This window comes from Nelumbo nucifera, chromosome 3 (genome assembly GCF_055504915.1).
Source record: "Nelumbo nucifera cultivar China Antique chromosome 3, China Antique-T2T, whole genome shotgun sequence".
Classification (NCBI taxonomy): Eukaryota; Viridiplantae; Streptophyta; class Magnoliopsida; order Proteales; family Nelumbonaceae; genus Nelumbo; species Nelumbo nucifera.
The window spans coordinates 7,863,640-7,995,693 of NC_142651.1; the positions used below are offsets into that span (position 1 = coordinate 7,863,640).

The window sequence follows — 132,054 nt, forward strand, 5'->3', positions numbered from 1 at the left end:
CGACGGCCCGATATTGCCATGAAGCATCGTATTATGGTCCCAAATATAAGCAAGGCCATGGATTAGGAATTTGGGACCATTGGCTATTCAATCTCCACCCTCCAATCAATCTGTGGGCTTGTCGCACCTGAGATTCTTGAGCCAATATAATATAAGATTATTGCTGTGTTGACCATTTCAATTATCTAGACCTCTATCTAATAATTTTCTTTCTCTTTTTATTTTCGCTATCTAATAATTTTCAAATTATAAATCGTAACCTGTTTTTTAGTGATTTTGCACACGAGACACAGGTCATTAGTCACCAGATTCCGACACGTGGTGTTCTTCAGTTGCATTATTAGGACAAGACACCAGAGCCACCAGCACCACAGAATGATATTGTCCATGTTCAGCACTCTCTCTCTCTCTCTCTAGTCTCTACAGAATGAACATATATCCCAAGCCTTATGAAATAAAAGATTCCAATCCAGCGGTTTGTGTGCAGATGATATTCCTCCTATTATACGAACTCTTCTTTTTCTTTTCTTTTTTTTTTTATTTAATTTTTGAGAAAGATATGAAAGCTTTGTGAGAGTGAGAAGAATAATTCACATTTTAATCGTTATCCGTGTGAAATGAAGGGTAAACTCAACTCAATGGGAGAGCATACCTTGTATTAGTCCCAAGTCTTAAGTCGTCGTAATCACAGACAAAATTGTTTTCATTTTTAGACACAGAAGATCTTCTGTAGATTGCCAACTGTGCTTTTTTTTCTCTTTGTATCTTGTTTTCTTTCTAAATCGACATGATGAAATGGAAGATGCTTCTTAGCTTCCCGTCTATGTTGACTCTCCCTCTCTTCTCCTGCACCAACAGCTTATTCATACACCTGACCTCACGCTGCTCGTTATAACATGAACATTATATTTATACGTATCGGCCGATAAGTATCGGGTTCTGATGCAAAACAATTGTACATCGATCACACTAGTTTTAGAATTATATGTTGTAAGATCGAGGAATTAGTAGAGATATATTCGATTCAGTTTCATCAAAAAACTCTTATTAAAATTGGAAAAAGAAAGCCCTCATCATAGAAGAAACTCAAGTCCCAATCTTAACTGCTTTATTTGAAATAACTTCATTGTAGACATTAATTAATCAATTAATAGGACCGACGAATACAGTACTCCTAAGCAGTAATGTAATAGTAATACACACCACCTAAACCTATTAAATCTTTTGATATACCCAATCAACTGCAACTAGAACACAAATGACAAATGCTAAGAGGAAATTTGTTGGTAGGCAGCGAGTGAGTTCAAGTTCATTCAACCCTTGGAAACTTCGCCCTACAGACAAGGCATGGTGGGACCCATGAGAACACAATCTTGCTTCGCCCTTAGGGTCAAGAAATCCAAGAGTTTGCACAAATCAGACAACAGAGATCCAATCATCACTCGTTGAATACACATTGCCTTGGGTTGACCTTATTCTTAATTTGGTATAGTATAAAGGCCCACCATAATTCAAGCAATCAGATGAGTGGTGATGATTCAAGGATCAGGTACTCTCCATGTGTTTTTGTTTAGTACTACTTACTACTTACGCATCTGAAACTGAAAAGGTAAACAAATTCTTTTCTTCATTTGTCTGTGCAAGCTAGCCTACGAACGGTCCACACATTAGAGCACTCGTAACTTAGTCCAATCAATATAGATGGAATGGTCCAAGGGAGAATGGACGGTGGTGCCATCATAACATCACAGTCCTGTGTGGGTCCGGGCCTATAGATCCATGATGGGACCATAGCCTTATAGGTCCGTTAAAGGTCATCAAATGAGACAGATTATATTTATTTTTCTTTTGAAAACAGTGCAAATACAAAATTTAAGTATTTGCACTCTATATATTTGCATTTATACTCCTTAGTCCTTCCAAATTGAGCCTATGCAACAGATGAAACATACGAAAAAAAAGGGTTCAGTGGCCTTGGAAATTAGAAGCACTCTCTCTCTCTAGTCTCTACTGACCGTATATCAAACACGGGACCCACTGAATTAGCCACATGTTAAATTCCACGATCCAAATCATTCCACATATCAGACCTTGTAGCCGTGACTTCATGTTCGGCGTATCCATCGCCGACGAATACGAATTCATAATTCCATATATGTCCTTTTAATGTAATTTGCTTCCTTTCTCGATCGGCTGGCTGTGCCTGTATAACATAAATTTGCTGCTGATCCACACGTTAAGTACGTGTAGAATCAAAGCCTTTATTGACTGAGGGTCGTGGTAAGAAGAGAAAGGAGAGGGAGGGCAACTTTTAGCTGAGGCGGGGACACATTTTTCTATTCCTTTTCTTCTTCTTCTTTCCTCATTCACTACTATTCATTTTATTTCTCGGGGCCCACCAAGATCTTGGATCACACGGGAGACATAACTTGTCGGCTCATGAAAGCGAAAATCACTTTATTAATAATATTAATAAAGAATAAGAATTAAAAAAAAAAAGAGAGAGACAGAGAGAAAGAGATTAATTAACAGGTTGGGAATTGGGATGTAAATGTATGTATGACATTTACATACGACGGGGAGGGATAATAATAAGTAGTAGAAGTGGTTCTGGATATCTCGTAAATCATACTAAGAAAACACCAGTTTTGCTTTTATTCCACCTTGTCAATGTCACACACAGTAAATATAAGTAGACATGAATAAAATCGAAAGGAACTCCGGCAACGCCAAGGTGGACTAGTGATGTCAGCACCGCTTGAGGACACGCCAGAAGTGGAATTGAATTACCCTTTCGTGGGTCCCACCCGTTGTCAATTTCGTTAATTTGCTCTAGCGATAAAACGCCATGTCAACCTGATCTTTTGTTTTTGTTTTTGTTTTTTTTTTTTCTCTTTTTAATTTGAGTTTGTCCAACTCTGTGGGCCGGGGCTGCTTTGCTTCTTAGGGTTCCTTAAAAATAGCTCCATATATTGGGTGGTGACTACTGCTGATTCCATCACCTCACTATACTACTTTCTTGAACAAGCCCAAGCCTTTTTCAACGCTTCATAGCAACAAGCCCACATCGCCCATATCTCACCGAATCTTCTACTTTATGTGATGACTAATTGATGACATAAAAGGATTTGCCTTTTTTTCTTTCTTTGATGATTGATGATTTAGGCTGCGTTTTTATTTAATTTCCGAATTAAATTAGGTTTAATTTATATTTAGAAACACAATTTGTATATAGACTCGAATTAATGTAATTTTTAAAAGTTTTCTGCTGTTTTTTTTTTATTTGAGTCCGAAAATTAAATTATATTTGATTTGTATTAAGTAAAGGGTGTACAAGGATCAACTCTGGCAAAAGTGGGGGTAAGCCTCCGAAATGGTGGTAAAGGTGTGCAAAAGAGAGAGAGAGAATGTATTTGGTTCTGCTCATGTTTGGTCCCTCATTTGATCATGGATCCCTATTTATTCTTTTTTGTTCAATTCTTTGATTGTCTATAACCCCACGTGGTCATTTCATTTTTCTGAAAATCTAGACATGTGGCATTTTCTGAGAAGTTGTTAAAATACACAATCCACTGCCACTATTAAGACAAGTGGCCTTCTCATTTTCTTGAAAGTTAAATACGTGATAATTTCTGAGAAATCGTACTACAACCCACAACTCACTACTAGGCTACAACCCCCCACAATTCAGACATGTGGCCTTCTCATTTTTTTGGAAAGCTAGACACATGACATTTTTTGATAAGTTGCTTCTAAAGCCTACAGCCCACTATCACCATTCAGACACGTGGCATCCTATTAATTCAAGAAATATGATTCAAAAAGTGGATAGGGTCACTCCTAAACAATGTAAAAAGACAGTTATTTATTAGCTTAACACATGTTTATCCATAGTCTATTAAATACAAATGGTAGGACCCATTAAAAGATTACCATAAACCTATGTTTATTTTTAAGTGATTTTTTTTTTCAAAAAAAAATACTTTCTTAATTAAAAACTTGACTTAACTTTTAGGAAGCAATCTAATTTAACTTTTAAAAATAAATTTATTAGACAAATAGTAAATACCAAATAAAGTGGGTTATTGTTTATCAATAAGATCTGATTTATTATCTTAAATCAAATTAAAAAATATAAATTAATAATAAGTTTCAAATAAAATAGGTCAGAATAGATTATCAATTACAAAGATGCAAGACCCATATTAATTTTTTTTTAATTTAATTTTTAATAACTAAATAGTAAACTTCAAACTAAATTATACACACATTTAATTACCCCGTTCTTAATATGGGGTCATTCTCTAATATTCTTTAAAAATAACATTAAATTAGCACAAGTTGCCAATTGTCAACTACTAGTTAAAGCTTGGCCTAATATGATATTTTGTAAACTGGCTTAAACCGGATTGATTAATTTCGGATTCATATTGGACCGACTAGGCTTATAGACTGTTATAAATCCATTGTCTTATAAAGGGTAGGGTATGAGCAACTTTCTAATCCGATATGGGAAACAATACTATTTTAGAGCTGACTCATGCCATTTCACATTTTTTGAATTAGGTTTATTTACTCCCAAACAATAAAATTGTTACAACACACTCATGTTTCTCACTTTTAGGTTACAATTTTGGTGAGGGTGGAGTTCAGTACAATTGGAGTTGTCAGTACCACAATTCTCCGGATCCTGTCCTTTGGAGGAACCTTTTAAGGGGTGGAATTTGGCAAAACACAGACTTCTTGCGATTTTAGCAGAATTGGAAAGGAGGGAGGTGTGGTCATTTCATTTCCACAGAACTAAGGCGAGGCAATAGTATACGTAGTGGAATCCAAATCAATTCTATGCAAAGTTCAAACACAACCTTATCATCTCAAGTGCATATATAGCACAAAAAAAGAAAGAAATACTTTTTCATTCCCATGTCTACTTAGTAACTGTTCTCTCCAATAATAATAATAATAATAATAATAATAATAATAATAAAAAGAAGAAGAAGAAAATCATTAAACCACAAATAAATTCTCTTTGCCTACTAATCAGGAGAGGGAATGCCATCCTCAAATATAAGCAGGGTGGGCCAAAATTACCAGCAAGAGATAAAAGTTTTTCCTTAATCCAAACCTATTAATGTCTCAAGCCACTGACCACTGCATTGCCCATTTCAGCCACATGAAAAGAGGAGAATGGTCCATCCAGAGAATGTTAGGTAAGAGAGCAGAACTAACACTAAAAAGAAGCAGCATGTGAGCCCTTACTGCGTTCACCTCTCTCATTGGCACAGGCTGCACACTAAACAAACACATTTATTATCTCTATTTCATCAGAAACCAATAAATGATGAACAAGTTAAGTTAGGGTTGAAGAAATTAATTTAGAAAAGAAGTTGAGCAGAGCAAAGTCTATTTACCATCACCATCTCATTACTCATTGGATGGTAAGTTAGAAAACAAACTCATTTATTTATCTCCAATACATCTCATCAAAACCAATAATAAACCCATGAACAAGATAAAATTGACAAGGCATTTTAGCTTGCAGAAATTAATTTAAAAAGGAAGTTGAACAAAGTCTATTTGCTGTCACCATCTCAGAACCAATGAATGAAGAACAAGTTAGAATTGATAGGACATTTCCAACGTGAGAGTTCCTGCGGCCTAATCATCAAGCTCCCCATCTAGAATGATAGGAGATTCGCTGGAGCAGTTATTTGTTCATTTGATCATTTTCATGACCCACCTAACTCTATAATATCTACTATCCACCAAGTACTCGACCTTTTTCCCCGGGTCAATACTGAGCTTTTACAAATGTATAGTAGTTTAATCGGCTTGGAGAAATAGCTAGATCGAATGGCCTGGTTTCTTCTTTCACATGGTAGGTCTGGCCGGCCGTCCCACATACACGTAGAACGTGGAGCAAGGAACCCATGGAACTCTTTTAAGCTACTACCAACTAAGCTTATCCAATGGAAAATTCTTCAGGTTCTCCAGATGGGGTGCCCCTAAACAGAAATTCGATTGAATTATTGAGATGGTGATGGATGACTGAATCACCCACATCATCTAAACTTTATCATAATTCACATAGTCTGTCAAAAAAGGGAAAATCTATGATGCGGAAAAGATATAGTATTGAAAGAGTTTTAATCAATCAAAACTCATCCATGAATTTTATAAATAACATCTGATTGGCTATTACGTTAATGATTTCAGTTGATTGATAAAAAATTTTTCAGATATCATATTTTTTCCATATTATAGTCGAACCCGTAAAAAAAATGGCACTTGTCGCTCATGCCCGGCCATATGAACATATACATCTATATAACATGCTCACTAGTCTCTTCCTAGGCAAGGACAAAGAGCCACATTCCAAGTGCAGAGACAACTAGAGTTGGCCCAAGTACTTTGAAAGTCTGGAGAGCACAAGAAGCTGGCCCTACTCTTCTGCAGCCTCCTCTATAATTCTATATTCCAGGGAGGAATTCTCAAAAGGAAAATACGACGCGCTGGGCTTACCACAGAGGTGCCACACGCACTACTTCTGTGACTATCTGCCCGTGTACCGAGCTCATGACTTAAAGAAATTGTCTATGTCATTCTGTCAAACACTAATAGGGTGTTGAGATGGTCAGAAGTTTTACATTTGCACGTTTGGAAATAAATGGTTTCCTTGAAAAACAAATGGTACTTGAAAGGAAAATGAATTGTATTTCTCACTGTTTTCAAAACTGGACTGGACTGAAAAAACTGGGAATCGGTCACTTGATCGGTTCTGTTTTCCTCCAAAACCGCTTTTTTTTCTAAAATCGTTGATTTTGGTCAGCAAACCGATGAACCGGCTAGTTAATTGCTCGAACCATTTGAACCGTTCGAATGGTTTTGACCATTTTCAAATTTTTTAATTTTTTTTGTTAGAATGAGCCAGCTGTTCGAATCGAACCATCGGACCATTCAAATCGGTGACCGGACCCCTGACCGGTTTGATCACCGATTCGTTTTTAAAAACCACGGTATTTCTAATTCTTTTATTGCATGCTTCATTCACTCAACTTGAAGGTTGAAACTTGAATGAAAGGACCAACCACTATTTGGAAAAATGATTTACTGGAATGCCATAAAAGAACTGTTTTGAGGGGAAAATCATTTGAATTGTTTTCTCTTATTTCTTGTGCAACCCAATGGAAAAGAGAATGAAATAATCATGATTATGTGAAACTGTGATGATTAACCAAGAAAAAGAAAAAGAAAAAAAAAAAAAAACCCATCTTATCACGCTACCTCTGATATTATTGCACAGGTACAGCAAAAATTAAAGAGTGTTTTGAATCTTGAAACCTCTCTTAATCTCTTACCAACCCTGTATGCATGGATGTTACCAGTAATAAAGATCATGAGCAATTTTTCAAAAGAAAGAACAGAAATATATAACGAAAAAAAGAAGGGAAAGCTTTCAACGCACATAATAAATTTCTTCTTTCTGTCACATCCAATTAACCAAACCCTCGGAGATGAGTCAAAAAAATGGGTGTGCACGCAGATTCAAGTTCAGACACGAGGCATGCAAGGCACCAGAATCCTCGAGAGAAATGTGAAAGAAAGCCAGAGCTTTAAGAACAATGAAGCCAACTTGACTCTTCCAATTAGTTGTGTTTTAAATGCACTTAACATTCGTATCATATTCGGCTTAATACCCATCGTACGTCTTCATGAATCATGACCTCACCGCCCTTTAAATCACAAAAACACCAAGCAAGCATGAATAAGATTTAGTTTGTTTGCAGCGCAAATTTTATTTGCATTGGTGCATGTGTAAATAAATAAGTGAGAGTGCAAATTTATATATTCCTCAAATTTAACATTAATATGATAAATAAGAAGTATCTTATTAATGATATAAATGGAATATAAAATTTAAAACTGCCCCGAAAATGAAATCATTTTCATACCAGCGTGGTAGGTTAATGGTTCAGCCATTTGGGTCAAATGAATCAATCTATGATGTCATAGTTAAACAATATTTAAAAAAAATAGAAAATAAAAAAAGAATTCTAGAAAATAAAAAAAAAATAGATGTCTGCAAAATTGTATATTAGTCATATTAAGAAAAAAGAATGTGATAAACAAAAATTATTTTTATTAATGATATAAATGAAATACAATATTTAAAACCAATTTGAAAATAAAATATTTTTTGGTGTAGGTGGCAGGCCAATGGTCCAACCTTATGGATTAGGTGGATTAACCCATGATGTAATAATTAAACAATATGTATTTAAAAATGAAAAAATGAAAACAAATACAAAATGTACAAAAAAAAAACATTTTAGAAAGCATGTGAATACATCCTTGATATTGATCATATAAAATAAAAATTAGGTGTAAAAAAATAAGATCTATTTTTACTAATGATAGAAATTGGGTACAAAATTTAAAATTGACCCAAAAGCAAAACAAGTCTTCCATCCAAGTGGACAAAATACAATAAATTGTAAAAATATAGAAAAAAAATTGTACATAAATAATGGATCTAAAATTATATATTCATCATATTAAAACTATAGATGTAACAAATAAAATAGATTTTATTGATAATGGAAATAGAATTAAAATTTAATGAAAAATGAGAATTAATGTTTAACCTATGATGGTAAAATAACCAAGCACTATGATTTGACCATAGGAAAAAATATTAATGAAAAATCAATGTGTTCAAAAAATTTGATTGAAACCTCATTTTCTTGTCAGTTGAACAAGTCAATTTGTGATATCATAAATTAAATAATAACAATAAAAATTTAAAAACATTTTAAACTTTATAGAAAATTTGAGTATGCCTTTAATGCTATACATTTGTCATATTAAATGCATTAAAATTGAGAAGTATTTACTAACTATAGGAATAGCTAAAATAATATAGAAATGAAAAATGAAAACTAATGTCTTATCTATATCCCATTGACTTAGTCCAATAGATCAGAAGTTCATTAAGTAAAGTCGTCTAGTGGTTGAGCGAATTAATAGTTTTTAACAAGATTTTTAAAAACGAACCGGTGACCGAATTGGTCAGGGGTTCAGTTATCGGTTTGAACGGTCTGATCGTTCAATTCGAATGGTCGGCCTGTTCTGACAAAAAAAAATTAAAATTGCAAAACGGTCAAAACCGTTCGAACGATTAATCGGCTGGTTCAGCGGTTTGCTAATCAAAATCAATGGTTTTGAAGAAAAAACAGTTTTGGAGGAAAATGGAACCAATCAAGTCAAGTGACCGGTTCCCAGTTTTTTCGGTCAGTCTAGTTTTGAAAACAGTGGTTTTTAGCAATAAAAAAGTTGGATTTGAAACATATTAAAAATTTGTCTGATGATAGGTCAAACTATCAAGTTGTCCAATTCAACTATAAATTAAAAAAATTGTATCAACTACAAATTAAAAACATTGATATAAAGTACAAGTAAGAAGACTTGAGGGTAAATAAAAATCAATAAATTTTACCAATAAACCATGCTACAATTACTTATCTCTGTTTCATGATTTTTTTATAAGAACACTAAAATTGTTGTTGATGTTGTTATTATTTAAAATTGTCACATGCAATGTATACATTTACTAGTTTTTCGGATGTAAATGGATCGGATCGGATTTGAATCATGTTATATTCGAATCCGATCTGACACTATTCATGTCGGATCTGATCCAAAGATCTGACTGAAACTGATAGGACTCAATTTGAATTTGAATCTTATCAGTAAGTCATATCTTCAGATTTGATCCGATCCAACTTGTTTTCTTTAAAAATTAATAAATTATTAAAAGAAAAACAAAATATATTAATTTAAATAAAGTAAAAGCAAAAAATACAAGTCTTTTTTAAATTATTCTCATCATATATATACAGTTTTTTTTATAAAAAATAAGTAATATAACAATTTTATAAAAATATATTTATAAATAAATAACACATATATATATGTATTATATATATTTATATTTATAAATATATAATATATATCAGATCGGATAGGGGTAATTCAAATCCGATCCAATTTCTGATTGGAACCTATTATCCGATCCGAAGATCCAAACAGAGGATGATCTGAATTTGACCAAATAGGATCACTAGTTTTAAACAAATAGATGCAAAACAGAATTGGGATTCTAGGAGGGCTTGAGATCTCCAACAGTCCTATGTAGTTTGTGATAAGTGTCTTACCATATGTCTATTCTTATATGTATGGGATTATAATAACTAGTTGGTGGCCCAGTTGGTACATTCCTTGCTTTGTTACAGTAGAAACCCCAGATCCATTCCCATTCCCACCAGGGTTTGGGGTTTTAAGGGGATGGATAGGGGTGTTCATTTGGTTGATTTGGTTTGGAAATAGAACCTAATTGATACTTCGGTTAGGCCATTTTTATGAATTGAACTAAACTTGAAAATTGAAACGAATTCAAATCGGCTAAGTTTGGTTTTAAATCAGTTAATTTGGTTAATTAAAATATAAATATATCTTATATTTATATTAATAATAATTATAAAAATACATCAACATTTATAATTAAAATACATATTATATATTATTATTAATATAAATAGTAATATTAATATATACTAATGTTAATATTAATTTTAATATTTATAATTAAAGTATCAATATATATATATTTATTTATTTATTTCAATTAATTCAATTTTTGGTTTGATTTGGTTGAAATTTTTTTCTCAATCCGAATTCAAAATTGAAAGCCAATGTTTCTAAAATCATCAAATCAAATCAAACTGAAACCGAATTGACTTATTTGGTTTTTGGTTTAACAACCGAATTTGAACACCCCTAAGGATATTCGATGGGGTACCCCCATTGTATAGCCCACTGTTAAATTGCATGGAACCCAAAAAAAATGGGGTTTTAAACCAAAAACGCCATTTCTAGTGGTGAACTGAATTCTGACGGTGGATTGATGTCAAATTCATAGGCAGGATGCAGTTTATAGGGGGCTATTAATAGACTAGGAGAGAATTGCATTCAGATTTCTGAGGGGGATTACGGTCCAAAAATCCAAAAAAAAATATAAAATATATATATATATAGGGGATTACGGTCCAAAAATCCAAAAAAAAAATATAAAAAAAAAAAATATATATATATATATATATATATAATGACATGTATAGGGGACATCTTTTAAGCTAGTCATAAATTTATGATTGAGTTATACTATGGTGTGGTAATTAAGTTGACTGTAGAGGGAAAGCCTCAGCCTCTCAATTCATAGAGGGCTGAGGTCACAAGTGGCAAACTTTAATTCAGGTTATTGCCTAGCGTTTGACCCAAACATGCAACAAGCCAGTGATGATGAACTTGTCCTACGCTGCCAATCCCCAAATGGAGATAAACGAGAAGAGTTGAACTTTGGCCAAATTATAACCAACGTTTGCTATCTGATTGTGATCTTTTTGTTGTTAAGAGTTATTTTCCAAGCAGACTGCAGACCTTTAGCCACAGTGATTAGAATTAACTTCCCTATTTCCTTTTTATTCATCTTTTTGGCTGTAAGAGCAACCGTTGTTGATCTCGTTCCCTTTCTTTTTCACTTTAGCCAGACATTCCAAGTTAAATTTCAATTTTAGATAGTAAAGGGTTCCATTTTACCCAAACTATTTTTAAGGGTCAATGACCCACTCTATTGTATCCCTCTCCCCCACAATCACCAAACAGTACTCAACAAAAAACATAGTTGTGTTTCCAATTACCGTATGTAGTGAGTCATGGTTATTTTCAAAAACACTCTTGTTTCTATCGAGACCCAATGACCACAGAACAAAATCATTTCTTTCCCAAATGTGTGTGTGACCATTTGCTTTAGTCTCGCCCCTCTCTCCACATACTTCACTCTCATACCCCCTATTTTTAGTTGGCTTTCTTGCTTTCCTCCCAACCCATAGAAAGGTTCACTTAGCTTTATTAATCTCTTGTTTAGGTCCCTTTGGTAAAAGAAAAACAACTTTTAATACAAAACAGGAAATTGTTTTGCCAAGGGTCACTTTACCAACTTCAGATAAATTTCACAGACCTCCCTATATTTTGATCAAAAACTTCATCTCCTCTATTTAAAACACAAAAATCTGGGGCTTCCTTTATCATACATGTTCTAACTTTTAATATCATTCACCTCTCTTCCATAGTGAACCTGTCTAAGAGGCTAATGCAACCTCATCATATAACCTATAAAATGTTTTCCCAAATTACATGAAAATGAAAATTACCTTTAATATATGCATACTAATCAAATTTTGCATGACCAAAGTATCCTAACCCATTTTAGGGGCCTTTTCGGTTCTACTCATTCAATTTTCAAAGACAACATGATGCGGCCTAGCCACTTAAATGAGGCAAAAAAAAAAAAGTCTATAGCCTCAGTTATAAGGTTCAAAGTCGTGGAAATGCAAATAGTATTGAAAAGACAATTTTAAAAAACATATAGTGATATACTTTGAATATGCATATATAAATGCAATAAAAAAGCTAAAATATGTGTGGGTACATTACAAAATTTTAATAAATCATAAAAATATATTAATAGCAATAAATATAAGTTTTATATGACTATAAATAAATTGTTTATATATAAAAATATATTTTAATGGTTTATATGAAGTGTAAAATATTGGGACACAATTGGTAATTATTGAAAAATGATGGAAGAAATAAAATATGTATTTATATACCTTAAATCTTATTGCTTGTAGTTTTTTAACAAAAATTTATAGGTTACATGGGAAAAATTTAAATAGAGTTAATCAAAGAATATTTATAAGGGTTATTAATGAGAGAGAATGTAAAAGGACTATCTTAACAAAATGGTTGACATTATAAAAAATAGTTTCAATAGTAAAAATATATTAATAATAATGAGAGAGAATGTATAAAAACAAAATGGTTGACATTATAAAAAATCACAGGGAGTGGAAATTCCTGCAAGGATGGAAATGGGAATAACCTTGTCCCTATTAGTGGGGACGAAGACGGGGACAAGAATGGAGATTTTCGCAGAGTTCGGCTTCAGGGCAAAACCCATTTGAGAAGCCTTTACTTCCTTACATTGAGAATATCTCCATACTTGTATACTTTATTTCATGGAGAGATATTTCTAATACAAGACTGCAAAAAACTGTTAGAATGGTATAGGCACAAATTTACCCTGACTAAAGCTGATCTCATTTTTGCGGAGATGGGGATGGGAGAGGCTCCCCGTGCCCACCCCACACCATTGCCATTCCTGAATAAGTATAAGGATTTTTTTAACGAGAGATAATATAATGAGGTTTAAGCGTACGGAAGTGATGAAACTTTGGTTTAGATGACTCCTTTGGAGAAGCTGCCAAGGGCCCATTTGGGATGGCTTTCATGCAGCAGCTTATTGCTTTGCCAGGCGAGTTCTACACATAGCCTATAATCTATGCTTGGGGAAAATCCAAAAATACAAATATGTCATTCAGCCCAAAAAAAAAAGAAAGCTGGTTTTCTAGTGAAGCTTTATTTCACAGAGAGGCCCTAAAAGAAGCTTCAACAGAAATCCACTTTTTTGGCTGAAGGATATCTAATTTGGGTTTTCCGGATTTTCACCGACATTGCTTATGAAGTGTACAGATGAAATCCACCACACAAATCCAAAAATGGCCACAGAAAAGCCCTCTGAGATGGACACCAGTTTGGGTGGGTTGAAGCACAGCAGCTTTCAGCTTTCCAAGGCGTCCGAAGAGTTTGTTCAGCTCAGCCCTCCCAAAAGGCACGCTTTAGCCCAACAAGCAACCGCCTCTTGACAGCCCGTAAAGCAAAGTTCCTAGGCACGCTGTATGCTGTATTGACAAGAGCTTTACTCAGGAGTCCAGAAAAGCAAATATGTGTGAAAGGTTCCGACTTCCGATCCAACTGTTTTAGCCTTTGAATCCAGTGGGAACAGTGTGATAATAAGAATTGAGAGATAATCTGATTAGAGAGTTCTCATGATGCCGTATGATGATTGGTCCAGTATCCTGCGGTTACCTCAGAGGAATGGAAGGGTATCGTTGCATGTTGCGCATGATGACATTCCGACATATTACGTCTCTATGGAGCCTTGGACCAGATCCTTTTTGGTTGTCGGGATCTTTTGTAGATTCCATAATGTAATGTAGCCTTGGACCTAGATTGACATATACACAAACTCAACACGTGGCAAAGGTCATACCGTAGCATCTACAGTAATCACCATTGCTTCTGTTATTGGACGTTGGACCCCCTCCCTCAAGCTGTCTCAATTATGTATATAAAGTGTTAATCCATCCTGTCCGGTCCAGTGATTACACCGGTCCACCCATATGATCGGTTCAGTTGTGGGGTTTGTGTTGTGGACTTGGGCATGGGGCAGTTTGGGACCATGGGCTTGCCTAACCTATACCCATCTGAAGTCTGAACCAATTTCTTGAACCACTATTCCATGATTCGGGTATGGACCAATTTTTTTTCCAGTTTCAACAACGATTGTTTGACAATCAATCGTTCTTAGCAAAAAGTGTTGTGTATCAATTTCAAACTATCAATGTTCTGAATCCATATTTGAAGTGGGTGGTTGAACTGGAGACTCAGACAATGACCATGTAGTCCTGCTGGGTTATTGTTATTGATGGGTTTGAAGTTTGAACCACCCACCCATTTGGACAGTTAAACCCACTATCCACTCAACTTTCCTGGTTGACATCCGGGTCGGATTTGTAGGAGTCACAATCACTCAGGTTGATGGTTACATTCAAACAATGTAAAAGTGTAAACAATGAAATCCTCATAAAATCTCTGAGAAGTATTTTTTTTTTTCTTCTAAATAGAAAGGCATGGTCCTTTACATGATGAAAATCAACCAACAAAAAAGCTTCCTTTTCAAGAGATGATGATAATAAAATGATGATGATGATAATGAAAGTGTTGAGACATTTCTTTTCCTTCATCCTTCACCCAAATAATATTAATAATATTAGGTCCTTTACCTGACCCATAAGTACTTGGTTGTCTCCATGGAAAAGAAATTATGTTGCTGTTTGTCCATTTGGTTTAGTGGGATATCTAATCACTTGTTACATCACATTATGACACAGAAGATTATTAATTAGGTGTATCAATTTTCATTAATCCTCTCTTTATAATTAGCTTTTAACTTGTGGATTTCAAGCTTCCAGATCCCATTGATACTCCAAGCAATGCCTTGAGAAGAAAATAATATCTGCATCAAATCACTTAGATAGATGCATATATTTATATATGTGCAAATGAACCATTCCCCACTGCTGGAGATAGAAAGAGAGAGTCATGAATCTTCTGATAATCTCAAATTTCAAGGATGTGACACCAAATTAGCCTTTAATGAACGTTCTTAACACTTTTGAGTCACACCAAGTGGCCCACTCGCCCTAATCTCGCCATTGACAACTAGTACTTCAATTAGTTAATGATAATACATGCCGACACAGATATACAGAGTATCGACCATCCATAATTCATGTCCTCCAACAACCCAGAAAGCATGTTTACATTACAGCCTATATTATTCAACTTTCTAGCCTCCGTGTTGACCTGGTTCAACCCATCACCCAGTCGTTTAGAGGTTAATCTACCCATACCCATTAATCCCCCCACCTAGTGAGTTCAAGATCAGAATTTTTAGGCCCAAAATACAATTGGAGTGGGTGTTAATTCGGAATTGATGTTAATTCAGGGACTAGTATTGGGTCTGTCCATACTTCTTCGTAGAAGTTATTAACCGACCCACCATCAGTTGGTTAATAAATAATTTATGAAGGCTGATTATGGTGTTCAAACTCGTGCACACTAATGTGCAGAAGATCTTATGTCTTTCCCCTTTAAACCTCTTGCCTCTTGGGCAAATTAACAATTATACTGATTTCAATTTTTGGTAAAATCAAATTAGAAATAATAATGATAATATGGGCTTTATTTTTTTTAGATATTCATATTGCATACAAGATTTAACTTCAAACTGACTTCGTCTTTTATTATTTAATCATTTACAGAATATATAATATTTGATGATAATGATGATGATGATGTTAATAGAGAAGCCGACATACTACCAGTGAAAGAAAGTGACGATCTGGTTCTTCCTCGAGGAAAAGAGAAAAATGAACTAATAATATAGACAAATGAGATCTAAGACAGACCTAAATCGTAATTAATAAACAAACAAGCTTCAACATTTTGTAGTAGAATGCAATAACAGAATTATGAAAGCACAAAAAAACCGAGTCATGTAATACAACTAATAACGGCTAAAATTTTCAATCCACTAATTGATTGTGATTGTGATATGCTAACTCACATGCCTTTGATTTGGAACTTGATATAGAAACCAAATTAATCTAAATCAGTGCTTACACGTGCAATGCAGATGATAGTGTCTCTGATGTATATGTCTTGGTGTGTTTTAATATACAACTCTGTGCCCCATTGAGCTCAGACCCACAAGCACATGGTCTGTATATCTAGAATGCACACTCATCTCTCAGAACAAGGTTCTATGCTATCTATCCATATTATATTGGAAAAATGTTTGGAGGGTCCATTACTTTTAGGGGGGTGTGTATGTCTGTGTTTCTTTTTCTTCCTGTCATTCAAATGTAGGGTCATTATCTGGTGTCTTGTGAGGGATGGACTGGATAAAGACCTAGGGCATTTGGCAAGTCTTTTAGTGCCATTCTTCAGGTTTTTCAAAGTTTAGAAGATCAAAATTTAATCTTTTGTTTTCGCGACAGAAGGCGGAAAGTTAGAAAGGCTCATTTCCCAAAAAGTTTAAAACGGCAAAAACCAAGAAGCTTCCCATCTTTCCATGCCTAAAATGAGAAAATCTTTCAGTTAACAGCTCAATTGACCATGTTAATTCAGGATACTTACCAAATGATCTTCATCTTTAAAGATAACATCCCAAAAGCTCAGTGTTGGTGATATGAGTTATCGGAACCCTAATCTTTGATTTTTAACGACTGTTCTGATACTTGAATTCACATTCTCATACTTGTCTACTGCCCTCAGCCAGGCAAATGAACACAAAACCAACCAGAATGCTTTCAGCAGTTCTATTCTCCACAGTTCACACCATCCTTAAACAGCTTTAATTTGCGCAGTCAGGCCTATTGGGATTTCGTGAAAATAAAATTGAGATCACCAAGGTGCGTTGAATCATTTGGATGATAGACAGGATCCATCACATGATGTGTCCAAAATTAATTAGTGAGATTCAAGTTTTCACACTCTGGTAATTGCCCAGTAGGATCTCAGTATGGGATTCTCTTTTTCTGATAATACCTGAGATGAAAAGGGCCTTAGTTATATCAATGATCATCGTCCAAGCACACAGAAACAAATGTATCTAAATACATACATGAAGGAGAAAGAAAGGGTAGGTGCATAATGCAGAAAAGATACCCACATACTTCAATTCATCAGCAAATTAAAGGATGACAAACCCAGGTGGTGACTTATATGAATCTGTCATCTATCTCACGTTCTGGTTCAAAAATGTGACCCCAGCATCTAATTATACATCCGATAACGATTGTTGACGAACCAAGATGTTAACCTGTTGAAATTATTTAATCTCATAAACAGTTTAATTGTGAGGACAAAATAAATTGAAGATCACAATGAAGGAAAAGGATAGAAAATATCAAAAGATAGGGAGAGCTCAGGTGCAGAAAAGTTCTTTGAATGGGTGTAAATCATAGCCGCAAGGGTCCCTTGATAAAGATATTTAAACTCAAAACTCAACTTGATGTGATAAAGGTTGCTGCCATTTTACTATTATAAATCAAAATTAATATTTATTAAATTAAAATCATAGAGTATTGTGAGACCCAAAGTCTTCATTTCACGTGTGGTCCAACTCTCCTATTCTTTGGCTTATTCTCATCATCTCATCTAATAAACCCATTGCTTTCTAGTCTTCTAGTTATGCTTCTTTATTATTTAGATTCTTTGCAACTAGACCCTTGATGTGAAAACAAAAGACGCATGTTGTCGTTATTTTACAATTAGAAATGGCAGAAAGGAAAAATAAATAAATAAAATAATGATCTTTGGGTCACAATGTGGGGTAATACTCGACTCCTACCCCGTCAGAGGACATGTGTCCGACCAATTTTAGGGATTAGGGTTAGAGCGAGGTCAAGGGTTTAGGGTTTAGGTATAAAAATCAAGAGGTGGCCTGGTCAGACGAAAGGGTAGGAGAGCCCCATAAGCCATAATGTGATGGGATAAATACCGAGCCACAGAAGACTTTCCCATCAATCAAGATCCACAACTTGAATGGTGTTTGGAAAATATCATTTCATGTTCTTTTTTTTTTTTTTTTGAAAAAAAAGGATTCTTGTATTTGGGAAAACACAGTAATTTTCCCAAACAAATTTCCCCAATTTTGAGCTTTTCTCTTATTTTCTATCAAACCATCACATAAGCAAAAGGAGGCCTTACCCTTAGCACAAAAAAGAGCTAAACAAATAACAAGCAAGTAATTGTTTTGTCAAACTTGGATAAGCTGAGAATTGCGATATCATGCAATGGCCATAAAAAAAAATTCTAAGTTGTCAACTTCTGATACACCTTTCTCTTAATTTGACATAAATCTTATAAAGTTCAATGAACTGGCAGATTAAATTAAACTCTGGGAAGACTCTCCCCATGAGTAATCTTCTTAGTTTAGAAAGTTTTGGCATCAAACTCTTCAAATTTGTCGGTGGATTAAAGTATTAAACTTAAACGACGAGCTTCCTCTTTCTTTAATGGGCTAGAACGGGTTGGTAGGTGAAATTGGACCTGGTCCATCTTTGTTGCTAATGATGGGATTGACGCTGTATTCTAGTATATATTCTCTGTCATTCTGGAGTCGTGGTTGTGTTTCATTAAATTACTTTCTGCAGTGAACCTATATTTCTTATGGGCCAAAGGCATGTTGCTTAGACTTCAGACATGACAGATTTTCTATTCTATCATTGCTGGGCTACTCTGCCGACATGGTCCATCAAAAATTCCAAATATGTGGCAGGGATATGGAGACCCAAAACAAATGGCACCAACATTCATAGAGTATCAACTCAGCAAATTGGAGTCTTCAGTAGTACTTCAACGTTGATTCCAGTATCTGTATCTGAAATGGGCGGTGGAGCCTTATCTGGGTGTTTTTGGTGGACACCCACCATCCCTGTTTCCTTGCTCGTTTAGGGTTGTATGGTCCTAGCACGGCTTATGTTAAGGTTGTGTATTTTCATCATTCGGGTTTTGCGTGTTAGGCTTGGAAATTCATTTCTTTTAGCCCAAATCAGATCCAGCCAATCCGAACCCGCTTTTACCCTTACCTACTTTCTCCTTAATGGGTGGGCAGGATGAAGTTGCATGGAAGTGGGAATAACGTTATTTTTAATCCTTGTAGCCATCATGGTGATGACGATGTATGAGGATTTTGAACATTTTTTCTTAGGCTGTGTTTGTTTTGGTATAAAATAAGAAATAACTAAAAAGTTGGGGGAAAGTTCTTAAGGAATTTTGTAAAGATTGGGTCAAACCATTTTAGGTTCGTATGATACTATTGAAAAACACTAGGGGCTATGTTTGCTTTGGTAGAAAATAAGAAAGAAACAAAAAGTTGAGGGAAAGTTCTAGGGAATTTTGTAAAACAACTTTTCCTCAACCTTCTGCTTGATTGTTTCTCTCTTATTTTCTATCAAATCAAATATAACTCTAGTGTTTTAGCATGTGAAGGTCCATTTCATCTAAAAAATAAATGTTTTTTAATAGTAGGAAAAATCTATGCTGCCTAAATAATAGCCTAATTAATTATCACTTTTGGTTGATTGGTTATAAGTTTTTTCGGTATCACAATCAAGTCCCCAATAGTATATACTTGTAGAAGAACTTAAGATGGTTTGACCCAATGTTGTTAGACTCGGACCAGACAGAACCATTTTGATGATGGATCATGGGTCTTAACGGTTTGATAGTTTTTTACCTAATGATAGACCAAACTATCTGGGATCTTGGGAGGAGTGGATTGGATACGGTCCTAAGCTTTGGCATTTTTTTTTCATACAAAGTGGCTGCTCTCATACTCAAACTCGTATTCTCACATCAATCAGACAGCCCGGGATTTTACCATTGCACCAAATAATGACCCCTAATGGTTTGATCAAATAAAAGATATATATTCAATATCATCTTTAGGCTGTTTTTTTCTTGATAGAAAACAAGAGAGAGGACAAGAAAAAGTCGGGGAAGTCCTTGGGAATTACAGAATCCGAGCTTGTACTTGGGGGTGGTGACACTTTGCCCTGGATTTTAGAACAAAGCTCTCTCTTGGACAATTATGGGGAGCAATTGGGTAAGTGTGGGTTAACTCACCCATTTAATCCATTTGCCATCAACCTATTTTACTATTCATCAGCGTGGGTCCAAAACGGGTGTGACCCACCCACAGCCAGTCTGGCCTAATCCCACCTGCACCCAATAAATAGGTGGATTCAGGTAATTCCAATTAGTTGAATATGATGTTTGCATAGCCAGCTGTGAAACCAATGATAATACCTCACACTAGTGATAAAATATGTGATGAGAAATTGAATGATTGTGGCCTTATGTTTTTCATGACTGATGTGGAGTATTGTAGGCCTCATATATTTTATCACTGGTGTAGAGCGTTATCATTGATTTCACAGCCTGCTGAATAACTATTGAGTTCAGGTGCAATATAAATGCATAAATTGGGTAGATTACATGGATTTGATCAGAAATGACCACCACTAGCCACTATCTCTCCTCAGATTGTCATAATTTATTACCTAGCAACTAGAGTTAAAGACTTTGGGGTTACACCGCTCCATGCAGCCTCATAAAACAGAGAAATAAAATAAAGGTAAATGGTAAAGACCCCCAATACTATGGGGTCAGTGACAATTACCCCCCCCCCCCCCTCCCGATATTTCACTTTGCAACAAATACCTCTCCCTTAGAGTTACATCAATTAACTTGGAAAAAAGATTCTCATTCAGCTGTTTAAATTTTTAAATCTCCACATTATCCTTTCCTTATTTATTTGAACAGTTTATGATTCGATTAGTTTTCTAAATATAATGTTGAAATCTTCTCAATTGCTCTAATAAATCCTTGCAGATTTCTGGTTGAATTCAATATTCATATGAAATGGTAAAAATTTCTGTTTGATTGATATAAATTCATTTGATTATCTTGATTTATTGGAGAAAGGAGTGCATGATTTTTAAATTTTACAATGAGAAGAGACATTCATGTCAATGAAATGAAACAAAAATTTAAAGAAATTTATTTTCTATGTCAGTGAAGTGATTTGTTATTTTAGCTGGTTTCATTTGTAGAAACTGGAGGTATTTTTGGGTCAATTAGGCTCAGTTTGGAAGGAATACAAATACAAATCTGTACAATGCAAATCTATACAAAATAATACAAAATATAAGGTTTTGCGCTCTACATATTTGTATTTGTACTCCTTCCAAATAGAGCCTTAGGTTTTAAGATAAAAGGGTGAAAAAAAATAAAATAAGGAAGGTTAAGGTGAATATTTTGGCAATTTAACACATTCTGCCATCTAGGTTAACAATCAGAGAAGTATTTGTCACAAAGTAAAAGGTCAGGGGGTCTTTGTCACAAAGAAAAGTTCAAGAGGTAATTGTCACTGGCACCATGATACAAAGAGGTCTTTGTAAATTACCAAAAAAAAAATATGAAATTGTCTCCAATCAAGCATATCATCTTTCTTCTTGCCCCTGTTGATGCGACTTTACTATGATGCTATGTGAAATAGGGGCTTGGGTGTGACTGTGTGAATGGGCTAGACCTGGGCGTTATCTGTTGATACTTTGGATGGATGGGTATGGGCTTGAAGCCCATTTCGGCATGGATCATTCACCGCTACCTGGTCCTTAACCCATGTAAGAATCGTACTATACAAAACGGAAAATGCCACCAAAAGTCGAGTGGTATCTGCCACTTTATTGACCAAAGTGTCCCTGGTGTATATTAATACTAGTGGGGTGCACGTGTGTTTCACGTATATGTTTCTGTTGTCAAAATTAGGGGTGTTAATAGTTCGGTTCAGTGCGATTTAGAGAAGATCTCAAACTAAACTGGTAAATTATGGTTTGAGAAATTTTTAAATTGAATCAAACTGTTTTGGTATGGAAACCAAACTGTTTTATTACGATTTCGTGTGGTTTCTAATACGGTTTGAAGACTTTGGACCATTTTATGATTCTTTTGGGCTTAACCCAATTAGAAAGTTCAAATAGCTCCCCTAAAAATTAAAACTTAAAAACTTTTATTTATTATTTTATTATAAAATAAAGAGTTCATTATATATTTATAATTTTACTTATTCCATTTAGATATATTATATATAATATTTATATATATCATATATTCATATTATATAATTTCAGTTTACGGTTTGATTCAGTTTATAAAATTCAATAAACCAAACTGTAATTTAGAAAATTCTCAAAACGAACCAAATTGTTTATAGGTATAAACCAAACCACAAATTCAGTTTGGTTCGGTTCAGTTTTGCGGTTTGAACCGTATAATGAACATACTTAGACAAAATTACATATTTGAATTGAAGTGATTTAAAAAAAAAAGAATTAATTTTCAAGTACCAAAAAAATAACACACAAAAACAACATGGCAACAATAATAATGACTAAACTCACTATGAATTTATAATTCAACTTTAGCGTTATAATCATTATTTGAACAGTAATCAGTCAAAGCTACTAAGCTAGCAAGTGAATATAATGAAAATGACTCATTAGCTCCACCTAACAATTGAGCATGAAAAAATATTACAAATGGAAAATGTAAGTTCAAATATCTTCAATCATTCTCTAATTTAAACTCCTCGTCATTACTCCAAAAGAAATTAAACTCCTCTTCTTGTTTTCTTGTTTCCTTCCATCCAAAAGCATTCCTTATATATTGGTCCAAAACGACCATGTCAAAACAGAAATAGTAGTCTTCCCAAAGCTATTTAAAAGTAAAGAGTCGAATCATTACCTCAGTAGCAAGTTATAGGGTTGTATAATCACCTTTCTCTTCATATAAAATGCTATACGCCTAAAACAAATTAACCAAAAAAAGCATAACAAAAAACCAAAAGAGAATGCAAGTTAAATCAATTTAGAATTTTAGACAAATTAAAAAATAATAATGAACTAACTACTTTGTTGAGTGAATTCTTATTTTGGGATTCTAAATTGTATCCAAAGAAAATGAAATAGCATTGGAATGCTATAACATACTACACCCCTATTTAGGTTTAAATTTGGAGGATTTTTATAAATATAATCACATTTCTATTAAAATGGGGAGATACATCCATTCAGCTTATCAATTAAGTTTATCCTTGAAAGATAAATTCTGAACTTATCAAGATAATTTGATTCTATTTAATATCATGAAAACAACCCAAAGTAATGTGAGAGTTGTTCAGCCACATTGATACTTGATAAAAATTTAACCAACATCATGACTACTTGTTCATGTATTCCTTTTTTAGGACACTTGTCTCTCTCGTTTATAAGGGTAAAATATAAATCTATGAATTTACTAGATTGGCTGTCAACCCATACAAAATTGTATTATTAATAGGGGTAGATTTATAAATAAAAATAAGGTATTGTATCAATTAAATAATGAGGTATATGTTAGTTTGGTTGTTTTGTATTATTAATAGGGGTAAAATTGGAAATAAAATCAGAATGTTCAACGACGAAGAGCCCTTGATCATTCTCAATTTTAATAATGGATAATAGAAATTTCAGCTTTCAGCCTGTTTTAAAACGGAGTAAATTACGGACACTATTGGAGGAGGTTGTGAAACTTAACCTCCAAACTTTATTTTGTGACAAATACCCACACTTTTGGCTTAACACTTTGTCCCCTGCCATTATCATTCCGTCAGTTAACTACAATTTTAAGACCATGTTATCCTTCTGACTTGGTTTATCTAAAATAATAATTCATTAAATGTTTCTCTTGAGGAAGGGCATTAATGGTTCACACACCCTCTACGGAAGTGCTATTGAATTAGTGGTTTATCTTCAACAACTTGAACAAGTGGTAGATCTTCAAATACTGTGCTTTACAAAGGGTATTTTCATATTTTTCATTATTGTTGTTAACCTATTGAATCTTGAAGGGGATAATTTGGTACATTTACTTCACAATTAATCCTATTAACTGCCCAGGGGCAAAGTGATTGAATCTAACAACTACATGGGTCTTTGTCACAAAATAAATAAAGTTTCAGGGAATAATAAGTATCACAACCCTTAAAAATATAAGGTGTGCGTCTGTATTTACGTTAAAGGAATAAAAAATAATTACCTGTTGAGTGATAGATCTGCATTGACCAGTCCCTATTTGGTTAGGGTCGATTCTTCTATAAGCCAATAATTGAGTTCCGGGTTGTAGTTTGGGTTGATGTAAAACCTATGTTGAATCCAACCCCTTGACATTGTGGCATTGAAATATGTATATATATGCTTAGTTGAGTATAGGTGTGATAAATAAAATGGGGCGAGGCAGGTTTGGTATCCCCTCCATTTGATCAGTTGTGGCATTGAAGCTCATGGTAGAATTTCGAACCTACCTTGTAGGGGTCAGTTTTAGGTTTTTGGAACCAGAGCCTACCCTGTGAAGGTCGGTTTTGGTCTTAGCGGTTTCGGGGTCAATTCTAGGATCTACTCGTGGAATCTGTTCTTTTTTTTTTTAATTTACCCCTTCAAGAAATTAAAATGAAACATATCCTTCAGAAACTTGATTTTCAATAATGATAATATATAGTTTAAAACTTGTATTATCTTTATTGGTTAAATTGAGTAATTCAATATGTAGATTATTATAGTAAATTAATATATGGTTGAAAATTTGTTATTATAATTTAAATTTTGTAAATACTAACTTTTACATTATTTATTATACACATACAAATATTAAAATGAAAAAAAAAGATCAAATCACTTAAATAACTCGATGATCAAATGAGACCATGGCTTTTATAACCATGAGCGCTTGGGCTCAAATCTTCACATCCTTAAAAAATACTTTGGGGTTTATTTCAAAGCAAATTTGGCTTCAAAGCTAGTTCCACCAAGACTAACTAAGACTAGTTCATCGGGTCAGTTCGGGTAAAGTAAACCTCTAGATCTTAAAACCATATTCAATTCTAAGAATTTGGAACTAAATCCTACTTTATAATACATTGGATAGAGCCAATTCAAGGCCGATTTAAGATTGATTCCACTCGGTTCTGAGTATAACCTACCCATTTACTCTCCCCTAATTAGAGGTTGATTCAATCCAAACAAAATAGTTTAGTCACATCTAATATCCAATATAAAGAAACAGAGCATAGAGACAATGGAGAGTTTCTTCAATACATGGATAAGCTTCTTCAATAATCAATATTATATATAAGTGGTGTACTTCCCACTCTTTGGTCAATTTGTTTAGTTTCCTAATTTAATTTAAATTAATAAGATCTATTCGAATCTAGTGTAATTTAATTTAATGAAGTATTTATCCGTACACCCACCCAACAACCTATACACAGCATCCCCTCGTGAAAATTATGAGATGGATTGAACTCAAATTACCCCTTAGATTATAGAACAAATGTAATTTGATCTCCTAGACCAAAATAAAAAAGGTAAAATTTAAAAAAAATAAATAAATAATAATAAGCACAGCCTTTGTTCTTCAGTTGATAGTGGGTTAAAGAAAATTGCACATATGGAGTTTAAATCAGCCTTCCACAAGATTGTCGCCCACAACATTTTACAGCATATCTCTATCGTGTATTGGAAACATTTCTGATGATATTATCATTTCTAAGATTATGATCGGAAGATGTTCCAATACAAGACGGGGATGAACTCTGTGGGGGGCACTCTTGTAGGGTTGATTTGGTCTCGCATGTAAACCAAAGAGGTCACATCTGTTGTGACCGTAGTCGAATGCAACATCCAATGAAATTTTCATTAAGAACACACCGACATATTAGAGAAAATCAAAATATCACAAGGACTGTTTTTTTTATTTTATCTAAAACATTGATTTGATGGCATTTTATTGGGGTCGTTTGTATTACGTTTCCCTCCCTTCCCATGTGTCTCTTACTTTCCCTTTTTCACTTACCAACCTCAATTACTTCTTATTGTCAATTTTATCCCATCACTCTTTCTACTTTTTTGATTCCTTCCTCCTCTCCCCTCTTGTTCTGATGTTCTCCACTCTTCCATCTGTTAGTAAATTTGCTTATTCATTCTATCACACAGCTGGGGCCTCCCCTAACGTGTAGCCAACACAAATTGGCTTTGACTCCCATATGAATCTAAAATCATATTGATTCATAATTTAAAGGGAAAATCGATGATTAAAAGCCATGATATGAATACCACCTGAGTAATCACCTCTTTTATGATTCCAATTGATTGATTGCAAGTTTTTCCTATATCATGTTTTTTTGGTATGGTGGTCAAACTTTAATCTAAATTAAAAAGATAGATCAAATCCTTAAATCGCAATTCGCAAATCATAAATTTCTGGGCCCAATCCACTAATTCTAGGCATAGGCTTAAACTTTGTACCATAGGCCTAATTTGAGCTTGAACTCCCACCAACGCGGGAAATTTATATGTTGGGCCCGTACACAAATCTTCCAGACTTAATTCAGCCTAGAGTTATAAGTTTTTCCGCTTTGGAAGCCCATCAAAGCCCATATAGGACCAAACTTTTGGTTAATATTTCAAGTTTATAATACAGGTCAGATTGAGCCCAAATTAGGTTATCACCGTTATCCTAGGTGCTAAGCCCGGCCATGATCAGCCTAGTTCAGACTCACTGTCATTAGCTAAGTAACTATACATTCTATGTGGCATACAATTATTTCCATATAAGCTGCATAACTATTGATCTACCTTTCTTTTTTATTTTAAATATTGTGATGTGTCAAAAGGTTACTATGTGGAATTTCTCTTGCTTTTTTTCAACCAGTTGAAGGAGTGTTTATAAATATGGCGAGTGCCGTAAATGGGTCAATTTGGGGAAAAAAAAAACATATTGGATTGGATTGGATTTAGTTATTAAAAAAAAAACTATCATGAAATTTAAACTTAAGGCTGTAGGAAAAAGTTAGGGAAATTTATTTGTAGAAAAACTTAAGGCTGTATTTGGTTTGAAGGAATGTATTTCCTTACCTTTTCCTTTAAACCAAACGTGCAATTTTATATAAAAATATGCATATACAGAATACTATTATCAGATTCAGATTTAACCAGATTGAGCTTATTCATCTTGATTACCAGAAAAAGAAAATGGATTGGGTTTATTCACCTTGATTGCCCAAAAAAAAAACCAAACTTGATCGGGTTAGGTGGAATAGTAGAATTCTGGATGTCAAAGGCTTTGTTTTCTTGTTTCAGTGCATCGTTGTATGTGTGTATTGGGGGGTTTGCATAGCATCGGGAGGGGCACCTGGAATGGTCCATTCCAATTTCAACTATTTGGTTGATCGGAATCAAAATCCATTCCCATAATATTCTCCCATTCGAGGGTCCTTTCCCCTCCCTGGAAATAAGAATTTAGTCCAACCAATTCTAATTCTAAGTCTAACCTGAATCAAACAGAACAGATGAGGGAATAGGCCATTCTGATTCTAATCACAGAGCATTTCAATTCCGATTCTAATTTCATTTCAACTGCAAATCAAATGAATTCTTAAACTTCTTCGATGATACATTTGCTGATTATTTTTCAGGGTTCGGATGTAGTAGGTACGCTAAGTAAGCACAATGAGTGAGTACATAATATCTGTGTGACACGTGTCCCAATTAATGTGCCTTTTATTTAAACGTTTTTGTTTGTTAGATAGAAATTATCCATTATTTTATTATCTTTGTAAAAATAATTAAAAATAAAAAACAATAAATAAGAAAAACGTAAATGAGTTCCAACTCCCAATACATTTAGGTTTTCCTTTCACATTGTTTTTTATTTTTAATTATTTTGACAAAGATAATAAAATAATGGATAATTTCTGCACGAAACAAAAATGTTTGGATAAAAGGCGCATTAACTGAGACATGGGTCACTAAGCTATTATGTGCTCACTCATTATGCTTACCTAACGTGCCTACTACATCCGAACCCTATTTTTCATACATCATAAAACAAGAAAACCTAATAAAGCACGGCCCCACACTGTATGAGGAAGTTCAATTAAATCTAAATTAACTTGCATGAGATAAATAAGTTAGTCAGTCAATTCGCCACTTCATTTCCTTGTAAGTGTGAGAATAAGCCATGTGCATATGATTATCTTCACCCAGTTTTTGACAAGAAGTGCATCTCCAAGGCGGCTGATTTGCTGATATTGTTTTGAAAAAGATAAAAACACCCCTTTAGATTGTAGGTATTTTGAGTGAGTTGGGGATCTTCTACCAATAAAATACGTTCCAACCCCTACCAATTGGATTTAACACCTCACATCTCATCATGAAACTGGACCCACCATGAAAGTGGCACCTGCCATGAATGAGATATGCCGTGTTAAATCATGTTGATGGGCTGTTGGGATGTATTTTATTGGTAGGTGATCTGGACTCATTTTGAGTTTATCTCTTTCATTCATTCATGTAATTGGGGATGCCAATCACGTGGTTCATGTTAGAGCTTAATATAGCTTAAAGAGGTAAAGACCAAAAGCTTCTTTTCCGTCCATATAATCAGGGATGCCAATCTTGAAACCTTATGTTTCTTTCCAGTTCCTAAAATGTGAACGGCTTCAAAGATGTTTAGAAATCATTGACTTTGGTCAATCTAGTTGAAGAGAATCTTTCGGTTTTTATTTTAGGCTCAGTTTAGGAAGAGTACAGATATAAACATGTATAATGTAAATACAAAACTTAAAAATATAATATACAAGATTTACACTAGACATTTGTTTTTCTTGCTCTTCCCAAACTGAGCCACATTCTTGGCTAAATTATTTAAACCTTCCTTGAGATTTGATTCTAAAATTCTGCCTACATCCTATATGGCTTGGAAGAAAAAGTCTGCTGCAACCATGGTTGCATGCCACGACCAATAAGATGCAAAAAGAAAAACTAAATGAAAATAATTGCAAGAGAAAAGCAAATTATATATATTTTATATTATCTTATATTGTATAAACTATAATATTAGTTGGGACCCTTGTTATGCACAGAATCTATAAAGTGAAATTGAACATGGGTTAAGCTGATCCCAAGCCACCCAATCGATGGATAGATCGGTTGGTATGGCCACTGAATTGCTCTAACAGACTAGGAATTTGAGGTTATGGGTATGCGGGATCATCTACCCCATTGTGTAGTTTAATAAATCAAAATAAATAAATAAATAAAAGATCTTGTGTTAGATTTTGATAATATACTAGTGGGGACTCATGCTATGCATAGGATTTATTAAAGCGAAAGATAAATAATAGAAAGAGTCATTTATTAAAATCTACCCTATAGATAGTATTTTACTAAAACACCACTTATAATTTGCAAGGAATTTAATCAATCTTCCTTTAGATGATAGTGGAAAATGACAATGTTGAGCCAAATGTTCATTTAAATAAATTTAATTAAAATAAAATAGAAACAAAAATATCATTTTTGCCCTTAATAAGACACGGGAAATCACTCTATTGGCTATATTTGGCCAATTTTGCTATATATATAAAAAAGTGTTAAGGGTATTTTTGGAATAAAAAATCATGGGCTTAATGGCAAAACAAACACTTTTTAATAAAAGATTGATTAGATAAATAAGTTATAAAATATATGGGATGTTTTAGTAAAATGAAAACTATAAGGTAGGTTTAAGTAAATATGTAAAACTATAAGGTGTGTTCTAGTAAATGACCCTAATAGAAATACGTAAGATTTGTTTTATATTTTTAATTTTTTAAATAATTAATAATTATTCATATTTTATATACTACTTTTAATAAGTTTTTATAATACAAAAATAACAATAATTAATTTCAGTTAGGTTTATTCGTCAAACTTATGAAACCAACCAACCCGATCAACTCGACCCGTGTTGACCGGTTTTCCAGTATTTTATATCGGCTTTGGTTCAAAAATTTTGACTGACCTTTTGTGAAAACCGACCCAAACCGGTACAACTTGGGTGGGTCGGTTTTCACAAAAGGTTAGCCGGTTTCAGCCAACGTTTTTGAACTGCCGTTGACTCGAACGGTCGGATTGTTTGGCCCAGGAACCGTCCAGGCAACTGGTTCCGTTTTACCCAAAACCCATAATCTGGTAAAAAACCGTTGACCCGGGCAGTCAAACTGTTGACCCATTCAATAGTTTTTTATTGTTTTTTTATTTTTTTAATTTTGCTGTCAGAACGGGCTATTCGTTCGAATTGGACGGTCAGACCGTTGACCCTAAAATCAGTGGCCATAACGGTTCCATTTTTGGGTCATTTTTTAAAATATTGGTTTCAGCTAACCAACTCCCCAACCTGAGTAAATCAATTTGATTGGCCAAATAGCCTATGATAGGACCGAATTCATGAACACTCATAATTTTAGCTAAATTAATAGTCTCATTTTCGATAAATAACAATAATTTAATCCCCAATAATTATTGAAAATTTATAGTAAAAATACACAATTATTAAAAAATACAATAATAAAAATATATGAATTCACATTTGCGCCGCACAATGTCCCACATCACATCCCCGTCATGTATTGGGAACATCTCCCGATGATTAGATGTTCCCAATACACCACAGGGATGTGCTGTGAGACGTTGTGGGGCGCCCCGTCTTGGGGCGCAGATCTGAACTCTCTCTCTACAGAGAGATTAACAGTTGTTAATTATTCATAATAAAATTACATAAATAACAATTGATCATTTAAATTACAGTAATGAATGTTACTTTTCTCTTGATGCTAAACCCGGCCCAACCCATTACCCCTGATAAAAAGATATACGCCCACCTCGAGGTAGACCTATCGCATGGCCCATGCATCTCCAACCAAACAATTCGAGATTTGTAAAAGACATGCATACCATAAACTGTCACCAAGAGATGAAGAGAGAGAAGAAAAAAACTTCTACACGCGTAATTCGATAACACAGTTCAAGTACCCGAAAAAAAAAAAGAAAAAAAATCAACACAATTTACCACCGTTAATTTTGGAGTCTTCTGTAAATTAATCCAATTTATATTTGCTGATTTCTGTAAATTAATCCAATTTTGGAGTCTTCTGTAAATTAATTCAATTAATCCAATTGAATTGGATCGGCTTTGATAATGTGATCCATTTATTAATAAGTGTACATTTGTCTGTGGGTAAAAATAATAGGATCCATTTATTATCATAATACATTTATGTGTGGATAAAAATAATTGTACACACACCAAAAAAAAAAGGATTACAGTGGAGAACAAGAAAAATACAGGCAAGTCTAATGCGGAACACACAACTTTATTTACTGCAATACAAACAGGTGTCTAAGGTCTTTCAGATCAAACACACAACTTTGTTCGTTTTTTTTTTTAAAGGTCATTTACCTAAGTTCATTTACTCATTAAATGTTTTTCTGAATAATATTTAATTGGGTAAGTTCATTTATGCATGTTTTTTATTTATAAGTAAGTGATATAATGATTTTTTTACTTATAAAAAGTAAAATGTTAAAAATGAGCAAATTTATCCCAACTTATTTACCCACCTAAAAGTGGGGGTGTCAATGGAGTGATTTTGGGTTAGACCCGTCCAAATTGATTTTGATTTGGATCCAGTCTAAAGTATTTATTGGATTGGACTAGACTTGGTCCATCCGTAATAGATTTATATTAGATTGAACCAATATCTGGTCCATTGATAGAAGATAAGAATGCAAGTGTCAATGGGCCAAGTTTGGATTTGAATCAATCTACAATAAAACCAATTTGAATAGATATGATGGTTCATACATTGAATTGGACTACTCCAAAATGGAACAAAATATTCACTTGATCATATTGGATCAGATCCATTTGTATTGGGTTTATAATTGACCAGGTCAAATTGGACCAAATCTGGTCGGATTGACACTTCACACCCCTACTTAAAAGGTGGATAAGTTTTACCTAGATAAATGAAACTAACTTTATCATGGGGCCTAGTACTTATAATTAGAAAAAAAAACACAATAAAGTTAGGGACTGTTTGGCAACTCTTTTTTGGAAGATCTGGAAACTCTGACGGTGAAAAGATGATGTGAGCTTTTGCATCAAGATCTTAACAGCTTAAAGACCGTTTGGTTAAGGCGTGTCTGTCAGTGCGTCTTTTTGTGCAAAGATGAATTGAAAAAAAAAAGACGAAAAGTTCAATTTGAAGCTTCATTCATAACCTGAAATGAGCTTCTTGTATCTTTTTGGGGCTACAGCTTTCGATGACTAAATCTTTTTTCAACCAAACATAAAAAAATCAAAATATGGGCTGTTGAGCTTCTAAAATGCCGACAGCCAGCACAAAAAGACACACCAAATAGGGCCTTAATCAATAGATATCACTTTTCCATTAACCAACTTTCTCCCTCTCATTTTATGGAAGATGATGACAACTATTTTTTTAAGCCTTTTGCTCTTTTGAAGGGATAGGTCATATCCCCAATCCTTGTGATTATTAATAAATTTCCTTTCTTAAAAAAAGAGTGACACATAAATACATGTATAGAAGACCCTTTCTAATTTAAATTTCAGTTTTTTTAAAACTAAGTTGGATTAGTGATTTAGAGACTTATTTTTTCTATTTGTAATATATATTTTCTCATTTAATATTTAATTTTATAAATTTATGTTGGTTTTATAGATTTTGAGCTTCGAATCAAACTGGATACCCATATAAACAAATCGAATTCAGATCCATATTTTACACATCCGTCAGATATAAATATACTCCACTTTTATTTGATTCAATTGTTTGCAGCCTTGGTCTTTCTTTATCCAAGTTTCCTAAAATCCATCTCTAATGCTATCTGAAACTGTCTTCTTCAACGCCATTATAGCTTCAACGACATCAATAGCTGCTTTTTACTTAGTAGGTGTTTGACATCGGTGTTCTGTATGTCTGAATTGTAAGCATCAGAAAATGATGCTTATTTTTTTTTTTGTTTGGAAATGGTGCTATTATATAGGCTGTTTTTAGGGAAAACAGTACTAATTTTATTTGTTATCAGTACTATAGAACCATTTTCGGCATTGGTCTACATCCAAGATGATGCGACATCATTGCACCACTCGCAGTAACGAGTTGTTTTTTAAGAAAACATTGAATTTGATGTTCCTTTAGATTATACTTTCCCAATTTCCAAGACATAATCTAGAGTAACATTTTTTCCAGAAAAATGATATCAAACAAAAGGTCATTTTCTAAAACACCGCTTTTTCTGATATAACACCTATGTGGCACTGTTTTCTCAGAAAACAACATCTAAGCACCGCCTTAATTGTTTTAAAGAAGCTAATAAAAGCTTGCTCGAAAGGGTTTCAGAGTTTATTGAATTGCACCGACAGAACCAGTACTTTGAAAAAACTACTAAAACTAGTTTTATCGAAAGTCTATTAATTTCTTAGTTGAATAAAAGCATATTTGAGCTTTTTGGTTTGGTTTTTTTACCAAATATTTCTTCTATAATTTTCATGTTGGGCCCACCAAAGCCACAAGCCGTGAAATCTCCCAAAATGGTCACCCAAAAGCCATTTTTTTTGTTGTTAAAAGAAAGCATATTAGGCTTTCCAAGGGTTTTCACCAAATATAACTTCTAAGTTGTTCATTAGAAGCCCACCTTGCAAAGCTAGTGCACAAACCCCTTCCAAATGGGCAGTGGTTGTCATGCATCGCGTTCTACACTGCTACTAAGAATGTGTTCTCCAGGTTCAGTGGCAGGTAGATCTAAGAAGATTGATTCATTGAAAGTGAATGGCGATGGCCATTCCAGTATTGATGCGGATTTAATTCATGCAACTGCCGACTTTGGAGAGTAGGGTTATTGGTGGTTCTATCACCAAATACCCTAAAAAAATGCAGAAAGTGAATGGCCATGCACCTGATGGCTCAGTTGCTGTACTCTCTTTCACATTTTATCTTCCACTCTGACTGAGAATTCCCTACTTCAAATTCATCTATTGGGTTCCTCTCACCACTTCCTGTTACAGTATTCCTACGATCTTTTGCCTAATGGGTTCAACTCAAGGTTCTAAATATTAACACGGGCAGATACGCCCTTGTGGTGGTGCTTTTTTTTTTTTTTTAATGTATCACTTTTTTTTTTTTTGAAATTGGTTCAGAGGGGTTGGTTTAAAGCCCGGCTATCTTTTGAACCAGTAGCTGACCCGATACAACCCCTGTAGGGGCGTATCAGGAAGCCACCGGCACAATACGAGCTGATACATGTCAATATTATTTACCAGGGGAATAAAAACATTTATCCATGTTCTTTTTGTTGGAATGTCAGTTGCTTAGATGAGATAATTTCTCAAAGGGCCCTGACTAAAAGTGTAACTTTGGCGGGTTCAATCTGAACTCAATTCAATTTGATCCAAGTTTTTGCATGAATAGGTCTTAAGTTTTTGGGCTTCAAGTTATGTCCAGGTTAGAAAACTTGGCCTTGACCTAAACTAAAATTGGGCTTAGGTTGAGGTCTCGGGTAACCCAAGCTTATGGTAAGAAATACATACATGTATTTGTTTTCTACACACAGATGTGGTAATTTTGTTAATATACATATGTGTACGTGTGATTCAAAAATTTTAGTAAGGGTAATTTTGTTCTTCATTCTTTTTGGCTTTTTCACTTTTTTGCACACACTCATACTTGTGTAATTTATGCCTATAAGAATTCTACTTTGAGTCCGTTTGGGGTAATGCCATTCCACCAAGAATGAAAATGGGATTTCGATTCCACCCAATCAAATAATTGAAATCAGAATAGTCCATTCTGATTCCGATTCTAAATTATTCTGGTTTTGATTCTACACCCTTGTTCCTATATGAACAAAATGGGGCCTTTGAGTTTAAGCTAAAATTCAACTTTCCCTGCATTCATTAAAATACTTTTATATCTTAGTATTTTGCTTGAATCCCACATAAGATAATTGCAAGAAGTTCTTAAACTTATTACTAGGAGTTGGCTTTTACCTTATAAAGACTTAAACAGGGGGTGTATATATGTATACACCATAACCAAATTTAACTTTTATAACTAGCACCATAACCAATACAAGTATCTACTTTATATATATATATGTATGTATGTATCTATAAATTTATTGATAAAATTTTATGAATATTTTTAATTCATTTTACTTTTAAATTGGATTTAAAGCCCAATAAAAGATGATTGTATAAAACTTCATAAAATCTTTTAAAACCCTAGGTTGTATAAAACTCCCAGTGAGTCCATCAGTTAAACATTACATAATGTTAAAAATATTTTTTTTATGTATTTTTTAAATAAAATCATCACTATAAAATGCCATCGTTAGGAAATTTAAATCTATTATCTGGTGTCCACATGAGAACATCGTCCTAGAGAGACATTCAATTATCTGAGAATGATAAAGTATTTTTGATATTATATAACGTTTAAGTGGTGAAATAGTATGGGATGAGCCCTAATATCCATTTTTGAAAATTCAGGTACTAAGTGTTGTAATTGAAAATTCAGGTACCAATCTGTCACTACCCCCAAAGTACACATGGTAGCTATATATAATTTACCTTTTTTTTTTTCGTTTTTTTTGACGAGCATCTGGTTCTCCGCTACTCCGCTTCAGCCTTTATGAATAGCTCATCCGAATTCAGCCTAGTTGGATCTTCAGCTGAGTTCCGAGTTAGCGAATAAGCGCGCTGTATGCCTGGAAGGCAATCGCTTAACGAGTTACGTGCACTTATAAATACGACCCCCTCCAGACTCCCGCTCCGTCGTTGTTCCATACTTTGCGAGTCGCGAGTTGTGAGGCTTTTGTCTTCTGAGAGAGAGAGAGAGAGAGAGAGAGAGAGACGATGGAGAATGCGTCGGGGAGCGCTTCTCTCCCAGGAGGGCCAGACGCGAAGAAGCGGAGGGTGTGCTACTTCTACGAGCCTTCAATCGGAGACTACTACTACGGACAGGGCCACCCAATGAAGCCCCATCGGATCCGTATGGCTCACAACCTCATAGTCCACTACTCTCTTCACCGTCGTATGGAGGTCAACCGCCCTTATCTTGCCGGTCCTGATGACATCCGCCGCTTCCACTCCGACGATTACGTCGACTTCCTCGCATCCGTAACACCCGAGACTCTCCACGACCACACACACGCCCGCCACCTCAAGCGCTTCAACGTCGGCGAGGACTGCCCCGTTTTCGACGGCTTGTTTGCCTTCTGTCAGGCGTCCGCCGGAGGATCAATTGGTGCCGCTGTTAAGTTGAACCGCGGGGATGCAGATATTGCCTTGAATTGGGCGGGTGGATTGCATCACGCGAAGAAGAGTGAGGCCTCTGGCTTCTGTTATGTCAATGATATCGTTCTGGGGATTCTTGAGCTTCTCAAGGTGAACAGGGTAAGAAGCCATTTGTTTCAATACCCACTCGACTTTATCATTCTCCTGGTTTCCCCATCTTTCTTTCTTTCTTTCTTTTCTGTGTCCTCTCGGTTTCTATTGATCCTTTTGCCTTTTCTTTTCCCGTGGATTTTTTGATATTATATGTAGCTTAGGTTCTTTTTGATGTCTTTTTTAGATATTTCCTTGTTGACTATTTTGAGTATTTACTACTTGATTTTCTGGTATCTTTTTTCTACTGTAACCTATTTTAGTATTTTTCTGGAGGAGGCTTTGTGCGTTATTGTCCTTGTATGATTTTCTGGATCTATTTTTCTTCCCTTTTGTTTCTTTTACCTGAAATTTTAATTTTGGTATTGTTGAATGTTTGTGAGCGCAAAGTTTAGACCGTGAGATACATGATTACAAACATCATGAATGCCGTTGGTATCTCTAAGCAGGAAAAAGATCTAGTCTTTGCCTTTGTATTCTAGTTTTCTGTCTGTTAATCGACACAATTTGCAGTCCACTGAAAATTGGAACTAAGGGCAGAGTAGCTGAAAATACATAATTAGTTCATTGGAATGAGCCAACATTTGTTTAGTCCTTTAGGGTATTACCCAATTTAAATTCCGAAGCGATGTTCTCAATTCTCAAGCGTTCCATAGTGTACATAGATAGAATTGTGAAAGCATTCGGTTTTCTTCCTGATTTTATTCTCCAATAGCAGCTTGGAAACTACAGGATATGTTATTTAATTGTTTAATAGATATCAATGTGTAAATATGGATGACCTTTTTTTTGTTTGATCCATCTGGTTCCATTGGGCAGCGTGTACTGTATGTAGATATTGACATTCATCATGGAGATGGTGTTGAGGAGGCATTTTTCACCACTGACAGGGTTATGACAGTGTCTTTCCATAAATTTGGGGACTTCTTTCCTGGGACTGGGCATCTTAAGGACATTGGAGCAGGCCCTGGGAAGTATTATGCTCTCAATGTCCCACTGAATGATGGAATGGATGATGAGAGTTTTAGGGGACTATTTCAGCCCATCATTCAAAAAGTCATGGAAATCTATCAGCCAGATGCAGTTGTTCTGCAGTGTGGTGCGGATTCTTTATCTGGTGACAGGTTAGGTTGCTTCAACTTGTCAGTGAAGGGCCATGCAGACTGTCTTCGCTTTCTCAGATCCTTTAATGTCCCTCTGATGGTCTTGGGCGGTGGAGGATATACAATCCGTAATGTTGCTCGTTGCTGGTGCTATGAGGTATTTTCTGCTTCTTATTGCTTCTCATAATATCAAGCTTTTGTTTCTGATTACAATTAAAATTTAAACCATTTGAGTCCATCTGTTTTCATGTTCAGACAGCAGTTGCTGTGGGGGTAGAACCTGACAATAAACTTCCTTACAATGAATATTATGAGTACTTTGGCCCTGATTATACTCTCCATATTGAACCAAGCAACATGGAGAATCAAAACTCGCCAAAAGATTTGGAAAGAATGAGGTAAGCTTCAAAAAATACTACTGCTGTAGTACTTTATTTGTTTATGCTACAATACATTAAGCTTATTCCTGAAATCTGTGCTATGGAAACTGAATGAAGTCACACAGTTGGGTTTTATTACTTGTTATGCCTCCTTTCAGAATTTGTAAACATCTCAATGCCTTCCAGATGCATTCATGGAAATTAGTTTCCGTGAAGTCATTATTTGCTAATCAGTAAAAAAAATCATTATTCATTAGGATGCGCATTTTAATATTTCCATTGTGCTAATATTGAACGATGCAATTTTGTTGCTAAAGCATCAGTATAGACCCTTACAGTTTTGATCAAAATTATTTGGCTGTATTAGCTGTATTTTTAAGTGCAAGTTAGATCAATTTTTTTATCATGAATACCTACTTGTAATCTTGTTCATGTTTTAAAAGGTGCTGGAGGCACATAATAAAGGCATACACATCCAGTTTAGAGGCGTACACCCCATGAACATTCCAATAAGTTCGGCTAAAGGCGTACACCTCCAGTGGGTGCACCATTTTGTCACTTTCCCCATTATATGTCAACATAATATAGGGGAGAAAAATTGTCCAAATTTATTTATTTGTAATATTATAATAAAATGTTATAAATGGAAGTAGATATTTTATTATAATAAATCTTTTATCAATGCCTGTATTGCCAAGGGCCCATACTGTTGTTTCTGAACCATTCCACTACAACCCAAGAGTTCTACCACCACATTTCTATAGTTAAGACTTTCACCTAAATTCAGTCCATGTAGAACTGCCAACAACTCCTTCCCCTATTGAGCTGGAATAAATTGCCAAAATTTCACCTAAAGTATTCCTGAACACTCTCTCTATTTCTGAATAGGAATGAGGTAAGGAACTCCAAAAAATTGAAGAAATAATACTCTTCCATTTCCAGTGCTTTTATGCAGTATGCACCATTGACAGTGTGGTTCCTGATTTAGGAGTTAGTGTGGGATGTAGTACCAAGGGAGGCGAGACATCAGTTGGTACAACCTTTTGAGGGAGAGGATATTAAATGAGCAATATTTGGCTTAAGGATACAAATAACATTTTGATGGCTTTTTACCAAGAATGCATGGAGATGATCAAAGAGAATCTCTTGAAGGTGTTTAAGGAACTTAATTAGACAGGGAAATTCAGAAAGGGGATGAATGACACTTTTGTTTCACTTATTGTGAAATGACCTAGAGCTTCTTCTCCAAATGATTTTGGGCTGGTAAGTTTCGTGATCAGTCTTCATAAAATCATTGTAGAGGTTCTTTGTTATCTTCCATCCCTGTCCCTGGGGTGTTTTGTTTGAGGTCACTCTAGACCAACTATTGGTTGCAATGAAGTGGTTAATAATATTATGGTAGGGAAAAGGACTTTTTGATCATGTAGATTGGAACTTCTTGAAATGAGTGTTTCAGACAATGGACATTGGGAGGAGGTCTTAGGCAAGGTCACTCTCACTGATGTTGTTCATCCTTGTGGTAGAAGTTTTTAGCAGATTACTTAATTAGGCTGATGAAAGAGGCATTTTAAGGTGTTTTCAAGTAGGGATGAAAGAAAGGGTTGTGTTTCACCTACAATTCATTGACAACAACAACATTTTGGGATAATATCTTGAGGTGAATTTTAGAAATTTAAAAGCCATTTTGAAACTGTGGAGAGGGTGCATGTTGAGGATTAGACTTTTCAAATGCAACATTACAGAGATTAGTATAGATCCAGTAGAATTGGAAGAATACACAAATATTCTATTCTAGGGTGTGGAGTTATAGGAAGCCCCCTTAAATCTCTTCAGTTCCTCTTAGGAGAATTCTAGAGAGTCCTCTTTCTGGAATGTAGTAGTGAAAAGGTTCTCAAAAAAATTGGCAGCTCGGAAAAAGAATTACATTTCCTTAGAAGGTAGGACCGTAACTATGGAAGCAACATACCCCAACTTGTGAGAGTACTTCTTGTAGGTGTTCAAAGCGCCAATAGAAGTTGTAAAAAGAATCAATAAAATTGTTAGTGACTGTTTATGGAGTGTGTGAAGAAAGAAGAGAGATGGAGGTCTAAGGTAATGGCGAGGAGCAAAAACACAATTTCTTCTTAGAAAATGGCTTTGGAGATTCTGTATTGAATCTTATTCTGTTTGGCATGGCAAATATGGATTTCATCAAAATTGCCATGGCCTTGGATTGGCTAGTAAGATAACATTGAGATACCTGTGGAAAGCCATCGTGGCAACCTACCCTCTATTCTTAGGACACATTAAGTATGACCCTATTTCAGGCCATAGAGTGAGATTTGGGAAAAATGTTTAGTGGGGACTGGGGAGAGAGGCCCTTGTGCATTCAATACCTTAGACTCCTTGGGCATCAATTGTGATTTTGGTTTAAGAGAGGTATCAGAGATAATGAGGGTGAGGAAGTGGTCAACCTCTTAGATCTCCTCAAAGATATTTTATTTCTCCATGAGGGACTTAACCAGAGAATTTGGACCTTTAACGCGTTCTCTGTCTCTTTTCTGAAGTCACCTGATATGACTCTTCTGTCCCCTAAACTTTGTTAGTTTGAACTCTTTGGGATGGCCCTACTCCACTAAAAATCAAAGCCCTTTGGGAAGATATATCGAAGGTTATCAATTTATCAATATTGCTGAGATGGTTCAATGAAGACCATGAACTTAGTGCCTCTCCCTTCATATGTGTGTCCTTTGCTTGAAAAGTGGTGAGAATGTCAACAACTTTTTCCTCAATTGCCCCTTCATCACAAAGATGTGGAGCCAATATTTCCCTTTTATTTGGTTCTTCATCTCCACTAGCTTATATAATGGACTCTACTCCTATTTCATAACTATAAGCACTAAGAGAAGCAAAATTCTTGGCAATGTAAAAGACATGCTATTCTTTGGAGCATGTGGTGTGACTTGCAAGAGAAATGCAATGACCTTTTCAGAAGTAGGATGAGAGTACTACTGTTAGTGTTACATTTGGTTCTAACAAAAGAGGACATCAGAGGTATTTCTATAGATGCCATGCTAAGAGGGTGGCATTACTAATAAAAAAAAAAAAAAGAGGGTGGCATTCCATTGCTACTTATGCATAAAGAAGACAGCAGATAGTTGAGGTGTGGCAATCCCGTTGTAGGGAAGAAAATGCTACATTTTATTGATAAAAAAAAAGAAAGAAAATGCTACATTTTGATGGCTGTTGTCATAACAACCAAGGTTGTTCAGGAGTAGGAGGATCTTTTGACATACAATGGTGATGCATAGCCAAGCTATTCTGGTGTTGAGGAGAAGGCACATCTCAAAGGGCTGAGTTTATGGCATTACTCCAAGGTGTATCATGTATGGTTGCTATGGTGTATGGGTTGGTACAATTTGGTTTAGGAAAGTGACTGTCAAGTGGCATTAAGCTGGTTCACAACTAGATTTGGATGGTCCTTTGTCTTTAAGATTCACAGTTGGAGAGGCAAAAAATGCAACCATCCACGCTAAACTGCTCACTCAGATGGGTCTTTAGATGTGCAAGTGATGCATCAGACTCTCTAGCCATAGATGAGATCAACAGGTTAGAACTTATATTGCCAGGTCCAGGGGCCAATGTGTAATCTACAATCTGATCTAATGAACTCCATTTCATCTTTTGGCTGCTTGTATGGTTTCTACTCTCCAAACATTCTGAGGGGGGCCTGTTTTTCGATCTTTAGCAATAAAACTCTTATCATTGTTTCTGGTAAAAAAAGATACAACAGATAACTAGATTAGCGTGTCATTAATTATAAAAGCTTCCCATTAATATGAAAATTTCAATAGAAACAGTTTGTGTTCCATAAAGTAGGGCCACCTTAACTTACCACATGCTCCATCTTACAAATGCCAGGACAACCATTGATTGGTCTTCTCTAGTGGATCAGCAAGACCAAAAATTCAGGCACTGAGGATTATTTCCACCTGATTTTGTCATTTTGATACATTTAATCAATTGGATTGTGGAGAAAAAACTTCTTTTGAAGAAAATCTCTACAGTTGATGCCCAAATCAGATGGCTAGAAGTCATTTGGTTATTTGATGTTTGGAATAGCTAACATTCTTAGTGGAAGCCTAGCAAGTTATGGGGCTGCAGATTCATCTATTGGTCCTATGTCCCAAGGCCCATGATTGGAGCAAATTGCAAATGGATTAAAGGCAAAATCTCCCATAATGTCCTGATGACAAGCTTAACCCTTTTGAAGATAAACAAGCTTTTTATTAGTTGTTATTTAATAGAATTTTCTTCTTATTGATAAAAAAAGAACTTCCTCTTGTTGGATGTCCCGCTTGGTATATTAACAAAGATTATGATATTTTCTTCTGCTAAACTTTCTCTCTTTTAGTTTTTCTACAATTTCCCATGGAGGAAATGATTGTGCAATGGAGTATATTATAGGAGGTGCATGAACGCTTGAACAATGCTTGAGGTTCTGCTTTTTTTTTTTTTTTTTTTTATCATTATATGGTTTGAAGAGAAGTCCCATGGAGGAAACAGTTGTGCAATAGAGTAGGGGGTTTTCCCTGGGGATTTTGATGCGGAGCATGAACTTTTAGCTTGAACGATTCTGAGTGGGAATACTCTAGGAAATGTGATTGGCTTGTTCAATTGGGCAACATGTACTTCAAGCATTTTCTAATATGATATCATTTTCTTATAAAAAATGGATATGGCACTTAACGAAGTTAAGAAATGGAATGGCATAACTGGATTCATGTAGCTGACCTGACCCCATATAGTTGGGACAAGGCTTAGATGATGATGATGATGATGATGATATTATTGTCTTGTAGTTTTCCTTCCATTCCTTTTAGATGCAGAATTCCTTTTTCTTTTGGTTGCAAGGGGAGATTAGGAAACAGAATAGTTTGCTTCTTTACATTTTATATTCTAACACATTTCCAAGATGTGCTTTTGCAGAAATGTACTTTTGGGTCAGCTTTCAAGAATACAGCATGCTCCCAGTGTACAGTTTCAGGCACAACCTCCAAGTACCCAAGTTCCTGAGGAGGTAGTAGCCTGTTACAAACTTGAATGATCTTTAGGAAGTTGGATGTATTTATTCACCATTTTTCATGGTTCCTATCTTTAATCATATTGGATGGAAATAGGGAGAAGATGTCATGGATCAAAGGTCAAAATGTCGCATTTGGAATGGTGAAGACTATGGGTCTGAATCTGAAGAGGATGAAAAGCCTCAACGTGATAAATCCGTCATTGTTGATCAGTCAAAGTCAAACTTGGGCGTCAGGTATTTTTGTGTGTCAAATATACAATAACAACAAGCTATTACATTCATTTAAAGAACAAGAGCAAAAATTAGATAAATAAATTATAAAATAGAAAAATGATTTCAATGACAGAAAACCCATTTTGGAAAACTGTCATTTGATGAACATGTTGGTCCTTTCTTGTGCCACATGTGTGGCACACAATACATGGGATCTGGATTGGCCATTTGCAAGGTATCTTGTAATAGTGCTGAAAGCACCATCTCATCTGTAAGGTGTCACCTAATAGTTCCTCAAGTGTCTGTTATTTTCATCTGAAGTTGCTTTCTGATTTTTAATCCAGAGATGTCAAAATCGACACCAACGAGGAAAGAAAGTCAATGGAAGAATAGCCATGCTCTCCATGACAATGGATGGAACTCTGCAAATGTTCATACTTGCACTAAACGGGGGTCTTGTTGTACAACATCAGTAGATTACACAATTAATCAGAAGCATCTCTTCGCCAGCTTATTTTTACTTCGACATTGAATAATGTTTTCACTTTTCAGACACAGGAGGTGGGAAATAGACTTTTTAGCAAATTATTGTCACTGATACATTTTTTCATCTATACTTCTGTAGCTACAGTCACTACTTTTGGTAACACAGCTTCAGCAGCCAGAACTGCATTGGTATAAAAAAAAAAAAGAAATACCATTCACCTGGATAGTTTCTTTATTCTTTTTTTTTTTCTTTTTTCTTTGTACAATGTGTAAAAGAAGGATTTTACTTCTGTGAAAACGGAAAACCTGGCTTCTGTCATCATTTCTGTAGAGCAGATTACAGTTCAAACTTGTAAGTTGTTACTGCACATATGTACTGGAACAGTTAGAGGTTCTCGGATTTGGTTGGCTTGGATGTTTCTTTTAGTTCTCCAACTGGATTTGATGCTTTTTACCACAAGCACACAGGAGGAATGTGTACAAAAGTTGGCCCCACTGGTTATTCCAGAGGTTTCGGTTTTGATTGGATGGTGACAAGCGACAACCAATGTTGTTGCATTTGATTTGGGAACGACAATCAAAAACAGTATTTTGGATGCTGCCTGTTTCTTAGAAATGTTCATTTATTTTGATGTAAAATTAGTTTTAAAAGATAGCCTTACATCCATTATACACAAGGCTAAGCTTACCAGGTCTAAGATTATCTGGCCTGGCCTGTATTATATGTATGGGCTATTGGGTGGCTAAAGAAAACCGTTTTTTCTTTGAAAAATTAAAATTTAAAACTGAGCCTATATTTTAGAATTGTACATAGGGATGTGTAGACCAGGTTCGATATTAGTTTGTTTGATATTAGTTTTGCACAACCTAATTTGACCCAACTCGTCGGCTAAATCAAGGTAGGATGTCAAATCCAATTTCTCAATCAACCCTATTTGTTAGAAGTTTGGCAATTGACATGGGCGTATTTTAATCATACCACATCGTTATGCAGGAAAAGTTTGTTCTGCCTGAGAATAGCTTTTTGGTTACCATTTTTATGATACCGGTTTGTTGGTTCACATCGTTATGGAGGAATGGTTCACATTGCAATTCTGAATTTATTAAGTTATTCGAAAAGGTAGGGAAAGGTAGGAAAATTCATACAAGGTTTGTAAAGGTTTCCCTACCTTTCATTTCCTTTCCTTACTTTTTCATTCAAACCAAACACAGCCTAAGAGAAATATAGGGGAAAGGGAAACTTTAACAAACAAACCTTGTATAAATTATCCTACTTTTGTCTTCCCTTCCCTGCCTTTTCTTTCAAATTGAACAGCTTGTCTCTTGGTTCTAAAAGTTTGTTGAAGAGTGGGTTTTAAATGTAAAATCTTTTATTTTTTGGGAGAATGACTGACCAGTCTAGATCAGAATTTTATAGCCCCACTGTACAAGGAGGATGCATCATGACCGTGAATTGATGCCAAACTCACGGGCAAGATGTGATTTATAGAGGGGTACTGATAGACTATGGGGGGCTGTCATTCAGAATTCTGCATTGGGTTGCAGAGTATTTAACCCTTTTTTTTTGGGGTAAACCAAGATGTAAAGACAATTAGTGCATTGGGAGTTGATACATTACTGGTGAAGTTATTATAGGCTTTCTTTTTTTGTGTTTATGTCTCATTCAGAATAATTTCGACCTCAAGTTTAGTTTTATTTATATATTTGTGGGATTTGTGTGTGTATATATATTCTAATCATTTTAAGGCATTCATGTGGAGTAGATTCATCGTTCATCCAAATCTAGACTCACATATAGGTGAAAAAACGGTTTCAAAGCCTATATATGGGTATTTTGAATACGGATCTTGAGAGGGACCGATACCTTCCAAATAAGGGTATAGGTTCGGGCCGGTTTTCCAGTCAACTGGCTGCCCTTAAATAGTCAGTCATATGTAAAGTGGGATGATGTGAAGGGCATTTTAGTCATTATACGACTAGGAGTAACACACTTTTATACATTAATTATAGTCCGGACTCCGGAGCCCGGAGGCGGAACGGGTTGGGCGTGGCAAGTCGCAACTCGGAACTCGGAAGCACCGGTTTTCCCGGGCTTATATTTTGGCGCAAAAACGAGTAGAATCCAAATTCGTTTTTTCCCTCTCCCGCCGAAAGATGAGAAGTGGGCAGGGCAGCTGGGGTAGGCGGGGCGGGCAGCCTGGGCAGGGCGGGCAAATAATAGCAGTATTAGGGCGGGGATCCCAAATTCCCAAAGGGCAAAGGGCCAAATGCATCCAAGGTTTTGGAGCAAAGGTCGACAGTGGACGTGGACGATGGTAAGCTGGGATATTATCACTGGGTCTGGGGATGCTTGAATTGAGAATCTTCTCCTTAGGATTCCCTTTCCAGTTTACAGGCCATGTGTATGTGTTGTATGGCTGTCTACAGATATACAAAAGCATAGCATAGGATTCTCTTTTACTAATGTCAGTATATCAATCAAATATTCATTTTTTATACATCTCTCTCTCTCTCTTATCTCTCTTTAAATAACTTTGGGACTTGGAACTTGGAAGTGGAGAACACCACATAATCTCAGTTATATTATCTATTAGGACAAGACTTGATGATTGCTGTGTTCGTAGGTAGAAGTATAATGCTTAATGGTTTCTGTTGTATCATTCTGTGTTAGTTAACTCATAAATACTTAAATCTTTGTGGTTGATAGCTACTTTGAATGAAACCCACATGACATGGGTTTAGCATCTATTTTTAACTTTGATAATGGCTCAATTCATGGTTGCTATCTGTTTATCCTTCAATTATCTCCTTTATCTCCCCTGTAGAAGGAAAAGAGGCTTGTAATCTTTGTTCCTTTCATGTGCTTGTCACTTGGAAGTCATGTTCCCTCCCCAGACACCCATGTGTGATTGTTCTAATAGGTTTATCCTTAGTCTCAGTTTCTGTTAAAATTTGATTCAAGTCAAAGCAGCATTGACAGACATTACTCTACATACTAATCACATGAATCATGGAATGCTATTTCTCTGTGCTGGCTTTGCACTTCATATCTTGGTTAACAGTGACCTGTTATTATGTTAGTGTTCTATTTAACTCTTCTCCCCCCAAAGTAGAGTGCTAAAAGTAATGAATGATGAGTGGCCACCATTATCCACGGTGCATCCACTGTACCTTGCAGCAAAGCAAAAGATGTGTTTGGTTTTGATGGTGAGCACATCTTGTTTAATGCAAAAATACACTGAAATGTGAACTAATAAAAAGTAAACATACTTTAACATGATTGATTGAGATTTGGATTTAACATGCAGCCCTATGTTTTAAAAAACGACTCGAAAATGGAACCGTTTTGGGCATCGGTTTCCGGGTCAACAGTCCGACTGTTTGGTTCGAACGGACGGCCTGTTCTGACAGTAAAATTAAAATTAAAAAAAAAAGTCAAAAACCGTTAAACGGGTCGACAATTTGATCACCTGGGTCAAGGGTTTGTTGACTTTTTCAACGGTTTTGACCAGATTCCGGGTTTTGGGTAAAATGAAACCGATTGTCTGGACGATTCCCGGGCCGAACGGTTCGACCGTCTGAGTCAACGGCGGTTCAAAAACGTTGATGCAGCCAATATTAGTGAATGCTCCCTAATTGACCTCTTAAATTTATTATCTTTGTGAGCATAAATGTAGGTGATGTCTATTAGTACTTCACATTGCAACAGTATAATATTCTAAAATTTTGAAAACAAAGATGATCATCCACTATTATAACAGGCAGTGTAACAGCAAATAATGGTTAAGGTCGGTCACCTGTTCTTAGTGCATTATCTATCTAAAACCTTCAACAATGCCTTGATTAAAACATGAAAAATGGTACTGGGACAACTATGCACATACAGCAGGAGTCTCTGCATTAATCTCTTGCTTCACTTGTTCTCGTTTACGATCAGAAAGTTGCCAAAGCTGATAAGCGCAATGACGTGGTGGCATGGAACATAATACCCTTGAGGCCTTGACGGAGATAAATAAGGTTTGTTTAGGGTGGTGGATTTTGATTGGTATTTCAAAGCTTGCTACATTGACTAGGATTGGCCCATAGCAGTACAAATATAGGGTAGCTTTCACATTGGCTTTATTTAATTTGAATGGTCTGGTCTCACAAACAAACTAATCTCAAATTCTTCAAACAAGACAAGAGAGTCGTGCATCTTTATCTAACTTGAATTTCCCCCGGGTTCAGATGGTGAAATGGTTGATAAACATTTACAGAGAACCTTTAACCAATACGAACTTGTATTATAGTTGCTAGCAGTATGTCTACAAAAAGACTCAACAGCCTTGTTTCTGTACTGATAACGATAGAAAAGAAAAGACAGTTTTGAATCATCCTTCAATTGTACAAGATTTTTCCACTTAAGAGCTAGACTACAGTCTTTATGCTTCGTTCAATTCCTTCTCTGGTCCCTACCATTAAGCGGAATTGGATCCATAATCTGATGCAATTCAGAGAGGATACAGACATACAGTGGCTGAGGAAATAAGTGGTTAACTTAAGACAAACAATGTAAACTTTATATGTCAATTCCTGTCTCTGGGTTCAGACCACAAAATTCAGAGTTAGCTTTAGATGTAGGCTTGGACTTGGTCCTTTTACGCTATGTTTGGTTTGAAGGAAAGAGTAGGGAACAGGGAAACCTATACAAGATTTGTAAAGGTTTCCCTTCCTTTCCCTACTCTTTCCTTCAAACCAAACATAGCATTAATGTTTTCTTTTTCTTCAGTGTCTTCTTTACATGTTACCTTTGGATAAGAACGAGAAAGATGGGAAAGGAGGTAGAAATTGAAATTCGAAAACATGTAGATAAGTTCCACAAGGAAAAGTAGGAACTGCCCCATGTATCTATCTATTTACTATATGAATTATGAAAGGACAAATTACAACATTAAATTAATCACTGCTGGCTATCAATTACCTGCCAAGTGGGGCTTGTAATCTTTGTTGGATGAGATTTGTAACATGCTTTCATCTTTGGCTCTGATCCCTAGATATCTTTGTTTATTATTTTAAAAAAAGCCCTAGATTAGGTGAACTCCCCCTGGTCACTTTTAAGTTAAAAACAAAGGCTTTGATTGATTGAACACAATATATTTATCCTGTCTACTGAACTCCATTATAAGCAAATGAGTGCTTTAGTATATAATCAACGTACCTTAGTCTGATTCTAAACTGCCCCAATTTTTTTTTTTTTTATAAAATCAGTCATTCTTACATGTGTCATTGTCATCAAATGGTCTAAAACACTAGTTTGAAATGGTACCATACAATCCTTTCGCTGGCATTGGATTCTAATCTACTTACTTCATATATGTTTGTCTTTTATTACTGCCCGGATAATTACACAAAGAACCTTCCCATACCATAGAGTCCGAGGTGTGATGTATATCATGTGAGTGGGGCACACATGTGAGTGTGGGACATTAATATGACTGAGATTAGACCAGAGCATTAAAGGTACGGGGCATTAGATGGTTTATGATTTGTCTCAGTCAATTAGATTTCAAGCATCAGTGCAGCATCTCAGCCATGGAAAAAATTTAGTTTATTTACTTATCAGATGTCTATGATTGGCCACCCTAGAAGCTTACTTAGATGAATATCGACCTGCATTTCCTTTTTCCTAGTAGGGTTTTCATTTATTAGGGAAAGTTTCTCTTGTGCTTTGCTTAGAAGAGCACAGCACATGCAGACAAGAGAGAGAGAGAGAGAAAGAAGAATTTCTGTAATAAGCTTCAAAGAAATATTAAGCAAATGCTACAAGACCCCATTCTAAATTTCCAACATACAAATACAAACATAGTTTTGCAGTGGCAGATAGTTGTGTGCATACTGCTCTCTCTATAGAGAGTCTGCAGCTTTTCACCATGCTTGAACCATTGGTCCCAACTCAAATATACACTCTGCATTGGAACCTCGTGAGCCAAAACTTAAAAGCATTTCATATATCATAGCTTCTGTACATCAACTTCCCTCTGCCATGAAGAATAGAGAAGAGATTGCAAAAGAGGGAAGAATGAAGAAGAAAAGGAACAACAACAATAAGGGCGGACCTTTCCTCCCTTGAACGAAACTCACTTGGCTTTCTGGGCATGGCGCATAAATACAGATTCTAGGTCTGGCGGGGTAAAGAACTCCCTAACGCCGTTAAAATGGCATTTTGAAGAAGGCCTACGCTTCCTTGGAGCCGGCGGGCATGGCAACCTCTCTGGTATCCTCGCTTCAGAGGCCGTCGGTGTTGTCGAACATTCCTCTTCGTCGTTGTCCTCCCTCGGGTTCGTATTTATTGGCCTTAACGGAGTTCGCAATGAAATTCCAGCAGTGACCCATTTCTTGCCTTCTGACTCTCCATCTACGTGTGACTTTTCTGGGAACCCCATCTCCTACCAGAGAGAAAACAGATTTCTTTTGGAACTAAAACAGAGGAAACAGAGAAGAAACCTTAACCTTGAAGGAAGAGGAAGTACTCCTCTTCTACCCAGTACCCAATACAAGAAAAAAAAAAAAAAAAGAGAAGAACAGAGCAAACCCAAATGGAAAGAAATACGGGTTTTGTCTAAAAGATCAGCAGAAGCCAGCAAGAGGAACTTAAGTCTGAGCACTGAAGTAAAAGGGAGAGAAACAAAAGGCCTCCTCCCTTTATCTCTCTGATACTCTTTTGAGAATTTCAGACTCAGAGAAGAAGAGAAAGAGGAGCACGAGAAAGGAATGAGGGCTTTGAATGAGGGGGGAAATCGTGTTCTAATAACTAAATAAGAGGAAAGAGAAAGAGCCAGAGGGAGAGAGATATATAGTGGCAAAAGAGGGGAGAGGAAAACCGGAGGAAACCCGTGACCTAAGCAAAGAAAGACGAAGCCATTATAACATAACATAAGAACTAAAAAAAGAAAGACGATACTCGAGAGGTGAGGTGAAGCTGCCCGTGAAAATTTGCTTGCTGACCGTGGGCAGCGGAAACTAATGCAATTGATTCGAGTTTTTGGCGCCAAAATTTTTTTGTTGCACGGTTTTATCAACGGTTGTTTTTCCCTCCCTCACTTTCATGTTTGCTTTACGATTTTCTCCTCCTATTGGCTACGTATTTCCCTTTTTGTCCTTCTTTTTGTGCTCGATTTTCTGCTAGTTGGCACGTGGGAATACGTTAGAGAGAGAGAGAGAGCAAAAGAAAGAATCTCAGTAGAATGATAGAAAAGGGCAGGCTTTTTCATTGTGACAATCATCAAAGGATCCAGTTTGGTACAATCCATGGCCAGCTTTGGCGGTGGGCCCAAAAGCTCCACGTGTTTGGCGCATTTCCCACCTGCTTACGTGGCGAGTTTCATCATGTGGGCCCCAAAAAGTATGAACTCATAACCAAATTTTGGAATAAAAAGAAGGGTCAACGAATAATTCCATTCCCCTAATGAAAAGAAGGGAAAGGGAATAATACTAGGGCAATCTTATTAATCTAGGTGGAGGCCCCAACCCAAAAGTATTCATTCATCTCTTCATTACATCAGGTTCTGATTTCTCATGTGGAAAAGCTTGAGCTCAGAACCTCCTTCCCTTGTGTAAAAGGAAAGGAAACCCTTTTGTTGTAGAAAGTGGGATTTTTCTAATAATATTCTAAATCCAAAGAACCCAACAACTTAGACTGGAAGATGCATTGAATCCTTCATTGACATTTCCAAGTACACAACAGCCCTTAAAATTTCCCCAATTCCTTACAAATAAAATAACTGTGAAAATAATTCCTCTCTTTGTCCCATGTAAGAGGGCTACTGTGCCTAAACTTTCAACCCGAAAGAATGGAGGGTATACAAAGTGAAAATTTTTGTGATTCAATTTTGAATTCCCTCTCTCTCTCTCTCTCTCTCTGAGTAAAGCCAAGAGAGCCCTCTGTATTATTATTTACTATTTCTAGTTCTTCCTGTTTAACCCAGAAGCCCCTTGTATTACTATTACCATTAATAGCTCTTCCTGTGTAAGCCTAAACAGCCCCTTGTATCTCTATCTTTTCTAAAAAAACACTGAAAATAAAAAGGGTTCCTATAACTTTTATTACTTATATTTACCATAACTATAAAAGGGCTTACTTTAATCTATCTGTTTGAAGTCTAAACAACATAAATTGCTTGCTTCTATTATATTTGAGCATGCAAATCAAACCTTTCTTTTGGATCAAATCTACAAACAATTAAACCTTTTTCCTGAATCCTGATTGTATTTCTCTTTTATGCTATTATAATGTAGAAAGGGGCCAATTAATTCTGTCACTGTCACTGTCAATGTCAACATTTTGATTCCAAATACAAACCTTGTTGAGAGGGACCACGAGTCAATTATTGGGATTTACCAAAAAATAAATAAAACAAGTCAATTATTGAGGCCAGGCCTAATGCATATTTAATCTATGATAAATTAAGATATGGTCTCCATTATTTGTTCTTGGGTAACACAGTCCAACAGAGGCAGGTCAGTACCATCTAATCCATGGGTTGTTGTTTCCCTCAAATTTCGACCCTGTATCGCATAATCTTCACCTTGTTTTCATCAACCCGATGGACACTTTCTCACCCGGCCGGCCCACCCCATTCTCACAGCCCTATATGTTTCAGTCAAATGAATCGTAGATGCAAGAGAAGATTCAGAATAACAAACATGTGTGGGATCAGTCAACAAAGTTTTACACAAAGTAATACAAGCTTTGTTCAATCCAAGCTAACCCATGACTACTTAAAACAACAGAAAAAAGAAAAAAAGAAGGTTAGTTGCTTCGCATTTCACAAAGCGTTGCTATTTGCAAGTTGCAAAATTGAACTTTTGCTTTAGATAAGCTGCTTTATCAGTCTTTTTATTTGGTGAAAACAAGGTGCTTTAGCCTTTACTTTGGCATTACATATATAAAAGGGGAAATCAGGGTTTAGTGGTGTCGTCTATGCATTGTGAAAACCACCCCAAAAGAAAGGATTGATATCGGCTGATATGGCCATGTCCATGAATCTGATGGCAAAGTATGCTCACTGTGAATACATGCAGAATTCATTTGAAAGTCTTATTAATGAGAGAATTATCAACTTCCCTCCCCTGTACCCATTTCACAAGGGACAGACCCATTTCTAATAGGGTCTGGATCCACAAACATTGGATTCGACCAACATTAGATCCAATTCAAGTCCATTGATGTAGGCCGTAGGCAACAAATGTACGATTTGTCATTCTCCAATTTTGTAGAAGGGAAAACCAGCAAAATCGGGCCTCAGAGGCAGAGACCCATCAAAGACCCAGGATCAATGCATGTGATGAGTTCGGCTTTGGACATACATGGACCCAGTCGGACACCTCCACCTGTTGGCTGTGGTCAATTGTCATGGAGTTCATCTCTTTTTGGCTCTCGAAAGTTTAAAAAGGTTTACAATTTCTTTACTGTTTTTCTCTAAACAATTGAGCCCTATGACCATGAATTGATTGATGAAACACAGAGAGAGGGATGGAGTGAGGGGTCCTCAGGGGTTAATGAGTGAGAGTAGTGTTTTTTCCCTGATCATCATCAGTCAAAAGGAAAAATGATGACCAGAAGAAAGATGAATGGCTTACCACATCTACAACAAGTTGTGAACATTTTTAATTAGCTCACAGTCGTCACAAATTTTCCTAGTGGGATCAGTCCGGTCCGGCTGGGCCTGCCTTTTTACTCTCTCAGTCAAGACCCCCCTAATATATACTGAGACATGCATGGTTCAGCTTCAGCCATTCTTTCGCTTTGTATATTCACTTACCCAGTCTACATCAACCAACTTTGTGGTATTATCATTCAAAGTCTAAAATCAGAGAAAGCAGCCCTAAAGACATGGCAAAAGCTTTTGACTGGGACTTGGTCTCTGAAACTGAATAGAGAGAAACGGTGCCTGAGGGAACAGTTGGGTCCCTTGTGGGCAGCCCACAGCCTCCTATTCCTATACCGGTTGGACTTGTTTAGAGTATTGATGATATTTGAGAGTAGATAGACTGTTCCATATATGTATGTATAGACATGAAGGATAGGAGGAGGGTTCATAAATGTGTCAATCACTGAAACTTCCAAGATTCATCAAGATCTATTGTCACGTTTTATAAACAGTCTAAGATTAAAGACAAAATATGGTAAGAATGCAGCGTCAGAACTGGGCTTGATTTATATTGTCATTTTCTTCTCCGACCCTCTGTATCATTCATGTGAAAGTAATGATTATATCAGGGTCGGGCCGTCGGGGTCCCCAGAGATATAGAGAGAAACATTGGTTGGGATTGGGCTGGGCTGGGTTGGGCTGAATAGAAGGCTATTAATTAATGTAAAAGAAAAGCGTGTCTCAATACTTCATCCTGATCAATTAATGAATTTTTTCTACTTCTCTCTGTAATTGTTTGTAGATTTTGTTGAACAAAGATTGAAAACATGCTTTGAAGAAAACAATGTTAACTTCTGGAATCTGGATTAGAGCCAGAGCCAGAACTAAACTCATACAGGCAGATAACCCTTTTATGAAGGAAATTACGTGGAAGAGAGAGAGACGTAATCGTTGAAGCCTTGAAGGGTGAGGATTAGGTGCTAGCCCTAGCCATAGGATTCAATTCTAGAGACACCAAGTTCCGGCTTAACTTCAACTAACGACTACCGAGAAAAGAAGACAAATGCAAACGACGGAAACATAGCAAAAACGGAAGATTTGTGATCCTTGAAGTAAAGGTGTTGTCTGTTGTGGAATCAAACAACAAGGATATTGAGAGAGAGAGAGAGAGAGGTGGGGTTGGATGGGCGGCTCCTGGTCCAGCTAAAGAAAAGAGGAGGTGATGAGGTGCCAGGTAAGCTTTGAAGCATCTTGGGGATTGCGGTGTTGACTCTTGACTTGGATTTGGTGGATGACAATGATATCTTAGGTTGTCATTCTCCGTTTCCACATGTCTCCCTCTCTGTTTTGGTCAGTGACAACTCATCACCCCCCCCCCCCCCCTCCTCTTTCACATGTTTCTGCATTTTATTTTAGGATACCAGATAATGATAGCTCCAAAATTATGAATAAATTTTTGTTTTTTTATTTTTCGTTCTGGAAAATTTCGATTATATTTTGACGTTTTCACGCTCAAAACTAACTTTGCTTTATGCAAGTTTTACGTAGAAACAAACATACTTTTTAGATTAAGTGCCTAATTTTTTTTTCTCTTTTCTTGTATTTTACGTTTGAGGTGGATTTAAGCCATTATTCAGAATCGGCTCAATATCTATTGAGTCACCAATTATCAATTGAGGGGTGGCTCAATTGGTATGTTAGCTTGTTCGCTCTAGCATTGATATTGATATGGATTCAATTCCCGCAAACCACCGACTTTGGGGGATTATAATGGTGAGTATCATGAAATACCAAGAATATAAAGCTCACATCAATAGAAAAATATGAGGTTTGAATTCAAATTCAAGCTCGATTTAAACTAAAAATATGAGCTGAAATTCGGCTTAACGTAAAAGCTCATATATTCGAGTTTACTTTGAGTGAATTTATAAACTAAGCTTCATTGGGCTCAAGCTTGATTTTGATTAGCTAATGAATTCAGATATTGGATACAAGTCACATAAACTTGGGTTAAAGCTTGGTTTAGACTGAATCAAATGGAGGTTTTCATGAGAAAGTTTGATTTGTGTCCTCCAATACTTTAAACAAATTAATGAACTTGAAATTCCACTTGGATGGGGTGTCAATGGACCAGTGGATTGGACCCGTCCAAATCAAAACCAATTTGGATGGATTGGATGGACCAATAAGATATATTGAATTGGACCAATCCAGACTTAATGTTCCAAAGTATATATTGGATTGGACCTAATCCATCCGTAATACATTTATATTGACTTTAGGTCGAATTGAACCAGTAGCCGATCCTTTAATAAAAGATAAGAATACAGATGTCAATAATGAATTAGTTTCGGTTGGAACCAATCTAAATTAATGAACTGATATTGAATTGATGGACTGATCCAAAATATTCATTGAATTGGATTGAACTAATTAATACATTTGTAATGGACTCGTATTAAACCAGATCGGATTGGACCGATATAAGTTCCATTAACAATCCTATACTTGGGTATTATAATGAGTTCAATCTTTTTCGAAATCCATATTCTTATCATTTTCAATGACCTCTAATTGAAGCCTTTTCATAACAATATCTGATTAATGTTGGTTAAGAGATGACGAACAGTAATTTATGGGAAGAACCTTTTTCATAATTCGGCGTCACTAAAACTGATCGAAACCAAAAGGTGAGGCTCGATGTTTCCTTGGTTTCGTACGTTCTCCTCTTCAATTATAATATACTTGAAAAAAAAAAGTGAAGTTTGAATCAAAACCAAGTTGGGATGGAGGTCACTTCACCACGCCAGGGCGGCGAATGAGGACAAGAAGATAAAGTTTTGGTCGGCAATTTTGATTGTTAATCCTGCGCATTTTATACAAATTAGTGCAGCCTATTCCATCAATTCTGATATATACTTTATGATGGAAAATATTATTCTTTTCAAAATCCAAACCTAACAAGGATACATATTTCCTCCCTTTTTTTCGTGACGTATTAAAAGAAAATTCATTCTTGGGATGTTGACTTATAGTGTATGGTCTCTATTTTTTTTTTTTTTTTTATGGTATTACCGGAGTTAGGATTGTAAACATGAGTTCAATTCAATTTTAGGTTTTTTTTTTTTGTATTAATTAGAACAATCTTATATGAGGAGTGCGAGAAAAAATATCATAATGCAGTGATAGACGGCCCTTACATGAGATATATGCAAAAAGATGGGCCGTTTTGATTGTAGTTCCTATTTGTATGTACAAACAAAAAAGTAAAAGAAGAAACTAGTCTTTGTAAATGACTTCTGCTAGGTATTAACTCTCAGTGTAAGAATTGAAGAAATTAGCTAGGCCAACCTGAACCTGAAAGTTGATTTTGTTGGTTTGAAGGCTGGGTTGGGGTAGGAAGCTCCGACTGAACTGTAGCTTATATGATCAACACCTTATCCAGCACCAGCTTGCACGGTTGCACCCCTATACTGTATATAGGGCTTTCGATTGGTCCAATCCAATCCAGTCCAATGTGAGTTCATTATAAATGGATCAGGTCTAATCCAATCTAATGAATAATTTGGATCATTTTAGATTGGTCTAATTTTAATGTTTGGACTATTCAAATTCATTTTAAACAAGTTCGGTCTATTGATACCTATATTTTTATCTTATATCAATGGATCAGATATTGGCTTAATCCCACCAAATTCAATATAAATTTATTATGGATGAATCAGGTCCAATCCAAACTAATAAATATTTTGGACTGCATTGATCCAATCCACACTGTCTTTTTGATCCGTCCAATCCATCCAAATTGATTTTGGACAGGATGGGATCCAGTCCAAAACTGTTCCATTGACACCCTTAACTGTATATTGCATTTTCCTTTACGTGTGGATCCATCCATATTGAATCACTACCCTAGCTTACAAATGGAGCAGCAGTCCATCAAAGAGAGTGGGGTCACCTAACAGTCTAAAGATAAATGTATGTACTGGTTGGACAGCTAATAGCTATAGCATGGATAAGGATTGTGACTGACATTTGAGTGATATAGGGAAAAACAAGAAATCCGATATTTTCCTGGGTGAATCTTCAAGGAGTACAGCTTTTACCGAAAAGTTGATTGGGAAATTGGAAGGGGGAAAATATTTTCTTGACGGACCACCCAGAAAACCCCACTTGACCTTCCAATCCAGATCAACCTACCAGTTCCAACATCTTTTCTAGTCTAGACTGGCCACATAAGTAGTTGTGAATTGGGATCTCCTGCCAACAAAACAACATTCCAATAACCTACCAACATGATTTTGCACTCACGTCTCATGTATGAAATGTGTGGTACCAGATGATGTTGGAAGGGTTTTGAAAAGCATTTTATTGGTAGGTGATTCAGACTCATTAGCTGTATACTTTTGTGCATGGCATGTGATGCTTTCAAATTTCAACGACCACCCTCTGAGTCTCAGAGACATTTTCTCAAAAAATGATAAATGGAAGATGCAGTACTACGTATTATGGTTTTTAAAACTGAATCGGTCAGAGGTCCGGTTATCGGTTCAAACAGTTAACCAGCTGGTTTAGCGGTTTGCTGATCAAAATCAACAGTTTTGAAAGAAAAGTGGTTTTGGGAAAGAATGGAACCGATCAAGTGACAGGTTCCCGATTTTTCCAGTCCGACCATCCAATCTGGTCTGGTTTTAAAAACCATGCTACGTACGACTAGCTCTACCTATGATCGAATGTGTATTCTTCATATATAAATATCTTGATAAATACTCAAAACAATCAACTAATGTCCGTTTTACAAGTTTAATTTTGCAACTGCATAGAAGGCCTAGTTCAATATTTAGATTTTGAGATATTATTTGCAGTGCAATTTCATTCGCACTAATACAAATTAATGCATGATAGTGCAAAAGAGAAAAATGCAAATTCTGATTTGCTTTTATATTTGCGTTCACAAACCAAAAAAAAAGGTAAAAATTCAAAACAAAAAGAAATCAAAATTTGCACCCAAATCGTTTACACTGCAAACAAACGAGGCCTCAGAAATTAATTATTTCTAGATCAGGTGCACCACCTGTTTTATGAGGCCACATGAAGATTTAAATTTCTAAAAATGGAATTATTGGGAGGTATCTAAAAATTGTGGGAAGTTCACTAAAGTCAGGGGAGGTTTTGAATACTTTTCCTTCCTCTTATTATTAAACCTGGAGCAATAATAAAAATGAACATTTGGTGCCGCTGCCCCAGTTGAAAATTATATTAACGGAGAGAATTCCTGGGGGCTTGAATGGTGGGGCCATTTCCAGAGGCCAATTTTGACTATTTTATAATATTTTTTATTGGAAGATTCTCAAAATGAACTGAATTTAGATGCCTTCAGCTTCCAATTCATTAACTATCATTATCATTATCAGGTCATCATCTAAGAACAAAACATTTGTATTCATTAGAAACTAAAAACAAAAATTCTGATCGTTACAACAAAACACTAATTGTTTTCTTTTCGTTTCTCTCCCCTTCTTCTTTATTTATTATTTTAATTGTTTTTAAATTCATGGCATCAATGATAATTTAGCTTCCTATGGTACCTAATTATGAATATTTTTAGAGATAACACAGAATAGCCATTAGAGGTCCAAATGAGTTTAAGCCCACTGAATGAATTGAAAAGGACAGAAATGCCCATGTTGAAAATTAAACTAAAGTATGAAAGACGAGCAAACTGTATTTTCAGTTCAGGGGAATTGTATCAGAATTCAGAACCACCCATTCTCAGGGGTGTGCTGTCTTTTGTCTGTGGGAGCTACAATTGTAATTTCCAAATAAAATAACATCTCACAGGCTTTTTTATAATCCTAGAAAGGGCCCAACAGCCCAGAGATTCTATTGCCCCTGACAAAAGTTGGGTCACCATGGGCTGTTGTACAGCAAATGGGTGAAGAAGAAGAGTTTTAGTCCAAGAGTAATCTCTAATTGTTTCTTTCTATTTCTAATTTCAAGATTTCAATGGAAGTTGTATCAACCAACATGATCATAGCAATATGACTGATCAATCAGCTCAGTAGGACCATTGCTCATCTGGCAAATACTCAAAATAATGGAAAAATAACGTGGCATTTTGTCACTTCATGCCTACTTTCGCAATATTACACCCATCCAACACTATTTCCAACACCATGGCTAACAGGTTCAGAATTTCAAAGCCTCTCCAGTTATAGTTGCAAGATCTTTTCAGCACCAGGAAAATGAAGTATCTTACACAGTAAGCTCGTTTTCGAGGTTCGCTTTCAATCCCACCTTCATCTGAACCAGTCCTACTGCATGAACAATGGCAACAGGATCTGAAATATCATCGGAATCCGTATCTGTAACGGTAAGCTATGATCATTTAATTTGTTTTCTTCTTTGCTTGTTCTCTCTTTTGAAACTTGAACTTTACTGTATCACATACTCTGTACGATAAGAGGATAAGAAGTTGCTTCAGATGAATTACTTGGCTTTAGATTTAAAGTTGTCTGCTTGAAGAACTCACCCAATCTTAATCTTAAAGTTGGCTTCTGAGATACCGAGTTCATGAAAAACTGCAACAAATAGCATGATCTATAACCCTCTGGTTTGTTGAGACAGGTAGGAATCTTCAGGAAAAAACTGTAAATAAGACACCAAATTTGCACAACTATGAAGATCAAGTCTAGTCTGATTCTGAATTTTCAGGAGAGCAAGAAATCCAAGACAAATACCCACTTTGTTTTGCCTTCAGCTAAATAACTATAAAGAATGTTCTCCTTTTCTGGTTTCTTTTCGGTCAAACTCAGAATAAGAACCAATATGAATGAAATAAAAGGAAAATGAAGGTTTTTTTTTTTTTTACTTTTTTGCATTTTACGATCATTTAATTGCAACGAAATATTTATAGTTGCTTTTAGTATACATCTTATTCTGATTTCTGAAAGAAAAAAGGTTTAGTTCATTTTGTTTATAATTTTTCCTAACCCTCTTGAGCTTTGTTCTTATTATTAGCATAAGGATTTTTGAATTTACGCTGATTTACTATAAACATACTGTCATTGGTTTTCCTGTTCTTCTCTCTTGCTTTTTGAGGAGAAAACGAGAGCCATCTTTTTTATCACTTCAATTCCTTGATACAAATGAACCTTAGATACAAAAATGAGCTACACTTCCTAGTGTTTAATATAAAACAGTTTTAATACCCAACTAGAAATAACTTTTCAATGAAATTAATATAAGATTGAGGAAATATCAGGTGGACCATTGAGGCAGCACTCTACCAACAACATAGTGTTGTATCGTTAGTGCACATGCAAGTAGGGCCCACCATATAGGTGGTTGAGATTTTTAAGTCTTTTCCTATAAAGCAATCCTTTTTCTTTTAATTCTTTGCTAGGCATAAAGCAATCCAATTAATAGACCGTAATTAACCTTTCATTTGTTTATTGGGATAATTGGACTGCAATCCACCTCGTCAGAAATCTGAAATTGCAACCCCCTTCTAGTCTATTAGTAGACCCCCTAATAAACTACATCCTATACAGTGGAAGTCAGATTTCTGAGATGGACTGAACTATAAAAACCCCTTGTTTCTTTTCTTTTTTATTACTACAGACTCCTGTTTCGGGACTTTGTTTGTCCAACTAAGCTAACGGGGAAGGTGCCAACTGGCTCAGTTGGTAACTCTCTGTTGGAGATCATGATTGAGTCCTGCCTTCACCTGGTTTAGGGGTAATCAGTTGTAGTCTTGTGGGTATGGAATAGGATTGATCATATATGTTAGACAATAAAAATCTATTCAAAAATCTCATCTAACAGCTTAAGCTTTTAGGTTAAATGGTTTTTTGACATGGTATTAGAGCTTATTTGACAAAATGATCTAATTATTATGGTGTTTGATTCTCATCACCCCTATTATAATTAATTAATTTTCAGAATAAAGTACCAATGGGTTTGTATTTGTCAACATTTCAAGCCTAATAGGCTTTTATGTGAAGGGACACATTATAGTATAAAAGCATATTCAAGGTTTTCACTGAACAGCTTAAGCTTTTAGGTGCATGGATGATTCCTTGGCATGTATGATATTATAATATGTTAGTGTAAGAGCATGTACTATGCATAAGTGTGCAAAAAAGTATTAACCATATTATATGGTATTTGCATTTAACTCTTATGACTTGCACCAAAACCAAGGCAAGTATCTATTTTAATAATATGGATAGATATATTATATAATTAAATACAATTTTAGTCTGGCAAAGCCTAGGGATTGTTTGCCTCGGACCCAACTTGCATTATGTGTGGACTTAATGTGGGTCTGAACCAGAGCAAAAACAGATAATACGATATTATACCAAAGAAACCATCAAGTGTTCTTGTTTTTCAGTATTGATCATAGGGTTTATCTGAGAAGATCTCTCCTGTTTGATAGCCAATGTTTTCAATCCACGGTTGAACTGGATGGTCAGACCAATTGATTCATCACCTTGCCAGGTTTTCGGGCCCATTTAGCCCTCGAATTGTTTATTTAACATTGTTGATTCGGTCATTGACTTGGTGACCCAGCCAGTTGAATCATTTAATCATTTGACCCACTCATGGATTGGATAATAATTTTCTTTTATCTTGACTTATTTATTAGAAACATATTTTTTCTACAAGTTTTTCTCTTTTTTGCATTTTTTCTATTTTATATTTTTATCATTTGATTTATGTTATCACAAGTGAACTCATTTGACCAAATTGGTTGAACTGCCGACCCTCCACCGATCTAGAGGAAAAATGGTTACAATTTCAAATCATTTTTTGAAACATTGATTTCAGCCGCTTGGATGAATTAGGGTCCGTTTGATTCGTAAGTGAAATTGGAATCGAAATCCTTCAGAATTGAAATTGGAATTGTCCATTCCCATAATCTGTTTGGTTTAAACAGTAATGGGAATGGGAATTAAAATCAGCAGGAATGAGATTCCATTCCCAAAGGAGAGGTAGGGAATGGCCATTCCCTCAAATGGGGGAATGTCATTCCAGCAGGAATGGGAATGGGATTCCGATTCCGCCCAACCAAACAGTTGGAATCGGAATAACCCATTCCGATTCCGATTCCAGACCCCTATTCCTGCAAACCAAACGGACCCTAAAATACCTAGAATGGAGCTTTGCTTTCCCAGGTAGGAGTTGTTAGACAGTGACCTTGTGAATAGAGTATTTTAGTGGTAGGTCAGTAGTTCAACCACAGGTATAGATCAAATGTTTGAATTCATGATGTTATAATTAAATAATAAAAATAGATAAAATATAGAAAATATAATATAGAAAAACAAATGACATGAGGAATTATTTTCCTATTTCCCTAAATTCCTCACACTTTGAGATTCCGAAAAGAATAAAAAGGACATAACTTCACTTCATCTATTCAAGGTTCAAAGTATTGATACACCCAATAAGGCAGAAGGGGTGTATTGGTACTTTGAACCTCACACTTAATGCTATTATCTTTTTTCCCAAAACCTTTTTCAGAAGGTTTGGTCTAAGGCCTACTTACCCCCTGAAATGGGTCTTGACCCCAAAGCATCTAAATTTTATGTATTAACAGGTCAGTGATATGATACTATATGCTTAATGCGGGGCATATTGTGTCAAAATTTTGAACCTTGGGTCTATTCTGTTTCTTTTATTTTAGTATATAGGCTAGGGTTGCAAATGGATCATATCGAATTCGGTAAAGGTATATCCAATATGATTCGATAAGAAACCTGACCAATTTGAATTTGATAAAAATTTGTCGGATTTCCAAAATTATGATTTGAGTTTGAATTCAAATATTTTATCAGATATCCAATTCAATTTGGATTGTAATAAAACAAACTTGATGATATATATATATATATATGTAACTTTTATTCATTCATTGTAATAAAACAAACTTGATGATATATATATATAGGTAACTTTTATTCATGAAGAACAGCATACAAATTAAAAAGGGTCTTTCCACTAAAGCCATTATATAATATAATAAATTAATAATATATATAATGTTTCACCCAATTATAGTAAAGGTCATATAGTATGTCAAGCATAGCTTTGTTTGTTGCTTTGTTAAATTCCTAATACTTCTTACATCTTTCTAAATTCATTGTTTCAAACCTTCCCCGGAAACCCATGCACTAGACCCACTGTTGCTAGTGACTTTCTGAACTCCATTTACCTTAAGATGATTTATCTTTTTCTGTATATTTTCCAATTACCACTTTCTTTACTCTTGTATATACCCATCATCTCAATGTAATAATGCATTGATTTTTCGCCAAAAGTCCATACTTTGTTTTCCTTTCTCTGTCAACATGTACTCAATTTGCATTTTTCTCCTTTAGATTCCATCACCCAAGTTTTGCACATCTTTCACCCTTCATTCTCTTCCTCAAATAATACAATATACAACTAAGGGTGTAAATGGACCAGTTTTGGATTGGACCCCGTCCAGTCCAAAATCAATTTGGACGGATTGGATGAACCAACAAGACAGTCCAAAATATTTATTAGATTGGATTGGACCTGGTCCATCCATAATAAATTTAGATTGGATTGGATTGGATTAAGCCAATATGCGATTCATTGATATAAGATAAGAATATACGTGTTAATGGACCAGGTTTGGGTTGAAACCAATCTAAATCAAAACAAATTTGAACAGATTAAACGGTCCAGATATTGAATTGAACCAGTCCAAAATGATCCAAAATGATCCAAAATATTCATTGGATTGGATTGGACTGGACCTGTCCATTTATAATGGACTCACATTCGACTGGATTAGATTGAACCAAATCCAGTCCAATTAACACCCCTACATACAACCATCCAAACTATAGACCACCAACTTATCAAAAAAAGAAAACCTACACACCTACGTGCACGTTACAATTATGTATATATAGAAATTTGTATATTCCAACCCATCCGCTCTCATGACCCTATATCCACGACCAGCATGGGTAAAACCTTCTTTGCTTTTGTTAGCTAGTTGAGCCGTTTATACAAAACCAAGCAACCTAATAATCTAAAATTTGGTAGCATATTGGGGACCCAGAAAGCCTTGCATGTTAAGACCCTCCACCCTCCATTGTGAGGCAATTTCCAGCACAAATGCCCTTACCAAGGTTCAAAATATCAATATGCCCGATATGCTGGTAGGGGTATATCGGGTGAATCAGTACTACTTTTTGGTGTTTTTTTTTTGTCCGCAACCGGTTCAGGGGGGCCGGTTTAGGGCTCCTCCACCCCCTGAACCAATCAGACCCCGATACACCCACTATAGGGGCGTATAGGAGGAGTCCCGGAATGATACGTATCAGTCAATACGGACCGATACGTGTTGATACTTTGAACCTTAGCCCTTACCATGTGCCAAATTAGCTTTTCTTTTTGAGAATTTTCGAATTAAAATTTGAAAGATTGAATAACCTATATATTGGCACACGTTAAGGCATTGGGTTGATTCTTGATGGATGGTCTGGAATGGCCACTGCATTCCTCCCCTGGTATTTATTTGTGTGTGGACGAGTGTCATACTCCCGTCTGTCTTTATGTTCTGTCTGTGTGAATGTATACTTCTTTTCGTCAGGTTGAAACTGAAGGAGAAAATGGGATGTGGTATAATAGCTTATACTATCCAGCATTTAGTGGTTGAATATGCGAGAGAACAGGAATTGAGTAACTGTAACCCTTTACCCTTAACAATTTATATGCTATATATAAGACTTTATGGAGGTTGTGGTTTTATTCAAAACACGGTATAATGTTACTTGATGGTTCACTCGGTCCTTATGGTGTATATAACCAAGACTCTCTTTATGCCTATGGTGTTACAAGAAAATCATGACTAGAATCTAAAGTTCATATTTCTGTTTTCTTTCATCATCATCTAAATCTTGTCCCAACTATATGGGGTAAGATTGCATGAATCTGATCATCCACTCCATTTTGTTCGGTGTCACATCCATTGTTAAAACTGTGAGCCCTTAAATCATCTCTTACTACTTCAACCCACATACTTTTTTATCTGCCCCTGGCTCTTCTAACCCCTTAAACCCGTAATAGATCACTTCTTACTGGTGCTGTAGATGGTCTAGTTTCCTTGATACAATATCTTTTGTTGTTGTAAGCATTCTTAAATCTTCTTCTGCGCAGAAAACAGAAAGAGAATCCAGAAAGTTGAGCAGTAGTCAACTTGACACAACTATCCATGGATCTTCTTTAGGGGAACTGCAGAAAGTTGAAGGTGGGCTTGACACACCAGATGAGATTATCAGGAAATCCACAAAAATAGAAGACTTCGAAGCAGCACCAAATGGTAAGAATGAAACTGTGAGTCCCATTTTTGAAGGCAACATTAATACTTCTGAAGGTGAAAACTTTTTGGCATCACCCTCACTTTCCAATGTTGCTGCAAGAGAAACATGCGGAGCTTACGACATTGGTGAGGCCAATGAAGAACTGATAAAAGAGGGAGGGTTTGAAGAAGAAACCCAACTGCAGAAAGATCAAATAAGTGATGCTAAACAAGACAGACATGGCATCAAAGAAAGAGATAAGATTGATCCTGTCTCAGTAGACATGAGCTTAGAAAATGAAACAGAAGATGAAAAGTCTGAAAAAAGCTCTGAATTTCCATTAATAAAGAACATTGAAGATCATGTGGGGGAGAAACTTTCTTCTTTACCTATATTGCCTGCCTCTGTTGAACAGAACTTGCAGGAAGGACAAATAAAAACAGGAGATGAAAGCAAGGTTGGTGAAAGAAATGGCACTCAGCTGGAAATACCTGGTCTAGATGCTGAAACCATTGTGGATGAACAGGCTTCCATAGAAAACCCAAAAAATACTGAAGATGCAAAATTAGAGTTCAGAGGAAAGGTTATTCAAATACTCAAGGTAGTCCCACATCATGATCAAGAAGTTACATTTCTTACACCAGATTCTACTGGAGAAAGCTTGAAAGTAGATGCTGCAGAAGCTTGCATCAGGGGGGTGAGCAAAGACAGTAATGAAGTTACAGACGTTACAACCATCAAACAGGATGTGGAACAGAACATTCAAGAAGCAGAATGCAAAGAGAAAGAGAAATCAACTAATTTAGCAGGAATGGAGAAAGGTTCCCAAGCAATCGGCCAAATTGAAAAGACAGAAGAAGAGAAACAACATGGAGAAGAAAGCCCAAAAGATAGCCTTGAAAGTTCCTCTATATCAACGGTCAAAATGAGTGCAAAGATCCAAAATGATGAAGAGGACACCTTAGTCAACAAGGAGGAAATCCATGATGATCTTGATATCCCAAGTCTTGCAATGTCAACAGAAACAAGCTTAGAGAAAATTGAGCCACAAGAAGGTGGGGAGCATGAAGAGACCTCTAATCTTGCTTTGGAAAAGGAAAGTCCAGACTCAATTGACTCAAGCAAGAAGATAGAAAATGCTAAAAGAAGTATTGATCCTTTTTTCATTAAAGACAAAGAAACTGCACGAAGAGAAGACGAGAAGCTGATATTGTCAAAGTCAGAGGTTCCAACTGAGGAGCCTTGTGTGATAGAAGGAAAAGACCAAACTAACATTAATGAAAAAATCAAGGGTCTAGAGAACTGTGAAAGGACTTCCAAAGAAGAACTTGCTCAGCCAAGCTTGCAGAATGATGAATCAGATGTGGATAATCTTGAAAAACCATTGGTTGTGATGTCTGAGCAACTTCAGACGGCTGAAGAAGACAACAATGAGGGGGTTAGTGAAAAAAAATTCTTTCTACAAATTTCTTAAATTTCTTTGTTGTTTTTATAATGAATTGAATAGTTTCTGTTTTCTTTTCTTCTTTTTCTTCAATGTGGATGAACTTTTTTCTGATCTAGCATCAGTGGTGCAGAATCTAGAGGCAACTGATCCAAGTGAGATGACTGTGTGTAAGGAAATAGAGAGAACTAGCAAATACCTTGATGGCACATCTATTACACATTCATTGATTGAAGAAACTGCAGAAGCAAGTGAAGAACAAGAGAAAGTCGCCAATCTTGACAGAGCTCCTCTAGGAGAGGGAAAGCACATTGATGCACTGAGCAAAAGCATGGAGGAAGCAATTTTAGAACAGGAGAAAACTATAGACAGCACACCAACAGTAGGGTTGAACCTACAAACAAGTGGAGTGGAAGTTGAAAAACCTGAAAAGTTTGGTTCATTGTACCCTATGGAGAAATTGGAAATCATAGATTCCAGTGAGAAAATAATAGTGGAGATGGCAAAACAAGGAACTGATGAAACAAGATTGCATAAAATTGAAACAGAATGTGAGTAGCTTTAATTTTTTTTCCAATGCTCCTTGTTATGAGTTCATGCAAGTGGTAACAAAAACTAAATAATTCAAGTTGAACCCATTCAAAGGTGGCCTCTAATACCGAATGATAATGCTGCATGTGAGCTAGAAAATAAAATATTATGCCATGCAGAAAAAATACCAACCAACCATTATATACATGTAATAGAGTTTATGCATTATAAATAACAATACTCAAATTAGGTTCGGGATATGTGGTGTATCAGCAAGTGGATGGGGCCATAATACTATGAGTCCCCATTTAAGGATCTTCTTGTTCAATGGTCAATTTGATTTTGATATTCACAGACATCCAATCTAGCTTAGAATTTATTAAATGGGGCAGGAAAAATCTTAAAAATCAGATGGTTGTGATCATCTCACCTTTTCAACCATGCTAAATTATATTTTCAAAATTGGTTCTTGAACACCAGCATATATGTCATGTCTTGACATTTCATTATATGTGATGTCTACATTATTTTGGACAATAGATAGCTTTAAATTCACCATATATCCATCAAGGAATCTCATAAAGGAAAAAAGAATATGAAAAAGTTAAAGAAATGGAGAAAAAGAAGCTCTTCATCTGGGATTATGACTGTCTAGAAACCTTATATGCAGGCAAGGACATTGAGAAAATAATAGAGGAAGACAGTCACATTACGGAACATAATACTCTATCTGCTGGAAATAAAACAGTTGATCATAATGGTGAAGAAGAGGGAAATAACGGCCTGAGGAAATCAGACCCTGATATGAGAAGCGAAGATCAGAGTTACAAAACAGATGATACTAATGAGGCTGCAAAGAATGCAATCATAAACAAAGAGGTCTGGTCAAGGCATTAGAACTGAAATGTTTCTCTCTTTTATTCCTTCCTTCTTTTCCCTTCTACACTTGTCTAAAATGTTGAAGCTTCTTTTTCAAATTTCACACAGGTTTCTGAACAACCTAAAATAGTTGGTCCACATGAAGAAGGCACTGAACAACAGGTCATAAATGAAGAAAGCACTGTTAATGATCTCTTGACAGAATCAATTGCAGAAGAAACTTCTAAAGAGGGTTCCCCAGAAGACCAAATAAAGCCCACCGGAGAGGTCATCTTCAGTACAAATTTACAATTTAATTTGACGCTTTCTTTTTTCTTACTCTCATTTCCTTATCTAAGTGGTAGCATGAAAGTTTATGTTTTAGATTTTCTTCTACCATTTTTTGTTAAGTTCAAAATTTAATCTCTCAAACAGGTAAGTGAAGAATTTGTAACCAGTGAGGGTGAAAAAACAAAGAACAGGATAGTAGAGAACATCAGTGTTAAGGACAACTCCACTGGTCCTGTTAAAGAGAACTGTCAGGAAACTGAGGTTGGCCTTAATATGAAATTAGAAGCTTAATTTCTAGTGTTTCCTTTAAATTTTGTTGCTTTTTCCAATATTAATCATACCATTCTCTTTCTATCTTTCTTTTCCTTTTATTCACCTTCCTTTGAGTTCAAGCCTCATCTATTATGCAGATACCCAGGGAACTTGGCACTCACTGTGCAGAAGAGCAAACCGAGAAGCAGATTGTAAAGGAAGATAGCATTGTTGAGGACATCTCCAAGGTATCCACTGTAGAAGCAGTTAAAGAGAGTTCTCAGGAAGATGAAATGGAGGCAGAGAGACTCAATGAAGAGGTTAGAATGAACATGAAATTGAAGTTTTATCCATGGTTTTATTTTCCCAATTTAGTTTGTGTTTCAATTTCAACTTAAAATTATCCGGTAAATAGGTTAAAGACTTCAGTTTAGAACCATCAGAACGAAACATTGAAGCAATGGATTGCAGAGAGGAGGCAGATATGATTATTCTAAAGCATGAAACAGATGCAAATAAGAGCCTTGATCCTTCTTGCATTACAGAGGAGGAAATATGGAAGAAAGAAAACACTATGGATCATGTAGCATCTGAATCACAGGAAGTTGAACCGGAAAAAGAGAAGATGGAAGATGAGTGCAATCTTGTTTCTGATGAGAAAATTCTAGCAACAGCTGAGTCTGCAGAAAAGGAAATTTTTGGAGCAGAGCATCTAGATGAAGGTGAAAATGAAGAAAACATAATAAAGTCTGAAATGCTAGTGGGAGCTTCTGAAACAGTATCAAAATTTGAAGACAAGGGGGCTGAAATAACTAGTGGAACAGAGACCACTGCCAATAAGAAGAATTCAAATGAAGAGCTTGAGGATGAAGAAGGTGAAAATTTTAACTTCACTAAGTCAGACCCTGAAAAGAATATCTCTGAGTTTAAAGATGACATAATCTTACAAAGGAAGAAAACTATCGAATGTACAGATCCCAGTGAAGATAGAAAACCAGAAATGTTGAAAGATGACAAAAATTTGGAGACAATCCCAGAGAAGATCAAATTGGATATAAAAAACTCATTTGATGAATTCTGTGAAGATCTTGAAAAGGCTGGTGCATGTGAAAACACTGAAAAGGATAACCTGGAGTTGGAGCAAGAGGAGGGTATTGTTAAGAAATTTGATGAAAGCATCCACGGAAGTGGAAAAGAAGACAAGGTCGAGAACGTGACAGTTAAATTAGATCGCAATCCCACAGATGTTGATTCAGGTGAGATTCTTGAAAGGGACTACGAATCAGTGGCTGAGGATCAAAGTCACGTCACAGTCCTGAAAACCGAAGAGAGCAAAATTCAGGAAGATAGTATGGCTATTAAGGACTACAATAATGCATCTTTTGAAAATCAAGTGGTTACTCAAATCTTTCAAGGAGATGAGCAACAAAGCACCAATATTGAGGGCATAGAACCCAAATTGGAGATAGAAGATCACACTGGGGAAAAGGAGAAGGCAAATGAGGCCATCAAGAATGTTATTTCAAATGAAAGTGAAGAGGTTAGATGGTAAAACTTACAGTTTTTGTCATCCATTTTCTTTTTAATACTTTCGTTTGTTATGTTGACATTTCCTGTTATACAAACAATTCAGGGAGATGACAAAGTTGATATAAAGAATACTGAGAAACAAGTCATAGAGGAAGAGGACAATGCCAAGGACCTCCATACAGAATCCCTTGGAGATAGGACACTTGAGGTCAGCTCAAATGTAAAGATTGAAGCCTAATTTCTCACATTTCCTTCCTTCCTTTTGCCTCTTCTTTGTATTATCACTAAGTTGCAATATGTTTTACATAGGTGGACTCTGATCTTGTATCAACTGAGTTGATCATCAAAGAAACAGCCATTGAGGAGACCACAGATACAGCGACATTAAAAGATAAGGAAGAACTGAATAAGAACCCTGAATATTCTCTTCTTATAGAATCATCAAGAGAAGAAACAATAGAAAAAGAAAGTAGTCAGAAGCATATGGATGACTCTTCTGTTGTACCTGAGGTGTCTGAAGAACAGGTCGTAGATGAAGAAATTATTGACACCCTCTCCACGAGATCAGTTGCAGAAGAAGCAGTTAAAGAAGTGTCTCAGGAAGTCAAAAAAGAACCTGTAGGAGAGGTCAGCTTGAAAATAAATTTTGAAGCCTAACCTCTGACTTTTTAGTTCAAGTTTCTCTAAGCGGTAACTTGAAATTTTCCCTTTTCTCCTTTCTCTTGACACCTTTTGTTTAAGCTGAATTTTCATTCATAAAATAGGCACATGAAGAACTTGAGCCAACCAGTAAAAGTGAGGCCACCAAGAAAATGACTGTCGAGGAAGACAGTGCTGCTAAGGATCACTCTACAGTACCTGTCTCAGAAAACTCTCAGAAAGATGAGGTTAGTTTGGATAAGAGAGAGAAAGACTGTGTGTGTGTGTGTGTGTGTGTACTGCATGCTTGTTTTGGCATTCCATGCATATGTGCGTGCAAGCATGTGTCCATGCATGTATGTTTTTTTGTTTTCTGTCAATTTGAAACTTCATTTGTTATCCAGAAGTGCAGGGAACTAGGGACAGATGATGCAAGTGGGGTGACAGGAAAACAGATTGCAGAGAATGACGGCACCATTAAGGACATCTCAGTGGTGTCCATTGAAGAAGAAGCAGCTCGAGAGGGTTCTCAGGAAGACAAAATGGAGGCAGAGAGACTCAAAAATGTAATCTTGAAATCAAAAGGAAGATAAGGATGTAAAATTTGAATCTTAATCTCCCTCGTTTTTGTTTATGTATTAATTGTTAGCTTTCAACAGGTTAAAGAGTCTGAACAAATATCAATGGAGAAGAACTTTGAAGCAACAAATCACACAGAGGAGATAAAGGCAATGATGACTTCAATAAATGAAGAAGACTCAACTAACTGCCCTGATGCTTCCTGTGTAAGAGAAACATCAAGTGAAGAAGTACAACAGAAGGATAACAACGAGAAGCTTGCTGTTTCTGAAGAACAGATCAAAGAGGCTTTAGATAAAGAAGATAACAATAACAAAAACCTTGACATGGCACCTATCACTGTGGTGACAGAAGGGACAAGCTTGCAGGAAACTGAACCAGGAGGGCATGTAGGTGCTTCTAACTTTCCTTGTGAAGAAAAAGATCTACCAACAACTGAAACAAAACCAACTGACTTACAGGGTATACATGTTGAACATGTCAAAATTGAGAAGACAACCAATTCAAGTGACAAAACAGAAAAGGAGATTCTAGCAGCAGAAAAAGTGATTAGAGATGAAGGTGAACCAGAAAGGAAGTGCGAAATGCAGGTAGAAGTTTCTGATACAGCACTGGGTTTTGATGACCAAGGTATTGAAATAACTACTCAAACAGAGCCTACTTATAGTAAAGCTCCCTTAGATGACAAATCAGAAGAAAAGCTTCATGAAACTTCTACAATTGCATCCAAAGAACAGGAACTGGAGTCTATTGAAGAAAGTAAGAATATAAAAGATGAGGCTCCAGTGGAAAATGAAACACAAGATAAGGACAAAGAAATTGCTTTTTCTGCAAACACAATAGAAGAGATGTCCACACAAAAAGAAGAGCTCAAGAAGCTTGAGGAAATCCCTCAAATGCAGTCCGATGATACTAAGAAGGAGAATCCAAATCAAGAGCTCCAGGAAGAAAAAGGTGAAAAGCTAAACAAGCCCACTGAATTAGATGCTGGAAAGCACATACCTGAATTAAATCATGATTCAACTTCAGAGGTAGAGATTACAAAAGATATTGAGGCCAGTGAAAATAGAAAAATGGAAACACTGAAAGATGAGGAAGGCTTGGAGGAAAGCTTGGAGAATGAAGGACAGCCATTTGACAAGGTACCAGAATATCTTGAAAAAACTGGTCCGGGTGCAAACACTGAAAAGGGTATCATGCAATTGGAGACAGAGGATGATCGAGTTAAGAACATTGAAGAAAGCTTCAAGAAAAGTCCAAAGGAAAGTAAGTTGGAGAATACAGCCACTATATTGGACAAAACAGATGATAATGAAGAAACAATAGAAACTCCTGATGCTGGAAAGAATGGGAATCTTCAAGAAGAGGTCAAAGAAATATATGCTATCATATTTCAATTAACTTTTTTAATGTATATAACTTTCATTTTCAATGCATCATCATCATTTAATCCTTGTCCTAACTTTATGGAGTCATCCACATGAATCCTGTTTCACCATTCCAATCTGTTTAGTGCCATATCCATTTTATTGAAGCCTTTACTAATATAGAATCTTTCTAGCAGATCCTTGGAGATGTTGATCCAGGTGAAAAACTTGAAAGGTCCCATGAATCATTTGATGAAGAAAGTGAGAATCTTGAGAAAGCAGAACCTGAATTGAAGGTTGAAAATGATCATAATGAGCAAGTAAATAAATTAAATGACACTGCAAGAGAAGAAATTTCAAAAGAAGAGGTAATATTAAGTATAAGAACTGTAGTTCCGTTCATTTCCTCTTTGTTGTTTTACTCACTTTTTTGAGTTTTCCAGCTTAAAAGCGCTGTTCATTGTGCAGTTATCTAAAGGGATCAAGGATGCTTCTGCAAGCGAGGAATTTTCAGAACAGATCTCAGAGGAAAATGGAGCTCTCAATAACCTGTGCCCCAAACTTGTCAATGAAGAAACAATTAAGGAGAATATTCAAGAAAGCAAAAAGGAGGAAAATAAGGTTGAAGAACAAGCAACTGCATTGGAGCATGAAGATCAGAGTAAAGCATTGGAGGTTGTAGATGAACAAAAAGAGAAACTAAATCTGGTAAGTGAGATTACAACATTGAAGTTTACAAGTAAGAGATCATATGGACCATAAGAAGGGAAGATTCATTTAGTTTCCTTCCTATCCTTGTGTGTGTATATTGTTTGTAATATTGAAGCTTTACCACTATAGATTCCCAAGGAACTCAAGGATGTAGGTGCAAGTGAGAGCACTGAAAAAGAGGTCACAGAGGAAAAGGGAGTTTCCCTGGGCCCGTACCTAGTTTCTCTAGAAGAAAAGACATATAAGGAAAGCCAGGGAGATGAAAAAGGAGAAAAGGCAACAACTAAATTGGACACTGAAGATCAGAATTATGATTTGGAGGTTGAAGAACCAGATCGAGCAAATGAGTCTGAAACTTTAAACGGAGAGGTCTGGTGGTGTATAAGAACTCAAAACATTATTTATTCTACATATCATTTACTTCTTTTCCACTTTCTGTTTGGTTGAAAGGTTTATCTCTTAAACAGATTTCTAATGAACTTGACAATGCTGGTTCAATTCAGAAAACTGAAAAGAAAATCATAGAGGAAGAGCAAGCCCTGAAGGAAACTTGCAGAGAATTTTGTGTTGATGAAATTATCAGAAGCCATCAAGAGGATGAAAAAGAGGGCAAGAAGATTGGGGAGGATGGAAGCAAAATGGTCTCTGGAGACAAGAATGGTGAAGAGATAGGCAAAAATGCTACCACAAAATACAGTATCGCAAAGGAAGAGGTTATATAAGTTTTGAATTTGGAATCTCTTATACCTTCTTCTCACCCCTCTACCTCTCTATTAAGCATCATTCTTTGGTCATTAGCAACAGCTATGATTGTAATAAACTTTGAAATAACTAGCAAGAGTTAAAATCAGGAATAGTCAGGATAAGAGTGAATGAAAGTAAAACTTGAACTTAATTCAATTATTTAGGGAACTAAGATGCATTAGGTATTTAGGTCATGGTATTGGAAATAGCAGGGCAGATCCTTGTAATCTGTTGGACCATGAGTAATACTACTGTCTACAAAGCAACAACGTGTTTGCACTTTGAGCTGGCCTACATGGAGACATTCAAATAAGCCCTAGCTTCTGTCTCCCTTGTACATCTTGAGGAGACAAAATGGTCACCTCCTATACTGCATAAGCTTTTATATTTTATGGAAAACCTTGGTTCCAGCTCCAGCTTCTCTTTTCTAGTTCTCCTTCAATTGGTGCTTTCAGCCTCAAACAGATTTTCATGGTAGATTAAATTCTTTTCCTTGCTTGTTCTGCTTTAAACCTATTAACCATGAAAAGACATGGAAGCCTTCATTCTCAGTGCTTGAACACCTGCAACCAAATTTCTACTTTTCTTGGTTCATCATTGACAGATCAATTATGTAAAACTGTTAAACTTACCAGCAGCCAAACCCTACTCAATTCAATTAAATCCTTCTTTCTTTCTTCTTTCTTCTTTCTTCTTTCTTCTTTCTTCTTTCTTCTTTCTTCTTTCTTCTTTCTTCTTCTTCTTTTTTTTTTATTTCATGTTCTTATCTTGGCTTCCTATTATTTTATGTTGTCTTCCTATCTTGTCTTCCTATTTTTTATCTTGGCTTCCTATTTCTCACTTAGAACAATCATCCTGCACCAAATCACTCCTAATTAGTGCAGTCGTGATCTTTTAATGCACATTTTTTTTATCAATAACAGTGCATTTTATTAAAAATTGAGAAAGTACAGAAATAAGGAGCTAAAAAAACTTAACTCCCCAATACATCAAAGTACATTAAAGTACACCCAACTGAAACCAACTACAAAACAGCCCAACAAATAGAGTTTCTGTTCACCCCTTGCCTAGCTAAGTCATCTGCCAATGAGTTTGCACTTCTCTTTGTCCATGTACATCTAACTTCCATGTCCTTACTCAGCCACTTAAATTTCCTCTTTTCATTGTTGTAGTTCCAGAGCTTGAAGTTGTCCTCTTTTAACTAGTTCACTACAATTTCAGAATCACCTTCTATGATCAATTTCTTGAAATGCATGTCTTTGACCCTTTGTACTCCTTCAAGAGCTCCGAATATCTCGGCCCTCAAGGAGTCTCCCACCCCAATTAGGCCAGAATACATAGCTAACATATTCCCTTTTTCATCTCTTATCACTCCCCCTATTCTAGAGGGCCTTGGATTGCCCAAACTACTACCATCAAAGTTCAGTTTGATAAACCCACTTGGTGGACGGGTCCAACAAGAACTTGAAGCTTTCTTACTTGAAGTTGATTCTGCAATTTCCTTCCAATTCCTTAGCATCACATCAACAGAGAATTCAGCAAACAGCTCCAAAGTTTTTAATCAATGTATTACCCTTATGTGAATAATCTCCAATATTACTTCCAAGCTTCCTTCTTTGTCTAGAAAAATCCACGAATTTCTCTCCTCCCAAACAGTCCAACAAACTGCAGCCCTTACACATCTCCACATAACCTTTGCCCTTTTTGTTGAGCAGTTGGGCATGGAAGTGAATAAGCTTTGCACATTCAAAGGGGGAGTCCACCTGCACCCAAACAAAGAAGTAAACCATTCCCAAATAGCTTTAACAAACTGACAGGAAATTAGTAAATTGTATCCGGACTCACCATCGGATTTACAGAGGACACACCAATGAGGAGACAAACAACTATTGGGTCTTTTTCTTTGAAGTAAATCTCCTGTATTAACGCTTTCCAGAAAGGCTTCCCAACAAAAACTCCCAACCTTCGGAGGTATAGGTTGACTCCACACTTCTTTAACAGGGAATGACTCCACACTCCACACTCCCAACTATTGGATCTTTTAATGCACATGATCAAACAATCTATGCCAACCTTCTACCGCATTGTCATCCATCAGTCACCTCTAGGTTTCCATGTGATGCATGTATACCTGATTCTGTTCTTCCTAATCTTGTTATCAATCCTTCTCATCTATAAGGATGAGCTATTTATTGGTCCTATTACTTTGAATTTTATGGATTTAAAATTCTCACTTGATCATAAAGATCCAACAACCTCAGGTATTGGCCTGCAATATCATGATTATTTATGCATAACAGTTAGGGAAACAAATATTAATTAGGTACAACTGACTTGTCATTCATGATTATTTATTGTCTATAGGAAAATATTATTTTCATTGTGCTCTGTGTTTAGCAAATGGAAGATTTCATTTCAAGGTTTCAGTAAATCTTTACCTTTAAAAAAATGTAATGAGCACTTCATTTTTCTTATAATCAAACGAGACACATTAAGAAACATAAGTGCAAGATACAAATTAAGATGAAATTGACATAATAGCAGAACCAGCATAACCTAATTAGAGAACTTTGTTGATAAGATAGCAAAGTTGAGTGGTGTTCGATCTTTCCTTAGAGTTAGACCTAAACTTAATTTCTCCAAAGTTACCATTTAGCAATATATCTTTGGTGTTTACTTCTCCATTTCAGAGTGCATTTGCGGAGAGTAGAAAGATACTCAATAGTCTTGATTGCCAATGAGTGTATAGACCCTATAATGCAAAGTAGCCTTGAGTATCCTCTGTAAGACTTGGAGAAGGCTTATCATGTAAGCCGGAGCTTCATTGGATATTTGCTTGGCAGGACAAGGCTTCTTCTGCATGTATAATTGTGTCTCCTGCATGTTTTGTATCCTTGTTAATGGTCATGTAACTGACTCTAACCATGTCCCATGGGCGTGGTCTTGTGCTCTTTGAATGGGTAACCAAACATATAATTGACAGATGGGCTTGTCAGTTCTCATATCTATTAATTGAAAGTCAACATTCCATGCAGGTTAAAAGCTCTCATTTTGTACTGGAAGAGCAGAAGTTAGAAATGGCAGGCTCTAACAACCAGATAGAAACTGTGACCATGGAAGACAAGGGAGAACCACAAGACAAAGTAGGCAATGAAACTGAAGAAATCTCTGAAATTGTGCCTAAAATATTGATTCATGAAAGAGTCAAGACCAATGAAGATGAAGCTGAAAGTACAACTGAATATACAAGTGCTCAAAAAGACCTCATTGAAGTTGAGAAGCTTAAGAATACTTGCTCTAACTTGGAATCCAGTTCAAGTGACATTACTGAAGACTTGCACAAAAAAGACGAAGAGGTTCCAAACAGTAACCATGACACAGCTCAAACGGAGGCTTCATGTGAAGAAAAGCCAGAGAATGGAAGCCAGGTCATGAGAGATGATGAAATAAAAACTTCAATACCTGCCAAGCAAGCAGAAACTGAATTGAACATCCAAAAAGAAAAAAGAGAAGGAAGGCACTTTAGCGATGAGGTGAGTCTTAAAGCTACTGAAATTAGAGCTTTCTGTAATATAAGAAATTCTTGGAGTAAGTTTTTGACATTTCTTCTATTATGCAGGCTCCTGTAGAAGAAATTCTAAAGAAAGAAGATGAAGAGAAGCATGATGATGGAAAGATTCACAAAACAATATGCGCAGAAAATAATGGAGAAACCCAAGTTCCAGAAAAGGAAGACATGGTAGTCATATTATCTACTGAACAAGCAACTAAAGGGAGAGATATTACAGATGATGCTGAGGTGTTTGATGTCTTGCCTGATATCCAGCCTCCAGCTGAAGAGGTATCACCAAAAGCAAGCACAAAAAAGGTTCCAGAAATCACTGACTCTCCCCAGAGCATCGAGACATTCCAAAAGGCCTCTGATGCAATACTTGAAGAAAGGACCACAAGAAAAGAAGTTTCAGTTTCTACTGAACAAGCAACTGAAGGGAGAGATATTACAGATGATGCTGAGGTGTTTGATGTCTTGCCTGATATCCAACCTCCAGCTGAAGAGGTATCACCAAAAGCAAGCACAAAAAAGGTTCCAGAAATCACCGACTCTCCCCAGAGCATCGAGACATTCCAAAAGGCCTCTGATGCAATACTTGAAGAAAGGATCACAAGAAAAGAAGTTTCAGTTTCTACTGAACAAGCAACTGAAGGGAGAGATATTACAGATGATGCTGAGGTGTTTGATGTCTTGTCTGATATCCAACCTCCAGCTGAAGAGGTATCCCCAAAAGCAAGCACAAAAAAGGTTCCAGAAATCACCGACTCTCCCCAGAGCATCGAGACATTCCAAAAGGCCTCTGATGCAATACTTGAAGAAAGGACCACAAGAAAAGAAGTTTCAGTTTCTACTGAACAAGCAACTGAAGGGAGAGATATTACAGATGATGCTGAGGTGTTTGATGTCTTGCCTGATATCCAACCTCCAGCTGAAGAGGTATCCCCAAAAGCAAGCACAAAAAAGGTTCCAGAAATCACTGACTCTCCCCAGAGCATCGAGACATTCCAAAAGGCCTCTGATGCAATACTTGAAGAAAGGACCACAAGAAAAGAAGTTTCAGTTTCTACTGAACAAGCAACTGAAGGGAGAGATATTACAGATGATGCTGAGGTGTTTGATGTCTTGCCTGATATCCAACCTCCAGCTGAAGAGGTATCACCAAAAGCAAGCACAAAAAAGGTTCCAGAAATCACCGACTCTCCCCAGAGCATCGAGACATTCCAAAAGGCCTCTGATGCAATACTTGAAGAAAGGACCACAAGAAAAGAAGTTTCAGTTTCTACTGAACAAGCAACTGAAGGGAGAGATATTACAGATGATGCTGAGGTGTTTGATGTCTTGCCTGATATCCAACCTCCAGCTGAAGAGGTATCCCCAAAAGCAAGCACAAAAAAGGTTCCAGAAATCACTGACTCTCCCCAGAGCATCGAGACATTCCAAAAGGCCTCTGATGCAATACTTGAAGAAAGGACCACAAGAAAAGAAGTTTCAGTTTCTACTGAACAAGCAACTGAAGGGAGAGATATTACAGATGATGCTGAGGTGTTTGATGTCTTGCCTGATATCCAACCTCCAGCTGAAGAGGTATCACCAAAAGCAAGCACAAAAAAGGTTCCAGAAATCACCGACTCTCCCCAGAGCATCGAGACATTCCAAAAGGCCTCTGATGCAATACTTGAAGAAAGGACCACAAGAAAAGAAGTTTCAGTTTCTACTGAACAAGCAACTGAAGGGAGAGATATTACAGATGATGCTGAGGTGTTTGATGTCTTGCCTGATATCCAACCTCCAGCTGAAGAGGTATCCCCAAAAGCAAGCACAAAAAAGGTTCCAGAAATCACTGACTCTCCCCAGAGCATCGAGACATTCCAAAAGGCCTCTGATGCAATACTTGAAGAAAGGACCACAAGAAAAGAAGTTTCAGTTTCTACTGAACAAGCAACTGAAGGGAGAGATATTACAGATGATGCTGAGGTGTTTGATGTCTTGCCTGATATCCAACCTCCAGCTGAAGAGGTATCACCAAAAGCAAGCACAAAAAAGGTTCCAGAAATCACCGACTCTCCCCAGAGCATCGAGACATTCCAAAAGGCCTCTGATGCAATACTTGAAGAAAGGACCACAAGAAAAGAAGTTTCAGTTTCTACTGAACAAGCAACTGAAGGGAGAGATATTACAGATGATGCTGAGGTGTTTGATGTCTTGCCTGATATCCAACCTCCAGCTGAAGAGGTATCCCCAAAAGCAAGCACAAAAAAGGTTCCAGAAATCACTGACTCTCCCCAGAGCATCGAGACATTCCAAAAGGCCTCTGATGCAATACTTGAAGAAAGGACCACAAGAAAAGAAGTTTCAGTTTCTACTGAACAAGCAACTGAAGGGAGAGATATTACAGATGATGCTGAGGTGTTTGATGTCTTGCCTGATATCCAACCTCCAGCTGAAGAGGTATCACCAAAAGCAAGCACAAAAAAGGTTCCAGAAATCACTGACTCTCCCCAGAGCATCGAGACATTCCAAAAGGCCTCTGATGCAATACTTGAAGAAAGGACCACAAGAAAAGAAGTTTCAGTTTCTACTGAACAAGCAACTGAAGGGAGAGATATTACAGATGATGCTGAGGTATTTGATGTCTTGCTTGATATCCAACCTCCAGCTGAAGAGGTATCACCAAAAGCAAGCACAAAAAAGGTTCCAGAAATCACTGACTCTCCCCAGAGCATCGAGACATTCCAAAAGGCCTCTGATGCAATACTTGAAGAAAGGACCACAAGAAAAGAAGTTTCAGTTGAGAGCACAGAAACAAATATTCAGACTGAAGAGAGAGATATTGTATCCATGTCACAGCATCCAACTGAGAAGACCTTGCAAGAAGCTGAAGTGGAATATCAGAGACCTGGAGAAGTTTCAGAAATTGAGCCAGGAGAGAAGGTAACATTGGATACAGATAAGGTTTCATTATTCGATCTCCTGCAGAGATCCACAACAGAAACCTTGCAGATGGTTGCACAGGATATGAAGCCACAAGGCAGTGATGAAGAATTGCATAACGAACAGCAACAAACCAATCAAGCAGAAGGAGAAAAAACAGATGAAGAGAAAGATGAAGAGGAAGAAGATGGAGACAGAAAGGCAGACTCGGGCTCTGATGCTCCAGTAATGGTAGAAGCCCTTAAAGATGTGAATATTAAGCCAACCCATAAGAAATCTCACAACATATTATCTGGTGTTGGCTCCAAGGTTAAGCACTCAATTGCCAAAGTGAAAAAGGTCATCACTGGTAAGTCATCCCACCCAAAGGCACCATCGCCAAAATGAGAAAGAAGATAACTTTTGGCAGTTATAACCAAAGGAGGTGAATGACGGACCTAGTTTGAAATCTCACAACATATTAATAGCCTTTTTGTTAGTGCGACATTTTCCTGAGGTTTGAGCATGGTGTGTACTTGTACATTGTGAATAGTTTCTGTTTGGTTCCTTCCTGCATATTTATTTCTACGAAGTCAGTTCAATTCGATTGTAAAGAGTTTGTTTTACTGGAGAACATGATTGTGGTTTGTATATATGTAAATTAAATGGACTAGTGAGGTATCATACACTCTCTATTGCATCTGTAAGACAATTGGGATTGTCTCAACCTGCTAAGTCGAATCCGCTCTCAAACTCAACCAACTATAAGAACATATGTTTCACTTTCAGGAAAAGCAGAAGAAACAGTAACTGAGTTTCTAAATGGAAGTTCCACGGTTCTCCCACGTATGACTAATAGATTGATTTTTAGCTCGATCTTCAAACGATAAAGCAGATCAATTCCAAGAACAGAAGGCAAAAATTTAAAATAAAAATCGTTCAAGATAATACTGAAACGGTAATGTGTGACAGACACGCACGAAGAGAGAAATGAACCTCGCATTCTTCTGCTTCATCTAATCATCTCCTCCTTCTTCAAACCTCGTCTCGTCGTCCTCCTTTCTTATTTTTACACCACATGTTCTATAACGTGGCTTCCTTCACGTCTGGACTGAATTGACTCATGGATGTCGAACCAAGATCGACTGATTTTGGAAATCCATATACGAGGCAGCATCTTTGACTTAGCCATGAAACAGAAAGTGCATCAAATGGACGAACCAGAGCAATGACGAGTGATTCGACGGTTTAGACTTGTTCGCTACATATGATCTTCGGCCCCATTGATTCGAAAATTTTCTTGTCAATACTACTTGATAATCATAATATTCATTAATTTTTTTTATTCGATAGGGATTGTTCCTTTTCACGTTGGATACGAGAAACCACATCACTCGTGTTACATTCTTAGCATGAAAAGGAAAAACGACGTGATTAAATGAGCATTTCTTCTTTTTCGAAGGGAATCCAAGGATTAGCCGAGTGTTTAGGGTTTTTTAGCTTTAATTTTAAGGTGTAGGATTGGTTGTCAGGGGTTTAGGGTTTTAAATTTAGGGTTTAAATGTAAATCAAGAGGTGGTGGTCGGACGAGAGTTGTCTTTGATAAAAGCCAGAACGCCCAAACCACTGCTCAAATATAAAGCTAATCTGAATAACTTCTCCAAAACACCGGTGCTCCACCACTGCAGTTCAATTAATACAATGCACCCCGATCATAAAACCCTCCAAACGGGCTTAGGGGCTCTCTTTTTTTTTTAATAAAACAAAAAGAGGTGCTGCACAAGACGGGGGTAACACAACCCCACGAATCACACAAATAAATTAAACCAAGACCCCAGGGGGATTACTATTATTAAAAGAAATACATTCATTATCTGCTGAAAGAGCTTCTTCTCTAGCAATCCTACTCCACCCCTTCGACTGAGATGATCTCTGCACAATAGGCATTCCCTAACAATGTTAGTAATGGTCCACGGCAAGCACACTTGACAGGTGGTGGTCGAACCAACTCTCACTCATTTTACTGCCTTTGTTGCAAATGACCTAAGCCTTGTCGAGCAATCTGGATTCTCGGATTCTTAGTCTCCTTTATTGGAACTGATCTAAAATTGAGCTGAACTTGCTCTCCCGTAATTTGCTTGTTTTTCCTTGTATGTTATCCAAATAGAGTCATCGTTCATTAAAAAAAAAAAAGGAACAGAATAAGAATGAAAAAGAACAAAAACTCATCTAGTCTTGAACTGAAGCTAGTTGCTCAGTGAGATTGTGGATATCCTATCATGTTTCTTTCAATTCCTTTTATGTCATTTCTCAGTCCCCCGCCTTACCCTCACTAACAAGAAAATGAACAGAGGAAATAAAGAAAGTACAACTAAAAAATAAAAAAAATAAAAAATCAGCTTTAGTAATACTAAACGATTATTAGAGACAATATATGCATTCATCAAGAAAAAAATAGAGACAATATATGCTCTTCACTTCAGGTAAGAACCATGTTAATGGTTTGCCTTCACTTCATGGAGCTTTTCTCGCCCTTTTCGTTGAAAGAGCTTTTCATTGATAGATTTCTGTTATCTGTGATTCTTTTTACTACTACTGGCCGAATGGCATGTGCAGAAGGGTGGAAGGAAGACAGATGGAAAAAAAAAAATTTGGGAAGGCCAAAGCAAGTATCGGCATTATATGGTAAAGATATCCCATCTTGAAACATAACATAATGGAAAGATCAACGGTGTGGATTGTGGAATCTGAGGCAGAAATGCAAGACAAAAGCAAGGATGAATTTATTAACCCCATTTCAAGAGAATGAAGTGCAAGAAGTTAATAGTACATTAATTAGTTTCCAGAGTTGTCGAATATGATAAAGCATTAGGATGCTTGGAGTCCCTTTACATCCTTGAATAGCCTCTGTGGTCTTCATATTGTTCCATGAACTCATCATTGAACTTTTTGAAACTGGCCATAATTGCAGGCATATCTTCTTCAGCTGGTAAGATGGTTGTCCTCAAGTGGAAGACCCTGAAAGGAGGAGCATTAAGGACATTTCAAATGAAGTTACTGTGAAGAATGAAAACCAAATTGCCCTATGATTCCTGTAAAAATGCCCAAACACCTTTTATCTCAGAAACATTACCAAGGAAGATGATCATATGCACTTCTGTGTGTGCATAATCTATGCAAGAGAACAATGAAGTTAGTAATTACCCTTCTTTCTGGCCAAAACCTGAACCAGGGACTGTGGAAATGCCCGTTGCTTCCAAAAGCTTGAGACAATAGAAAACATCAGGAACTTTTCCAGCGTTTTTGGCAGCTTCAATGGCCCTTGGTGGTAGGCGTATTTGTGGGAAAGAATACATGGCTCCTGAAAATGATATTCTAATCAGTAGCTGATCTCTTAAGATTCAAGAAACATGTTTTGAAGTGCAAGGAGATACTAATGCATGAAATGAAAATGAGAAAGGTGCAAAATTGTTAATTACCTTCTGTGAAGTTACAAACCACATTTCTACAGCTATTGAATCCATCAGTCATTATGTGTGCCCTCCTCCTCAATGAATCAAGGATTGCTTTGCTGCACATTTAGTAATTCATAAATAAACAAAATTGCTTGATGAGAAGTAAAATGTTTTATTACTGGAATTGTATGGTGGAGTGTCCACAGTTCAAATCAACCAGATAACCTAGCCATCTAATCAATTGCAGTCTTTCAGATGGACAAAAGAAATAGCAAAAGATGGACAAAATGTAAGTGGTGGCAAAAGAGCACTTATTATCATCAAACCAGAGTCACAGAGTAACATTGCACTATGCCAAATCCAGGATAGGCCATTTATTTGTTATATTATTTTGATGAGCACGTGTGCCACATTGTAGCACATAGATATGCATTTTATGCAAGTTGGTACTTTAAGATATGAGTAGGTTAGTTACACAATATATATTCCACCTTGCTTGTTATTAAAATAAGTATTTGTACTATACTTGTACAAGCACTTTTTTATACTTTCCATAAATATTTTGAGAATATTAGGGAAAATGGTCATTGGCATCAAACTGAACTGCAACCAAGAGTGAAGGCCAATATTCAAAGTCATCCATGCCTTATCCCCAACTATATGGGGTCGGCTACATGAATCATGTTTCGCCAATCCATTCTATTCAACTCTATAACCACTGTTGAACTATTAGTGCTTAAATCATTTCTTACTACTTCAACCCATGTTATTTTTGGTCTACCCCAAGCTCTTCTAGCCCCTTCAATGTGTAACAAATCACTTCTTCTAACTGTGCAGTTGATGGTCTTCTATGCACGTGCCCAAACCATCCTAGGTTCCTACAAATAACTCCATTCCTAATACTATCCTTTCTGTTTTTCCCACTCATCCATCTTAACATTCACATTTTTGCCACATTCATTTTCTGGACATGTTTCTTGACTGCCCAACACTCTGCTCCATACAGCATAGATGGCCTTGCAACTGTTTTATAGAATTTTCGTTTTAATCTAAGTAGTGTTTACCAATCACATAAAATTCCAGATGCACCCCTCCATTTTGCCCATCCTGCTTTAATTTTTTGGGCACCATCCTCCTCAATTTCTCCCTTGTTATGAATTATTGAACCAAGGTACTGGAAGTGGTCACATTAAGTTATCTCTTGGTCTCCAATCCTAAGTGTAACTTGATTTGCACTCCTATTACTACTAAACTTACATGTCATATATTCTGTTTTAGTCATACTTATTTCAAAACCTCCTGTTTCTAAGGCATTTGTCCATAAGCAGGGTTTGCCAAACAAAAGGAGAATAAGTTGATTTAGAGGGAGCTGATCTCAGCCATCATACCTCTCTGTAACAAACTTCAAATAGGAGATATCCCCTGGCTTGGGTGGGTTGACCATCAGCCCTAGCTGGAGGAAAAGAAAAAAAAATATTTTTGTAAGTTTCACATAATAGGCCCAATAGGAGAAAACGAGAGCAGCCCCCAGATTGCTACATGATAGAATCTTCAGATAGCCAAAAGAATGAACCAGATGTTCTGAAGAAAATTTATCTTACTTATTGAGCAAACAACTTAGGAAATTTGACTAATTTAACTGCACTCTAACTTGCATCTTTTTTTTTTATTTGGACAGAGGACTTACAAATATCTGTGCGGGGACATTTGGACTGAGTGATACAGATGCAACCTTGTAAATCTCATCAACAGTCTGCAGCAACAGATCAACAAGAAAAAGAATGGGCATTGATAGTCTAGTACCACTTAGTTTTAGAAATTTCCTCTTTCAGTGTAAGCCTCATTTTTCAGGAAAAAATTCAATTTATAACCATATACCAATATGCATACTTGTAAACAAGAACAGACAAACAAGCTGCACACAGAAGGGTCATTACTACCTATTTAAGACATTTTCTAAATTTCTTAAATTAATAATTTGCCTTCTGGTTCAGTGTCCATGCAAGATTTCTTTTATCTACAATTTTCTGCATATTTAGCAGCCAAAAATGTGAGAAATCAAATGGCATGATATATTCTTACTTTGAATTATAGACATTTTCTACCAAAAAAAAATTATATGGACACAACACAATCTAGTATGAACAGATTACCTACAGGATCCTGTTTTCCACGGTGAGGGTTCAAAGACCTGATCTTGTCTACACAGATGGCTTGAAATGTTACAAACTAACTAACCTTTAATGTGTCAGGTAACATGTCTCCCAAAGAGGAGACATGGGTTCAAACAATGAAGCAGCAGGAAGTTAAGAGTTCCATAGTATGGCTATCAGGAATCATATGAATACCTTCTTCTGACTTCATTGTATTGTTTGGTAAGCAAAACATAATGAACATATGAAAGGGGAAAGCTCAATGTCCTTCTAAAATTGGAAATAAGCAATAAATTCTCAGCCTGCAATTAAGAGATATATAGGCCATTTAAAGAAGTTAATAAGAAGCAAACCTTTGGAGGAATGTTGGTCATCTCAAAGTATCCTCCCCGTTGTCCACATTCACCCCAATATCCTTTAGAGACAGTATGAAAAGAAACAAGTTGGACCTCTCTGCTTAAGGGTGCACCAAGGTCCATCAAAACCTTCAAGTGTTTTGAGGAACAATTAGTTTTGACAGGAAATGAGCCGCTGGCAAACACAACAAAAATTCGGATCAAAGAGCATAATTGTTATACCTTTTTTGCACTTATAAAAGGGCGCTCATCTTGGTATATATTCTGCTGATAAACTTCATCTGCAAGCAGGACTAAGTTTTCTTGGAAGCAGAAGTGTAGTATTTCCTTTAGATTAGCTTCACTTAGACACTGGCCAGTAGGGTTTCCTGGGTTTATAATCACCATGGCTCGGACCTGATTACATCCAGTACATAAGAAATAATGTAGTAGTAGTCAGATTTTCCATATGAAATGATAGGTAATTTGTTGTACAATAACTAGGTTCAGAAGATCATACGATGTCATACTAATAAGCAAGTTGAAGAAGCCAGTAACAGTCAAGTTAGTCAAAATTATCCACCCTTTTGTATACTTTCTTTTATATTTTGTGCAAAAACTCGGTTTTCTCTATATTATAGTCCATATCACCCACACCTTCCAAAAAAGGGGTGAGGGAAAAATCACATACAGAGTTTACATTAATATCACAGAATACATGGTCCACATGCAGCAGGATAGGACTCTCCATTTTACAGATCTTCACTAGAAAATTTTCTAATAAAAAGCTACCTTATTCATATGATGCAGTGGGCAAGACAGCAATACAGAGGTGAAAATTTTTTGCCAGTAGAAAAGTCTGGCTCTGCCATATTGTAACATTACCCAGCACAGAATCAGCAAGGTGCCCGACACAGAATTTGCACAAGAAAGTGAAGAGTGTGAGTGTGACACAGACGTGATACCTAGTTTAAGTACCTATATTACATATTTTCATAGCAATGAGTAATGCTCTTCAGTAGATTCAGGACCTATATCCATCTCTATTCCACCCAAGTTTTTGGCAATTCGAATAACCAAAGAGTTAATCCTGGATCTAAACCATGAGTAAATATATCATTTAAGTCTTGTCTATGGATTCTTAAAACAGATTTTCTGCACTTGATCAGAACAAATGAAGGTATACTTACTGTTATTCCTCTAGAACGAGCCTGCAAAACTGACTGGCGAACGTTATTGACGTCAAGACCCCAGTTTGCTGTCTCTTCCAGGTAATATGGAACAAGAGAACCACCAAGTAGAGATATTGTAGCAGAGTAAAGTGGGTACTGAGGTACTGGAACCAAAATCTGCCAATAAGATATCCACCCAAAGTGAATGACAAAAGCATAGGGAAAGACAAGTACCTCCACATGTATACAGGATGGATTAAGGTAACAAGAACCCCCCCTCCCCCCACCCAACACACACACACTTTTAAACTGAAAAGGAAGAGAATAAAGAAGAGAGATGAAAAAACCTATAACCTATACACTAGTATCAGAGAGAAGAAACATGTTTACTAAATCAGGAAAACTTACACCATCCCCTTCACCACGGATAATAGTATTCAAAATCTGCATTACCCCTTTGCTTGCACCATCTGTCAGATATATGATTTCTGGATCACTGCATATGGGTGTAAATGTACATGTATTCAGCTTTAAATAACCTAAAAATTAGGAATCCAGAATGTTTTACAAAAAGGTTTGGTACCTAATATTTACCTTGGATATCCATCACGCCTTTCAATGAACTCTGCCACCTCCTTCCTTATTCCTGGAAGCCCTCGAGAGTCACTGTAGGCACCTAATTGATCAAGAAAAGAGTATAGATTATCCATCTCAAGTTTTACTGTATGGTCTTTCCCACTTCTTACCCATTTAATCAAAGACAAAAGGGCAGAGTCTCTACATAGATCTCAAATGTTAAACCCTTTTTCCAGCATGTACATAAAATGTGAGATACGTCAGCATACCTAGACCACCTGATGTCAATGAAAGATAATGTTTGGCTCTTGCAATTGCATCTGCTGGGAAGATGAGTCCCACATTAGGATCATCTAACAAGAATGGAGCTTGACATAAAGCCACCACCTGCACAAGTAATTAACATATATCAAAACAGACTTAAAAACAAGGATATAATGTCATCGTGCCAAAAACAGAGCATAGTAAAACAAAAGGTGCTCCTTTCATATTAAATTTGAGGAGGCAGGTTATTCCTAGAAAAGAACAAAGCAAAAAGGAATGTAGAAGTGGCAATGAACCTGACGAGGGAAGGTCAATGGCTTCTGTCCTAAAGCATGAGGGTTGCCGACATTTGTAAAAATAATCTGCAAAACCATAATTATAAATTTAAAATTTAAGATAGAAGTACATTCTAAATAAGCAAAGTCATTAAAATTGTAATATGAAAAGATTGACTACATTGAACCTAACCAAAATCAAAATATGCAAAGCCTATACCTCTCCTGGTTAGGTAATAGTATCCTATTGTACTCATTGACCAATTCACTCTACCATAGAGTTACACAATGACAACACCAGATGGTACAATACATACCACTTGATTAATTCACACTTAGTCAAGAATACAATGATAACTTACAAATTTTATTATCAATCGACAATTATATAAACATGGTTGAAAAGCAAGGTTTTTCCCTAAAATGAATAGTGAGATGATGCCAATAAGTAAAATAATGGTGATCCAAGAAAAAATTATAGCTACCTTCTTCCCTTCCTTCTGAAGCTCAGAAGCTCGAAGATAGAGCTCACCTCTAACAGCATATGCAACCTTCTTCACATTTTCATTAATGGACTCATAGTCTAATGGCTTTGGTGACATGATGTCCTTGTCACCAGTATACAACTAGACAGAGGTTCAGCAGCACTCTGTAGCCTCAGTTCACAACCTGGATAACTTTCAAGGAAATCAAATAAGTTTCAGAACTTAAAACGAGAAACATATGATCTGGTCCTCTGGAAGATTTTTTAAAAATGTTTGAACATTCAGGGTATAAATTGAATGAAAGGGAAAGTTATATCAACCTATGCTGTCTCCGAAACTTAACCCATTTCTTTAAAGACATAATATCTCTGTATAATATATTAGTTTTCTTGGTTGGACCTTTGGACTCGCTATTTCTTGATTTCTACGTTCTACTTTGGCTCAGATAAGTTTAATGACTAATGAGACATGTTTCTTTAAGAATAGCAAAAAGGTGAAGATAAGAACAACATCAGCATCTTAGAAATAGGACTAATCAGGGAAGAAAAAATGACTAATCAAAGAAAATAGAAAATTGCATACAATCACAGAAAACAACGTCTAAAACTGGGGAGAAAAGGAAAAAAAAAAAAACTGTAATCTCTGCAAGTTAAAGTATAACAAATAGATGTGAGATCATCAAAAGAAAAAACAGGAACACTTGGTTCGGGGAAGGGGGGGTAGAAGCGGCACAACTTTCCATTTCGCATAACATATACCGAGCATGCATGGTCAAGTAACAGACAAAAGAACACACTAAGCAAGCTTACAACAGACATTTTCTTTTACCATAAGCTACTACAATCGCACAGCCCGGATGCAATAGCACTTCAACAATAAACATCAAAAGAAGATATCTTTTTTTTTTTTTTTTTTGAGGAAACTGCAGAACAGTTGATGGAACACCAAAAGAAGAGAAAATTTGCATATCGTCAATAACTCCAATCCTAAATCACATATAAGCAAAAACTACTGTAAATTCCAAATCCATTCACGAAATCATCACTCGCAGCACAAAACCCAATTGAATCTTTACAAGTAGAGATAGCCCAATTATCCTAAAATCAAAACCAGGATATCGGTCATGGAATTCAAAATATACGGGAACGAATGAGAAAAACTCCCATCGACACAGCACCTTAACCAACTTCACCGACGACCCATCATTTCTCAAACAAAATTTAATTAGAGAATGAGTAATGAAGCAGGTTTTAGAACAGCGAAGATAGAACCCCTGTTTTATCTAAACAAATTTATGAAAAAATGAGTTGTGGTTGTCAATTCTACTCGAGGGTTACCTGGGTACCTCGCTTGATGTCTGGGGGACTACTGACGCCCTGTAGAAGGATCAAGGCTAGGTCTCCAAGCGACGAGCTAAGCTGCACAGGAAGTCGCACAAGAGAAATGTGGTTTGTGTCGTATAAAACTGAGCCTCGTCTGATCATAACTGGATTTATGTACACGTATACATTCCTACCCTTCTTTAATCTGTATTTTTATTTAATTATTATTTTTTTTTTTTGCATATCTCAACTTGTTTCACAAATCACAACCATGCAAAAATAGAATAACATTAATATTTTAAAAAGCATATTCATATCTTCATAGCAGACATCTGATGCGCGTCACAGTAACCCAAACACAACCACCACAAAAGAAGATAAAAATCCACGTGTATCAACCAAACCATTCTTCCTGTAGCGATTATTGGCCATGACGCAAATTTGATGCTCGTCGCACCAGCATCCCCCTATCTTCGGATTGAGAACAACGCTTCCACAGCCACTGGAAAATGTGGAAGAGTTAACAAAAAGTTCCAAAATTAAGGGAAAGAGATAAAGCGAGGAGGAAGTGTGGTGTAGCTTCAAAATTGAACTCTGGTGGATAACGAAGTCTCGGAAGTTGGAACCTTTCTCTCATGCAAGGACCGCTGATGAGGCAGGCGTCGTTTTCAGGGTTTTCAATGGTAATTTGCAGGTAGATAGTCCGTTACAACTTACATGGGTGGAAGCATGTGATTCACACTCTTTGTCTAATCACCAAGAGCAGAGCACATTTGAAAAACTCAAAGTAAAGAAAGCCTTGGCGATTTTAATGAAACTTTCTTTGCCCAGGAGATAAAAGGAGGAAGATAGGAGGATTTAATTCCATATCCTAAAATGATCAAAGTGGTTGTGTAGTTCATTTCTTTGTTGTAAAACCTGAAACCAAATGCTGAGGGAGATGAAATTCCATATTCTGTATCCCCCCTCCCCTTTAGAAATGGGTGATGATCAGTACAAGTTTATGAATGTCATTGATCAGTTGAGAACATCATATTTCTTGCTACAAAAACTTCTAGGGTATTAACAGCACATACTTATTAAGAGTTATAGAGAGATTAAGTTGACCCAATTCATTAAGAGTTCAATTAGTGCCCTAAGTACAACTACACTACACAGAAAAGGAGTATTACCCAATACTCATGCAATTTGAATGTACATAATTTTCTTTCTTTTTCCTATTTTTTTGTTAGAATCATGATTTTTTTCTCCTGAAATTTCAGTTCTTTTACGTTGTAGTCAATAAGAAAAGTAGCAATTCGCCTATCAAAAAAATTACATTTCTGAATATTCCAATTTTTTCCAATGCAAAAACTCTAAAGTTTTCATTACTTGACATCCATTTAGTATGCAAATCAGTCACGTCTAATTGGCTAAGGTCAGTTTAAAAGTAAGAGAAGAGTTCAATGTGAACCTTACGGGCTATCACGAGGGTGTTTTAGTTGGGGGATATTTGGCTCTTACCTGTTTGAGCATATGCGTCCAACCACATGATTTTAAATCATGTCAATTTTAGGGTTTAGGATTAGATATTAGTGGTTTAGTCTTTCTTTTGATATAAGGTTTAATGGTTTAATTTTTAGGGTTTAAGGTTTAGGGTTAGAGTTTAAATGTGAAAATTAATAGAACATGATAGGAACAAATAATGCCCGTTTTAGTGCCCAATGAAAATGGTAGCAATTCGATCCAAATTAGATGAGATGAGGGTCCGTTGGTTGAAACTGACTTGTTTCTTGGCAAGGCTGCAATGGCATTAGTTCTCTGTCTAAATAGACAGGACATCATCGGTCTCTATGGCAGTGTTTGGAATCAATGCCCTTTTTTAAGAAACGTTTTCTCATAAAACAGTGTATAAGTATGTTGTTTTCTCAAAAAACATTTTCTCAGATTTTTTATTTGGTACTATTGTTGTTGCTATCACATAGGCGTTTTTCAGTGCCATGTCAATTGCTAGCAACATTAGGAAAAAATGAGAAAACACAAAAAATGACTAGCCAAACAGTAGACGTCCCCCCCCCCCAAAAAAAAAATGCCTACAATATCACCTGGCTGGCCCAGCCTGGGCCTTGGGCAAGAATCAAGCAAGCCAGGATGGGCTAGCATTTGATCCTGGTGGCTAGGCCAGCCACTAGGGGTGATCATAGGCCAGGTCAGGCCGGGCTTTGCACTTATGATAAGTGCTATAGCTTAGGCCCGGGCCCGGCCTGGCCCGGGGTTTCGAGCTTGAAGCATAAGCCCTAGCCCAGATCCACTCAGGCCGGGCCTGATTTTGGGCCAATATCTTCTATACATAGAACATTACATATCTATAATATTTTATATTAAATGACATAACATGCATATAACATTATTTTATACACTATGTAATATAAAATATTACATATAATCTAAATTATACATGTCATGCTATAATATTTATATATAAAATATATAATCTAATGTAAAATAACATGTATACATTATACACAAAATGTGCAAGTTTAAATATATGCAGGTTGGGCTTAAAGTATTAAGCCCAAGCCCGACCCTAAAATTTGCGAGCCTAATGTGGGTCGGGGTCCGGGCTGGGCCTAAACACAAAACCTAGGCCCAAGCCCAGAATTTCTGGGCCGGGCTGGGCTGAAATGATCACCCCTACCATCCATGCCTAGTCTATTTCAATTTTAGCATTGTGTCCGGCATCTTGATGAATTGAATATAGAAGCATATGCTTCATTTTGGGAGACTGAGACTCCATCCTTGCAGTATAGGGTTATAAACAGCTTGAATTCGAAATGAATCAAGCAATATCTGAATTCAAATCCGATATCTAACGGATATTGAAAATTAATATTTAAATTTGAATTTGACCAATTAATTATTTTAGGTAATTAATAAATATACAAATTAGCTAATATCTAAATTAAATAATCCGTTGAATTCATTTATATTTTATATAAGAATTAAATAATCCGTTGAATTCGGATATTTATCAAATCAAATTAGCTAATATCTAAATTCGACCAATTATATATTTAGATTATCTAAATTCGATTCGATTATGTCAAATCTCAAATTCAAAATCGAATTTTTGAATACTATTGAAAAATCGGTTGACCGAACCGGTCGGTTCAGTTTCGGTTAACCAATATAAAAAATCGGCGGTTAACCGAGTCAATTGGTATACATGTTTTTCTATATATTTTCTATATATTTATGTATATTATATATATTTTTTATATATTATATATATTATAAATTAATAAATATGCATTATATAAATATATATTTATAATATATTATATATTATTTATTATTTAAAATATAATATTTTATACATACTTATAATTTTTTATTATGTATTTATATATATTTTTATAATATATTATAAAAACCAAAAAATCGAAAAACCAACGAATTGAACTGACAGTTAACCAAACTGATCACCGGTTAACCGACTGGTTTCGATTTGGTTCTGATTACCGGTTTTTCAAAAACCAGTACTAACGTTTCGGTTAAAAAAAAAAGCATGAATGACCCCGTATAGTCCAGCAGAGCCTGAGAGGCCAAGATTCGGTTTCTTTATAAAGTTGCCACTGCCCTCCCTGAGTGCAAATGCTAGGAAACAAACCACATCCTTCCTTTGCATCCAACAGCCACGACCTATTGATTGGCCGGGGAAATCACCTGCATGGCTGATATCGGCCCAGAGCAATCTTATGGGCCCTGTCTACTTGCCTTTGTTGAAACATGTGACAGTGGAAGATTTGTTTATATAAAGGTGGTGTTTGGTTCTGTTGAAAAAATGGCACCACGTACAGAAATCGGCTTCAGTCAGGGCAAATTCATGTCCACACCATTCTAACAGTTTTTTTTAATTTGTATTAGGAATATCTCTCCATGAAATAAAGCATATAAGTATGGAGATATTCTCAATGCAAGACAGTAAAGATTACCCGAACAGAATTTGCCCCGACTGAAGCAGAACTCCCACCTAAGTACTACGTCGGGTATTTTCAAAACTGCATCAGTATATATTGTTTGGTTAGCCATTTTCTCAAAAAAAGCACCGTTATATGCTGTTTGATTAGCCTTTTTTTTTCAAAGAATAAAATAGCAAATATAATACATTGCCATTTTCATAAAAACCGGCCCACCTTGGAAAACATCATTTTGAAATTATGCTTTTTCTTTCTTAAAACGTTTTCAAGTATGGTAACTGAGGTGGCTCTGATGTGATGCCATTTTCTCGTAAAACAGCAACGAAGCCAAACAACATCAAATATAACTTCCTGCTTTTCTGCTTTTCTGCTTTTCTGCTTTCCTCTTTATATATTTGGTAACAACCAAAAACCAGTGTGCTTTGCTAGACCTAAGGCTGCAACTTGGGCCAGGTTGGCCCGAACCCAACCCGAAAAGGTCGAGTCGGGTTGACATTCGGGTTAGGGTTAAGGTTGAAATTCATGAACCCGATTTTATTTCGGGTTGGGTTAGGGTTGACCCCTTAGCCAATCCAAACAAACCTGAACCTGACTCTATAGTACATGACATATATAAATATATGTTATATATAATATATAACATACATTGATTTGTTTAGATGTATGATATTTGCATAGCCCTCACCACATAGTTTCATGTATTTCTTTTAAGATAATCACTTCACTTAATCCTAATCAGAAAGACTAAAACCTTAATAACATTATTTTATGTTTTTTTGAAAATTTTATTCTTCATCTCCTCTATGTTGTTTGTTGCCCAAGAAAGATTTATCATAAGTCATAACTCATAAATCATAATAAATAGTCATTTCTAACACTTGTTTTTCTGACTTTTGTACCAAAAGAACAAAAAAAAAACCGTCAACAAAGAAATACTAATGAAACATAGAATTAATATATGTAATAAAAGTTGAGTTAAGATCTAAAATTAAGAAATTCTATGAGGTTTTAAGGAATGGAAAGCCCAACCCAAAATTGACTTCAGATTGAGTTAGGGTTGAAGGAACTTAATTAGGATTAGGGTTAGAGTTGGGTTGGTCGGATTGAGTTAGGGTTAGAATTGGGGTTTAGAACTTAGGGTTGGTCTCAACCCGACCTAACTCGGCCCGACTTGCAGCCCTAGCTAGACCTGGATGATTGCTTGCAACCAGCCCTTTGTTCAAAGGGTGCATAGCAGTGGAGGCATTCACCAACATCATAAAGCTATTTTTATGAATCAACCGAGGGCTGGCTTGTTGATGTATTAATTGATTTGTGATTTGTTTCAGCATTGATATGAAATCAAATCCTGCAATCAGCACTTTAAGAAAAAAAGGGGTGAGGGAAAAGTTATTAAGGATAACACAATAAGGTTTTCTGATTAACCAATTAATATAAAAAGAAAGGCATCCGGTGTGCTTAATTGTTTATAAGCTCTAAGCCTTTGGGATGCTTCCACGGATAAAAGAATTGGAATCTTAACAGAACCCAATTGGCGTGGTTTATGACAACTAACAAATTAAAATTGATAGCAAGTTAGCAACCTATCAAAATAGGATTTTAATACTCGGATCACGTTTATAGACGACAAGTTCACCACATTAGCATCTTCTGTATTATATGATCACAAATAAACAACCCTTTTTGTTCCTTTGGTGTGGATTGATAATGGCTGCTTACCTTTTTCGTATTTGATTAATTGAAGTTGTATACCATGGTTTAAGTGGGGTATTACCCATAGAATTAGAGCAGATAGACAAATGGAAGGATGCATTTGAAATCTTATGTGTTAGGCAAATACCATTTTGAAAAAAAAAAAAAGGAAAATCCTGATTGATGGTGATTTAATTGATAGGATCTAACTCATCAGAATAGAAACCTGGGATCAAATCCTGATGCCACCAGGGTTGGGGGAGGGGGGGGGGGGGGGGGGGGGGGGGGGGGGGGTTTGAGGGAGGCTTGTGTAGAGACATAAAGCTTAAAAAAAAGAATAAAAAGAAAAAATTATAAAATAATTATAAGGCCAACTATGTTATATGGTGTAAAGTGTTGAAAATTAAAAAATAGCATGTCTGAATGTAAAAACTTAAATGAATGAGTGATAAAACTAAAAAAGACAAGTTAAGAAATGAAGTCATAGAAGATCAAGGTTCTAAGTATCAACTCTCAATTTGCTAATTTTGTGTATAAGAGTTTGTTTTGATTAAAATAGCTTTTACTTACTTTATTTGAAAACTTGATAAGGTACATGTCCCATCAAACCACCTAATTCCATACCAATGACCTGAAAACTGATACATATGGATTAATACACACCAATATATTGCATTATTTTAATCCTTGCAACAATTATTAGAAAAAGTGATCTGTTACAAATGATTTAAGTATTCATAATTAACAATGAATATGGCACTGAATAGAAGAAATATTGAAACAAGATTCATGTAACAAATTCTATATAATTGCCACGAAGCTAGATGGTGATGGATTAGGCGGGGATGTCAAAAGGTACCTCATTACACCCTATTTTCATTTGTTATATCATGATAAAGAAAATATTAAAAACACAATATTGTTGAAGGTTATGGTTTCCTCGAAAATGAAACCAAGAAATCAACCGAGTTTGGCTAGCACCAACTAGTCAACAAGACGTGCTTAAGTTTGAAATGTGCAAAACTAATTTTGATTACATAGCAAGGTTCAAAGTATCAATACAGTATCAGCCTGTATCGGTATTTTTATAGATTTTATTTATTTATTTATTTTTTGAAATCGGTTCAGAGGGATCAGTTTAAGGCCCAACTATCCTCTGAACCATGGTCTGACCCGATATAACCCCTGAAGGGGCATATCGATACGTATCAATACTTTGAATCTTGATACTTAGCACAGAAAGGAGGCTGTGTTACCTCAACCCAAAATTGGCCTTAATGGTAGCCAGGCCCAATTTCTCATTGAGGTCCATAGGGCTGTGCAATTGGTCAGTTCGGTTAGAACCCAAGATACAACCGATTATTTGGTTTGACTATTTTCTCTAGCCAAACCAAATTAAAATAGAGTTCAGAATCGAACTGGCCCTAACTGGATTTGGTTCTGATGGGCCCTGATTCCACATAAATGATAAACAATAGATTTAATTAATAACTGTTATTAATTAAAAGTTAAAACGGCCCCAAAGCCTAATGGTTTTAATTAATTAGCTATTATCAATTAAAAGTTAGAATAAGCCCAAAGCCCTATGCCAATGGGGAATTGGCAAATTGACCATTATTCACAATCAATTAATAATTAGTCTAGGATTTAATCAACTATTATTAATTAAAAATTAGAATAAGCCCAAAGCCTTATGCCAACCAATGGGGAATTATAGAACCGATCATTATGCCAACCAAAGCCGAAAGCCTTAGCCTAGATTTTGAATAACTATTATTAATTAAAAGTTAGAATGAGCCTAAAGCTCATTGGGGAATTGCCAAATTGGTTATTGGGAAGTATAATAATTAATTAGCATAAAGTATTAAGTAGAACATTAAATATTTAATATACTTAATTAAATAACAATACTAATTCGGTTTTTGGTTCGGTTTAATTAAAAATCTCAGCAAAACTGAATTTTAGAAAAAAAAAAAAAACAAAAAATCGAATTGAATCGTTACTTGAATTAACCAAACTGAATTAGTTTATTTGATTTAGTTTTCAGTTGAATTTGAACACACCATCAGTGGATCGGGAGATGGAGTTAGGAAGCAAAATGGGTAATGGGTATCTCATTTTGGTGTGTAACAGGGCAAGAAGATACTTAATACTTAGACTTTAACTAAGGAAATAGCTAAAACCTTAATTTAGCATATCACAAGAAAAGATTTGGTATAAATTAAGCTTTAGCTTTACAGTTGTGGTCCTGTGGAATGCTAAATTATATTAAATAGGGACTGGTATTTGAAAGTTTGATTTCAAAGTTGATATTTAGCATAATCGAATCGAATTCAGATAATTCGAATATCATATTTGGTTGAATTCAGATATCTTAGTCATGCTGTTAAATTAATTAAATTAAATTCAGACATGACCTGATTTGATTCGATAAATATTTGAATTTGACTGATTATTTAACTTTTAAATATTATATAATAATTAATTATATAAATAATTTATATATTTATATACTTTATATAAATAAAATATTTATTTTATCTATTTATTAATTACTTAAAATAATTAATTGATCGAATTCGGATTGAATTGAATATTGTAATACTTAATCAAATTTGAATTCGAACATTAATTTTCAATATATATCAAATATTGAATCACATTCGAATATCAATTTTTTTAATCGAATTCAAATTCAGATATTGTCTCATTTGATTTGGGTTGGATTCGCTTACACCCATTCCAATGTTTACCCCAAGTCTCAATTGTCAATAGCTTTGTGTAGGCTTGTCAAGGTATTTCTACACAATGAAACCAATCAACCAATTGACTGGTTATGATTAATCAAACCATGACCATCCTTATCAATCGGAATCCGGATCTACTCCCAACAAAAAAAAAAAAAAAGTTGAAACATAACCTGTGTCTGCACATTTCATACATACCGGGAAGAGATCCCAACAAAAACTGAGCTTTTTGGCTTCAGCCCATCACCATCAGTAAAGCGTGGTTTCCACCCGGCCCGAAAATGATCAAGAGGCCCATGTTTTTATAATAGCTACTTCAATTTTAAATTTTTGGAATAGAAAGTTTCATAAATGGGTTTCTCCCCACTTTTGTGAGAATATGATTGCTTAATTAGATGAGCTGTCGGATTGAACCTACTGCCTCTCTGACCAGTAATGGGATTCCCTGTAAGCAACATATTGGGAACATTTCTTCATGAATTTAATATATATTAATGTATAGCTGAGTGTTATGTGAGCAGATTTTTTGCTTGCATGAGATCTGAGCTCCTCAGACCATGTTCCCACTTGTAAAATCATATCGCTGGTGCACATACCTTCATTCTAAACAATTGCTTACTGCCATAACCTAAGTAAGATCAAATAGTCTTTAATTTAATATACAGTTTGTTTTCACGTAAGGATATTTAGGCTGCATTTGGCATTCCTTATTTTATAAGGACCTGTCTACTTTTTACGGTTAAACTATCCTTATGAACACTGAGTTTTTAACAGCAAAAATGAGGTTATTCCTTAAAATTTTAAGAAATGCCAAATGCAGCCTTAGTTGATCCCTCTCTTTTTCCATTTTCCATACATTCCCATTCCCCACTCCGATCCCATTACTGAAAAACAAAAAGAATCTTGTTTTCCTTCTTTCTCTGGACAAGAGAGAGAGTTAAGGATTTCTCTTTCTTTTCAATACATATAAATAAGATTGATCAATGAGAATGAAGATAAGTCGTTTAATCAACTACATATACTAGTTGAGGTTTAAGTAAAGCTTACAACCTCTAAAGAAGATAAGACGTTTAATTACTTAAAGATTAGAGGTGGCGGAGGAGATGAGCGTGCAGCGATCATACTCTTGGGCCGATTAGGAATGGGACTCTGGGGAGCATAAAGACCGACGACGCCTCTACGAACAAACCAATTACCTGACCAGGAAGCCACGAACTGCCTCTGATTCATATCTCCGTTGACACCAAAATCTTCTCCAGCTTCACTTTATTCCCAAGTACTTGATCATAACCTGTTGCCCGAGATACAGCCTCGATTTTGATGGGGGTAAAATGCAAAGTATTGATATAGCAAGGATTACTAAGGCCCCCTTCAGTTTGGTATCGAGTGAAAGATCAGTCGAGCGTATGGCTACTTGAACATACATCTAATATATTAAAGCATAAAGAAAGTTTTATTTCTGGTGGTGGTTAGGTGAGGTCCCCGGCCCGAGAGTACTTTTTTGTTCTCTTAACACGCTTCTCATGCAAAAATTCATTGGGCTTAAAGTGTGAACATGTTGAAATTTAATTGACTATAATGGGAATAACAAATATCAAATGCTAGTTCACTTGGTCAAATTTCAAGCTTTAATACAATTTCAAGTAATGGTTAACCTAAAAAAGCTTAACCTGCTAGGTGTCCTTCATGAATAGGTTTTTGTTCTTTAGTAACGAATTGTATATCATGAACAAAACGAATTGAAAATAATAACTTTGTATGCCATTTTAACGCATGACTCTTTAATTATCTTTAGTAAATGTATCAAATTCTTTTGTGGGTTTGGATTTGGATTCTAACTGGATCCAAATAATTCTAATAGGATTGTTCATAAATAGTCAGACCCCATACTCGTATTCTACTTGACAAGAGTCACTACTACATAACCCAGGTGCATACGCACATAGAAAACCTACTCCCAAATTCATCAAACCCTGAAAATTGAAATCATGTAATAATAAAAAGAAAAACTGCTCTTTCTTCAATTGATGTCTCATAAATTCATAATCAGACAAACCAGAAAGTAATCAAACGAAGGAAGTAAAAAAAAAAAATTAAAGGAATGCGAAATTTCTATACATGGAAACGAAATCGAAGGCAGACTGAACAGAAAACCAAAAACAAATTACATCAAATAGAAAATGAAAATCCATATATTGCTTATAAGTTGATCATGTAGAAAGGCATTAAAAGTAAACAATGTTTTATTTCTGCAGCTTCAGATGAGGTGGAGGTGGGCTCGGAACATTCATGGACTTCATGCGATTGGGAACGGGAGGTGGAGGAGCATAACGATCGCCTCTCCTGCGAGGAAACCAAGCACCTGCCCTCACCACCAAAAATCGTCTGTTCACATCTCCATCGTCCACTCTAATTTTCTTCTCCACACTCATCAGTTTCTTCGTCGCCTGATGACCGTGTAAATCACTGGAACTGCTTTGCCAAGTAGTGAAGGCGGAGACTCCGTGCGTCTTCGCCTGCAAAGCACAACCTAAGAACACAAGGATAGCTATCGCCAGAAGCCTCATTTTCTGTGTGTCAGATCAGAAAGATGGGATCGATGGATCATGGGAAGGAAGAAGAGGGATGAAAATCAGTTCTACGTCATATCGCCTGCCTTTATATTTAATTATTCGCGTGGAGAGAAGTCAAGGAGAATTTCGATTTCCTTTCAATAATCAAAGAGTACTGGATAACCAGTCTTCCATCTTCCATGAAACCTACTGGAGTGAAATTAAACATAGTTGACAATAGTTTCTGCATTTAGTAATATTATAATTAATACAAGTTTAATTTTCTCATCTACCGCCCAGTGTGGGGGCTCCATCGATCGCCAGCTAGATGAATGAACACAAGTCTCTATTTACACAGTCGGTCCATAACTATTCATCCATTAATTAATAGAGTAGGTCAAGGAATAAAAAAATCGATAACTTGATTAATGAACTCTGAATCTCTGATCGATGTACCAGGCCGGCAGCAGTTATAGGTTTTGGACAACGAGTGTCCTCTGCGGTAAGACATTCATAAGTGGTGTAACCCTACGTTCTGATCGGGTCCATGCATCCACCTGAAAGATCATGTTACACGTGTCAAAGTTTGGATGACGTGGCAAATTTGACAGGGCCCTATTTTTTTTCTAACAGCATATTCAGAAAAAGGGTGACCCTGTCTCTCTTAACTCATGCTTTTTTTCCCGTAATCAAACTAGTTAGAGGTTTTTAAGGCCATCAACCATCAGATATACGATATCCCCCAAACATAGCCCGATTCAGTTTGCGTTAAAATGTGATTGCCGATTGACTGATTGCTGAATGCATTAGGTTTTTGCGTTCACTTTACCACTACTCTTATCTCGAATAAATGCATGTCCCCGTGTTAGCTGTGTTGAAAGATAGGTTGCAATGAATTAATTGTCTTTGGACTTCTCTAAGGCCCATTTGGTTGGCGGGAGTGGGGGTTTGAAATTGGAATCGGAATGGATTATTTCAATGGTTGAATGGAATCAGAATTCTATTTTCATTCCTATTGGAATGATATTCTTCCATTTGAGGGAATGATTATTCCCTATTTCTTTTTTAGGAATAAAATTCCATTTCTGTTGATTTTAATTGTTATTCTCATTTCTATCTGAACTAAATAGATTATGAGAATAAATCATTATGATTCCAATTTAAATTGCAAACCAAACAGACTCTAAGAAAATTATATCGGTGGTATGGACCTGGGCCTAAAACCATTTGAACCACCAATTTTCATAGACCTAACCCAGCCTCTACTGATGTGCTTAAACAGGCGCAAGGTCAAACTTTGGGCCACCCAGGTCCAATCCCGAGTTTTGTATTCTTAGCCGAGTCCTCTTAAAACATGGACTGAGTCAATTAGGACCAAACAATGATCTGGAGTCTACCAACTTTTTGTATATCCAGCTCTACCAAGTATAAGGCAGTCTTTGAATCATTGATAGCTCTGGTTCGCGTCAAAGCATTAAATCGTCAATGACAAGTTAAAGCCCCCACGTGGCAAATGCCAGACCTATAACCGAGTGTCTGAAGAGCCCCATCCGTAGATCAACAGTCCCGATCAAATGGTGCATTAGATATTGTGGTGTGTATAGTAAGATGCTAGTGTGAAATGTAAGAGGGCAAAACCACAAAATAATAGAATAAGGTAGTTGAATGTCTTTAGACAGAATTTCGCCTCCTCTCTGGATCAAATTGGGCTCAACAGGGCAGATAACCCACACCCACACCTACGTCGGACTCAAATTGATATACGTGTGTGATAAAGAATTCATATAATCAGGAAGCCCACTTAATTAAGTAAAACCTTCATCTCATGCGTAGGAATCCAACGCTCCACTTAATAAACGGGGGCCTGTCATAATCTTCCCATCTACTTCTCTCCTTGCTTACCAAATCCCAGATAAACAAAACACTCTGATAGGACTTACTATTCTATGTCGTCTAGATCTCATTAAGTTTCATCAGCTCAACTGATTGACCTTCGTAATCAGTTGATCCATATCCATGCCAAAAGCGGAGGTCTGACATTTGGGTTACCAAACTGTGTCCCTTTCTAAACCTCACTATTTATTCCAATCCAACGGTTGTTAGACGAGACCCCTCTCTACTATATATATATATATATATATATATATATATATATATATATTAAATATAAAATGGAATCTATTCTGTTGGACCTTCTTTAGCAGTAACTTGCGTAGCATGCATTCAATCTGCTTTCTCGATCGAGCTGCTCTCGCGTCGTCTACAGCTGGTTGAGATGGGGGTGGGCGTGCTTAAGCTTCCCGCAAAGCTATGCGCAGCTGTGCTACTGCTGGCCATATTCCTTCCTCGACACAGTCTTTCAGCGAACATTACCTTGCTTCCTTCTTCTGGTATTCTTCTCTCCTTAACGTACGTGGTTTAAATAAAATTGATCTTACTTCCATGGATCGATCGATCTAAAACATGCTGCTTCTGGGTTTAACGTTTTAGCTGTTGTGGTTTGTTCTTGGAAGGTGATGAAAATAGTTCAGAAACGTTTTCCGATTGTCATGGTAGCTCAAGAAAGGTGAACCCAGGCAAGAAACATCCTGAATTTGAATGTAGAAGCAGTCAGGTGGTGGAATATCATGGCAACAGAGAAACGCCACTTCGCAGTCTAAGATCAACATGGTATCCCGGGCCACCACCACCGATTCGAAATCAGATAAAGACATTCGGTTATGTGTCACCTCCTTCTGGACCCATGCATTGAAGAGCCAAGTTAGTTGCATTAATCTTCCGTTACGTGCATGCACTTGTGCATACATATTTGGTAATCAAGGAATTAAGTTGGTCCCAGCAGGTAATTAAATGGATCAATCGAGCTCGGTTTCTGTAAACAGTTTCTCATTTGATGAATTTCTCTATCATTTTGTGACCCAAGCATTGCATCGTGTCTTTAAATTAATTAATGGTTGAGGAATCCAGTAATCTGGGCTAACTTATGAATTTCTACTTAACACTTTAATATGATATATCAATTTTTAATTTGGGTAAATTGATATTAGGCTCATAATACAAATATATATGAAATAATACAATATAGAAGGTTTTGCATTTTACATACACAAAATTATCCTCCAAAAGAAGATATTGTTCTTCTTCTTCAAGACTAAATTAGAACAGTGGCTAGTAGAGTCCCAAACCCACCATCAATTCACCTCTTCTCAGAGATGCCCCAATAGCATCTCAAAGTCATGTGACGGGATCTATTCCTCACAAATGGGCGTCTTACATAAAACATCTCCCATGAATAATAACAAATAAGTATGGAAAATATTCCCAATGTATGATAGGATATGTGTCTGAAGCACTTATGAGGCGCGAGGAATAGATCCAGTCTCCAGAATCATAATCAATACTTCTTTGACTCGATACTTACAATCTTGGATGTACGGAGCAAGTCCCCTCAATACCGGTGGCCTATGGAAGAGACCAAGCTGTCGGTGGCTTGCCAAGTAATCCTCATCTACCAGCATATGGTAGAGGCTAATTTATCAGTTCTCTAAATGTATTTGATTGTTTATTGTGATAAGGGTAGTTTGGTAATTTTGCTACCCACTGTATCATCCGTTAATGGTATTGGTCTAAATTGGCAGTAAATAACACTAACGTGTTTTAAAGTTTGGTTATGTGAACTTAGCTCGCCTAAAAACTATGTGGTGTGAGCTTGATTCTAACTAGAGACTTGATATCGAATTCAGTTTAACTCAAAAACTCGTAAGTTTGAGCTCAGCTCGGCTGAAACTCAATTGTGAGCAAAGTTTTTAAAAAAATAAAAATTTATACATATTAATGTTTTATGCGTATAAAAAATAATAATTATAAAAACTAGTAATTATTATACATATAGAAAATAAAAATATCATATAATATTTTTACTATGTATATATTATTTTTTTGTGTGTAAAAGCTTGATTAGGCTAACGAGCCAATCTATGTTAGGCTCAAACTCAATTCGATTAGCAAATGAGCCTATATAATAGACTCGAATTTGGCTTGAAGCGCAATTTAGACCGAACCGAATCAAGCTTTTTATGAGCCGAGCTCAAATAGCTCATAAAAAATTCAATTCGTATCTGACACCTAATTACATGGTACTAATATGCAATTTATCCTTTTAATTTTCTCATAACCTACTGGTCGCAAAGCTTAAGTGGTTAATGTGACGTAAATACTTCAACTGCATATACGGCCTTGGCTGGCTGTTGGGGCCTGGAGGAGCATTGAGTACAAAGTTTGATATCACTTCAATTGGGCTTTTTTTTTTGTACATTAGGCATTGAATAAACCCAGGTTTTTTTCGCCTTTAAGTGCGAATGATAGAAATAAGCTTACACCCAAAGACTAGAGATTTACACAATGGTTCAATGTCTTAACCAGTGATAGTGAATGTTAACAATCCCCTTAGCTCGGTTTGGAAGAAGTATAAATACAAATATGTGGAGTGCAAAACCTTGCATTTTGTATGTATTTGCACTCTACACATTTGCATTTGTACTCCTTCCAAACTGAGCTTAAATGATCCAAAAACAGCAGCAGCGCCAACCAGTTTCTAGGGCTGTCAAAGGAAGGATATTGGTCCAACCCGATCTGGTCCAGTATGGCCCGGGTCCAAGTCAATCCAACAAACATTTTGGACCAACCCAGTTCAATGTCTGAACCTTACAATCTGTTCAAATAGGTTTCAATCTAGATTAGGTCCAACCCAAACCTAGTCCATTGAAAACTGTACTCTCATATCATATCAACGCACCAGATATTAGTTTGATTGGTCCAATTCAATATGGCTTATCAGTCCATCCAATTAATTCAATTTGATTTTGATTCAATGGAATCCAACCCAAATCCGGTCCATTGACACCCCTACCAGTTCCCTTGTAAAAAAACTAACAATCAAAACCCAAATCCAACCCAAATCCGGTCCATTGACACCTCAAGCACGAGGCACCCCATTTGGTTTTCCCTCCTTGAGGTTGAACCGTTGAGGTATTCAGTTCATACAGTAAAAGTGTAAAACGTGAGAATTTTCCCGAATCAATTGAACATCGATGCTCTTCGGAACCTTGTCAAAGGCTCCTAGTGAAACCTCAAGGCTATAAGGGCACCCACTTCTACGAACAGTTACTTCATTGAATCCCTTAAATCCTCCTTTTTCTATGTCAAAATGAACTTCAACACCTGTATATTCATTTGACACATGGCAAGTTTTAATGCAATTTAAATAGTAGCAAGTCCCTGATTCTTGTCTGAAGCCTCCGAAGATCGATCAATACAGTTCCCAGAGAACCTAGATTGAGCTCATACTAAGTACAGATAGCAAAACGAAGAGAATTTTTTCCTTTGTCGTGATGTGATCAACTGCGAGAAGAATTAGGGTTCGATTAGGTTATATCAAATTTCAGCAACAAATTGTCATACAACCGATCCCACCGTTTCATGGCATTTTACGAGACTTGGGAGTGAACAAAAAGGGTAGACGAGCACCGATTACATCATGAGCTCTTAACAAGACAAAGAATTTATTTAAAAAAACAAAAAAAAGGTTGATTAGAAAGATCTTAACTCTCGAGTCTCAACACATCTAAAACAACAGGTGTATGTATGTACATGCTACATAGTAGACCAATAACATACCTTGGTATACATTAACAAAATTTTAGCCAATCAAAAATATTGGCGTTTTTCAAATTAAAATTTTGACAAATAATTTAATTAAGGAGAAACAAAATTTAGTACTCTTTTTTTGAGTAAACAAGACTTAGATCTTAGAATAACATTAACACTCGGCAACAGCTTTTGGTTCAGGCGGATCCCTGGGCAGCTTTGGCCTTCCTTTCCTTCAACTTGTTAACATTCTCACGTTTGCGTTCTTTGTTTATCTGAAATAGAAGAAAAATTCGGCCATTACTTCATTAGTGCTACGTGTGTCACAAAAATCATCATTTCTTTTCAGAAAATCGCAATGGTGGTAATTTGCCCATGGCATAAAAAGTTTAGCATATTGCACAAAAAAAATAAATAAACAAATAAATAGATACAAATGGCATGTTTACTATAAAATGCCCATACTTCCCTTGACCTCACGTCCAGGCCATGGAAATTAAATCAGAATATTTATCATCTTATTGTTTTATTTTTAGGTATACACGTGCATGGAAAAGTTATCCCATTGCATTAACCATTTAAGAGGTGTTCTTTTTTCGGATCTTGAGAGGGGGGAAAGTTGGTCAAGGGATTTTGGTTCTCATTGACCAAAAATCCCATGGGGACCAGGAAAAGTTTATTTTCCTGGTACCCATCTCCTAGGTGGGTAAATAACTTTCCCACCTAGGGGGAAAGTTCACAACACTTGAATGGGACAAAACTGCCCCTTTTAATAATAGATTTTTATGGCTAAAATGGTCATTGCCTTATTTACATGAGAAATAAAAGAACATGGGTAAATACACTTACCCGGGTAAATGTTTCCCAGGAAAAGCGAACAGGGCCTTAAACATTGTCCATTACCCATGTCGATCATGGCTACTGTGCGGCTCTTTGGAGCGATGGACTGCATACAGATTTACCTTTGGCATTTTTGCACAAAGTGGCTTTCATACCCAAGTCCCACACTCGAATTTTCATGCTTGTCATCCCAAGATTTCACCATTGCACAAGCATGTACCATCCATCTAGGATCAATTCCTGCCCTTACTAACCTTACCCTAACTCTCCCAATTTGCTTAGCTAAAACAAAGTGATGATGCAGTTTTTTTTTTCTTTTTATCTGATGAAAGATAAGGATGTGATGGAGTTTGCAATTTGATAGGAATTTCTCCTCGTTAAAAGAAAGTTGATTGCTGGGGAAAAAAATAAACTTACTTGCATCGCTTCATAAAGCTTCCTCTTCTTCCGTGACATCACAACCATGGACATGCTACTGCTGCTATCCTTGGCAATTTGATCTGGATCTGGAAGAGACTCTTCCCTACCCTCGGTATCATTAACAGCACTCTCTGTATTGTCATTTGAAACAGAGGAAGAATAAGGAACCCCTTGAAGTTCCATTTTCAATTCGTTGTGGTACTGCTTCTCAAGCATTGCCATCTGCAAACACCACCTAGAATTAGAACTTAAACCAACTGCTGAAGCCTATTAATTCTGCTTTACCCAAAACAAAAACCAACAAGCAAAGAGAAGAATAAAATCTTATCAAGAAGCTAAAAAGTCCAGGTTGGTCTATGTTGAGAGATGAACTGGCTCTATCACTGTTCCTATCTTGTTCTGATAGTCTGTGATACGACAAACATCCAGTTATAATTGTCTCTCACTGTAGTGTTTAACATTATTATTATTATTATTATTATTATTAATAAAAGAAGAGAATAAGGTCTTTAACCTATTCTCACAATTTCTCCCAGATAGAACTCTCCCCACTGTATCAAAGCTTCTCCATTTTTCACCCCTTCTCTAATAGTATACTCATTAAAACTATTATCTATAATTAAATAACCATAAAAGGAGAAAAAAAAAACAAAGCATGAGAAATAGATTAAGATTCACTCTTTTGTTTTAATTTCTAAACCAACAAATTGAAACAAAACCAAGAGACAACCAAGTTCAATTAGCCAACAAAAACTTCACCCAAGAAGTAAAGAAAAAGGTGCACATACCTTCCGCTTCTTTTCAGCTGCTTCATTAGCTTCAGCACGACTTATGACACCTTCAAGTAATAGATTCTGAGGATCATCAAGATCTCGTTTATCTACACCAGGCATTGGAAGGAGTTCTTTTCTTGCAGCAGCTTGTAAGCGTTTAATTGTTTCTGCATATTCAGGAATATAGCCTTCAGCCTCATTATCAACAAATGGTGACAAGTGTGGTGGAGGAACCCTGTGAAATCAGCAAATGACATTATGGAATACAGTCAATCACCTTTGTTATCCATCAAGATTCAAGATTTCAATATATCGGGTGTATCATTACATCAGTGACTCATTGATATGCCCTTTTAAGGCATTTCCAAAAACTAGTATTTTTAAATTGTTAATTAAATGCCATTAAAAAAGGCCCCTGTGAAAATCTCAACCAATATATATGTTTGTATTAAAACATGTGTTTGATAGTATTAAAACAACCAATACTTTGAACCTTGTTATCCATTAACAAGGGGTGACATAAAATGATCATGTGTTAATTTCTGCATATACTTTTCATTAACAGGAACGAAGAAAAGGAATTTATGAAGTGAAGCCAGTATATTGGTACTTGTAACGTAACTTATTAAAAGGTAATCTAGTATTAGATACTTTTTGTTGAACACCACATCTCAGAGGGCAACTGACTGAATGTAGGCTTATATTATGACATAACATTGCGAACATTTAGCCAACTTTATCCCTAAAACCACTCATTTAGAAATGACTTGTTCACTCTTTTGTAAAATTCAACTTTACTAGGAAAAATATTAGAAGTTGGGAAAAAAAACTACGACAACAAAAGAAACCAAATCTAAATTACTTTCCCAACCTGAGACATAGCATATGTTGTAGAAAACCCTGGATAAAGATCTTCCACAGTCCCAGCACTGCCATAGTCAACAGCATTCAAGGATATAGGTACATAGAAAATAAATCATCTTTTACATCAACTGCTTCAATGAAACCCAAGAAGCTACTTCATAAAGTTGCAAAAAAGTATTGCATGTTCCCTTAAGAAGAAATTTATGTTTCAAAGTCCCTCACATAGCAAATATATTAGAACTTCCTTTTCTATCAAATGAAGCTTACCAGCACAGCACTAGTACAGAAACAAAACTAATTAACTGAAAGGAAACTGTTGAATTTCTTATTTTTCTATATATACCTTCCCACTAAATAACCATCTACTGGTAAGATAATCCGAGCATTTGCACAATCATAGACCCATTGTGGCTGGACATATTCTCTGGAGAGGAACTTATGACCCTGAGTTGGCCTATCAACAATCTGCACAAATAAAAGTAGCAAGTCAAAAGAAAGATCCTTGATATGTGTCAGCAATTATTAACAAGGTTTGAAGTATCACCACAATACGCCCAATAAGGGGCATATCATATCATATCTTTTAGTGCCGATACACCTGTTTTTACAGGTGTTTTCAGGAACTCCTTTTTTATTAAATAATATATATAATTATAGTTAAAACTGAAATTTGAAAAAAAAATTAAAAAAACAAACAAAAGGCACATCAGTTGAAGTACGATACACCTCTGCCAATACATAGAGGCGTATCGATACTTTGAACCATGATTAGTAATAGTAATGCCACACAGAAGAAAGATTTTAATTGGGAGAACATTTTCTTTCTTACTTTCTGTAGAGTAGATGAGCCGAATGGCCCATAACCCACAGTTGTTACTTACCTTTATTTTTTCTGTTCTTTTTGTTAATGGGCCTTCTCTTATGGGCCAGTTAAACTCTTTTTTATTTTGTTTAATTAGCTGGCTGCCCAATTAAAGGCCTACTTGTAATTTCAGAAATTAGTGATTAATTCTTAATGAAAAGATTAGGGGAAGGAGGAGCTGTACGAACAAGACTGCTCTTCACCCTTCTCACAACCGAACTCCTCTTTTTCTTCTTCTTCTTGCTGCTGCTATCTCCTACGATTTATTCCTTCTTTTTAATCAATTCTCTTATTCTTTGGGACTGTTTTTCTTCTTGGTATCAAAGCAGGCCCCTTTTTTCTTTCTGTACACAGTGTGTATGGAGAGCTGAATCAAATGACTGATTGAAGAAAAGATATTCAGCCCAGTTGGTAGTGGTTTCTTGGAGACAAAAGGGAAAGGATATCCCCCTCCTTTTAACAGTTTTTGGTTTTGCCCAAAAACACTAATCAACTGGAGAGTTCAGATTATGGGTCCCACAGGAAGCTTCACCTTGGTGCTCAATGACTGAAGGGACTCTTTTTTACTACCTTGAAGATGGATCCAAGCTTCGCACAATTCTGTGAACTCTACAGGGAGCGGCTACTTTTTTTCTATTCCTCTCAGGTTCCGGGTGAGACGCAGTTGGCTGTTAGGGATCTGTGAAGGTTGGTACTTGGTGTTTGTTATTTCCCGTCTTCTTTATTTGTCATCTGAAATTGTTTTAATAGTTGTTTGAGGAAGATGGATGCTTCTGGAATTGAAAATAAGATGGGCTCAGAGTCCGGACATGTTCCAGGAGCACCTGTAGACTCTTTATTGGCTGTGACCACGGTCAAGCTTGATGGGACTAACTATCTAGCATGCTCACAATCATTAAAGATGCATGTTTGTAGTAGAGGCAAGTGAGGATATATTTCAAGAAGCAAGAAAGCATCAAATGAAGATGACTCATCTTATGAAAAAAGGCTACAAGAGAATTACACAGTTATTGGGTGGTTAGTGAATTCAATGCAACATCAAATTAGTCATCACTATTTGTGGATGAATTCTACTAAGGAAATATGGGATAGTGTTGCTAAAACCTATTCACAAAAACTGAATGTAGCCAGGGATTATAAGTTAAGAAGTGATGTGAACAATCCAAGGCAGGGGGAGAAACTTATAGCAGTTTACTTCTCAATGCTGAAATCCTTGTGGCAAGAAATAGATCTCACGGAAACAATTGTCTAGGAAAGTACAAATTATGCAGAGACAAAGAAAATTAGTTGAGAGGAATAGGGTTTTCGAATTTCTGACATGGTTGAATCCAAAATGTGATATTATCAGACAGAACATCCTAGCTAAAGACAATGTATCTTTGTCTTAGACTAATGCCATGGTGAGTAGTGAGGAGAGCAGGAGGATGGTTCAGGTTCAAGGGACTATTCCGGTTGACCATTTTGCTAATATAGGGTTGAAACCTAAGATGACTACAAGTGGTTCAGGGAAGGAGGTTATATGTGAATACTGTAAGAAACCAAGACAAACAAAGGATAAATGTTGGAAGCTACATCCAGACCTTCCACCCTTTTTCAAAAGAAGGTCGAAAATGGGAAGACAGGGAGTGCCCATACTGCCACAGTGTCAGATAATGACAAGAGTGCCACAGATGAGAAAGCTACTAGTGAGCAGTTAGCTATTATGAAGGTGGAGTATATGAAATATGGGAGGATGATCAGCCACCTTGATAGTGCAGCCACCTCCTCCAACTCTTCAGGCAATCCAACTACTTCTGCATTTGCTCATTCAAGTATACGTGCTACTGCCAACCATGCAACCATCTCAGGTAATCGTAGGATCCCTTGGATTATTGATTCAGGTGCTTCTAATCATATGACCAGCATTTCTACCATGTTTAGCTCTTATGACTTACTTTCTAGCCATGATAAGATTACCCTAGCCGATGGCTCTCTTGCTCCTATCTCTGGCAAGGGAGCCATCAAGGCCACAGACACCCTTTCCCTTACTCTTGTCCTTCATGTCCCTAAACTACATACTAATATGATGTTAAGAAGTAGCCTAACTAAATCCTTAAACTACGGTTTACCCTTTTTCCCTTCTTATTGTGCTTTTCAAGACCTAAAGTCTCAAAAAGTGATTGGGAGTGGCCATGAAGCGAATGGAATATATCTGCTAGATACTCCTGGACAAAGCCAATGACAGCCTAAAAGAGTTGCTTTTGGATCTACTTCTTCAGAGTCCTTTAGTTGTATCATATTATGTCATTTTCATTTGAGCCATTTATCCTTTTCTGCTTTGTGTCATTTATTCCCAGAGTTGTTTAAGGGAATTAACTTGTCTAGTCTTCATTGTGAGTCATGTGAGTTATCAAAACATTGTAGAAGCATTATCCTTTAAGTAATAAGAGATCCAATGTTCCTTTTCATATTTGCACTCTGATGTGTGGAGATCATACCACTTACCTTCTATGGGTGGTTATCGATACTTTATCTTGTTCATTGACGATTTTTCTCGGTATACTTAGTTATTTTTTATGAGATCTTGTGACGAAGTTCCAAAGCTTGTAAGACAATTTCATGAATTTGTTCTAACCCATTTTGATACGAGAAAAAAGACATTTAGGTCTAATAATGCAAAAGAATACTTTGAGAAAAACCTAACCTCTTATCTCACTGGTTTTGGGGTCATCCACCAAAGCTCTTGTGTTCGTCCCATAGTTGAAGTTGCAAGAAGCATTTTGTTTGCCTCACATGTTCCTACAAAGTTCTGGGGGGATGTTGTTCTCACTGCAAAATACCTAATCAATCGTATGCCATCCAAAGTTTTGGGCTTTAAGTCTCCTTTTAATCTTCTTTATCCAGATAAGGACCTTTTTCCCTTCCCCTTCGTATCTTTGGTTGTACTTGCTATATACACATTTCTAGTACCCAGAAACATAAATTTGAACCAAAGGCCCATAAGTCCATTTTTCTTGGTTATGCCTCTACACAAAAAGATTATTGTTGTTTTGATCCTAGTAGTGGGACTCATTATGTCTCAATTGATGTCACTTTTGCCGAGTCCACTCCTTTCTATGGTTCATCTCAGGGGAGCATCATTCTCATTGGGAGTATTTATCACAGTTGTTTGCACTCCCCCTTCCTCTTCCTGTTGGGTCTTCTTCCGTTGAGTCCAGGGAGGAACAATCATCTTTGGGTCCCTTCATTATTCTTGTTCCTCCTCTATTGCCTCCTCGTCGTCTTTCTACTCACAGGTGGTACCAACGGAAAAAGACCAAGAGTGAGCAGCTTGTTTCCTCTACACTACATGAGCCTCCTACACTTTCAATTACTGAAGAGACAAGTACTGAGGTCACACCCTTGCAGCCTCCCTTCTCAAAACCTTGATGTCCCAATTGCCACAAGGAAAGGTAAACAAAAGTGTATTGCACATTGCATTTCTAAACATCTTTCCTATGGCTTTCTTTCTCCTTCATATTATTCCTTTCTTTCCCCTGTTGCTTCTAACCCTAAACCCAGGTCTGTATTAGAAGCTATCTCTATTCCAGAATGGAGGGATGCTATGAGAACCGAGATAGAGGCTCTGAATAAGAACGACACATGGGAATTGGTTGATTTGCCTAAAAAGAAGGAGCCAGTGGGTTGTAAATGGGTGTACACCATCAAATATCATGTTAATGGCTCTATTGAGAGATACAAAGCTCGATTGGTTGCAAAAGGCTACACACAACCTTATGAATTGACTACCTAGAGACTTTTGCTCCTGTTACGAAGATGACCTCTGTGAGGGACCTGCTATCTTTGGCAACTCATTCAGACTAGCCCCTCTATTATTAGTTAAATGTAAAAAATGCCTTCTTGAATGAAGAATTACATGAGGTTTATGTCTCTCCCTCCAGGGATGTATGGCTCAGACATGGAAGATAAGGTGTGGAAGCTAAAGCCTCTCTATGGGCTCAAACAGTCACCTAGAGCCTGGTTTGAAAGGTTTAGGGCTGCTCTTATTAAATTTGGTTACACACAAACTCAACCTAACCATATCCTCTTTGTGAAGAGGAAAGGTTCGTTGGTGGTATATCTTATAGTCTTTTTTATCGATAGTATATCTTATAGTCTATGTGGATGACATTGTAGTGACTGGCACAACTTTGACAAGGATTGATGACCTTAAAGTCTTCCTTCACACAGAGTTTGAGATCAAAAATCTGGGGGAATTGAGGTATTTCCTAGGTATTGAAGTGGCTCGGTTTAAAGATGGAATCTTCATTTTCTCAACATAAGTATGTGCTAAACTTGCTCACTGAAACAAGTAAAATGGGTGCAAGACCAGTAGCTACACCTATTGATATGAGTCACAAACTTTCTACCTCTAATGGAGAACTATTAGATGATAAGAGAGTGTTTCAAAGGTTATTAGGGAAACTGCTATATCTTTGTATGACTCATCCTAATAGTGCATATATTGTTAGCTACATTAGTCAATTCATGCATGCTCCCAAAGACACATATAGCAGTAGCAGAGAGGATTTTCTATTACTTGAAGAGCACTCCAGGGAAGGGTATTCTTTTTGCTAAACATGGTCATATGAAACTGGAGGTCTATACAGATGTTGATTGGGTAGGCAACATTAATGATAGGAGGTCAACTTCGGGATACTGTGGCAGGCATTATTGTTTCTTGGAGAAGCAAGAAACAATCTGTGATTGCTAAATCTTCAGCTGAGGCAGAGTACAAAACTATGGTTCATGGAGTTTCTGAGTTACTTTGGCTTCCACCCCTGATGAAGGAATTAGGTGTTGAGCATGACACACCTCTGATGTTGTATTGTGATAATCAAGCTACCATCAACTTTGCCCATAATCCTGTGCAACACGATAGAACTAAACACATTAAAGTTGATAGGCATTTCATCAAAGAAAGAGTGACTTCTGGAGAAGTTTGTTTACCCTTTCATTGCATATAAAGAACAGTTAGCTAACATTCTTACCAAAGGAGTCTCCAAGGCCAAGCTACAACATGATAAAGGCAAGTTGGGCATGATTGACATCTATGCTCAGCTTGAGGGGGAGTCTCCAACTTTTTTATTTTGTTTATTTAGTTGGCCGCCCAAATAAGGGCCTACTTGTAATAAATTAGTGATTAATTCTTAATGAAAAGATTAGGGGAAGGAGGAGTTGTACAAACAAGACTTCTTCTTCTTTGGGACTTTTTATTCTCTTTCTTAGTTTTTTTTCCTTTAGTGCTAAAACAGGGTCTCCACCCTAGAGTATTGTAATTGACCTTTCAGCACTAACTTTGTTTTAGTGTATTCATATAGTTTGGAATTTGTTAGTAACAAGGACTTGTTTGCTAACCCATCAGGCTCAATAAAGTAGTTGCTTATACTACCATATGAATGACATTTGTTTATATACTTCAATTTAGTACCACATGAATGAATCAACACTACTAGTCTAAGTAGGTATGGGTATAAACTATAAATGTAGCTTTGATGATATTTATTGTTTTCCAAAATACATCAACTAGGTGACACCTAGTCCTAGGTGGATGCCTAGGCAATTAGGTGCTCCCCATTCAAAAATTGATACTTATAGTATGATATGCACTTGGTTGTCAAGGCACCAAGGGGGCTCTAGATGTTTAATAGGTAGTAAATTTCTACATGGTACCATGAAATACTTTTGGGAAAATCAATGATACTGGAAAGGCATGGTACCATAAGAGCTTTGACCAATCATAGCACCCCCCCTGTGAATTTTGATGAGTATCACTTGATTGGTGACCTCTTTTATGATACCGGTTGATTGGCTGTAAATTTTTCCAGTACCATGTCTTTCCCATATCAAAGTCAAACCCAATATAAACTAAAATGTTCTCCCTTTGTGGGTTTATATACTAGTTAATTTTTATTATTTTCTTGTTTGTCAAGGTTCAATCAGCATACATGTTGTATGCTGTCTCGAACCCTCAAAGACTTCAACACATTCCTAATACAGAAAAAGGGGATTAGCCCCCATATTTTCTGAATTTTCTTTTCTTTCTTCTTTTTCTTCTCATGAATATGTTGATTTTCTATAATTCAATGAGGTTTATACTTTTTATGAAAATTATAGATAATTATTAATGAAAGATGGTTGCCAGATGCTATGAAACCTAGGGAACTACCATATGATTCATGATTTTATTTATGAAAAAAGCATTGCTTAGACTACGAGGCAACAAGGCGCTCCCCTATCACCTAGCCTTACCATGGTGCCTTCAAAATTATGACAGAGATAGTAAATTGTATTGTATGATCCAGTATCAGCTCTGAGATTCTAATGCTTGCTTACTCAAAATAAGTCCATGAATCAATCTTATGGTGTCCATTTATAAACAAATTCAATCCTTTTCTAGTAATCCCACAAAAAATTAAATGAAATCACACCTATTATCTATGCTTTAATAGAATGAAAAAAAAATAAAGCAACCAAACAGGTGAACTCAAAAAATAAAATAAAATAAAAGCATGAAGAAACAAAATATGTAATATGTAAGACTGTAAGGCAAATAAGGATGCTCAATAGCATCCAATGTGCAAATACATCCTCCAGCTCTACCATATATGAAATAATAAAAGCATCAAAAGAAAGAAATTGCAATCCAAAAAGTACAAACCATGCACCAATGCTATCAAGACTCAGACTGGATACAAGTGTTTTTGGTCATTGAATCACAAGTCAAATGGCCCAACCAATTGATTCACCCAAAGAAATTGAAAAAAATTAAAAAATAAATAAAACAAATAGTTCCAGCCTATTTTAATGTTATTTTATATCAAAAACATTGATCAAATCAATATGTCTAAGAACCATGCAGTGTAAAAACATTTTGACTATCGATTTATGGTTCTGATGGTCCTACCATCCAGTTCAGTCTATCATTAGAACCTGCCTTGAAGACATAAAATATCTAAACAACATGTTTTCTGACTAGTAAAAATCATAGTTGTCAGGGCGCCTAGGCAACGTCTTGGGGACAAGCCGCCATTGGAGACTCGCATCGCCAGTCGCCAAGTAGTTTTGTGCACTATGTTATAAAATAGGCATTATTAAACTAGAATACTCATTTTATGTGTTTATGTACTAATTTCTTTTTATTATTTTCTTATTTTTTTAGGGTTTAATCAACACAAACATTACTAACTGCTGTATTGAACCCATGGTTCAAAGTACCGATACACCTCTATGTATCAGTACTTATACCAATACTCCCCCTATTTTTATTTCTTTGGTTTTCAATTTCATTTTTAAATAAATATATAGATATATATATATGGTATAAATATATACCTCTCTTATGAAAATTATGTATAATTATTAAGGAAAGATGGTTATGGAACCAAGAGAACTACCCTAGGATATATGGTTTTACTTAAAAAAAAAAACATCACCTAGACGACCCCCCCCTGGTGCCTAGCCTTGCCTTGGTGCCTTAAAAACTATGGTATAAATGACAAGATTATACAACGGATGAAGATGTCACCCTATAAATAAAAGTAATTACTGTGACTAGACATAGTTTGAAGGCCAATGTTACATTTCTTGAAGATAGTCGATAACATAAATGGTTAGACAGAACTAGTAGAAATAATCAAGGGCAAAGATCCATTATCCAAAGCTACTGAGGTTCATCCTTGACACTTCCAACATATATGAGTTAACTGAGGCCTATCAACTGCCAAGTTTGCAATTGGACAGCCCTGCATAAAGACTTCACAAGAGTGGTAATCAACTTTATTATTATGCATAAAGGAACAGAACTGAAATAGCTTAAGTTATTTTCCACAGTTAACATCAAGAAATAGAAAAAGGTCACAAAAAAAGCATGGAACAAATTGATGATCTAAAACCCCATAGGAAATTTGAAACAAGAATAAAGCAATACAACAAAATTATTAGATTTGCATTTGTACTCATCAAAAAAGGCATTGAAAGAATAATATGGATTACTGCATTAGCTAAATCAATTAGTTAATAACAAGTGTTTTTTCATATTGACATATGTAGCTTCCATATTTGTATATAAACAAAAATGTGTGTATGGAGACGTAAAGAACAGACCTGATGAGTAATTCCCTCATCAGCTTCTTTAAATGGAGCCCCATCTCCGTCCCAAGAAACCGTACCTCCAAAAGCTGGAATAACAAACAGCAGCGACTCTCTTGGAACCTAGACATAAATAAGACAGGATATCAAAACCAACAGTTAGGATAACCAGAATAATTTGTATAATGAAAAAGAAATTATTAAAATTGCATGCATCATATACCAAGCATGCAAAAAGACAAGAAAGTAGTGCTTGCAAGTGTGTTATCAACATGCTAAAAACATGACACAGCACTATCATGAGTGTTCTCAGTGTTTCCACCATTAAAATATTGATTGTTCAACAATTATGATAGGATTTTCAAGGTCTAATAATGCATTGCTGCAGATTTCACTCCCTTCAGTAAATGAAACCCATTGTTTCTGGATTTGTGTTATAAATTTCCCTTTGTTGAAGCGGTTACAGATGAATATCAGAACAAAGAAACAAAGCTGCAAGTGTCCTACTATTGAATAAGATATAGGTGATTATCCAATTAAGGAGAGAAACAAAGAATATAAGCAGATGGATATAAAGAAAGAGAATAAACATATCAAATAGTTTATAGCCCCAGATTAAGTAATCCCCAAACAAGACTTTCCCTTATAGCCCCTGCTTTTGCTAAGGTGTCAGCCAAAACATTTGCATTCCTAGGCACCCACTTGGATGAGCTATTCAACTAAAAGGTGACTCCATGGGATTTCCCTGTTTCCCTCATCCAAGAGATTACTATTTGGCAATTCCCTACAACAAAATCTTAGTCTACCCCAGCCTAGTTATCAAATTTAGGCCTTGATTCAGTGCCAGCAGCACTGCCCTTAAAGAGTTACCTTGCCAAAGTGGGCCTGAGAAACTAAGGAGAATATTTCCATTGGTCTCCTTAAACTCCTGATGCTCTTGGATTACCAAGTCTAAACCCATCAAAATTGAATTTTAACATATCCCAATCAGATGTTCTCCAGTCCCAAGTTATCTGTTTATATCTGACTTGGCCAAAATTTGCCAGCCTCTAAGTAGGTCATCCATTGTTGTGACCCCTTTAAATTGCTCACTCACCAAAGACCAATGTGCAATTCTAACCATTATGAGATCTATCAATGGGCTGATCCAAGTGTTTTATCTTCACAGATTCTCACATTTCTCTACCCCCACAATCCCCATTAAACTGAAATGCTCGTTTCTGACTAGAACCTTTCAAGTCTTGCCATAAATCCATCACAACATCCTCGTCTCAGCTAAGTATTTTTTTACATGTTTCTTGATTGCCCAAGCACTCGGTAAATATATAACAAAGCTGATCTTATAATTGTATTACAGAATTTACCTTTTAGCCTCATTCATATATGCTAGACACTCAGTGACAGCACAAATAGTTGCAGCTCTCCAGTTCAACCTCTTGCCCCAACTCTATAGGCAACACCCTCTTTAATTTCTCTCCATGTGGAAGATTGATCCAAGTTACCAGAAGTCCAACAATGGTTAGCTTGAGGTATCTTCTAATCATCAGTCTTAATTGCAGTACGACTCTTACGTTTTTTTACTAACACTGCAAAACATGTATTTTGTCTTAGTCCAACTTATCTTGAAACTTTCTGGTTCTAAAGCAATACCCCATTGTAATATCTTTGCATTCAACCCACCTTTAGTCTTGTCAACCAGTGCTATATTATCAGCAAACAAAAACCAAGTAAATGTCTAGTTAGGTCATTCTTTACACAAAAGATACAAAGTAAGTGCTGACCCTTGGTGTCAACCCATTGTGATTGGAAATTTCAACTACACAAGAAAAGGGAAAAAAAACAACTCAATAGCAAATTATAGAGAATGCACCACTATATGTTAGCATGCATTATAAAAAATATACATGTATCAGCACACAATAGATTTACATGATAAATAAATGCGCTTTTTAGCAGAAGGGATCCCTTTTCCCAGCGCTATATGAGAGGGTGGTATTTAGAGGTTTAGGGTACAAAGGAAAAGGAAAATAGTGCACATTTGCAATTTTCTGCTAACATTAATATTGGGTAAATACCACGATGTGGAGAGTATTAAAAAATTAAGATAATTCTAAAAATAGTGGATAGAGTGTTGGTGGGAGAATCAACCACTATAAATACAGAGGTGATTAGATGTCCAAGTATTTTAAATTGTGAAATAGATGATAGCCCCTTACATATTTAAGTCTCCTCTTAGGATGAAACGTAAAAGAGACTTCTTTTGCTGAACATCATGGGGGAACACTTCTATAAAAAATGAGTCCAGCATTTATTAGAGCACGCTGCATACGTGCACCGTTCGCACAAAAGGACGTGTCACGTGTCCTTAGCTTCGTGAGCCCATTTAAAGCGTGCATGTAAGAGGAAACGGCATCTACTATCAACGTCATTAGGTTCTATTTGAAAACCTGTTCACTCTCACTCTTTGCCGCCTCGCACCGAACCCTGTTCACTCTCATTCTCTCCCTCTCCAACCGGCAGCAACCAACAATCATCATTGGCGATTATTAACACTGGCGACCGGAGGAAAAGTTCAAGTATTGATTTTTTTTTTCATTTTTTCTTCCCCAAATAGTGCATCAGGTATCGCATTTCCTTCCTTTTATTTTCCCCAAAACCTAATCGTAATTTCATCTTCTCTATGCGGCAACCGACAACCGGCGACAATCAAGTATTGCACTTCCTTCCTTTTGTTTTCATGGCAAAGATGCATTGTTTGGGGAAGAAAAAATGAAAAAAAAAATCAATACCTGAGCTTTTCCTCCAGTCACCAATTTTAACAATTACCAATAATGGTTGTTAATCACCACTGGTTGGAGAGGGAGAGTGAACAAGGTTTGGTGTGAGGCAGCAAACAATGAGTGAACAGGTTTTCAAATAGTCTTAACAGCAATCACACATGTTTTAAGCGGGCACACAAAGATAAGGACGTGTGGCGCATCCTCCTTTTGTGCGAATGGTGCACGTATGCAACGTGCCCTGATAGAAGCAGTGATTTAAAAGGCGTGCCTAGGTGCATAGGCAAGGCGCATTTTAGGGTAGGCGTCTCACCCAAGTCCTAGGCGCAGCCCTTTCAAAAGGTGTGCGCCTGGTGCACCTTGCGCCTTAGCCCAGGTGTGTGCCATTTGAAAATTTGACGCTTTTTTGCTTTTGTGTCTAGCTTCGAGAACCCCCTATTTGGTAACGTTGTTCATTCATTCATTCTAATAAAATATCTTCTTAAAAAGCAATTAAAACTATAAAATCATTATTTTTTGTGTGAACTCTAAGAATCTAAGACCTAACATGGAGTTGTTTGAGCTTGCTTCGAGGAGCGTGGCACAAAGGCGACTCGTAGAATCATGAATGTAATATGTTTTACATCACACTAGCTACTTGAAGTAATGCAATTGAGAAAAAAAAAAGAAAAAAGAGAGTGGTTTTACATGCTTGAAAACATTTCATATGTTTGATTTTATTTTTAAATTCTCATTTGAATATGCTTTACATGTTATGTTCATGTATTTTAATTTTAGATAATAGGTTTTCTAAAAGATTTATTTTAAATTTTAAGTTTATATTTTTATTAATACTTTTTTTTGCATTTTTTAATTGTTTTGACATTTTTTATTTTTTGAGCCTTGCGGAAAAAGGTGCACGCCTCACCCTATGCCTTGCGCTTTTAAAACACAGGATAGAATCCAGACTGGCTACAAGGAAAAGAATTAATATATCCTTCGGCCCAATTTAGGAAGAGCATAAATACAAATACGTATAGTGCAAAACCTTGTATACAGTATTTCCAAGCCTTGTATTTCCTTAAGTGAGCCTAGAGATGCAAAACAGGCCATGTTGGGCTAACACGGCACGGCCCGCGTGTGGGGGCCGTTCCTCCCTCCCCTGTGATATTTTAGGGGGTCAGCCCGGCACGACACACATCTGGGCTGGTCCGTGGGCGAAGCCTTAGGCTAGGCAAGGCTAGGGACCAGACCAAAGCTATTTATTTAAAAAATATGAAAATAAACCTTAAAATTTTATTTTATATGAAAGCATTTGTTTATATATACAATAATTAAATAAAATAGTATAATAAAATTGAAATCAATTGTTTATTTTATTAATATATTATATACTATATATTATTATATAATTATAGTTTATATAATATACTATATATTACATATATTATATATAAATATATAAAATATATAAATATATTATATAATATGTAAATATATAAACATATATGGGCCATGCTAGGTCGTGCCATAGGCCAAGCCAAGCTAGCCCACGGACCTGAAACCCCAAGTCCGACACGACCCATACAATCGTGTCATGCTTGGCACAGTCCATGAACCATCATGTCATGCCGGGCCGAGCCGGCTCAAAATCGTGTCAGATCGCGGGCAGCACGACCCAATTTAAACCTCTATGCAAGCCTTAGGAGGTTAGATAAATCCATCTTTACTAACTGGGTAATTTGCTTTCTCATTATCAAGTCTCCAATGGTAGTGATGAAGGGAATTGACATTTATTTTTCATTGAGAATTTCTCTCAAAATTCAAGAGAGATTAAAAAAAAGTCATCTTTTGACCCGAGGTAACGCATGTAGAAGAAAAATGGGTGTGTTCTTAAACTAAGAGGGTACTAAGGGTAAAAATTCAACATTGTTAGGATGATCTCGCGGGAGATTTCCGTTAAGATCCAACAGCGTTGGCACTAAAACATAAAAGGCAAATACAGCATCAAAACAATTGGGAATTAGGATCTGCAAGAAGGATAACCTTGCAGTTCCATCGAAGCTATTCTTTCCTGAGGCACATTAAGGTATAATAATAGCATCTACTCACTATCAAATTTTGGAAAGACAATAAGGTGGGGGTGATAAACCTTTTTATCTCACCTTTCCTAGACTCTACTCTGTTTCTCCACAAGAACATACATATTGCAGAGCTGGTTTCCCCTTTTCAAACTGATATTGAACTTGAGAGGCCAGTTTTAATAGACAGCTAAGGTACCATGAGAACACAAATGTGATGAGTCCTCTATAGAGTGGAGAAAATTCCGATCACTTATTGCACTTTTCCTCATTCACTACAAAGTATATAACTGTTTTCTTCATTGACCCCTGATGAGCTAATAATATAGGGCCTCTTTTCCACTTAATTGAATCCCATGCTTCAAGAGTGGAGACAATACCAATCACCTACTTCTCTCACTCGTTCACCAAAAGATAGGAACAATTTCCTTTCCAGATTTACTCCTTAGATCCCCCCAATTGATAATGTTGAACCTCTTTTCTACATAAATGAATCCCTTACATACAAAATAAGAAATCAATGTGGAATTCTATAAGAAAAGTTGTTTGTGCCTCTATGGAGAATTTGGTGTCAAAAGAATACCAAAATCTTAAAAATGAGGGAAAAATACACATTTTCACATGGCAAGATTTTGAGAATGACATGTTGGTTGATGACAAGAGATAAGTTTGAAGGGCCAAACTGTGATGGATGCTATGTTAAGGGGGTGGCAGATGGCAGCCAGCTTTGCCCCTACTAGGCAACAAGAATTATGGTTAGGACAACTCCAAATACAAGATGGATAAAGCTGAATCTTGATGGATGCTTTGTAGGCAGCCAGGACCATTAGAAATAAGATGAATCAAGAACCTGGATGCACTACTTGCTCAAGGAATAAATTGTAAAGATATGGTGAGGTCAGCTTTGCGCTCATATTTTAGTCATCTTCATTCCACACAAAATGAAATGAAAGGGTTCTATTTTTCTATATATTAACAAAAAACCTTATTGTTGTTGCCGATCAAAAGGACAAACAGATATACTCACCTCTCGACTTAAAAAGAACTTCATGTTTTTGAAGAGAGTCTTACACTCTCTCCTTTCCACATCTTCATCATCATCACCATCAGCAGCATCCTCGATCAGATGCATCAATGTGCCTGGTTCATTGGTAGGAAGCTGATGTTGCAGCTGAGCAAGTCTCAGTTCAGACTCATCAGTCTGCATCTCCTTTCTCTTGCTATCTGCTTGCTCTGATCCAGATGAAGTGACCATTTGAGATTCCCCAATAGTTGCTTTAGAATTGGCAGCAAAAAATCTAGACAAAGCATATAGATCTGCAGAATAATTCATAGATAAATTTTTCATGAGAATCCATTAAAAATAAAATACTACGGCCTACAGTTTATGGTTATCCAAGAGAACATTAACAAATTTACATAAACAAACTATAAGTGAACATTATAACAAATCTACAGTGGATGCAGGGGGGAACATGATGAGACTAGACTAACTGAACCATGCAACGAATACCTGCCGCTAATGCTTCCAATCGAGGATCAAGAATGGGTGGATACTTCACATTTATGGAATGATAAAGTTTGAAGTTGACAAAAGCAAGGAGAGTCTGCAAAACATACAGCCAAAGACATGAATATGCAAATATAATGGGTAAAATGTGATCATGGAACCATGCGATGTGTATTTAGAAAATTAACCCAACCTATAGGCAGTTACAAGCATAAAAATAAAAAATAAAAAATAAAAAAAGCATGAAATTCAATGGACATAGTGGCATATAGATACCAGAATTTTTAAATCCATTAACTATTTTTCTACTTCAATTAACAAGCAACTGAATGAGATTGATTACAAGCAAACAGGATTGGATGATGATGATGGTGAATTAACAAGCAACTGAAGGGACATTGTTATGCCCATAGCAACAGCCTCACCAGCTTAAGCCACATTACTTTACTCAAGCACAAATGATGTAATGCAACTGCTTTTAGCCTCTAAAAGAATAACAATGGCACAACATAATGAAGTAGATTTGGCTAAATATATTAAGTAAATCCGGGCATGAAAGCAACTAGCATGCAGGGGGAGACAAATTACAAATGACAAATGTAAAACAAGTGGCCTTGAATATGAAGAATAACCTCATAGAACTCCAAAAAGGTTAGCATGACATTGAAGTCAACATCATCTGTTAAAACTTGCTGCAGAGCATGTGGAGTTAACCATGTGATCTTTTGCCCTTCAACCTCAGCCTGTATGAGTCAAAATCATCAAATGACAATCGTGATGACATCTACTCAAACTGGTACTCCCAACACCTTTAAATGTATTATGTTCTTAAATTGTAAAAAAAATAGCACGCCCAATTTACCTGATAATATATGCCTTTAACAGATATGAAGGTCTTCCGTAGGCTGTGTGTTCGAGAAATATATGCTTGCCATTCATGGCTCAACCTAATTAGAAAAAAAAAAGGAACAAAAGAGATCATAAAAATTCGCAAACAAATCAATAAGAGAGGTCATCGAACAAACCCAGTCTGAAAATAGTAATGTATGGCTTAAATAGACAATAAATTTGCACACACAATATCCAGAAAATTAGTTTGAAACTACCCCACTAAATATAATTCTCAATCGAAGCTAAAAAAAAAATGAAGTAGACCTTCGGCAGTTGTGAATACGCTTAACCGGAATTTGTTCCTTCTCAATAGCAGGTAATGCTGCAAATAGGTGCACCATCGTAAGGCAATCATCCAAATCCCTGAGCGCGTCAATGAATTTCGGGTACCTGAGTCACAGCATACAACCCACAACAGGAAGGACATTAGTTGCCAAAAACGGCATGTTAAGGACACAAGCATAAACCTATCGAGGGTAAAGGACACAAACCTTTCTCGTATAAGCCTATCGAGGGTATAAGAAGGCTTACGCGTCAACAATCGATCAGCGAGGTCCTTGTTCTTCTTTGCCAGAGCCTTCTTTACCCTCTTGTCGTAGGCCCTGATATCTCTGAACTTCTCGAGTAATGGTTCGTGTACGAGAAACATAATGTCCTTCATATGATAATATGTCTTGTGGTTTCCTTCCACCTTCTTCTTCGGCTCTCGTGGGAAAATACCCTTGAGAATGCATAGTCTCCTGCAATATTTTCCCAAATATTAGCAAATAATCATATGAAATAGCAAGGGAATTTCTTAAGAAATCTTATAAGTTTTAAATTTTCAGAATAAACGTATATCAACCCTTCGCAGAAGTGCTAGAATCGAGTAAGGCATTGCTAGTAGAAACCCAAACTGCTTAAACCCCTAAAACCCTAAGCCCCCTAGTTACAAAGACACCCCTTCGCCATGAAATAATAAGTTAACAAAACGAGATACCTGAAAACAGGTAGAGTGACTTGCAGGTATTTAAGAGCTTTGGATCGGGTGATGTATTTCGCGGCATTTCCTTCCTTTTTCTTTCCCTGAAATCGATAGAACAATACAGTGAGAGGTTTATCTAAGAAGTTAATATGTCCGAGACCTTCAAACTTGCAGGACGAAACATATGCTCTCTAGATTAAATTAAAAGATAGAAAAGATAGTTACAGGAGGTCTGTAATGCTTCGGCATCTTGGAGAGAGATAGCTACAACGGAGCAATGGCTCGCAACTCAGCGGAGAGGGAAAGAGAGTCTAAGCAATGGTTCTCCGCCCGTTATATACATAGGGCAAAGTGGTGCATCACTTATCGTAAATTTTCATCCTTGGTTGTCCTTTTTGGCTGTTACATTTTCACTTATGTCCCTATCTTTTAATATATTTATACTCTTTACCCCTCTATTTTCACACGTCTAACTTCTAAGTTCTAACAAGTATTATTTCGTATTGTGAAGGAGTCATGATTGATTAGATTAAGGCTAAGGCCTCTTTTGTTTTCTCTTAAGTTTTATCTTTTACCATTTTTTTGCGAGAATCACATCAATAAATATCTATTTACGTTTGGAAAATAAGCCTGAAAAAAAAAATTATTATCATGAGAATAACATTTAATTGAGAAGTTTAGACTTTGGCCTTATTTTTAAATGTTTATTCAATAGGACCAGCTACAAAAGGCGTAGCCAATATTTTACATTAGGCAGTCGTTGTGCACGAGATTTTTGGGTGATTTGGTCCTTGTACGCCAAATGCCTCTGAACGGGACCAAAATGGGCTCATCCAAAATGGGCTCATCCATGATATATTAATTGTACCAAATACCACCTTGTTCTATTCCCACGAATTGGTCAATAAGGATCTGAAAATAGTATGACATTTTCATCATCAATTATCCTTTTTCAATAGAAGAATTGGTTAGGTGAGACTTTACTCTTACGGGCCGTCTTAATTTATATATAGGTGTTTCTAATTGTTTTAATATTTTTATTATTATTTACTATAATCATCATTATTATTATCATCATCATCGTAATAATAATAATAACCTGAGAAGGCTTATAGTGAATGTAACGTGATAACAACCATGAATATTTTAGAATGTAAAATACAAACCATTCCCTTATGCTATGTTTGGTTTGAAGGAAAATGTAGGGTAAGGTAAAGAAATCTATACAAGATTTATACAGATTTCCTTACATTTCCCTTCCTTTCCCTACTTTTTCCTTCAAATCAAACAAAGTCTTAATGTTTGGTTGAGTTGCAAATTACAAAAGTGTTTTAATAATATGTCAATTAGGATAAATTTTAGTAAATACATGAAATTATAAGCGGTGTTTAAATAAAATTATCTATTTTCAACTCCTTGTTGACCCTGTTAGTTAAACCAACAATCGGTCACACTCCTATTTTAGAATGACCTCTATCCCCCGGGTAAGACCCCCCTTGACCATTAAGTCGGATAATGGAATGTGTTAAATTACCAAAATACCCTACTAAACTTTTTCTATTCTCTTTTTTTGCCATTTTTCTCTTAAAACCTAATCAACCTATTGTTTTCCCTTTCTTCTCTTATTTTCTCCTCCCTCACCGTCCTTTCTCATTCTTTATCTCTCCCAGCTCTCCAAAATGAAAAAACGGAGGAAACTCATCTCTCTCCCAAGTCTTCTCTTTAAAATTATGATATCATCTTTTTTCCATCGACATGTCAAAGTCAAAGTAAAAGAAGTGGTCAATTTGTATAATTTATCCGAAAGGTAGAAGAAGTTTTTGGAAAAGTTAAATTTCAGAGGAAGTTAAAAGAGGGGAAATCTGTAGAGCTACTGATCGAGGGAGTAACCGGCTATTATGGGTTTCCTCTTATGGATGTAATTTAGCGGACAGCAAGGAAACCTTATATTCACTCTCTTTCGTCCGTCCGGGAATTTTTTCTCTCTCCAACCAATGGTTCCATTACCTTTCTCGATTTTCTTTCTCATTAGCTTATCTATCCTTCCTTTTGATTTCTTTTTTAATTTTCTTTTGATAACCCCATTTGTTTAATGGATCTCGGTCATTAGTCGCAGTAGATAGGCTAATGATCTTTGGTGGCAATTTCTTTTAAAAGGATGTGGGGCTTAAAAGACAAAAGCATACACTCTTTAGGTAGATTTCTATTGTTAGGCATTGTTTATCATTTTCAACTTTTCCTTACTCTTTTCAATATACCAGTTTTGCGTTTCATCATTGAGATGATATGTGGAGTTCTTTAGGTGGTAGATTTCTGTTGTTAAGCATTGTTTGTCATCTTTAACTTTTTCTTACTTGGTACTCTTTTCAATCTTCAGGTTTTCTGTTTTGTCCTTGAGATGATATGTGGAGTTTTGTTTTCTATTTATTCATGGAGAGAATGAGATGTTTTTCTTAGGATAAATTTGCATAGATAATGAGCCCCTTCTTTCGTTAATTGTATATTTTGCTAATAAGTGTTATTTAAATCAACAAAGAGTGAAAGGAGAGCGTTCAGTGTCTTGCATTGTGGAGTCATTTAATTTATTCTATTTTTCAAATTTGATGCTTGTAAATATATAGAGGGATATGATCGTGATCACCTTTTGTTGCAGATATTGGAAAAATCCTCTCAAGGAGCAAGCCTGGTATTAACCAAGACAAACTTGCAGAAACTCCACAATTTAAAAGAGCAAAAAAATCCAATGACATTTTGAAATCATAAGTTTGACAAAGGAAGAAATAATGACGGCCACCGTGGAGGTTGCAACAGAGAACAAGGATGAAGACAAGAAAAACGTTTTGGTAGGCATTCGAATGGATAGATATGGTCGAGATTTGATTAATTGGGTCCTTATTAAAGTTTCTGAACGTGGAAGATGAACAATGTTTTTCTCGTCTAGTTATTACAAGGATAGTATGGGGATTAAAAATATTGTAACGGCCTTTTTTAGACGAAAGGCTAACAAAAGGGGTCTTTGTCTCACGGTCATAGTACATGGGGGTCTTTTTCGTAAAACAAAGTACAGGGAGGTCTTTGTCACAGGCCCCATAGAAGGAGGGTGTTTATAATTTACCATTTTTTCTTTATTTTATGCTTTGTAATGGTTGTTAATGGTTTCCTTTTGTCAACAAAAAATATAACATTTTATTATTAAAAAAACTCACATTTTATGGACCCTTGGTCCACCTTCTACGAATACACATATGCACCTCACAAAGGAACGTCCTATAAACACCCCACAAAATATCCCAACCGTGTATTGGGAGTGTCTCCCATTGACAATTTTCGGGAGATGTTCCCAATGCACGTTGAGATGTGCCAATGGGGCATTTGCAGGGAGCATATGCGATCTCACTTTTTACATGGGCCCTCCAATAAAATTGTACCACATCATTTAATTCTTTTCATTTCAAAACTATTGGGGATAGGATAATTTAACACCATGAATGATCCATGATTTCCCATCTCTCTCTTTCTCTTTTAATTAAACGTTTAGATAGATGATGTGGATTTATACAAAATTAGAAAAATAAAAAATACAAGAAATAAAAAGATAGATGCCACATAGATCATTGTGTTTTAATATTTAGGTATAGATGTTGGAAACTTGAGGCAAGATCTAGGATGACATAAGTGATGTGGGGGTGAAACCATTAAAGTTTGCGGCCAAAATTTATTTGGCGATGATAGAGTGCATTTGACTCTACCACTGCCACTAGATTGGGATTTTGAAGGAATTGAGCTTGGCTATGGTCCATCCTAATGTCTAGAGCTTCACTTTTAATAAAAAACCTTGCACATGACCCAAGTGACCTCGCATAATATAAATGGGATTCAGTCGGTGCAAAGCCAATCAAACAACCATCATAGCCTTACACCGGGAATACCTCCCCATGAAATAAAGCATAGAATATCTCTCCCAAGGCCCTAACCTAGCCGACCTAAAGGTTATAGACCACATGGCATCAGAATTTC

At 36.2% G+C, this 132,054-nt stretch overlaps 5 protein-coding genes and 1 long non-coding RNA gene across 20 annotated transcripts; 2 read left to right on the forward strand and 4 right to left on the reverse strand.

Moving 5' to 3' along the window:
* Nucleotides 1–35,907: 35,907 nt before the first annotated feature.
* On the forward strand, nucleotides 35,908–44,364 carry LOC104593108 (histone deacetylase 6-like). The gene is made up of 6 exons (XM_010252797.3): nucleotides 35,908–36,711; nucleotides 37,522–37,962; nucleotides 38,061–38,203; nucleotides 43,154–43,244; nucleotides 43,345–43,484; nucleotides 43,808–44,364. Exons 1-6 carry the CDS (start codon nucleotides 36,172–36,174, stop codon nucleotides 43,854–43,856), a joined length of 1,404 nt encoding a protein of 467 aa, XP_010251099.1. The 5' UTR covers nucleotides 35,908–36,171; the 3' UTR covers nucleotides 43,857–44,364.
* Nucleotides 44,365–49,703: 5,339 nt separating this feature from the next.
* LOC104593110 (cyclin-dependent protein kinase inhibitor SMR6) lies at nucleotides 49,704–50,852 on the reverse strand. Its single transcript, XM_088900096.1, has 2 exons — nucleotides 50,521–50,852; nucleotides 49,704–50,374 (listed from the first exon to the last, which is right to left on the reverse strand). Exon 2 carries the CDS (start codon nucleotides 50,369–50,371, stop codon nucleotides 50,066–50,068), a length of 306 nt encoding a protein of 101 aa, XP_088756222.1. The 5' UTR covers nucleotides 50,372–50,374; nucleotides 50,521–50,852; the 3' UTR covers nucleotides 49,704–50,065.
* An 8,466-nt stretch (nucleotides 50,853–59,318) lies between these two features.
* On the forward strand, nucleotides 59,319–82,027 carry LOC104593114 (uncharacterized). 12 transcript variants are annotated; one of them, XM_088900609.1, is made up of 20 exons: nucleotides 59,319–59,951; nucleotides 65,783–67,363; nucleotides 67,503–67,920; nucleotides 68,571–68,779; nucleotides 68,888–69,046; nucleotides 69,194–69,310; nucleotides 69,460–69,621; nucleotides 69,717–70,841; nucleotides 70,935–71,051; nucleotides 71,141–71,458; nucleotides 71,596–71,718; nucleotides 71,875–72,036; nucleotides 72,130–73,003; nucleotides 73,079–73,416; nucleotides 73,614–73,784; nucleotides 73,885–74,124; nucleotides 74,257–74,496; nucleotides 74,595–74,840; nucleotides 77,907–78,404; nucleotides 78,491–82,027. In XM_088900609.1, exons 1-20 carry the CDS (start codon nucleotides 59,907–59,909, stop codon nucleotides 81,740–81,742), a joined length of 10,395 nt encoding a protein of 3,464 aa, XP_088756735.1. In that variant the 5' UTR covers nucleotides 59,319–59,906; the 3' UTR covers nucleotides 81,743–82,027. The 12 variants fall into 12 exon arrangements, with proteins under 12 accessions (XP_088756735.1, XP_010251111.2, XP_010251107.2 ...); XM_010252809.3 differs by having other exon boundaries at nucleotides 72,130–72,438; nucleotides 72,511–73,416; XM_010252805.3 differs by having other exon boundaries at nucleotides 72,130–73,416.
* On the reverse strand, nucleotides 59,891–65,776 carry LOC148800935 (uncharacterized). Its single transcript, XR_016083872.1, has 3 exons — nucleotides 60,641–65,776; nucleotides 60,111–60,159; nucleotides 59,891–60,030 (listed from the first exon to the last, which is right to left on the reverse strand). It is a non-coding gene; the product is annotated as an uncharacterized LOC148800935 (long non-coding RNA).
* A 2,066-nt stretch (nucleotides 82,028–84,093) lies between the features above and the next one.
* LOC104593113 (glutamate--glyoxylate aminotransferase 2) lies at nucleotides 84,094–92,412 on the reverse strand. 4 transcript variants are annotated; one of them, XM_010252802.3, is made up of 14 exons: nucleotides 91,387–92,412; nucleotides 90,050–90,233; nucleotides 89,586–89,651; nucleotides 89,295–89,412; nucleotides 89,044–89,125; nucleotides 88,858–88,945; nucleotides 88,468–88,626; nucleotides 87,521–87,694; nucleotides 87,296–87,427; nucleotides 86,477–86,542; nucleotides 86,178–86,242; nucleotides 84,814–84,905; nucleotides 84,539–84,695; nucleotides 84,094–84,352 (listed from the first exon to the last, which is right to left on the reverse strand). In XM_010252802.3, the coding sequence occupies exons 2-14, from the start codon at nucleotides 90,164–90,166 to the stop codon at nucleotides 84,223–84,225; spliced, it is 1,446 nt and encodes a 481-aa protein (XP_010251104.1). In that variant the 5' UTR covers nucleotides 90,167–90,233; nucleotides 91,387–92,412; the 3' UTR covers nucleotides 84,094–84,222. The 4 variants fall into 4 exon arrangements, with proteins under 4 accessions (XP_010251104.1, XP_010251105.1, XP_088756739.1 ...); XM_010252803.3 differs by having other exon boundaries at nucleotides 90,050–90,241; nucleotides 91,387–91,543; XM_088900613.1 differs by having other exon boundaries at nucleotides 91,395–91,518.
* Nucleotides 92,413–107,881: 15,469 nt separating this feature from the next.
* On the reverse strand, nucleotides 107,882–128,408 carry LOC104593111 (pescadillo-like protein). The gene is made up of 13 exons (XM_010252799.3): nucleotides 128,263–128,408; nucleotides 128,053–128,138; nucleotides 127,565–127,813; nucleotides 127,338–127,463; nucleotides 127,045–127,129; nucleotides 126,815–126,925; nucleotides 126,186–126,279; nucleotides 125,700–125,989; nucleotides 119,851–119,958; nucleotides 111,208–111,329; nucleotides 110,016–110,235; nucleotides 109,225–109,449; nucleotides 107,882–108,242 (listed from the first exon to the last, which is right to left on the reverse strand). Exons 1-13 carry the CDS (start codon nucleotides 128,284–128,286, stop codon nucleotides 108,165–108,167), a joined length of 1,818 nt encoding a protein of 605 aa, XP_010251101.1. The 5' UTR covers nucleotides 128,287–128,408; the 3' UTR covers nucleotides 107,882–108,164.
* Nucleotides 128,409–132,054: the final 3,646 nt, after the last annotated feature.

Bases quoted from the DNA above. Each gene is read 5' to 3' on its own strand.
- LOC104593111 (XM_010252799.3), bottom strand. From the start codon at position 128,286: ATGCCGAAGCATTACAGACCTCCT. The intron at 119,959-125,699 runs GTGAGTATATCT...ATTTATGTCTAG, and splicing joins AGTTCTTTTTAAGTCGAGAG to GTTCCAAGAGAGTCGCTGCT. The intron at 110,236-111,207 runs GTATATATAGAA...CTGATTTCACAG, and splicing joins GATGGTTATTTAGTGGGAAG to GGTTCCTCCACCACACTTGT.
- LOC104593108 (XM_010252797.3), top strand. From the start codon at position 36,172: ATGGAGAATGCGTCGGGGAGCGCTTCTCTCCCAGGAGGGCCAGACGCG. The intron at 38,204-43,153 runs GTAAGCTTCAAA...GTGCTTTTGCAG, and splicing joins AAAGATTTGGAAAGAATGAG to AAATGTACTTTTGGGTCAGC. The intron at 43,245-43,344 runs GTAGTAGCCTGT...GGATGGAAATAG, and splicing joins GTACCCAAGTTCCTGAGGAG to GGAGAAGATGTCATGGATCA.
- LOC104593113 (XM_010252802.3), bottom strand. From the start codon at position 90,166: ATGTCACCAAAGCCATTAGACTATGAGTCCATTAATGAAAATGTGAAG. The intron at 89,652-90,049 runs GTAGCTATAATT...ATGGTTTTGCAG, and splicing joins TTCAGAAGGAAGGGAAGAAG to ATTATTTTTACAAATGTCGG. The intron at 89,413-89,585 runs GTTCATTGCCAC...TTACTTGTGCAG, and splicing joins CATTGACCTTCCCTCGTCAG to GTGGTGGCTTTATGTCAAGC.
- LOC104593114 (XM_010252805.3), top strand. From the start codon at position 59,907: ATGGCAACAGGATCTGAAATATCATCGGAATCCGTATCTGTAACG. The intron at 59,952-65,782 runs GTAAGCTATGAT...TCTTCTGCGCAG, and splicing joins CGGAATCCGTATCTGTAACG to AAAACAGAAAGAGAATCCAG. The intron at 74,497-74,594 runs GTCTGGTGGTGT...TCTCTTAAACAG, and splicing joins CTGAAACTTTAAACGGAGAG to ATTTCTAATGAACTTGACAA.
- LOC104593110 (XM_088900096.1), bottom strand. From the start codon at position 50,371: ATGGGGTTCCCAGAAAAGTCACACGTAGATGGAGAGTCAGAAGGCAAG.